The 144,179-nt window shown below is 39.5% G+C and overlaps 5 protein-coding genes and 1 long non-coding RNA gene across 7 annotated transcripts; 3 read left to right on the top strand and 3 right to left on the bottom strand.

The window, feature by feature from the left end:
- Positions 1–5,368: 5,368 nt before the first annotated feature.
- LOC129764182 (uncharacterized) lies at positions 5,369–6,308 on the bottom strand. The gene is made up of 3 exons (XR_008741077.1): positions 6,173–6,308; positions 5,710–6,112; positions 5,369–5,638 (listed from the first exon to the last, which is right to left on the bottom strand). It is a non-coding gene; the product is annotated as an uncharacterized LOC129764182 (long non-coding RNA).
- A 6,083-nt stretch (positions 6,309–12,391) lies between these two features.
- Positions 12,392–14,630, top strand: LOC129769346 (uncharacterized). Its single transcript, XM_055771561.1, has 2 exons — positions 12,392–12,751; positions 12,819–14,630. Exons 1-2 carry the CDS (start codon positions 12,403–12,405, stop codon positions 13,253–13,255), a joined length of 786 nt encoding a protein of 261 aa, XP_055627536.1. The 5' UTR covers positions 12,392–12,402; the 3' UTR covers positions 13,256–14,630.
- A 14,735-nt stretch (positions 14,631–29,365) lies between these two features.
- Positions 29,366–30,358, top strand: LOC129770935 (uncharacterized). Its single transcript, XM_055774139.1, has 2 exons — positions 29,366–29,654; positions 29,751–30,358. Exons 1-2 carry the CDS (start codon positions 29,535–29,537, stop codon positions 30,231–30,233), a joined length of 603 nt encoding a protein of 200 aa, XP_055630114.1. The 5' UTR covers positions 29,366–29,534; the 3' UTR covers positions 30,234–30,358.
- Positions 30,359–42,596: 12,238 nt separating this feature from the next.
- Positions 42,597–51,111, top strand: LOC129765858 (probable serine/threonine-protein kinase samkC). Its single transcript, XM_055766295.1, has 2 exons — positions 42,597–42,600; positions 49,973–51,111. Exons 1-2 carry the CDS (start codon positions 42,597–42,599, stop codon positions 51,109–51,111), a joined length of 1,143 nt encoding a protein of 380 aa, XP_055622270.1.
- Positions 51,112–56,852: 5,741 nt separating this feature from the next.
- On the bottom strand, positions 56,853–136,140 carry LOC129765221 (uncharacterized). 2 transcript variants are annotated; one of them, XM_055765288.1, is made up of 5 exons: positions 135,253–136,140; positions 91,591–92,305; positions 71,226–71,468; positions 70,661–70,937; positions 56,853–61,281 (listed from the first exon to the last, which is right to left on the bottom strand). In XM_055765288.1, the coding sequence occupies exons 1-5, from the start codon at positions 135,328–135,330 to the stop codon at positions 60,846–60,848; spliced, it is 1,749 nt and encodes a 582-aa protein (XP_055621263.1). In that variant the 5' UTR covers positions 135,331–136,140; the 3' UTR covers positions 56,853–60,845. The 2 variants fall into 2 exon arrangements, with proteins under 2 accessions (XP_055621263.1, XP_055621264.1); XM_055765289.1 differs by having other exon boundaries at positions 60,863–61,281; positions 70,651–70,937.
- A 4,390-nt stretch (positions 136,141–140,530) lies between these two features.
- LOC129765857 (uncharacterized) lies at positions 140,531–143,365 on the bottom strand. Its single transcript, XM_055766294.1, has one exon. The coding sequence runs from the start codon at positions 143,363–143,365 to the stop codon at positions 140,531–140,533; it is 2,835 nt and encodes a 944-aa protein (XP_055622269.1).
- Positions 143,366–144,179: the final 814 nt, after the last annotated feature.

Raw genomic sequence — 144,179 nt, 5'->3', positions numbered from 1 at the left:
AATTATGTCGAACATCACGAAAATTTTCAATTGAATAAAATGATGGATGAAATATCTCAATATTTGAACAAATTTTTCTATGAAAAACGTATCCTAGTAACTCAGCCGTCTCTGAGTACTAATGTTCCAGTTTCTTTGTCGATGAGTTCCACACCGCAAGCGGGTGTACACGAGCAAACGTCACAATACTTACCAAATACCGTTCATCGTTCAGGGAATAGCTTTCTTTCATCAAATGAAACAGATCTCATTGGTTCCTTAAACAGATTAGGTTTGCTGGACGCAAATGAAGTAGATGCAATCCGTGTGAAAGAAGCGTTATTATCGCTTGAAAATGAGTTATAAAGGGTGTGTCACATCAGATTGCATCACGGAAAAAACGCTGTAGAAATTCGCCCAGTAGACCGATCCTTTTGAAAATTTTAGACAGTAAAATAAAAACTATTAAACAACTTTTGGCATTTTCCATTTTTCATACTTCGAGCCCAAGCCCATATGCTCGCACCTTCCTCTTTACCCCGTCCATAAGGTTCTGTACAACGTCAGGTTGTAGTATTTTTGGACAGAAATCCATTTTCTCTTGAAGTCCGCCTCCGATTTGACAACTTTTGGGTTCTTCCGGAGGGCCTGCTTCATAATCGCCCAATATTTCTCTATTGGACGAAGCTCCGGCGCGTTGGGCGGGTTCATTTCCTTTGGCACGAAGGTGACCCCGTTGGCTTCGTACCACTCCAACACGTCCTTTGAATAGTGGCACGAAGCGAGATCCGGCCAGAAGATGGTCGGGCCCTCGTGCTGCTTCAATAGTGGTAGTAAGCGCTTCTGTAGGCACTCCTAAAGGTAAACCTGCCCGTTTACCGTGCCGGTCATCACGAAGGGGGCGCTCCGCTTTCCGCAAGAGCAGATCGCTTGCCACACCATGTACTTTTTGGCAAACTTGGATAGTTTATGTATGCGAATCTCCTCCGGAACGCTGAATTTGTCCTCTGCGGAGAAGAACAACAGGCCCGGCAGCTGACGAAAGTCCGCTTTGACGTAGGTTTCGTCGTCCATTACCAGGCAATGCGGCTTCGTCAGCATTTCGGTGTACAGCTTACGGGCTCGCGTCTTCCCCACCATGTTTTGCCTTTCGTCGCGGTTAGGAGCCTTCTGAACCTAGTATGTACGCAGGCCCTCCCGCTGCTTGGTCCGCTGGACGAATGAACTTGACAAATTCAGCTTATTGGCGACATCCCGGACCGAACTTCTCGGATCACGTCTAAACTGCTTAACTACGCGTTTGTGATCTTTTTCACTGACGGAGCATCCATTTTTGCCGTTCTTCACCTTCCTGTCGATGGTTAGGTTCTCGGAGTATCGTTTTAGTACTCTGCTGACTGTGGATTGGACGATTCCCAGCATCTTACCGATGTCCCGATGTGACAACTCCGGATTCTCGAAATGAGTGTACAGGATTAATTCACGACGCTCTTTTTCGTTCGACGACATTTTCCAAAATTTACGAAAAATTGACAGTGAAGCATGGCCAACGTGAACTATACACTCTTATCTGATTTTAAAGCGAAAGCTGAAGATATAATTCCTGAAAATTAAATTTCTACAGCGTTTTTTCCGTGATGCAATTTGATGTGACACACCCTTTATATACTGAGAAAATTCCGAGAAACCCACAATCAGACTATCACATCTTTTTCAAACAATGCTGCGAAAACGAACATGACAATTTCCTCGACATACACAGGAACTATTCCGAGATTTTCGACCTCCGCTTCACTGGCAACTCCATTTCGTGAATCGGGAGTGACGACTAGCGTATCTACAATCTACACTTCAAGTTGCATTCCCAGTACTTACCAAACAATTTCTAAAATAGTTCCATTATCAAACCAATATCCCACTCAGCAAATTGAATAATCATCAGTATGCCCAGCCCACGCATACATTTCCTCTAGGAAATAACTGGAATCAGTTTTCGGTATTTTCAACAGCTCAGGCCAGTGGTTGGCTGCCGCATGGTAATATGCCACATACGAATTTTCTTCCGCTCTCTACCACAGTATTCGCAAATCCATCCAATAGTATGGCTTCCTCTTATGAACACAAGCAATGTAATCTCCCACAACATCCAACTGCGATGCCTGCACGAGGACACTATAATTACAAATCATTACCAGTTTCTAAGTGGAAACTGGAAAAGTACGCGGGAAATGATCAAGGTCTTAAACTGAATGAATTCCTGGTACTTGTCTCTCAATTGGCATTAGCCGAACACGTATCTGATCCCGAATTATTCGATTCCGCTTTTCACCTATTTACAGGGCCAGCTCTTAATTGGTACATGTCGATGAGGGCATCTGGTCGGTTAATGAGTTGCGTTCCGTTCGATGATAGTTTCTATGAGTGATGCCGAAAAGCTTGACGTCCTCAAGAGAAATATGCGAATAGACTATAAGAAAGCGCTTCTTTGGAAGCCTATACATAGTCTTCCAGAACTTTTGGATGCTGGCCATATTATCGATGCATCCAAATTTTCACTATACTCGAAGTTATTTGGTGCAGAAAAAACAACAAACGCAGTAAATGAAATTACCCCGACGAATCACGAACACCCAAATCCTTTTACGAAAGTTCCCCAAAAAGTTCCGATAGCGAGAACAAATAACACGAAATCAAAAGAAACCAGCTTCACGAATAATGAAACCCAGAAAAAAGGTACAAAGTTTAATTCATTCGATAATAATTTCAGAATGGAAAACCCTAGAGAGGGTCCATCGAAACCAACTCGAACGCTAGCAATGTTGATTGATTCTCACTGTCCTCCGCGAAGCTATGAGTGTCTTTACTGCCGAGAAACGAACCACGCCCTAGAACAGTGACGCAACTATAGAGGTCTTCTATGCATGGTTTGTGGTTTTAAAGGATTTGATAGGCAAAATTGTCCTTATTGCCAAAAATACGCATTACAAGCGATCGAAAATCGTCGATCGTCCAACTGAATGGCGTAAAATCGATCCTTGCAAACACAACCGATGTTCGATTCTGGGAACCAGTGACGAATGATATGTACCATTTTGTTTCTCCTGATATTTTGAAAATTTCAATTTCTGAAGTAAATGATAATCGCCCCTACGCCGATATTATGATCTACGGGCTCGAGGCGAAGGGATTGTTAGATTCCGGAAGCCAACTTACACTGATTAGCGAAAATATATTTCAAAAGCTCCGCTCACCTAAACTAAAATCTTTAAGTCGTCCGATTCTACTTCGTTCAGCTAATGGAACGAAATTGGATATTCTTGGTCAATTAAACATCCCATTCAGTTTTAATGGACGCGTCAAAATTGTGCGCATTCTGGTAGTCGAACATTTGTCGGTCAACTGTATCTTAGGGATGTATTTTTGGAAGAAATATAATATCAAGCCTACCGTGCAAAGTTGTTCAACGGTTGAATCCGAATCGAAAAACTCCAGTGAAAATGAAATAAAATTGTCCTGTGAAGAAATAGAAAAGTTAGAATACATCAAGCAATTGTTTAAGGTTGCTGACAAAAATAATTTATCAACTACTCCCTTGTTAAAACACCGTATCGAAATTGCCGATGAATGGAAAGGAAAACCATCCGTTAAACAATACCCATACACTTTGTCTCCGTAAGTACAACAAAAAGTAGGGACAGAATTAGATAGATTATTGAAAGAGGAATAATTCAGAGAGCCCACTCCGATTGGTCTTCCAACGTGGTTCCCGTGATAAAACCCTCAGGAAAGGTTCGCCTTTGCCTAGATGCACGGAAAATTAATGAACGAACGGTTCGCGATGAGTATCCATTACCGCATCCGGGTCGCATATTGGGACAACTTGCTAAAGCGAACTATCTCAGCACTATAGATTTGAGCGAGGCTTTCCTTCAAATCCCGTTAGAGAAAAACTCCAGGCGCTATACGGCATTCAGCGTCCAAGGACGTGGAATGTTCCAATTTACACGCCTTCCGTTTGGACTAGTCAACAGTCCGGTAACCCTCTCTCGTTTGATGGACAGGGTTCTTGGACACGGTGAACTAGAACCCCATGTTTTCGTGTATTTAGACGACATGGTGGTTGTTTCCGAAACATTTGATCAACACATAAATTTACTCAAGGAGGTGGCTAGGCGTCTTTGTAAGGCCAACCTCTCCATGAACCTGGATAAATCCAAATTCTGCGTGAAAGAGCTTTCCTTCTTAGGTTACCTACTATCCACAAAAGGGCTCCAAGCAAACCCGGAGAAGATTCGTGCAATTGTCGAATACGAGCGGTTGCGCCGATTTTTAGGCATGGCGAACTATTATCGCCGATTCATATGTGACTTCAGTGGTATCACATCTCCATTAACAGAACTGTTAGAAACTAGATCTAAGGTTTTAAAATGGAATCAGTTAGCCGAAGAAGCCATCATTAATATAAAAGAAAGGCTAATTTCAGCACCTATTTTGATGAGTCCTGATTTCACAAAAGAGTTCTCCATACAGACCGATGCAAGCGATGTAGCGGTAGCTGGAATCCTTACCCAGATGCAAGAGGACCAGGAAAGGGTCATTGCCTATTTCTCGCACAAGCTGACCACACCACAGAAAAATTATCACGCTTGCGAGAAAGAGGCATTGGCAGTTCTCCTGTCCATCGAAGCATTCCGCGGATACGTGGAAGGATCTCATTTCTTCGTGATAACAGATTCCTCAGCACTAACTCATATTTTAACAGCCAAATGGAAAACATCTTCCAGGTGCAGCCGTTGGTGTTTAGCCCTTCAGCAGTATGATATGACCCTCGTGCACAGAAAGGAAGAAGAGAACGTCGTTCCGGATGCGTTATCCCGGAGTGTGGCCACAGTGTCATCTGATTTTTCTGCTCCTGAATATCACGAGCTCTTGCATAAGGTCCTTGAAAATCCTGACGATTATGTTGATTTTCAAATACGCGATGGGAATTTGTACAAATATATTCCAGAGCGGAATGGACTTCATGATATCCGCTTCGACTGGAAATTAGTTCCTTCCCCGGGAGAACGTCTAGAAATTATGAAAGAATGTCATGACGATTCTATGCATTTAGGGATCGACAAAACCTTATCGAGAATTCGCCAACGATATTTCTGGCCACATCTGGTTGTGGATATACGTGAACATATCCAAAAATGCACCATCTGCAAGGAAACTAAAGCGCCAAATATAGCTCTGGCTCCTCCCTTAGGTAAACAGCGAATGACGGATCATCCATGGCAAATTATAGCTCTAGACTTCATAGGCCCACTGCCGCGGAGCAAGAAGCAAAACCAATACATCCTTTCGGTCGTAGACTTGTTTAGCAAGTGGGTAATGTTATGTCCTTTCCGGCGAATCGATAGTGTGTCACTTTCGGCTACGCTCCGAGATCAGTAGTTTTTCCGCAATTCAACTCCCGAGGTTGTGATTACCGATAACGCTTCGTGCTTCTTATCCAAAGAATTCAAAGCCCTACTTGACAAGTATCAGATCCGACATTGGCTTAACCCCAAATACCACTCGCAGGCAAATCCTGTCGAGCGGGTGAATAGGACTGTCAATGCAGCCATCCGAACTTACGTCAAGGAGGACCAGAGACTTTGGGACGTTCGTCTGTCTGAAATAGAAACGGTTTTGAATACTTCAATTCATTCTGCGACAAAGTTGACTCCTTATTTTGCTACTCACGGTTATGAGCTACTTGCTACTGGTAGAGATCATAACTGGCTGGGAGATAATGAACTTGCTTCTGAAGATCGATTGTCCCATCAAGAACAGATGTTCGGAAAAATTGTTCACGAAGAAGGGAGAAAACGATACGCTCTATGACATCGGAACTTCAGTAAAGGTTTCGATGTAGGACAGCTCGTGTATCGCCGCAATATGGCCTTATCTAGCGCCGCGGACCAATACAATGCTAAATATGGTCCACAATTTCTTCCAGCACGAATTGTGCACAAGAAGGGTGCCTCTGCATATGAGCTTGTGGACCTCAATGGGAAAAATTTGGGAATATGGCCTGCTGCCTTACTGAAGCCGGGATAACAATCAAAGGTTATATGAATGGGTTCTCCTTCACAATTGTCCAAATCTAAACCGCAACGAAAAGATGTAAGATAGTAGCCAAGTATTCATTGGAGTTGTATCTTACCATTCTCCACTTAGAATAATGATAGTAATAATTCCATTTTGCCAGTGTTCACTGGAAATGTGACGAAATTCACACCCAGCTTGCCAGAATAATCTCCAAAAAAAATGTCATGCCTGTGCGCATGCACAATAGAAATGGTTACCCTTGATTTATTGACGTTTCGTCAATCGAATGTCGATTGTTCTTCAAGGTTGCCACAATAGAGATGGAAGGTCAATGCCATCTCGCATCTCCCTAGATGTTTAAGTCCTAGGCTAGATCATAAACTCCGTTCCTTTTCTAGTAGAATTGGGATCAGAGCATACATTTTGAAGAAGAATATTAGCATTTACTCTTGGATTCGCGAAATAACTGATGAAGTGAAGAAGGGGGCTCTAAACAGTCGAGAGGGTTCAGATGGTCTCGATTGATTTTGTGGAGAGATCAATTATCCACATAAAGTTTTAGGTCTGTAGGATTGGATAGTTAGAATAGGATATTATAGGATAGATGATATCCGGTTGATTTAGGTAAGAAAAGTAGGAGAGACGAATGAGTGGAACTAGAATATATGGAATTAAAATGAATGCCCTGGACCAAAGGTTTGTGAAGAATGGGTGGATAGAAGTAGGAATAAAAATTAGGATAAAGTATTCGAAGCTGATCAGTTTCGGAAAATATAGAACTGATGAAAAGTGTTGAATTGAGTTGGAATTAGCACGTTGAATTGTATTTGGCAGCTGTGAGCCAACGTTATAATGAAAAAGCGATACGTATATTGGGAAAAAATTACAAAATGTTTATCTCTATTTCGTAATTTTTTTTCCGAGAGAGGGATAATTGTTACGGTTTCAATAAAATAACCGAAACAAGAAAGATCCATAAATTCTATAATAAGAACTGAATTTCAAAAATAAGTTTAGAACACCCGACCAATACTTACCATTTCCCAATGAACTACCCACCTGTAAGGCACAGCATGCTGTCAAAGAAATAATAAAAACAATTGTTCACAATTAGCAACAATCACAAGAGTCGTTAGGGAGATTTCCGGTCCCGAACGAAGTCGAAGTAACGGAAGGAAACCTGTAGAGAGAGAGGGAGAGAGAGAGAGAGAGAGAGAACAAGGAAAAAAAAGAAAGATTTCGAGCTGTGAAGGAAGGCGAGGACAACTGGACTCGGTCTTAGCTCACGAACCGTCGAAGGAATCGTTTGGTGATTCAGTTAAATTAGAAGTTCAAGTTTCTTTGAAAAGTGAACCAAAAGTGCGCGAGAAAATAGGGGCTGGAAGGTCGCAGCTCCCGGGAATCGTACGCGTCGAGTGACATCCACCCTCCTCGCAGTGAAATTCCGACGGTGGAGGTACCTCGAACTGAGTGCCGGTGGTCAGCGAGCCCCCAAAGTCATCGTTGCTCCACACGCTTTCGGGTGAGTCGATCGGAAGCTTTTGAGGTAACAGTACGGCGGGGACCGTACTGGAACCGATGAAATCGACTCCCGTCTGCGGGCACCTTGCGTGAGTAAACCTAGAAAGACTACAACCTACCTCTCTCTCCTCCAAATGCGCTATCTTACCTGTTCACCTGCTGTTCGGCCGCATCGTTACTAACACCCTAACCTGAAAAGAAATAAAAAATATATATATATTTAATTAAACTTACCTACGGTTCTTATTACACAACGAATCCTTCCATAGTGGTTCTACTTTCGTGCCGTATCGAATCGTGAGTCCGCTTCGTTTCCTGGTAAAGAGCCGACCCTGAGGTTAAGTCTACCTCTGAGCTAGCGAATACTTACACCATTCCATGCCAAAACGATATAGTGATTCTCAAATTTTCGTGAAAAGTGGTAGTTTCGTTCATTATCGCAAAACATTAGACCCGTATTTTTTTATTTTTTCAGTAGGATGACCATTTCCATTTTAGGGTTGTCCGAAAAATCAACTTTTTCCTCTCTTTTCGAAAAATGACTTTTTTTTCAAAAATTCATAGCTTTTGAACTACTGGACCGATTCGGATGCTCGACATATCAAAATAACTACAAATGAACTGTACTACACTTGCAGAAAATTTGAATTCTGTTTTCGTTATTAGTGATTGTATTTATTTATTGTTTTCATAGTCTCGGGACCAAGGGCGCAATATTATTTTATATTTTTTTGGAAAGCTGAGGATTTTTCACATAACATATGTGAAATGATTAGTTTATATTATTTTAAAATTAACCGATGGTTCGAAAAATATTTTTTTTTTCCTCTTTATTCCAACACAAAAATTCAAAACTTTTGATCTACTGGACCGATTCAGATGATCGACACATAAAATTAAATTGGCTTTTTTGAAAAGTATTAGACTTACGAAAAAAAACGGATTTTGATTTCGTAATTATTGATTGTACACTGCGTCTCACAACTATAGCTACCACTAATTTTTTCTGAGTTTCCAGAGGTATATAAGAAGTAGGTTGAATTGAAGTATATGGTGTAGGATATAACAACTATCTTCATTTAAATGACTGGTCATGTGAACTTTATTGTTGTGTTCAGGCGCGAAACAATAAAAAAACAATAAATCCAGTGTTTCATAACTATAGAACCAAATGGAAAAACTTTCACTCCTTTACAAAATTAACGTCAATTTCACATGACTTACGATAAGTTTCTAATTCATAGGTCATCTTTAGTTCTCAATCAGTTCAAATAACCCATTCGGGGTGGTTTCCACCAAACTGCGCCATGTTATAGTGTGTATCTCAATCTAGGTAGAGGATACTGCCCGTTTAAGTTCTTCAAATCACGCATACTGCTTGTAAGTTGCATCTAATATTCGTATGATCACTCCTAATAAGTTCTTGATAGGGTTTTGATCTGATAAACAAGCTGACCAGATTCGTTTGATCGTTTGATCGTTTGATGTTTGAGGTTTGATGCATAAGGACTTCAGATTCTGGACTGGTCAGCATGTTTACCAGATCAAACCCTATCAAGAACATAGGAGAAGTGATCGTACGAAGAGTAGACGCAGCTTCCAAGCAGTATGAGTGATTTGAAGAGCTTAAACGAGTAGTATCCTCTGCGTTGAACGAGATGCACACTACAACATGGCGCAGTTTGGTGAAAACCACCCCGAATGGGTTATTTGAACTGATTGAGAACTAAAGATGACACACGAATTAGAAACTTATTGTAATTCATGTTTTTTTTTATTATCTGTATTATAGTGATTTTCAACTCATTTGGCTGGTTCGTCACTTTTTACTTCCATTATTGGAAGAATGTCGGGAGTGAGAATTGAACTCGTGACCTTTAGCCTGAGAGGCATGGATGTTACCACTACGCCAGATCGCCTCCGTAATTCATGTGAAATTGACGTTAATTTCGTAAAGAAGTGAGAGTTTTTCCATCTGGTTCTATAGTTATGAAACACTGTAATTTCAGTTTTTTGAATGTTTCGCGCCTGAATACAGCATTTAAGTTCAAATGGCTAGTTTTATAAATGAAGATAGTTGTTATATCCTACACTATATACTTCAATTCAACCGACTTCTTACATATCTGGGGAAACTCAGAAAAATGAGTAGTTCTATTGTTGTGATTGTATTGTTGTTTATTATAGTTTACATGGTTTCGGGAACAAGGATGCTATATATTTTAATCTTTTTTTCTTGAAAGCTTTTTTACATAACATATTAAAAAATCAGAGATGTGTTATTTTTCGTTTTTAAGTTATGATTTTTCAAAGTTTGAAAACATGTTAACATGGTCCAAAAAACATTGTTAAGTGTCGAACAATCGCATTATACCTGTACCAAATTTACCATATGAAATATTTCATATCATCTTACGAGTATAAAACAGCAACCTTTAAGGCTATACTCTTGTTTAACACTTGCGGTTTTATTTCGTTAGGCTTTAGGCGTTAGGCTCTTATTCCATTGTATTGATTTCCCGCCGTACTGTTATAATTTCCGGTAGTGAATAAAGCACAGAAATTGATCACGTTCCTCTCAATTCGCAAGTTTGGTGTATTATCAAGAGCAATACCCCACTTTATCCCGTCATTTTGTTCAACACAACGTATTCGGGTTTTTGTGAAAGAGTAGCAGAGATCATCTACTTGTTGCTCCCACGTCATCCCGATAGTCGCTGAACGGACTTCCGATTACCTGCAATTTGGATAAAGTAAGGATCCCCATTCTCAGTGTCGACCCCCTGGAAGCTGTATCCAACATTTTTCCAAAAATGACTTTCTTCAAAAATTTATTACTTTCGATTGGTGATTGGCTTTAATTTGATATATCGATCATCTGATTCGGTCCAGTAGTTCAAATGTTATTTTTTGAAAAAAAAGCATTTTTGGAAGAAAAAAAAAAAAGAGGAAAAAGTTGATTTTTCAGATAACGCTAAAATGGAAATGGTAACCCTACTGAAAAAATAAAAAAATACGGGTCTAATGTTTTGCGATAAAGAACAAAACTACAACTTTTCATGGAAATCTAAGAACCACTCTATCGGTTAATTAATATGCATAGAAAAAATGTATTAAACATATTTTGTACCAAATAAATGAAAAGTATCGCCAAGTATCATGTGTACGTTCAATTTTGCGATTGACTATATATAAACACGTTAAATTTGTTCATTCAACATTTTAAAATTTAATTATCTTGCATTTTTCTTGGATGATACATGCGGAAATAATGGATTCTGTCCTTCAACGAATACAGCAGATTTTTAGCGGTTTTAGAGTCATCAAACATCAGCCGCGATAGTATCGAAATACGAGCCATATGTATGAAACGCGAAAGCTTCTTCTGTAGTTCAAATTTGTTGAGCAGCTGGATTTGATTATTTGCACCACATAGTTCAGCATGGATTTGGAAGTGGGTGCTAATCGAATATTCTAACAATGTTCAGTGTTTAGATATGTCTCTCCTAATCGAATTTACCTTTACCTTGGTTCTTTGTTGATTTCAAACTTCTGTTTCAACAAAAATGCTAAACGTAAATGCAGTTATTAGCCGCCGACACGTATGAATCACATATACAGCGTTGGCCCCATAAACCTTGAATCCTCCTGTGAAACAGAGATACTTCTGGCGCAATTCGGCGGTTTTTGTTTGGACATTTGAAAAACAAATCAGCTTGAAATATCGAGATAAAACAAAAAACAACAACGCGGCCGGTGAAACGAAAACTCTGAATGTAAATAGTTGAAAGATCTCGTTGAAGATACAACTGCTACTCTTTATTGCTCACACAATTTCAGTCTTCAATAAAAAAAAGTTTTACTAGAAAATAAAATACATTGAAAAAATTTATGATTCTGCAACAAAATTGAATTTCTCATAAAAATCAGGTCAAACGGGGAATGGGAAAAATAATCCGGACTTCCCAAACGGATCACAAAATCAGGACATGTGCAGCTAAATCAGGACGTATGGTATTCCAACCTTTGACTCTTTGAACATTCATAATATTCAAGAACAATTCGTCCATCGTGAATGAATTCAAAATATTTACATTGATCAACCTAATCTGTGCAGAACACGATGTGCTAGTGTGTCATCACCTCATAATGCTTAGCAAGTACCAACCACGACTCCAACGTAATATCTGCCAACGATTCGTTTCTGTAGTAACCGCACAGGAAAAACTTTCAAGTTTTATGCAATATACAGGTTCTTGAATCTGTCAACTTCCTCTCAGAAATAGGAGAACGATGCAAGGAAGCATGAATTACGACACTTATTTTCTTATACAATCCAAAACATTGCCCCCTTAAACTTGTGTTCGACGCTATGAAGTAATCGGTTACAGCAAAAAATCTATTTCCAGCTACAGCATGCAGAGTTCATCACTGAATCCATGACCGGTGTTTATTAATGAAACGAAAAAAGTTCTTTCCCCTTTACGTCACGATCATGTTTGCCAGCTCGGGGCAGTTTTCCGCAAATGCTGTTACCGAAGAGGTTTTTTCATTCCAGAAGACAGTTGACTTTTTCAGAACATTGATTCAATACATAGAATGAAGCGAGAGATTCAAATGTATGTACAGATTAAACTTGGTATCCTTATATACATTTAATTATTTACGAGTCATCTTCCAAAAAAATACAATTACATTCAATCTAGCATAATTTTCGCAAATACAATCCGGCTTATCTTATCTAGATTTGCGTTCATCCCCGAAATGGTATAAAACTGGACAATATTTTGGACTGACTCTCAGTAGTTGTGCTATCCTTCCAAGATGAGTAACGTTATGGTACTTACCCTAACAGTCCTGCTGGCGGCTGTCGCGCATCCGCAGCTAGTCCCGGGCGTACGAGTTAATTTAACTGCGCTCGCCAAACAAACCATACCCGGTGACTGTGCAGTCCCAACCGCAGGCAAATCGTCCATTTGCACCAACTGCACGGCTATGTCCGTGTGCATCGGAGGATCCGCTTCGGGTGCAATATCCTGTTCAGGAAACTACCAATACTGCAACCCAGGGGAAATCGAGGCCTCCTGTTCGACAAATCCGGCCGAAGGCTGCGGTGGAACTAGTGGTTCCCAAGTTACACCGATGGTATGTTCGGACATGGGTGTGTTCCCTGGTAGGTTTCGTTTAAATTATTTATATTGGGGGAGAAATGAACCGATGCGTAACCATTTGATTCACAGATCCAGGAAACTGTAACTATTACCATGTATGCCTAAGTGAGACAGGCCGGTCATACCTGTACGAGTGCCCTCAAGGAACTTCGTTCAATATTGATGCTCAACAGTGTCGGGCCCAAAGCGCTGCAGGTTGCACCACTTGCAAATGTGGAACTACGAGTGGATTCGTGTACTATGGAAACTCACGTGTGTACTATTGCTTCTGCTCGGTGGTGAACGGTGTAACAACTTCTTTTATCAAAAAATGCCCCAATCGGGCCACGTTCAGCATGGATACCATGTCGTGTGTCTTCAACTGTCCCGGACAGGGCAATTTTGCCAATTCGAACAGACCGTCGACCTATTTCCAGTGCTATATTATGAACGGACGCTGGGTAGCAAACTTGGTATCTTGCCCCATTGGAACGATATTCAATCAGACTTTGTCGTACTGTACTTGATGTGAACGAGCTTTGAAGACGAAATATTAGGCTGTCAAAAAAGTCCTGCGATATTTTTTTTGAATTTTCATTTGTTCGTAAAATTAGTTACAATCATCTGTTTTAAGTCAAATATGCGCCGTTTTGTTCGATGACTTGTTCCCAACGAGATGCCAACTTCATTATACCCCTGTTATAGAAGCTCGCTTCCTTATTGGCAAAAAACTCGGATAGCCAATTTTCACAGGCCTCTTTTGTGGCTAACTTCTGACTACCTAGCTCGTTCGCCATTGTCAAAAACAGGTTGTAGTCACTTGGTGCAAGATCCGGACTATACGGCGGATTCAAAAGAACCTCCCATCCGAGCTCCCGGAGCTTCTGGCGCGTCACCAAAGAAGTGTGTGGCCTGGCGTTGTCCTGATGGAAGACAATGCGGTCTATGTTTATCAAAGATGGCCTCTTCTTCATGAGTGCTACCTTCAAGCGGTCCAGTTGTTGGCAGTACAGGTCCGAATTGTGCGTTTGGCCATAGGGAAGCAGCTCATAATAGATTATTCCTTGACAATCCCACCAAACACACAGCAGAACCTTCCTGGCCGTTAATGAGGGCTTGGCCACCGTCTGAGCCGCTTCAGCGGGCTTCGACCACGACCGTTTGCGCTTCACGTTGTCGTAAGTGACCCACTTTTCATAGCCAGTCACCATCCGCTTCAGAAACGGGTCGATTTTGTTGCGATTCAGCAGCGATTCATATGTGTCGATACGGTCAAAGATGTTTTTTGCGTCAACGTGTGTGGCACCCATACATCGAGCTTCTTTGTGAATCCAAGCTTCTTCAAATGGTTAATAACGGTTTGATGACTTATCCCCAGCTCTTGGCCGATGCTACGACTGCTACTATGCCGGTCTTTCTCGGCTAATTCAGCGATTTTGTCGCAATTTTCGACGACAGGCCTTCCGGAGCGTGGCGCAGCTTCGACGACCTCTACACCAGAACGAAAACGTTGAAACATCGTTGTGCGGTGGAAATGGAAACTGTATCGGGTCCATAAACTGCACAAATTTTACTGGCAGCTTGAGATGCATTTTTGCCTTTGTCATAGTAGTACTGTAAAATATGTCGGATTTTCTCTTTATTTTGCTCCATATTTGCGACACTATAACTCACGAACGACTTAACCAAACAAAACACTGTCAAGGACTATATTATAGCAAAAATACCTTTCCAACAAGCTATAGTATGACTCGATACAATGAATACAACTAGAACTACGCGCTTACAACGACACCTCGCGGAAATACCGCAGCCTAATATGTTGAAATGCGAATAAATTGTAATGTATATTTAAAAAAAAGCCCAGTTACAAAAATATCCCAATATTTGAAACAAATGAAATAAAGTTTGTGATCAAAGATGTGAGTCTCGTTATTATGTTCATTAAAAAACATCCGGTCTTCGAGTTCGAGTGTTGCAGTTACTTTATTATCGACATTTCCAAGGCCGAGGAAATAGTAAACGCGATGCGGTGTGGTGCGATGTGACGCGAAACGATTAATTGGAGTTCACTGCTCCTACTATGACCAGGGTTGCCAACTATAATTTTTAAAAAATCAGGAAGAAAGAAAATAAAAATCAGGATAAATCAGGATAGCTCATATTGGGTTGTCCGAAAATGTCGAATCTTGGGAAAACAAAAACAAAATTTTCAATCAAAGCATTATAATTCAATTTTATATCCATAGTTCTGTTTCACAATCTTTCGTCATCTTTCACACAGCTTCAATATTCTATCCTCCCAGAACATGTTTGCTTACTCGTCGAAAACTGCTGCAAGCCATACACGTGAGAAACAGGTTGCTTGGTAGTAACTCATAATACAGAATCCATTCTAAATCCCACCAGAAACAGAGTATATTTTTCTTCGGGCGAAGACTGGATATGTAGAAGAATTAATAAGCATGGTATAAATCCTCGCATAAACGGAAATGCTAGTGTTTCGCCTGACCTTTTGATCGTTTATATTTTTTTCCGAAAACCTACAGCATCACAACAGTCAATTGCAGAGAAATCATTATTCAGATTATCACTGAATTCATCGTCCATGCTTTGGAATGAATTTTTACTCAACAAATGAAGAAAGCATATTCAGCAGTGGAAGACTTGTTGAATTTTTCCTAATTTTTATGATATTACTCGAGAACTAATCAAGCAAATGAAACTAAATTAGGCATATGGAGGTTTTGAGATGCAATAAATGTTTTTATGATGGTTAGACATTCCACCCCCCTCTCTAAGGGGGGCTGCCATACAAATGAAACACAAATGTGGCATTTGTTCACTTTTTATTTTTCTCCAGTGTCTTATATTATTTTAGACGTAGGACTACGTTTTTCATTAACCTTTCTATACTCGCTCACAGGTCTGACAGGACTATGACTTTTAAAACTGAATTAAGTTAAAGAAAAAAATATTTTCTGGAGTTTTTTCACTCAATTATATCTTTTTCTTTGAATAAATACCAATAACGCCTGAAAATACACAATAGCAATATCACAGAGAATACACAAATTACGATTTTTCTCGCGAGTATAGGAGTGTTGAGGGTGTCGAATCAGAAAACAGGTCACGTTTCTATGAAAGAAAGTTAACATTAATAACTATTTTTACTGCGAACGGATTTTAACGATTTGCATACCAATAGAATCGAAAATTCTCGAAGATTTGTTTGATATGGTATACATTACAACCGCATAGTCTGTATATGGTGTCAATTGAAGAAAATCGGAAGCATACCCATTACCTCATACATTTGCTCTGTCCATTTGAGTGCTTAACTGACTGTGCTGTCAATAAAGGGCCACTTATGCAGCCGCAAGAATTGAAATAACGGAGGGGGATAACGAAAAGAGAATATTTGCGACATAAACTCCACCCTTGTACAGTAAGTAAGTAAGATGAGCGGACGAGCGTCGAACGACAATGAAGTGTCTGTTAACGCGTTACGTAATTTATGAAACGACTACTACTCGAATACATTGTTAGTAGTTTTCCCGCATAGCTTTAAAAACCCAAAGTGCAGAGTAGTCGATCTCTTTGTGGTGAATAAATTCGCATACGCATCACACCGAATATCGTAGTACTTATACTCCGCGCAGCAATAAAGCTAAGTCTTTTCGCAAAGCTAATCTAGAGTACTCATTTCCAAATTCGCAAAACCCGAGTAATCGCGGTTACATTAGTTTTTGGTCCCTCAAACCGGATGAAAAGACTCTGTTGGAAATAGTACTCGCGATTAGCTATCGGTCAGTTCGGAGTGATATAGTGATAAAAATTGTTCTGTGGATCACATGCGTGACCAAATATCGACTGTCTGAGGTATTGTCCAAAAAGACTAAAGTGATAGAAGTAGAAAGAATAATTGAAAAAGTTAACTTGAAAACAGTAAAGTTTAAACGAAATGTTCAACTAGAAAACTTTAAACTGTATCCTTGAATGTGTGTTACGGAGAATCCTCAAAATTACGGAGTAGCGCGATCCATATGTGTTGCAAAAGTTGTGGTGCAACAGGCATTTGTATCATCGTTCCCCATCTATTGTTACACCCTTACGGCTTGGCTTGGGTAGCGTGGCTGGACAGCGCGCTCGATACCGTAGCGTGGTGCGGTTTGGTTCGACGCGATAAGCTGCGAGACTGTAGGTACAATTGCATGATTTTTTAAAGAGTTACTGAATACGAATCAACCAGCTGGATCACTGATTTTTGCATGACAAAAGATAAAATGAAGGTGAGATTTTTGAAAAGGTTGCATAATTTGGTTGGCATTTGACAGACACGTGAAGTCTATTGTTTTACCGCTATTGTTGTAGTGAAATCTATTGTTCTATAAAGGCAATGGCAAAGGCAATGGAGAAGGCTTTCAAAACAAGAGCGTTGTTCAGATTCACTCAAAACGCTAGACAGCGTGATACAAAATTATTCGATAGATACCGATAAGGACAAGCTTGAGGTTTGGAAGAAAAGACTAGAAAATATTTTCCAGCAGTTTGAAGAAATTCAACTTGAATTAGAGCTATTGGAAGAAGGTGATGAAGACGAGCAGAAACAGAAATAAGAGGCCATATGAATAAAAACAAAATTCAGCTTTACTTTACTTGAAACGAGCTGTCGAGCAGTGAGATTGAGTTTTTAATACGTTTGGTATGAATAAAAGTGACAACTAAGTACAGGGTTTTCCATTTCGGGCTTCCGAAAGTATACAGTCCTGCGCTGACAACCTGCGCATGGACGGCCTACAGAGCACACAATCGCTAATGTAGTGCGTAAATTCGAACAAACTGAATCCGTAGCGGATATAGTGAAACCTGTGCATCATCGTGATGTGCGTTCGGTCGAAAACATTGCTGCTGTTGCTGCCAGTGTGGAGGATGACCCGAATGTTTCGATTCTACGGCGTGCTCAGCAATTGGGCTTGTCAAACACATCATTGTGGCGAATTTTGTATTTGGACTTGCACCTACATCCATATAGAGTCCAACTGGTACAAAAATTAGAGCGTGGTGACCATGGAATGCGTCGGGCATACGTCGATTGGGTGAACGAACAACAGCAGCAAAATGCTGAATTTTCGCATCAAATTTTCTTCAGCGATGAGGCACATTTCGAGCTCGGTGGCTATGTGAACACCCAAAATTTCCGTATATGGGGCTCAGAAAATCCACACGTGATTGTTGAGAGGCCATTGCATCCGCCAAAAGTCACTGTTTGATGCGCATTATGGTCTGGTGGAGTCATCGGGCCGTATTTCTTTGAAAATGTGGACGGCGAGACGGTAACTGTGAATGGTGAGCGCTATGGCCGCATGTTAACCGATTTTTTTTTGCCACAAATTGAAGATATGGATACGGATGACATGTGGTTTCAGCAGGACGGCGCCACGTGCCACACAACACGACCGAAAATGGCCATATTGCGAACGAAATTTGAGGGAAGCATAATTTCGTGTTTTGGTGATGCCGTCCAGATCATGCGATTTGACCGTGTCTATGCCAACTCTCCACAAACTCTTGAACATTTGAAAGACAACATTCGTGAAGTTATGACCGAGATACCGCCCCATATGTGCCGAAAAGTCATCGAAAATTACCTGTTCCGGATCAAGGTGTACGAGGAAGCCCTAGATGGACATTTGTATGATGTTGTATTTCACACATAATGGCATAAACCAAACTTGAATTTGAAATAAAAGTTTCATCGAAATTCGAATTCTAAGTGTGTTTTATTTCAATTTACTTTCGGAATTTAAAGTTGGAAAATCCTGAAAATGGAAGTTTACTTGATTTCGTATGAATAAAGCAGCATTTATCAAGTATTTACTTCGTAATTATCAAGTGTGCTCATGAGCATACTTTGCATCTGAAATTCTTTTATTCGTTAAGATTTTTTTTTCCCAAAATATATTTTTTATTAAGGCACATGTGGTGTTAGCCTGACGGAGCCGGGAGTTCAATATTTCGACAATGTTTGCCTTATAACTATGTTAGTAATATGTAACCGATTACTCGCGGTTGGCTCGAGGTTAGTATTACAAGTGTTCTCATAATTGGTATGTTGCAGTCTTCGATGCTCTGTACGTGTGCCCGACACAGGATACTTCGTATTGGGATGCAGCTGACCGTTAATCAGCAACGACCCCCTAGTCTGCACCCCATATCTAGCGTGGTGCGTCTTTTTCGACTCGAGGAATCCAGGATAGAATGATCACTAGCCGGCGCAATCATCAGCTCGTGTAGAGTTGTCATGAGCGGTACAACCTTTGGCTCTTGTTGAATCATCAGTGGACTGCACAACCTTCGGCCCGTGCATCTGTAAAGAGTGTGTGAATGTATTGCCGCGACTAAGTAAAAGTTTATAGATCGTTCATGCACATTTTGCAAGTCTGATTAAATAATCCTTGGTTTCGTTTAAAGAAAACATTTTCTGAATAGAAAGAAGCTTTCTATTTTTTTTGCGTGCATGTTGGCAATTAAAGTCTGGGGAGCCGACTGCATAGCGGGCGACGTCATACAAATGCTGACCAAAAAAATAAATACCCAAAAATTAGTTTTAGATGCAACCTTCAGCGGCACACAGCAGAACCAGCAGAGAAATTTCAGCGGCTAAAACACACCATTAATTTCTCGATGTTATCACAAACTGAATGAAGGAAAAAACTAAAAGCTACACTTACACTGCACTACATGTGCTATGTGTGCATGCGATTGCATCATCCTTTCTTCTCCTCTTCTCCGCTCGTTTTATAGCTCGGGCCGCGATCGTCGCGAACAAGCAGTATTGGCCATTTGTATTCAAAGATCCAGCCAAAATTGTTGCTCCCGTGGTCGAGTGGTTAGCGTCACGCCTAACATGTCACTGCTGAATAATTCAATTTCAGTACTTGTTCAAATAGCTAATAATAGCGAATGTTACATGAATATAAATGCGTGCACTAAATAATGCTATTAATTGTAAAAAAACTCAGATATCAATCGACGTTTATTTTGTTCATAAAAGATAAAGAGGTTTATTTTATTTGCCCAATATTTTAAACGAATCAACCATTGTCATGAGAGGAAAGCATTTTTTTCCATGTCAACATACCAACACACCACGCGTTGAATGGTGGTGGTGTGGTGTCCGATTCGCTTCTTCTACTCTACGCACTGCCGGTGCTTGGGGTGAAAATGCAAGAGAAACTGTACACCATGTTCGAACATCATGTGAAACATTGGGATTAAAAATCGTATGTCCAAACATACCACGAATACAAACATGTCACATTTTCTAACATAGGTACAAAAAAATCATGTTTGTACTCAAACACAAAACTGTGAACAGCAGCGTGGACATGTTTATTCCGGACGCAGTGTTTTTTTGTGAAACATGGAAGACTGTTGTCTCGTTCACTTTTGTGTCGTGATTTGCAACACATAACAACAATAGAATACCACTGGGGGAAATGATTTGTGTATGATCATATTTGAACGAACGAAAGCGATTTTTTCAGTAAATGAATCATTTGACAAACACTGGTCATTGTGGCATTCATATGTAGGTGGGAGGCGATCTGGCGTGGTGGTAACATCCATGCCCCTCACGCTCAAGGTCACGAGCTCAATTCTCACTCCCGACATTCTTCCAAAAATGGAAGTAGAAGTGACGAACCAGCCAAATGAGTTGAAAGTCACTATAATACAGATAAAAAAAAGAAATTCATATGTAGGTATAGTACTGCTTTCTCATGTTCAATATAAGGAGAAAAGATGCAGACTGCGTTGGAATGACCACTTTTATTCAAACTGAGTTCCGTTATCTGTTATTCGTATTAGCACCGTTTTGGTTCGTAAATAAGTTCACAAGGCGTTAAGACTCGTTTAAAAAAAGTGTGAACTGATACATTGTTGCATAAACTATAATATCAGTATGCTTTTTTGCTGTGGTGGCTGAAGGCAGACAAACAATCGCAAAGGGTTGATACAGATTTCGATACAGATTTTCCGAGAAAAAACACAGATAAAAAGATTTTTTGAGACCAAAAAGACAGATTTTTTTATGGCAACCCTGGTGCACGCATCTCGCATCTATCTTATGGTCAAGCTGGGTCTTGGAATCGATAAGGACGAAGCTATGAGCACAGACGCCTCACACATGGAAGTTGATTAAACATATACGATTTTTAACTACTTAAGTAGCTTTTCGTAATTTTTGAAAGTCTGATATGTGTTTTTGGAGAAAGGAAACGGTATGCTGAATTGAGTTTCTCGTATCAGTTAGGGTCAACTATTGTAAACTTACATTTTAATTTTGTACCGCGTTATAGCGGCTGCAGAAGATGTATATTCTTGTCATTAGTAAAAGCATACCAAATACTTGAACTGACTACATGTTAATAATAAATATACATTATTTCAAAATTCACAGTTTAACTGGATTGCATTCGAAATTACCTATTTTTGTCCGAAAATTTTCACAATGTAGATGATGACTACATCTTTGAATCTGGAGTAGCAATTGCTCGTTTACCCGGCGAATGATTAGAGATCGTTCAAATCCTTTGGAAACGCCTAATCCTATTTTTGGCTACCATTGCTGGTACTAGTCGATAACAAATGAGGATACGACTTCGAAGGTCACAAAATGGCATGTTTTTCCACTGCAATCACCCACGAGAATTGAGTGAGTGTTCATGAGAGTTCATTCAAAGTAGAAATCTCACCACAGTCGCCTTCGGAAATTGAGTGAGGCAATTTTTGCGAGCTGTCACCTCTCATTCGCGCATCAGAATCAGCCCCAGAAGTTGTGTGTCAAAGAACAAATTGTAGAGCAGTTAGAAAGCTTCAATTTAATTGATAGAAACAATCTAGTTTAATATAGTTTTTTAGGATTAAATTAATAATAACACATTGAAAATTATTAACTTTTAAGTTTTTCATATCCACACATTTAGATGTTCCACTATTACATATATCCTGTATATCCTGTGCTAAATTTCTATGTCCTGTGTTAAATGTTCTCATCTTTCAAATGAAAGCAACAGAATCGTCTTCTGTAGCGTACTTTTTAATGTAGAGCCAGTTTGAGGCAACAGAGTCCGTAACAACAAAAAAAGTTCTAGAACTCTGTCATTGTTGAAATTCGATCATAAGCGCAGAATATTTTTTTTTAAAAACATATGATCGTCTATCACCTACTGAGAGAATCTAGATAAAATTTTTTTTTTCATATGAGAAAGGTGTTTTCTGACTTTAAGGGGATGAATAAAAAATGAAAGTCTTCTTTTTTATTCAAAAAACGAAAAATACATGCAAAAAAAAAGGAATAAAAAAAAATTTTTTACTCGATTATATACAGTGAACAAAATCAGAAACTATATATAATCGGATCCGCCCCGCATGTAGTTTAAACAGATATGTATATTTTTTTATCTTAAGACTATGGTATGGTATTTTATTTGATTGCTTTTTAATGTTTGCTTTAAGTTGAAGACGTAAGTTTAAACAATATTTGTGAAATCTCATTTGTTTGAAAGTGTTGCCAAACATAGAAAAACTTGAGATCAAATTATGCTCAACAGGAGTACTTGTAAATTCATCTTTTCAACAGTTAATTATAACAAGATTTTTCTGTGTGGTAGCAGATCTTTTTGTAGATTTTGGTTGTCACATTTATACTTTAGGTTGAATGAAGGGCCTGAAGTATCGGTGGTAATTCGGCTTAGGTTGACCAGTTGTCTGGACTCGAAAACGATCGCTTTAGCAGAACGTTGTCGGGTATTTAGTAAAACGGGAATTCCTTTATAAATTCAAGGCTAATGCGGACATAGGTATTGGCTCCTAGCTCCTAGAACTCGAAAACGATCGCATATGCAGAACGTTGTCGAGAATCTGATAAAGCGGGGATTCCCATGTAAGTTCATGGCTCATACGAACATAAGTATTGGGTTCAATTTCCGATCAGTCTAGGGTCTTCCCAGGTTGGAAATTTTTTCGACATCCCAGGGAATAAATACGTTCTGATAATGGCTTAAGTTGTTCTTTCTATTAGTAATCTATGTCTGCGAAAAATATACGAGGTATATTTTCTTTTCATTGAATTTGCTTGCTGCTTTGTATGATGCCAAAAAATAAATACCGTAATATTATATATTATTATCGATAAGACAAGTCGTCCCGCTCAAAACTTTATAGAGAAATGAGGTGGGACCATAAAAAAACAAATGAGGAAAACTACTTTTCAAGGTCACCAACATTTTCTACGTAAAAGATAGTTTTCAAAATTACAAAGTATCCTAAAATAATATCCGTAGTGATAGACATGCGAATTGACTAAAATAATTGCGGAGTCCTACGTCAACAATGCGGTCGTATTTTGGACACAACCTCCTAAAATTTTTTATCATTTTTATTTTCACCTGAGAAACAAATACACATCTCAAATCAAAATGAACGATTACACGTTTTCGGCTCAACATGACTATCTGACTCATTACGTACCTGGACCATTGTTGTAAACGGTCGACATTTTTGGTAACCATCATATACTACTCTTGCGCGAGAGTTGCGGCTCAATATGTAGGAGAAGCGGGGGTAAAACGGACATGTTAAGAAGGAAAGCTGGAAGCTCTTTTTCCAAAAGTGTTGAAATGTTTGTATGTATGAAGCAGACCTCTCTTTCTGAACGTCAGCTTGGAATAGTACCAAAAAGTAGTCCAAACGATTCCCAAGCAGGCATCGAACCGAGGCCTGGTGGAACAAAAGGCTGTTTTACACAACTACGTTATCCACATAATCACTGCTGCTGTTGCACAAACGTGTGAGAATAATACACCACATTATAAAATGATGTTGGATCATGAAAGTATATGTGGAAAGTGTTTTGTAAGATTAAAAAGGAAAGTAGAGTAACACGGGGTGAGTTGGACATATGGGTTGATTTGGACCACCCTTTTATCTCAAAAAGTACGGCTCAACTTGGATTTTTTATAATGTCATCTCCTTTTATTGTTGAACCGTATGTACCTAACGTCAAACAAATTTTGTAAAATTCCGCAGGTGGAAGGAAACGGTAGCATGAACACAGCAAGCACATTGATTTCCAAAAAATGTGAGTTTTCCGATCCAGGCTTTAAGGTTTTTCCCGCTGATTAAACAAACTGTTACCGTAGATGACCCAAACACCGTTTTTCAGCGTGCTTATCAAGCAGCTTCAAAGCTGTAATTCATTTATTTAATTCAGTTTACATAGTTTCAAATATTGGTAAGTGATCTTACATTTTCAGTGTTTCCAGTTGTTTCTTGGGCCTATACGGGTCTAACCTAACTTTTGGTTATTAACACGATGGTAAGAAATGTAAGTATGACCTAAATATGGATGGAATTAATAAAATCAAACCATACTTATAGTATTCAAGGACTCACAAATCATAAACTTCCTTGCAGTTCACAACGATTAATTTCTACCTACTTTTCAAAATATTCTTTAGCAAATTCGATTTCTTAATAAGAGCACTTCGTTTGTTTACGATCAATTTCTAATTGTTCTCTCTTCCCTTCACACACTTTACTTGCTCGAGGGAACGGTCAGTGGATTCACTCCGCTACAGTGTGCCCAGTCTTCACCGCAACACAAACTTTTCGTTTATTGTGCAGTAAAGTCCTGTTCGCCTACAGAAGAGGAACAATTTGATGCAGCGAAACTGTAAGTTTGATAACAATAAAAGAAATTAATTGCATTTTAATTTTTACATGTTGTGTGGGGTGACATGGACATGTTTCTGTGAGATGAATTGATCCTACAGGTTTGAGGCTTTTCTTTGATATAATTGATTCCAGATGTCACGGAATTACAAAAAAAGAATGGGCAGACAACGTTGGAAGAAGGAGGAGCTTGAAAGAGCAACTCAGGCCATCAAGAACTGATTTTCTTTGACCAACAACGAAAGTATTTGAAAATGCTCGAACAACAATGAAAAGATTCATGCAGAATTCGAGATGGTGTCAATCCAACTTTTCTGGTCTGGAATCTGGCCAAGACACCTGGTATCGATCCCAAAACACTGTTACTGATTGTATCATTATCCCAAAATACTTTACATAAACATAAGTATGTTTTTTTCGATTAAACACACACTGGACCAAATCGCCCCACATCAAATTTTAATGTCCTAAAATCATCTCTTTTATTATATGATATATTTGGTAATTTGAAGCTTGATATAATGATTAAACAACATTATTGGAGAAAAAACAAGTGTAGCTCAGTATACAGTGTGACATTTTTTTTAATTTAGACCGTATTGGTTTGGAAATATTAGGCAATATGCTTAGGTGGTTCAAATTCCCCCCTTTTCCCCTACAGGCAAACCTGTTTTTGTGCGAAGGATAGGGACCACACAAAAAGAATTGCATAAAAAATCGACAAGCTGGATTGTTGGCACTATCGTGTCATCACAATCCTGAATGGTGCCTACAAAATTCTGTCTCTTCCGCCGTCTATCGCCAATAGTAAGTCGATTTGTGGGAAGTTATCAGTCCGGATTCATCACCGGTTGCTCGACGACAGACCAGATTTTTACACTGCGGCAGATCCTTCAAAAGTGCCGCGTGTACCAGGTCTCTACACACCACATCTTCGTTGACTTCAAGGCCGCATATGATACAATCAACCGACGACAGCTATGGAGGATTATGGACGAGCACGGCTTTCCCCGAAAGCTGACAAGACTGATTCAGGCAACGATGAACGGTGTGCGGTGCAGTGTGAGGATCTCAGGTGAGCTGTCGGAATCATTTGAGGCTCACAGGGGACTTCGACAAAGCGATGGACTGTCCTGTCTGCTCTTCAACGTGGCGCTGGAAGGTGTTATGCGGAGAGTGGGCTTCAACATGCGGGGCACGATTTTCAAAAAGTCTAGTAAGTTTATCTGCTTTGCCGACGACGTGAACATAATCGGAAGAACACATGCGACGGTAGCCGACTTGTATATCCGACTGAAACAGCAAGCAGGGCTGACCGCAATAGAGTTCTTCTTAGTGGTAGTGTTGTGATCGACGGCGACGAGCTCGAGGTGGTAGAGGAATTTGTCTACCTTGGCTCGTTGATAACAACTGAAAACAACAACAGCCGTGAAATTCGAAGAAGCATAGCCAATGGAAGTCGTGTCTACTACGGGCTCCGCCAATCCTTGAGGTCCAACAAACTTCGACCCCGTACGAAGTGTACCATGTACAAATTCCTAATTCGACTGGTTGTCCTCTATGGGCACGAAGCATGGACGATGCTTGAAGGGGACTCACAAGTGCATGTTGTTTTCGAACGCCGAGTGCTCAGAACAATATACGGTGGTGTATAGGAAAACGGAGTATGGAGAAGGAGAATGAACCACGAATTGGCACAACTCCACGGCGAACCCAGCATTCAGAAAGTCGCCAAGGCTGGACGAGTGCGATGGACAGGGCATGTTGCAAGATTGCCGGACAGTAGCCCTGCAAAGATAGTGTTCGCATCGAATCCGGTACGAGCAAGAAGGAGAGGAGCCCAGCGAGCAAGGTGGTTGGACCAGGTAGAGCAGGACTTGGCAAGAATCGGTGCAGCCGGGAGTTGGAGAACTGCAGCCATGAATCGGGTTTATTGGAGAAATATAGTGAAGCAGATCTAATCTCAATGGGATGTAGAGTCATAGTAAATAGAAAAAAAAATAAAAAAATCGAGCTTAACTTTACCAGCAACTTTAAAAATAGTTTTCGCCACACAATTTTAAAAAAATCTTTTTTATGCAGTGAATAGCGATTCTTCCCTTAAGTAAATAACCCAAATCCTAATGATTCCATTCGTGATCATCGTTAGATTTCGTTTTGTTTTCTTTCTATACGTTGAGATATGTGACCTCTTCATTTCGCATAAAAAAAATCGCAAACAAAAAAGCGCACAAAAGCAGGTTTTACTGTATAAACGTGAACCTGTAACCTTTAAGCGACGGGAGCCGTATTTGTGGCAAAGTAGGGTAGGGCGGGGCTAGTTGGTCATTTTTGAATAAATTTGGCTATAACTTTGTAGTACGAAGTTTTGCGTTAGAATGTTATGTACCACAATGAAGCTTACCTTTTACCCTTTCAATGAAAAACAACCAGAGAATCAATTATTTGACATTTATTTTTCCTTTATTTAACGTCTTTATAGTTCAGAATAAATTGACAACTAACCCCACACACGGGGTAAGTTGGTCAATAATAGGCATGTTTTTTGAGCAAATAATAAACGTTTTTCCATTAGAAGATTTCTTCATTATAAATTAATTAATTAAATCAAAACAAAAACAGTGAACTAATATCATGTAGCAAGTGAAAAAACAAATGTATGGAAGTTTCAAAGTATTATCGTTGTTGAAAATTAGTCAGGGAATCTTATCTAGCGATTTCGTCTCTCGTCCACCTTGTGGCGAACCAGAGATGCCAGGTTTGAAGACATGTCTTCATTTTGAAGACATTTGATTTTGTGAAGACATTTTTAAGACATTATGAAATATGTGAATACATTTCAGTATGATAGCGTATGTGGGTTTTTAAAAGATATTATTTCCATGAAATTCTAACTATTGGCCGAAAATATCGTCAAAAAAGTAGGGCTTTAGTCTCAGCGAACGAAGCGGTCTGAATACATATTGTCTCCAGAAGACATTAGTTCATTTGCGCTCGAAAATTCGAATGATTGTGACATTGAATTTCTATTATTTTGGCCCTACTATACAATAGATTAACCTAGATCTTTCAAACGACGATTTCATAAATCGAAGGTTTTCCAATAACATACCTTTTCTACAATTAGTTTCATGGATATGGTTTGAGTTACAACCAAAATTTCAAAGCTGAAATGAACAAATAGAGTTATCACAGTTTTTGTGTAAAGACCTCTCCTCCGATATTATGGTGAAGACATTTTTTCGTATCATGTCAAGACTTTTGAAAAAAAATCACCTGGCATCCTTGCGACGCACAACCGCTTTCATTCTTGATTGAATTTGTTTTGGTGACATTTGTACCGTTCGCCCCAAAGTATATAGAAATAGCCACCAGGTATACTACATTACTCAATGCATTATTGTGAGTTCTGATATTCAATGTTAGCATTTATTATATTTAATGAAAATTTTACAGCAAAAAATATAAATATGACAATTATATTGCAAGTGATTTGTGTGGTGGTTATCTCTTTTCATGTACACTGGGTTTAGCAGTAAAACATATGCTTTCTATATTCATTTATAGCTTGTGTAATGAAACACGGCATACCTGAAAATTTTATATGTGTTTCTCATACGAGCAATTTGTGTGACCAACTAGCCCGTCTATATATGGAAAAGAATATTCATGAAAATTCAATAAAAATAATTTTAAAAGCGATTTCCATCAACACTTAAAGCTAATACGTAGAATGAACCTTTGTTTAACGTTTGAGCCGATTTTTTTTCATGGTTGTTAACCAGTTTTAGAACACATTTTATAATGCGCAATCCGTGAATGATTTTTGGCAAAATCGGAACCATTTCCGTATATTTTAAGCTATTTAATAGAAAGTTTTTCCAATTTGCTTATTTTATTGTATCAGCAATTCGCTTTTTTTCATCCATAGATCGCTAATTTTTTGGACGCTCAGATTCCAAGATATCGTCACTGACCAACTTACCCCTATGACCACCTGGCCCCGCCCTATGTGTCTCTTGTTCCGCTCTCTCATATTGCTCTTATATTGCAATGACATGTATATTATCAGAAACTCGCCTCGCGCTTGAGTAAATGCTGTACCGGTATGGGAGGGTAGCACATTTTTTGTTAATTTTTGGCTCATTTAATGTTTTAATTAAACCCGGTAGAATGGGACTCCGCTGGAGGAACGTTCATATCAGAAATATTACAGTCGATGTAGCTGAAATCGGGCAACAACACGTTAGTTTTTTATGCGTATTCTCTGACGCGTAGTGGAGCGGCTTTTTCAAAAACTAAAAAATTGACAAAATAGCAGTCACATGTTTTTTTACGCACAACTACCAGGACTTCAATAAACAATATTTTTAGTCTCAAACCTTTCAAATGCATTTTCACACATACCCTAAACTTCACATCACACCTCACTGAATCTCATTTTCACAATTGAAAAGCATTTTTATGTATTTACCATTCAGTAGCCGGATGATTTGATCCGGATTTGACAGAAATTAATTCCCAATCGATCTCTCCGATTATTATCTACCGCATCGACAGTCAAATTTGGGCGACGAACGTGTTTTATCATGAAGCAACATCGAAAAGAATTGAATTTCATACAGAAACTAGTAATTTTCCGTTATTTGTATTCTTTCCCGAAATAATATGTTTTGACGACGATGAATATGTATATCTGAGCACTGTGCTGCATTAAAGCGAAAGTTGTAAATATTGTGCTTCATCTAAATCGTACCACAGTGCAGGGAGTCTAATAAAATAGTTTTATGCACAAAAAAAAACAGAACCACTAAGCCAGTCTACTAATATCTCCCCCAACGATGATACCCAACCACTCGCAAACGAATATTTCCTACGTTCCATTTGCGTATAAAAGTTCCGACCGGTCGGTTGGTGCAGTTTTCCGAACGAATCAGGCTCCCGTTGCATTACTCTGTGGGGGACATCTGCGGTTGAAATAAATTAGAGAAGATTAGACCTGGCCGTCGTGTTTGCTTTCTGCAAGCAGCACATGTTTGTGTTTGTTGTTGGTGTTGTTGTTGTTGGATGTGGGTGATAGCGACAATAACAAGTCTGAAGGTCAACACTGATAAAAACTTCAACCGAAAGCGGAGAACTGAAATGGGCTGGCTTATAATTTCAATTATAGTTCTCGTGCCAACTCTGGTAAATAGATGGCTTTCTAGCGACGCCTCGTCCGAGTACACTTGATTCTCTTGTGATTTGAAAATTGGATCCGTCCGTTTCCGGTTTTGTTTTCAGCTCGACCAGCGTACAAGTGCAGCCCCAGTCCTGGTGCTGGTTGCAAACGGAAATGAAATCACAATCAATCTGCCCGAGGGTATCAACAGCTTCAACAACAACAACCGGCTGGTGAACGTGGTGAGCAATTCCGGAAACAATAACCCGTCGGTATTTGATTGGATTGGAGGTAATGGAGCGAACAAAGCACCGCGGCTTACGATTGGCGGGGCGAACCAGGGCAACAACGGAATGGGTGCGAAACGAGACACGGCGGCACTGATTGATGCGCTACAGAAAAACGGAAGTGGTAGCTCAAGTAGCTCCAGCCTTGCTGGTGACAGCTCGTATGATGGACATGGCGAAAGTAGAGAGAGTGCGGAAACGGTGGACCGAGTGGACAAAGTTGATGTAGCCACAACAACCGAGGCTTTCAGGATGTTTGAGAGGAGTAGATTGAACACTACAAAAGCAACTACGGTAACGTCACAGAACTATGAGTGAATGCGATTGCTGTGGGTAATGCACTCCGAAGTATTTTTTTTTATTTCTTTTTGCTCGTTCAGTTTTGTATAAATAAAGTGTGGTGCAATAAAGTGTATCATATAAGCGCGATCCTATATATTGGATTGGGGGAAAAGAAATGTCGTATTTCTGATCGAAGTTTGACGCTTTCTTTAACATACCTAAAATTATCCAATTTAAGTCAAATATGCGCCATTTTGTTCGCAAACTTGTTGCCATTTAGAAGGCAACTTCATTATCCACCCCTCATAAAGCCCCCCCCCCGCCACCCCCTCCTTAATTGCAAAAAACTCAGACAGCCAGTTTACGCAAGGCTCCAACTTAGGCCAACTTAGTATCACCGGAAGAGATGATAATCACTTGGAGCCAGGTCCGGACTACACGGTGGGTGCAATGGGACATCCCATCCGAGCTCCCGTAGCTTCTGGTGGGTCATCAAAGATGTGTGAGGCCGAGCATCGTCTTGGTGGAAAACAACACCAGTCCTATTGATCATTTCGGGCCGCTTCTGGTCAATCGCCTGCTTCAAACGGTCAAGCTGCTCACAGTAGAGAACCGAGTTAAGGGTCTGGCCATAGTTGAGCAGCTCATAGTAGATTATTCCCTTCCAATCCCACCAAACACACAGCAAAACCTTCCTGACCGTCAATCCGGGCTTGGCGATGGTTTGGGCCGGGTCACCGCGCTTCGACCACGACTTTTTTCGCTTTAGGTTGTCGTACGCGATCCACTTTTCATCACCAGTCAGCATCTTCTTCAAAAATAGGTCGAGTACGTTCCGTTTCAGCAGTGCATCGCAGGCGTTGATTCGGTCTAAAAAAATTTTTTGCGTCAACTCGTGTGGCACCCATCCATCCAGCTTTTTTTGGAATCCAATCTTCTGCAAATGGTTCCAAACGGTTTTATGGTCTATACCCAGGTCCTGGCCAATCGAGCGAGTGCTCACATGCCGGTCTACTTGGATGATTTCAACGATTTTATCGGTTTCCACGACGATTGGCCTACCAGTACGGAGTGTATCTTCGATAGCCACTACACCAGAACGAAATCGATCAAACCAACGATGTGCTGTGCGAACAGTATCGGGTCCATAAACTACACGATTTTTTTCAGCCGCCTTCGTTACAGTTTTACCTCGCAGGTAGTAACGAATATGGCGAATTTCTTGCTTGGTGGACTCCATCTTTGACGCGCTATAACTTGAGACTGAAAAGGACAATCACAACACTGTCTAAACGACACTTGTAGCGTCTTTAAATAGCTGTATAGTAAGACCTGATGCGATAAGTACAACACAAGATATGTTTAAGTGTTGCCATATTCCCCAACCCAATATAATATTTCTTCCAATCGTGAAAAAACTGCAAAACAGATAGATGGATTTTTCTAAATAAATATGTTGATTTTTCATAGATGCCGATCCAATAGCATTCATATCCGGTTACGAAAAAAACCGATGACGTAACTCGCATTAGATTTTCATTAAATCTTACAACTACAGAACCCGTTCGATTTTAGCAACTCGCGCATGAACTTCTAATGTTGCAAAAATCAAACCGTAGCAGAATGCAAAAAAAAATCTCTTAAAGGGACATCTCATAATTGTCAGAGTCAATAGGAACTCTAATGAAATGTAAAGTTTGATTCCATCTATATGCCCAGCGTTGACAAGTATAATTTCCAAAATTCAAGAAGAATGAACATAAAACTTAGTAAGTATTCAGGATGGCGTAGGGTGGGTAGTCCCGAACCAACCCCCCAAAGTGTAAAGGCTGTTTAGTTATTTCTGACGACTTCTCATTGAATTGTAATATGAAACTCTATTACTATGTATTTACCAGTTGATGTGGTTCATCAGTGTTATAAGAGAGAGACATAAAGATGCCTATTCAGAAATACATGTTATACCATGGGTGGCCGACAGTCTTCCATGTTTCACAAAAAAACACTGCGTCCGGAATAAACATGTCCACGCTGCTGTTCACAGTTTTGTGTTTGAGTACAAACATGATTTTTTCGGTGACCGGAATAAATCGCCACAGTAAACAACTGCAACAGAAACAACCGCTTAGAAAAAGTGTAGTAGGCTAGAAATATTTGGCGCGGGAAAAACATCATGTGCCTCACATTTCTATTATAAATTTATTCTCTTGTTCTCGTTTTTCGAAATTTATTCTGAGGACAATGTAATGGGGACGAAGTCCCCATTTGGCGAGGATAAGGAATCGAGGCGGCCCATGCCGCCAAGATGACGCAATCCGAGTCCACCGCCGACCCGCCGTCGGAAGCGGCGGTGTCTCGCACGCAAACCTGGGATCCACTGATTGCCCGGTTAGTTTGAAACATAGGATACGATCCTTTAGCAATGTCCGACCGAGCTCTAGCGAGCGTCGGACGGTATACGTCTGCCCGGGGCGTTACGTTTGCCTGGGGCGATACGTTTGCCCGGTTAATTCTTGTTTTGAAATACAATACCGCGCCACAATATTTATAGCCTACTACACATTTTATAAGCGGTGGTTTCTGTTGCAGTCGTTTTCTGTGGCGATTTATTCCGGGAACCGATTTTTTCGTACCTATGTTAGAAAATGTGACATGTTTGTATTCGTGGTATGTTTGGACATACGATGTTTAATCCCAATGTTTCACATGATGTTCGAACATGGTGTACAGTTTCTCTTTCATTTTCACCTCAAGCACCGGCAGTGCGTAGAGTAGAAGAAGCGAATCGGACACCACACCACCACCACTCAACGCGTGGTGTGTTGGTATGTTGACATGGAAAAAATGCTTTCCTTTCATGACAATGGGTGCTTCATCAAAAATATTGGGCAAATGAAATAAACCTCTTTTTATGTTCTGAACAAAATAAACATCGATTGATATGAGAGTTTTTCACATTTGATATCATTATTTAGTGCACGCATCAATTTATATATTGAATTCATGTAACATTCGCTATTATTAGCTATTTGAACAAGTACTAAAATTGAATTATTCAGCAGTGACATGTTAGGCGTGACGCTAACCACTCGACCACGGGAGCAACAATTTTGGCTGGATCTTTGAATACAAATGGCCAATACTGCTTGTTCGCGACGATCGCGACCCGAGCTATAAAACGAGCGGAGAAGAGGAGAAGAAAGGATGATGCAATCGCATGCACACTGTGTGCCGCTGAAGGTTGCATCTAAAACTAATTTTTGGGTATTTATTTTTTTGGTCAGCATTTGTACGACATCGCCCGCTATGCAGTCGGCTCCCCAGACTTTAATTGCCAACATGCACGCAAAAAAAAATAGAAAGCTTCTTTCTATTCAGAGAATGTTTTCTTTGAACGAAACCAAGGATTATTTAATCAGACTTGCAAAATGTGCATGAACGATCTATAAACTTTTACTTAGTCGCGGCAATACATACACACTCTTTACAGATACACGGGCCGAAGGTTGTGCAGTCCACTGATGATTCAACAAGAGCCAAAGGTTGTACCGCTCATGACAACTCTATACGAGCTGATGATTGCGCCGGCTAGTGATCATTCTATCCTGGATTCCTCGAGTAGAAAAAGACGCACCACGCTAGATATGGGGTGCAGACTAGGGGGTCGTTGCTGATTAACGGTCAGCTGCATCCCAATTATGAGAACACTTGTAATACTAACCTCGAGCCAACCGCGAGTAATCGGTTACATATTACTAACATAGTTGTAAGCAAACATTGTCAAAATATTGAACTCCCGGCCCCGTTAGGCTGACACCATATGAGCCTTAATAAAAATATATATTTTGGTGCATGAACTTATAGCCTCTTAGTTCGTGCAATTTTTGAAATGCGAACTAAATTTCAAGTTCGTTTCTGTGAAAACGTATTCTACGAAGAAATGTTTTGGGATGAATAATTTTTTTCCGTGTATGAAAAGAATCGAAACGAAAGCAATAAATACTGCGACATCGGGTGATATGTTTGTACATGATGTTCTTGAATTATAAACATCGTGTTTGTTTTCACATGTCTATGTTTGTGTATCATTGTTCGTGTTGGGGATAGACACTCAACACTAGCGAGAATCATGTTCGAATTCAAACAAAAACATGGAATTTTCACATCGCGTGGACATATGTAAGTGTTTTTCGGAAGACTGGTGGCCGAATCGTAGTCCGCGATCTACCGGTCACTCATGATCATAGGCGGCCGTCATCTGATCTATGATCGGGTAAGTATATATTTCTTTTATTGTGTTTGTTATTCGATTTTTGCACGTCCAATTGTTCGACCATAACCTTTAATTATCACTACGAACAAACAATTTCAACATTGTTTTCTTCAGGCGTATATATATATATATAAATGGGATGTTGTTTGTCTGTCTTCCTGTTTTTCTATCTGTCTGATTCTTATGGACTCGAAAGCTACTGAACCGATCGACATGAAAATCGGTATGTAGGGGTTTTTGGGTCGGGGAACCTTCCCCATTATTCGAGAACAACCCCCCATTCAACCCGAAACAACGAAAGTATCCGCGATGGCTAGTGGCGACATTCGAGTTTGGGATCCAAACTATTCTCCATCAGATTAGAAGGCTAAAAGGTAATTTTCAATTGGTAAAATTTGAATGAAAATATCTGCTTTGTATTATTTAATCACTTGAAGCGTGTAGTCCTAACCCTAACTTAACCTATTTCCTCTGAATCTTCAGATATTCCTACTAAAATTTATTATTATAATATAACGTCAATTTCAAACACAATTTTATATGGGATTTTCTCACCACTTGCAGAAAAAAAGTGATTTGCATTCACATAGAATACTAAATTGATTAGGAAAAAATAATTTTCATTCATAATTTACACTTAAGAATTCGTTTTTCCTTCTCAATAACACAATAATACTATATACTATAAGACTATGACAGTAGAACCCCGATTGTTCGCGAGTGGGTGATTCGCCCTGTGGATTGTTCGTGACTGCGAGCTCCATAGTAAATAAATAGGCCTTTCCGGAATTTGTTAGTGAGTGATAAGCCCATGCACTTTTGTTGTGGTCATGACTTTTACATTATTTAGCCACGGGTGTACACGACGTTATCGATTGATAGTTTAATGATTTCTGTATTAATGAAACATTGTTTTTATTTTGAAACATATTTTTTTCGTGTTTACATCTCTTTTTTAGTAATGGGTCATCCGCGATTTTCGTTATTCGCGGTGAGTTTGCCTGACTATTCCGCGGATAATCGGAATTCTACTGTAGCTTGAATTAACACATTATGTTTTTTCATCTGTAATTTTCCCAGATCTTCTCATTCTCCAAATTTTATTACGGAGTGTGAAGAAACACACAACTTAGACTAAAGTGGGCGCCCCAAATTCCTAAGACGCTGTTAATTTTCATTCACTCTCTCACCATTACATTGTCAGTTTACTTTGAGGTTTTGATTTGTATCGTGAAAAGTATCGTATTTTGCTATCTAAAGTACAGTAATTTACATTTAATGCGACATTTTTCTAATTGGACAGACCTGTAATGCCTTCATTTATGATTCCTACAATTTCAAAAGTTAATAAATTTTAATTGCAATCGCAAAAAAGACTAACAAAAATTAAATGTCCACTTGCAAATCTGGCAACTCAGTCTGGAAGTCCGTGAGGTAAACGTCAACATCATGCATCCATATGAAATGTCACGATATGCCCGAAAATCAGAAAATCCGGATTTCTGCGTTGTCGGCCATTTTCAGCTGTCATTATGCTCTCAATTGTCATCATATTGTCAATAAAGTTGACCGTGTAAAGCGACCGTGTAATTTTATTGACAATATGATGACATTTGAGAGCATAATGACAGCTGAACATGGTCGACAACGCAGAAATCCGGATTATCCGATTTTCGGACATCAATATCGTGACATGTCATATGGATGCATGATGTTGACGTTTTGCCTCACGGACTTCCAGACTGAGTCACTAGTTTTTGTTAGTCATTTTTACGATTGCAATTAAATTTTTTAACTTCTGAAATTGTAGGAATCATAAACGAAAGCTTTTGGTTTGGAAAACTGATACAGTAATTTACATTTAATGCGACATGCCGAGGAACCACTCAGTGTCGCTTGGAGGCGATTTTGACCTGTAATTGGACATTGACGATGAGAGTGGTACAGTGTCGACGTCTGGTGGCGAATTTTAATTTGGGGCCATAATTTGGGCCCCGAACTCGATGTTTACAAAAATTTCCAATTAAAGGTAAAAATGTCCAATTAAACGTGTCGCATTTCAGGTCAGTCCAATTAGAAAAACGTCGCATTAAATTTAAATTATTGTACTTTAAATAGCAAAATATGGTACTTTTCACGATACAAATCAAAACCTCAAAGTAAACTGACAATGTGATGGTGAGAGAGTGAATGAAAATTAACAACGTCTTATGAATGTTTTAACGTTGAACTCGGTCATTCTTTGCGCTAGCGAGTGGGGCACCCACTTTAGTCTAAGTTGTGTGTTTCTTCACATTCCGCTATAAAATTTGAAGAATGAGAAGATCTGGGAAAATCACAGGTGAAAAAACATCACGTGTTGATTCAAGTTACAGTAGAATATCGATTAACCGCGGAATAGTCGCACCGCGAATTATGAAAAAATAACGGATGACCCATTAAAGGACCAAAAAAGAAATGCAAACTCGAAAAAAGATGTTTCAACACAAAAGCTATGTTTTATTAATACAGAAATCATTAAACTATCCATCTATAAGGTCGAATAATCTGCGCGGCGGATAATCGGGGTTCTACTGTCATAGTCTTATTTATGGAATAAAAACATTTGCTTGCAGATAATATAACTTGCATATATTTTCGCAAACTAAAATAATCTGGCATCTCTGAAACTGAACGGAACAGTCTGTATTTGTGAAGCGAGTATTATGATGTGTTTTTGAGAAAGAAAAACGAGTTTTAAAGTGTAAATTATTAATCGAAATTAACTTTTCCGAATCAAATTAGTATTCTATGTGAATGCAAAACACTTTTTTTCTGCAAGTGGTGAGAAAATCCTATACCAAAATTGTGTCTGAAATTGACATTATATTATAATAATAAATTTTAGTAGGAATATCTGAAAATTCAGAGGAAATAGGTGAGGTTAGGGTTAGGACTACGCGCTTCATCTAATTAAATAATACCAAGTAGATATTTTCGTTCAAATTTTACCAATTGAAAATTGCCTTTAAGCCTTCTAATCTGATGGAGAATAGTTTGGATCCCAAACTAGCCATCGCGGATACTTTCGTTGCCTCGGGTTGAGGGCGATATTGACCGTGTAAGGTGGCAAAATATTGATTGAGGTTAGATCGGATGTCGAAAGCCTAGCTGTCACGATATTGAAGACACTTATTGTCAATCAGTTTGATCGTGTAAGGTGCCCATAAGGTCCGCTTATGAGAAACCCCATAAACGTCACTTTTATCAAAATCGACTTTTTGGACTGGCAGTCTACGAGTCCTTGAGGGTACCTACATCGACTGTTAAAATTTCAGGAAAAGTTAGAGCCCCCTGAAATCGCGGTTGCAAATATTCGTTTGCTTGAGAAACCCCTTAAGTCCATGTTTCTAATTATCACCACGGGCAACGCTGCGATAGATATACAATTTAATTAATTGTTTACATTCGAGCCGTAAGAAGCATGCGCTACTCAACAATTTAAGGACTGCTCACGAGATTTCACGTTTTCGCGTTCCTTCTTTACGGACATGTGTGAAATTAGCGGAAATTAGCGGATAATAGTTTTTGTTGCGTGCAAGTTTCCTTTCAACGTCTTGCTGGATTCAATGAATAATGAATAATTCCAGTTGAAATAAATTGATTGTTTATCAAGTAGCAACCTTCAAAATCATGCTCATTAGAAAGAGAATTGATAATCTTTCCACATAATTCTCTTTTTTTCTTGATCGTGACAGAGAAAAGTTATAGATTGAAACGTGAGCATGGGTCAATATAGGAAAATATACAGAATTTTGAAAATCAAAAGAAGCTGTTTGAATAGAGTTATCGAAGTTATTCTTATATATATATACTTATATAAAATAACTCATTTTTAACTAAAATGGTCACCATTTTGACAACTTTCCGAATTTTCAAAACCCTGTGTAACGCTTTAGGTATTATCCTAAGGTTTCAAAATATTCATTGGAATTTGTTCTACGACACTCCGTTGCTTCAGAACCGATAACCCCAGCAAGGTACCGATATTCACATAGCATCTACGCATCCAGCTGTCAACAGCGTAATATTCTGCTATTCTGCCGTAGTTCTGTGCGCATGGTATCTAATCTCTCGTGAAATTTAGTTTATTCAATCTGATATACTAGACAAATCATCAGTTTGGACGAATGTTCACATATTCTAGGAGAGGTGAACAGATATTTTGTTTAATCTCAGCGATTAATTAGCATAGAAATTATTCTCATGTTTGGAGGCAAAGTGAATAACAACTTACAATGTTCTGTTTATTGAAGCTGATATACCTCATCGAATTCTGCTCTTGAAGAAGATCCTTTTGTGGCTTTCACCCAAGCTTCATTATGCGGAACGTTATGTGTTTCTTACTACGTTTTTGTAAAGGGTGTGTCACATCAAATTGCATCACGGAAAAAACGCTGTAGAAATTCGCCCAGTAGACCGATCCTTTTGAAAATTTTAGACAGTAAAATAAAAACTATTAAACAACTTTTGGCATTTTCTTTTTATTCATACTTCGAGCCCAAGCCCGTATGCTCGCACCTTCCTCTTTACCTCGTCCATAAGGTTCTGTACAACGTCAGGTTGTAGATTTTTGAACAGAAATCCATTTTCTCTTGAAGTCCGCCTCCGATTTGACAACTTTTGGGTTCTTCCGGAGGGCCTGCTTCATAATCGCCCAATATTTCTCTATTGGGCGAAGCTCCGGCGCGTTGGGCGGGTTCATTTCCTTTGGCACGAAGGTGACCCCGTTGGCTTCGTACCACTCCAACACGTCCTTTGAATAGTGGCACGAAGCGAGATCCGGCCAGAAGATGGTCGGGCCCTCGTGCTGCTTCAATAGTGGTAGTAAGCGCTTCTGTAGGCACTCCTTAAGGTAAACCTGCCCGTTTACGGTGCCGGTCATCACAAAGGGGGCGCTCCGCTTTCCGCAAGAGCAGATCGCTTGCCACACCATGTACTTTTTGGCAAACTTGGATAGTTTCTGCTTGCGAATCTCCTCCGAAACGCTGAATTTGTCCTCTGCGGAGAAGAACAACAGGCCCGGCAGCTGACGAAAGTCCGCTTTGACGTAGGTTTCGTCGTTCATTACCGGGCAATGCGGCTTCGTCAGCATTTCGGTGTACAATTTCCGGGCTCGCGTCTTCCCCACCATGTTTTGCCTTTCGTCGCGGTTAGGAGCCTTCTGAACCTTGTATGTACTGCTTAACTACGCGCTTGTGATCTTTTTCACTGACGGAGCATCCATTTTTGCCGTTCTTCACCTTCCGGTCGATGGTTAGGTTCTCGAAGTATCGTTTTGTACTCTGCTGACCGTGGATTGGACGATTCCCAGCATCTTACCGATGTCCCGATGTGACAACTCCGGATTCTCGAAATGAGTGCACAGGATTAATTCACGACGCTCTTTTTCGTTCGACGACATTTTTCCAAATTTACGAAAAATTGACAGTGAAGCATGGCCAACGTGATCTATACACTCTTATCTGATTATAAGCGAAAGCTGAAGATATAATTCCTAAAAATTAATTTTCTACATCGTTTTTTCCGTGATGCAATTTGATGTGACACACCCTTTATGCAAGAAAAAATTTAAATTGAGACTCTAGGTGAATAAGCCAAACTTATTTCATACAAGTACCTACTGTAACAAATATGATTTGCACAAATTTGGACAAAAAAAACCCCTAAATCTATCCCATTTAGCTTGACATGTTCGGGTGACCACTTTGCCCCCACTTGGTGACCACTTTACCAAGCAAAAAAAAAGTTCGATTTTTCGCCTTTTTTTTGTAAAAAGTGTACTGTTTTGAATTTTTATAGTAAAAGCCGTTTGCTATCTTGAAGGACAATGAGTTGAACTGTAATATTCTTCGAAAAACGGGATTTAATTCGGTATGTGGGCGCTGGAAAGGGGCATGTTCCTTAGGGTGACCACTATGCCCCCACTTCCCTTACCCCGCAGTATTATTATTTGATTTGCTCATTATTCATGCATTTTCATAATCATTTTTGGCGGGAGGGGGCTTGTGTGAATTTAAGAGTGTTTTCAATGTGATTTTTTCCAATCGTTCATCAATTTTCGTGAATTCGAGCATTGTTTTCCGGGTTAAAAGTGGTATCAAAGTGCAGCACGTTTTTAGCGGGATGTGAAGATGGCTTTTTACTACGATGAGAGCTGTGTTATTTGATTCATTTGACAGCCCTTGGTGTAATTCTTTGTCTCTCCAGTTACGTCCCCTATATTGTTCGAAAAATCGAACATCAACTTGGATACTTTTTCATGGCTTTTGGAAGTAACCGTATGGTGGTTCCCGGAATAAATCGCCACAGAAAACGACTGCAACAGAAACCACCGCTTATAAAATGTGTAGTAGGCTATAAATATTGTGGCGCGGTATTGTATTTCAAAACAAGAATTAACCGGGCAAACGTATCGCCCCAGGCAAACGTAACGCCCCGGGCAGACGTATACCGTCCGACGCTCGCTAGAGCTCGGTCGGACATTGCTAAAGGATCGTATCCTATGTTTCAAACTAACCGGGCAATCAGTGGATCCCAGGTTTGCGTGCGAGACACCGCCGCTTCCGACGGCGGGTCGGCGGTGGACTCGGATTGCGTCATCTTGGCGGCATGGGCCGCCTCGATTCCTTATCCTCGCCAAATGGGGACTTCGTCCCCATTACATTGTCCTCAGAATAAATTTCGAAAAACGAGAACAAGAGAATAAATTTATAATAGAAATGTGAGGCACATGATGTTTTTCCCGCGCCAAATATTTCTAGCCTACTACACTTTTTCTAAGCGGTTGTTTCTGTTGCAGTTGTTTACTGTGGCGATTTATTCCGGTCACCCCGTATGGTGATGTATTGGTGTTAGCTTGTTAGCTTGTTAGCTTGGATTATTATCTATTACTTACCACCAATTGCATTCATTTTAGTATAACTTTATTGGGCAATGAAATTGATTTGAAGCGAGTATGTGCGGGAGGTGTTTTCAATTCTAATATAAAATACCAGATAAAATACAAAAATATGTGTTCCATTCTGCAGCCTTACTGTAATAAAAGAGCAAAGACAAAATAATAACAGCAAAAGTTTTCGTTTGGGAAAAAAAGGTTGCAGATAATTAGAGAAAATTATATGGAACAAAAAAGGTCACATCTCCCGAAGATGGATTAATTCAGGTTTATCCTTAGAGACTTTCATCCTCCTGTGCTTTTTCGTTTCAGAATATAAAATTGATGCATTTATGAATATGATATATTGCTCATTGAAGAGACTTTTTGCACGCAGTGTGTTTCTCTTTACAGAAAAAAAAGTGCAGGTTTCGACGAATGTTCGATTTCTCGATAATTTTTTCCGCAAAATGGAAGATGGGGGAAAATAATTCCAGAACATTGGGGTTTTTTTACCGCCAATAATCCAAATCACACCATTGGCTTTCATCAAAAAAATAATTTTCACAGCTTGGTCGTTAATATGTTAAACTAGGTTTTATCACTGTTATGTTTGTCGTGATCATACAGATGTGGAACTATTTATATTTTGAATTAGTTGTATTAGTAAATTTCTTCAGAACTGTAGGCCAAATCACAACAGACAGAATTGAACAAAAAAGACATCCCAGTTCGCGTTCAATGTCATCCACAACCAAACTCAGTATCAAACAAAACCAAACTCCAGAGAGTGCAATTTTATCTCAATCTTTATTTGTATTCAATGTTGACTTTATTCTCTTTTTCAGAAGGGGAGAGTAAATACAGTAAATATATGTATTTTTTTGTTTCTGTTTTTTCGTTCATTAAGATACGCAAGTTTTCTTCGCGCTAATGCTTACTTTTCCATACTCACATCAACCGGGATTTCCCTGGTTCCCTGGTTCGATTTTACTTTCTTTTTCTCGCGTTTCACTCGCGTTGAATTGTTAAACGACTTCGCGCTCACTTTATGTTCGATGCTCGCGATGCTTTCGCGCAAACGTGACAATGTTGATTCTGATTTGAATATTTAGCAATGTGAAACGATTGTAATGGTTGTGGGAGTGTGTCTTAGGGGGTATATTTCCTAAAAGTTTAACCAGTGCAAGTTTATAAACATGTAACAAAGATGGGTGAGTTTTGCATAATGGATTTTTTTATGAGGATTGAAAATCAAGTCTTCGCTCAAGCAATATTTATTGTCTTGGATTATTTGTTCTTGCCTCGGGGGAGGGCAAAGTTAGCTGCATATGATTTTATAAGTGTTTTCAGTTAATATTAGTTTTATTGTCCTTCGTTTTGCTTGTGGCCGACTCATGTCGCGCACCAGTTTAGTTTTTTTTATTACTCACTTCTAAATCGTATGAAAATATGACACATCACATTTCACAAATTATTGTCGGAATGTTTATTGTTACAGTTTAGTTTGTGTTAAGCTTATTTTTCCCACTGATTTCTCTCTCAATACACCACATGTCCTTAACGTTAGCGCTTATTTTACTTCATTCCTTTTTATTATTTCTGTTTCCTATAATTAGCTTCATGTCGGGGGGAAGCCGGTTCGCAAACATTTCCGCCGCGGATTCGGACGGGGGAAACATTGTACGTTTGCATCTCCCCACCTGCCTTCTGCAGGTGACATGACTCCCCACTAGTTGGGAATAATATGTATTGTCTCCATTGAATCTTTGAATCTCAACATTAGTTTATGTTGTTTCTGCTTTGTTTGTTTTTTTTCATTTCATCAAAGTGAGAAAACGACGATTGAATCCTGCAAACTGCAATGATAACAATGATAATAACAGCGAGATCCCGGTCCAACAATTGTCATACACAGCAAACGTTATTCCATCTCCCATTTTCCGGTGGCTTCTTGTATAAGTCTAGCCTAGCTTGGTTTCTGTTAAAATTGACGCCAGGTTTTTTTTCCGATGTTTGTTGTTGGTGATTTACTGATGGCGGCGAGAGATGAGAGCCTGCGTTTTGATTGTTTGTAGAGGGATGTTTGTATAGGCGTTAATATTGATTTCGTTTAAAAATGGAGCCAACGGAAATATTGTTTTCCACGACCTTCATTACAAACTAAGTCGGTATGTACAGATATACAAATGTAACGATGATTAAAACAGTAAAAAAAGTTATGATATAATTTTTTCTGTGCTCTAATGCTATGAGTTTGAATCATGATATTTTTTTATGTTAGAGTGATACTTCAGTCATATCATTATAATCGTCTGCTTCCAAAATTTTTCCTGCTCATCAATACGCACCTATTGTTTGGAAACTCCTCGGGAACGAAATAGTACATGTGTAAATACGAATACACAAACCGATTATGACCTAAACAGCCTGATATCAGTGATGTCGTTTTTCAATAGTTGGCACCAGGCCGCATCAAAAACGTCGCATTGTGAGGTTAGGTACTTGTGAACAATGCACCATCATTACGATTGAGAGCATTTATCGACATTGACTGAAAAAAATTGAAACTTTTGAGCAAACAAAGTGTCATATTTTGATTTTTCGCTATTAGTGGAATAACGTGCTGTGAATAATTTTCAACACTTTGGAAGTGAAGATTTTAATTTCGAAGACTAGGGACATCTGTAAAATCGACATCAGGATAAATGCAACAGCAGCTAAAAGAATCGTTGGCGAGCTTTGGGAATGCTCCACTCCATCCTTTGGCCATATTCTCCAGATATCGCCCCTTTCCACTACCAATTGATCCGATAAGCGGTACTTCCATTTTGACGAAAAAACAAAAAAATGAGGAGATTCGTGGATCGTTTCGAAGGACCAGCAGTTCTCCAGGCGAGGAATCCGTATGCGGCCACAAAGATGGAAAAAGTTTGTGGCTAATGGAGAAATAATGGCAAAACATAAAGAAAATATCAATCTCTGGTTGGAACGTATTCGATAGGTAGCAAATCCGCCATTCATAGAAGTTATCATCAGGAGAGACAAGACTCAGACGAAGACAGCGAAGGAGAAAACAACAGAAAAATAAGAATAATTACAATAAATTTAACACAGAAGTGACAATAAGTCAGGAAATTAATATAGAACACCTCCGTCGATTAAGGTATTCCTTACTTACATTTTATTTTGCATATCTGGAGAACTAACAACCAGAATTTTGTTTTTTCCTTCCTTACATTTTATTTTGCATATCTGGAGAACTAACAACCAGAAACAACCAAATTTAAACAATCTGTTTACGTCTCTAGGAGACCTTCCACATAAATTCAGCGAATTTAGCATGAATTTGAGTATGACGATTCCGATAACATAGGAGTTTTAACGACGTACAAATTCCTTCTGTTCAACAGAAAGACTAAAATTCAGAATTTAGTCTATTGCAAACATGAAACGCTGTATTTCACATAAGACGGAATCTCTTATCTCGGTCTTATCCAAATCAATCATGTAAAAAGTGATTAAAATTCACTTTTAGACTTCGTTTTCAAAGACCACTATTTGAACGAATCAACGACAACCACATATTCAAATTCCATACAAGAAAGTCAATCGCACATGAACTGAAGGTATGAAAAAGTGTCATGGAACAACCCGCAAAACAATCTTGTCTACCAATGTCGAATATCTACCAGCGAACATCAAATACATGCTTTAACACGTTTACTAGGTCATAAAACCGTCTTATAGGATCAAGTTCGTTCCACTGGTAGTGCGCGCCGCCCGATGAGCCAATCTTGGGTAGCGTTCCATGTGGCTTTTGCTTTCTCAAAGTAGGTTTTACTTGGGTCATTTTTATTAGTAGTACGTGGTTGAGATTTCTATGCCGAAATAACTCGCTTTGAATGTATTCTGGAGTGATAAGCTCCACAATACGCGTAACCACAGTGCAAGTCGGATAAAAATTTCTTTGACGAAAAAAGTCGGTAACGGTAACCGAACCCGTACTCCCGACATGATAGTGTGTGTCGCTAACCACTCGGCCACGGGATCACATCTGGTGCAATCCATCGATGGTAAAATAATTACGAAGCAAAAACAGTGGATCGGCTTAGGACCACCTTTTGGAGGCCGAAGGCAAATGGCATCTCGTGTACTAAAAGCATCAGATAGGTTCGATTTTGTTTAACGAGCAGATCATAAGCCATCGAAAATACCTACTTTGGGAATTTTTTGCAATCTCAAAGAACATTTAACTCAATTTCCATGCATGTCAAAAATCTGGAAAAGGCTACCATGCAACCACATTGTCAGCTTTGCGACATCTTTCATTTGCCGTTACTAAAAACTCAATAGGTAACGCCATTTCTGAGATCCAAGACAGGGTCATTTTAGGACCACCGGTCGGGTTAGGACCGTCTTCCCCTAGTTAATGCACTCATTTTGAATAGATGCTTTTTAGTTGATGTATAAGTGATTCTTTTCAAAAAGAGTTTGGAGAAAGCTAATCAACAAATTCCGCATGTCGTTCACACTGATCAGTGCGAATTTCACAACATTCAAGACCTGACTACAAAGAATCGGACGTGTCGCAGATTGCGGATAGCGAATGGCCTCTAGATTACCTGGAGGTTAGGTGATTAGGTGGATTCGGCACATGGAACTGTAGATCGCTGAATTTTTAGGGATCCACTTATGTCGACATTTGAAAATCATTGAGCTGCAGGAGCTTTGCCAGAAAAGGGGAAAAATACGATCGCCGAGCCTACTACCACTACAGTACCAAGCACTTAAGCCAAAATAGTGACACAACAAACAAATTGAGTATCGGTTTCATGATGTTCGTGTGACCAAGAGGCAGGCGATTATATGGACATGTGTGCTATGGATGAATGACCGGTTCTACAATCATAACATCGAAAACGTGTACCGCACGCTAATGAGAGATCCGATGTCAAGAAAGAAGCGTTATACGCACAGTTGGCAGGTATGGGCAAAATCACATCACATCAACAACCCTCACTCACAAATAAAAATCACCCTTCTATTCTCCGTTTATACCTCACTTTATTTGAGACAGAAAACGTCACCTTCGCAAAGTTCATTCTCAATTTTAACGGAAAAATACTGTCTCGATTCCGCTCATCTATTCTCAGAGAATTTAGCATTCCCTCATTTTCTCATTCCCTCAGAGTCAGCGAGTGTCTCTGTAAAATCATTCGTTTTTCACTCAAATAGCAATCATTGAGTCTCGATCGCGGCAATAAAATATAGGTAGATAGTTGAAATCGAGTTGTTTCCTGTGCACTATTGCAATGACATTTTTCTGTTTCTAGTATGAAACGATCTAAGCCAACGCAAAAGACCATATTAATGCAAGTTATTGGTGAGCGGGAAGGTGGATTCATGTGCACTGTGTGCTTTTTGTGTGTTTTTTGACTCACTCGTTATTTTGTTTCGTGTGATCCTTCCAAAGGAGTATTCATTCATTGAATGTTGTTTTCCACTTTTTGTTTTGTTATATTCACTTTCAGTCCCGAAAGAAGATGGTTGGGGATTGGAAAAAGATTCATCGTGCAATCTCACGATTACTTGCTACATTATTTTCGCCATGATTAATCCAAGAAGATACAAGAGTGATTTATAATTAGGTGTGGAGAAATGAGCGAATGAATATTTCCATACTTGGTTTGCATATGTCTACGACAGCTGTTCAAGTCAAGACTTCAAGATCGTTGTCGGGACATGGACGCTCAGATCGGAAGTAAATCCTCCTGTTCTCCTATACTAACCATTAATCAGATAGTGTCTACACTACAGTCTACACATCGGGACGAACGACAACGGCGACAACCTTGCAGCTTCCCATGGACTGGCGCAACAACAATCAAGGATGGATGGTGCAGGATTTTCAACATAATCATAGAATCCGCGATGCTAACACTGAGAGTGGAAACTAGCGGTACAGAGCGGTACAAATGACTTGCAAGAGAGGGAATGCGTTGCAGTAGTAGATGAGAATAGTCATCACTGGGTGATGTACATGAGGTCTTGGATGTGAGAGAACTTGTTCAAGCGCGGAACGACATGAGCACGACTCTGAAACGGAAGAAGTGCTAACATAAAAAACCAATATCTTGTAAAAATTAGAGTTGTCCCGTGCCAATGATATGTGAAGGTTCTACGAGAAGGTTAAACTATCTCGCAGAGGCTATGTGGCGGAGAACCAGATGACGTACGAAAGCGAGAACCTAGTTCCGTGGAGTAGCAGATGACGGGCTATAATCCCCCGACCTTCACGAGATACAGCGGGGCTTTAGAAGGCTGATAACAATTCGCCAAAGCACTGTAATGGATTATTACCAACGTCTGGGAGGAGGGAAAACCATCGAAAAAATTCATGGAAGAAGTTGTCTGCCCGATCAATAAGAAGAGCGGCAAGCTGGTATGTTTTAACTATCGTGACACTACGCTCATCAACGCCGCCTACAAAATACTCTCCCGAATCCTATTCCGACGTCTATCACCGATAATCATGAGCCTGTGCTAGACGGAAGACATGAAGGCCCATGCTACCACGGATCAAATCCTTTCCATCCGACGATTTCTGCAAAAATTTCGTGAGTACAAATGAGTGTCCAGAACCATCTTCGGCGGTGTGCAGAAAGATGGCGTATGGAGGCGAAGAATGAACCACGAGTTCACACAACTCCCCCAGCATGAATAAAGATTAGTGTAGATTACGATGGTTCGGACAAGCCGGAGGACAAACTAGTTAAAGAACTTCTCTTTAGTATCAACGCCAGGAACAAAGAAGCACAGCGAATACGTTGGTTCATTCAGTTCCAAGGCGATTTGCGGGTGATGAGATGCAGACAGATCCTGGCGACAAGCAGCTCATATCGGAATTGAACAACTTCTTAATACTATACAGGTACTCTGTTAATCATGAACGATGACACCTGTAAACATATACAAAAAAATGCATAATATTCAATCTCAAAGAGGACGTGGTACAAATTTGAATCTGATACGGCATAGATTTGCGCAGATCGCTCTGAACTATCGGTTTGTGGTTTAACTGCGATACGGTATTTTTCAGATGTCTCTCTAAATCAACCTTTCGACGATAACATGGATTTTGGAACTATAAATAATATTCACCAATTCGTGATACTTTGAGGTAAAATACACATGAAATCATGAAGTTGCTTCATTTTTAATGAATAGCCATATTATTGTGATTTCTTTCCATTGTCTTATTCTTATTATTAGGCATCAGGAGCAGTAGCTTTTTCGGTGAAATAATGTTCGTTTGCAGACTATCACAATCAAGTCGTATTGGTTTTACTGCTCAATCTATCATAGATCATAGTCATTGAGAATTATGAATTATGTTATGAATATTAATATTTCATTTCGTTTCATTTTTGTGTTGCGATGTAATGCAGATCTCAATAAGTCTTCGCATAATCGTTGCCTCCTCCTAACTAATGAACGATTACTGTATGGGTAACACTTTCCTGGTTGTTTTGATTACATCTTGCATGAAGATTGAGTGATGCATGCCATCTTGCATATGATTACTTTAACATCTTGCATATTTGTTAGATAGAACGAATTATTGCACGCAATTTTATGTTAAAAACAACATTCATGGGAACGAAGTTGGAAGAAAGAATGCATAATACATGATTTACCTTCGCATCCGCTCGTTAAAAATACCCCTTTTATTTGTTAAATTGCTCTCTTGTTTTATTATTTCCACTGTTGATGTCTCAGGCGAAAAAAATGTGGATAAATTTGCCGTCTAATGGTATATATTATAACATACATCGTAAGAACGATTCTGCGTAGTATGCATTTAAAAACTCTTAATAAACGTTAAATTTTCGTAGAGTGACCCCCCTATATAGAAATCAAAGACGTAGTCCTACGTCAATAACTCAACTATGATCAAACAACTGTGTCCGCTGTCCGGTGGTTTAACTGGAACAGAAGGAATACTCTTGCGCCTAAATGGCTACTGTGTAAATGTACCATATGCAATGGTATAGAAGGGAATACTCTTACGCCGAAAAATGGCAACTGTCTAATGTGCTAATTATAGATATGATAAACATGTGACATGTACACAATTTAAATTCGGCTCTGTTAGTAATGAGCTAATGCTAATGAGCTTAAAATGAACAAATGGGACAAAAAAATAGCTCGAGCAAATAGCATTTGCTTAAAATAATCAACGCAGATAACAGCTTAAATTTATACAGTCGAGGAACAGCCTATCGGCAAGTCAGAACGATAGTTGATATATTGAAAATAAGCCATCTTCGTTGAATTGAACAATTTATCAGGAAACAGGAAAGCAGAGAAAAAATAGGTTCAACCATTCCATAAATGGCAAATTCAAAGGAAAAAAAATATGTCTGTTTATACATTAAATTTTCAATTTGATATGTTTGGAGATATTTCTTTGGTTGGATGGTATCCCATAGAAACATTATAAAACCAGTTATTGTACCAAATGGAGAGCGGAAATCAATTGATTCTTGTAGCTAACACCTAAGGATTCGGATCGAATTCTAGATCAGACCCAGACCAGACCCAGACAAGACCCAGACCAGACCCAGACCAGACCCAGACCAGACCCAGACCAGACCCAGACCAGACCCAGACCAGACCCAGACCAGACCCAGACCAGACCAGACCAGACCAGACCCAGACCAGACCCAGACCAGACCCAGACCAGACCCAGACCAGACCCAGACCAGACCCAGACCAGACCCAGACCAGACCCAGACCAGACCCAGACCAGACCCAGACCAGACCCAGACCAGACCCAGACCAGACCCAGACCAGACCCAGACCAGACCCAGACCAGACCCAGACCAGACCCAGACCAGACCCAGACCAGACCCAGACCAGACCCAGACCAGACCCAGACCAGACCCAGACCAGACCCAGACCAGACCCAGACCAGACCCAGACCAGACCCAGACCAGACCCAGACCAGACCCAGACCAGACCCAGACCAGACCCAGACCAGACCCAGACCAGACCCAGACCAGACCCAGACCAGACCCAGACCAGACCCAGACCAGACCCAGACCAGACCCAGACCAGACCCAGACCAGACCAGACCCAGACCAGACCCAGACCAGACCCAGACCAGACCCAGACCAGACCCAGACCAGACCCAGACCAGACCCAGACCAGACCCAGACCAGACCCAGACCAGACCCAGACCAGACCCAGACCAGACCCAGACCAGACCCAGACCAGACCCAGACCAGACCCAGACCAGACCCAGACCAGACCAGACCAGACCAGACCCAGACCAGACCCAGACCAGACCCAGACCAGACCCAGACCAGACCCAGACCAGACCCAGACCAGACCCAGACCAGACCCAGACCAGACCCAGACCAGACCCAGACCAGACCCAGACCAGACCCAGACCAGACCCAGACCAGACCCAGACCAGACCCAGACCAGACCCAGACCAGACCCAGACCAGACCCAGACCAGACCCAGACCAGACCCAGACCAGACCCAGACCAGACCCAGACCAGACCCAGACCAGACCCAGACCAGACCCAGACCAGACCCAGACCAGACCCAGACCAGACCCAGACCAGACCCAGACCAGACCCAGACCAGACCCAGACCAGACCCAGACCAGACCCAGACCAGAGGATATAACATATAACGCACCGCTAAGATGATCAATAGGACAGTTCCGCCAGATGATGGGGGCAATTATGAAAAAGTTCGTTGATCGGAAGCCAGCTGTCATCGCCGGCGGGGATTTCAATTCGTTGGCTGTGGAGTGGAGAGTGAAGTGGAGTGGAGTGGCAGCAATTGCACCAACGCAAGCCAGCCAAAAGCTGGATGTCATGTTGGCGAACGATGGTGCCACTAGTACTTCTCGCAGGAAAGGTCGCCAATCCACCATCGACGTCACGTTTTACTGTTCGTCGGTGGCGGAAAACATGAATTAGAGAGTGATGCAATTGTTGGAACGAAACACTTAGACGCAGACTCCATGGGAGCTCTTCAGGAGCAAGAGCGCGAAATAAAAAAAAACAAGCTAGTCAAACTGCTCGAAAGAACAGTGCCGAAACCCGAAAGGTAATCCGTAGGGGATATACCGTATCGTAATAGCGAAGATCTGAGATCCAATGACATCAATGGCGTGGAAGCGATCTGGCGTAGTGGTAGCATCCATGCCTCTCACGCTAAAGGTCACGAGTTCAATTCTCACTCCCGACATTCTTCCAAAAATGGAAGTAAAAGTGACGAACCAGCTAAATTGAGTTGAAAATCACTATAATACAGATTAAAAAAAAGACATCAGTGGAATCGTTTTGGTATTGGCGGTTATTGTAGAAGGACTCTTCCCGAATCACGACCCAATGTTGTGACCATTAGAAAGTTGGTAGATGGGGAGGTAGTAGCAGAACGCGTGCGAGACTCCAGCATCCACTAGTCTACTAGTAGCAGTGATAGAAAGGCTGGAGACAAAAAAAGCAGTGATAGAAAGGCTGGAGATAGAAAGGCAGGAGGCTCTGATGGTATCTCCAACATAGTTTTAGGAGTGGCTATCCAAGTGTTTCCGGATATGTTCCAAATGGTGCTGCAGCAATTCCTAGACGAAAAGAAAAAGCCTGGCAATAGACCAAACTGCTCTCCACTTCGAGAGGGGATCGACTTTGTGTTGTGGCCGAGAACACTTTCAAAAGCATCAATTGGGAGACAATCGGTGAGTCACTACATCGAATGATGGTTTTGCTTCTAATATCTATGAAAAATTTTAATTTGCTGCTTCCACAATCGAATATTGGTCTACGAGACACCCATGGGGCAGATATTGATGAATATCACGGCAGAATATCCACAAAGATCCTACGCTCTAGAACATAGTGTACGACGGAATGTTAGTGCTAAAGCCTCCAGGGTTGTATTGTGAAGGTTGATTTTGTGTTAAAGACAAATGTTTCGCAACCCTACACCCAAAGTTAATTTTTAGCACATTTTCTGGCATCCCGATTTATTACATTAAATGAGCTGAAAGATAACATAAAATGTTCTACTCCCCAATACATGTATATCATTTGTATAATATATATGCTAAAGCCAATATGAGGGAGCGAAACAGGCGACACATTTAAATGAAAGCTTTTCGTATAGTTTGCCAAATACACGGCCCAGACAGAGAAAGAAATATTTTCGTTCATGTTCTTCTCTATCGGCTTAGAAAAAAACCTTCCAACTTCATTTTATGATAAGGTGTAATATTATCACGCTCCTTTATAGCGCTGGCAGCTATATGGATAGCGTGGTCGTGTAAAGTAACTTCGCATTCCAGCCGGCCTTGGTTCGATCCCCATTGACGTCGTATGGACTTTTTTTTTTGCACAATCCCAAATGAAAAGAGAAAAAGAACAAAAAAAGATATCTGCTCGCATACATACAAACCTTTTTTAAGCTTCAAAATAGCTCATTATTTGCGCATTTGACTCTCATGACCAGGAAATGGCATCTTTTCTGCCAAAGATGGCATGTTTTCTGCCAACGCTAGTTTTAGTGTACGGCCAAAAAGCGAAGAGGCTGGATGGCAAAACAGAATTTAAAAAAAAAAGTGAAGAATCGTTCAAGTAAACTGTACGAAAATTCGTTGACAAAATATAATTGGGTGGTTATGGACGAAGAAACTCCTGTTAATTTCCGATTATATCTCAGTTAACCAGAAAAGTACCCTGGAAGAATATAAAATTCCTCCAAAAGTTCCTTGTCTGACAAGCAATCTTCTTTTGTAGACCGTAAAGCGAAACTTTGATTACTTCTGGAATCATGAACCAGCAAATTTACCAGGAGGATAGCCTACTTGAGAGACTACAGGCTTTCCTTGAGCATGTTGAGGTGGATTGGCTATTCTGACCGGACATGACCGCTACTTAAACTCCACCAAACAGTGGTACACGGGAAATTGTGGTTCCCTTGGGAGATAAATTCGGCCAACACTTCGGAACTAAGGCCAATTAAGGAATTTTGAAGCACATATTGAAGAAAAACATGAGAACAGCAACTGAACTGATGGATTTCAAACAGCATTAGAAACTGGTAGCCAAGCTAGTGAGAACAAAGTTCGAGCAAAAGATGTTCAGCCGTGCACGAAGAAAAGTTCGAGTTATTGATTCTGGTAAGAAGGGAGACTATTGCTTTTGAGCCATTGGAATGAATCTGTTCGTTTAGTAGAACACATGGCTCCGATCCGCTCGCTGAAATGAACCATTTGATCAATCTCTACTCCATAGACAGGGTGTCAAAATCGATAAATGAAATCACCTGCGAAGCTTCATATTTCGGATACTCTATAATAATAAATTGAAATGCTTAATGCTCTGATGATATAACTATAAAATTAATATCACAATTGATTCTTTAGAGTAACCCTTTAGTTATATCATCAGGGTAGTAAGCATTTGAAGTTATTATTACAAAGTGTCCGAAATATGATTCGGAACGGTATATTTTCCCAGATTTTGGTGTCATCTACATTAGGTTTGTCTAGGGCTTTCCCTCGCATTTCTAGAAAAATATAAATAGAGAGGTGTTCTCTGATTAAATTAAAAGCAGTATCAGTCACTCTGATTAGAGTATCGATAATTGCACCACACCAGCATTGAAAATACTCTGCGAGTAACAATCACAACGAAAGTTGGTCCCTTCTGAGTTAATGGACCAAACCATAATTGTTTGCCTTGTCTTGCATGCTATACTTTTGACCTTCTAAAATCCACTGTTTACGAAGGGATTTCTTTAAGCCCTGTAAGCAAAACTCTCTTTACATCGTGTCATTTTCAGTGAACTTGTAGGATTCTGCCTTTTTTTTTCTCTCTTTTCCAAGGTTACATGATACAGTCCCGTAACAACAAGCTGTCGCTCGGTGCATCTTCATCCTGGCAAAACAGTTGCTCGCTGAGGCGTGAGACAAGATACTACGCACGCATCCCATATACCTCAAATGATTAATGATTGAACCATGCTTCAGCTCTTTCACAGCTGTTAAATCGAGCGAATGTGTACCAGAAAAAAAGAACTCCTATAAATCAACCGTATCAACGATAGATTGAGATACGGTGCTTTACTGCGAAACAATTCCGTAGTCACAGGTAATCAACAGAACGGGTCGCAAGGATGGGGAGTAAATACCGTAGATATGTGCTTTCATTCAAATCTTTGGGTATTACCGTCGTCACCATCGGCCATTCGCTGTGATAGCCATATTTTAATATATTGTGCGCCCACGCTTTGTAACTTGATAAATAAATGCTCCTTCTGAATGAACAGAAGCCTCACCTCCTCACCTGCAAGTCTAGACTTGAAGAATGGATGAAGATCGATGGATATTTGCCGTGAATACTATGCTTTTCGCTGTATCGGCATATTTTCTGCGAATTCACACGTTTCAATAAATGATACAATGCTTTTTTGTCAATGATGATTTCAATAACCTGTTTTGAAAGTAATTTTAGGGCTATCGAAACAAATTTTTGGATCAAAAAGTAACAAGCATATAACGCGTAGACATTTTATCTTTCAGATGAATTGTTTATCATACTATTTCGTTCAGTTGTTTAAAAGCTATTAACGCTCAACATCTCGTTCTCCGGCGTAACGCTTTCGTTTTTGAAAGTATGAACTTACACCCCAGTATAGAAATGAAAGACGTTGCCCTACGTCAAAATTGACTCTTCTTACAAGATCGTAAACAGGAGGAAAATTCTAAATAGCGACCTGACCATCAATTAAAATCCAATGTATGCGACATTATGTGGTTAGCATTTTTACCAACGTGACAAGTTATCAGCTCTGGCATTAACATACGGAACAAACCCTTTTGAATCTCCCAGGAATCACGACTGCGGAGGAATTGCAAAGTGTGTTGCAATCACAAATGGAGAAATGTTTCAAATGTATGGGTTTCACCAGGGGCCCTGACAGATCCAAACAGTGCAAGAAGTGCGACGAGGAAGGTCATGTTGCTAGAGACTGCACAAACCAACCGAGGTACAGTCAGTGCTGCAATCCATCACCGTCAATATCACAAAAAATCCGACAACTCAATTACTTTCACGACACGTGAGATCCGAATACTCAGCTGTGATACACACTCATTTTTGACGTGAAACTACATCTTTCATTAAGGGTGCCAAATCAGAAAACAGGTCACTTTTTTATGAAATAAAGTTCACGTTAATAACTATTTTTGCCGTGAACGGATTCTGGCGATTTATATACCAAAAGAATCTTCCCTAAGATTTATTTGATATGCTATACATTATAATCCCATAGTCTGTATATGGTTTAAATTGATGAAAATTGGAAGCATTCCCATTTCCCCGTACATTTGTTCTGTCCATTTGTATGCTTTCCCGAACAGAGCTGTCAATAACGAGCAACTTATCGACGAGCAACGAAGGGGAAATCGTAAGATGTAAAGTCTCCGTGAACAAAGGAAGAGAAGAAGAACGAAGGGGGATATTTGCTTAGAGTACAAAAGTGCATCTAGCTGAAGCAAACTTCATTCTTCGTGAGGACACCGACTGGACAACACCGTTGCTGGGCGAGCTGGATGGCAATGGATCGAAAGGTTTTCTCAAGGCAATGGGAGTGGAGGAGTAATATGAGGAAAAAGTAGAGTTTTTGAAGGCTAGAGACGAATGAACTGAAGAAGTTCAAAGTCTCTTTAATTCAACAAGGAGAGAAAGGAAAGGCAAACTTTCAGTATCGTTCTAGATACGAAACAATTAACATCGCTTGTTTTTCCTTGTTTTGCGCCACTTTTCGGACTGAGCTTTAGACGCGACCAAATTACTCACTCGCTGATGTATCTGGCATTGCAATCATTGCATCAAACTGACGTCATTGCGTTAATGTTTTGAGCTACACAATTGTGTGGGGATCATCAAGCTAGGCTATCGTTAGCTCATCAGCTCATCAAGAAAATAAGTTTTCTGGAATTTTGTCAGTGATTTGGTTTCGCATGACGGAAGGAAAACTCTCTCCATAAAGGATCACAGCTAAACTAATCTAGACTGGCAATATTGTTCTGTGTTGTTCTGCGAGCACAAGAATGAATCATCAAACAATTATCGTCAAATGATTTTACAATTTCAGGGCGACCAAATTGGTAGAATGGTTTTTTTCAAAATTTTCGTAGCATAATAACATAATATCGTCAGTTAAAAACAAGCGACATGAATTAATACAGTGTAGTGCTACATCAACAATTCGGTCGTGTCTTGAAAACAACCTCCTATATTTTTTTTCTGAAATTTGACCAAATGATGGTTTATTCCTTTCACTGCCGATCGCTCTGCGCCGATTGTGAGTGACCAGACAATTTCAATCATTTATGACAATCGCGATGGTTATTTCGATTTGTTTATTGATAAGGTAATTTATATATATATATATATATATATATATATATATATATATATATATATATATCTATTTGAAAAAAAATAATACTCCCGGGCCAAATGGGGTAAATGAACAAAAAAGAAAGTAATTCAATTCAACTGTTGCCAATTACTTAATAATTATTGAAAGAGAAAATCAATACTCAATACTGAAACCATCATAGTTTCCATTTTTCGTTCAATGTGTATTTTATACCACTTCTCATATAAATATTGATGCTCTAATATTTAGAATATGTATTCTAAATGGGAAAGGTAATTTTCAGTCATGATTTTGTTATTGAAATGTGTTTATCTCTCGTGGCAATCCATCATATATACTTCACGCACACGAACTATCACCCAGCTTCGTAGTCACGAACAGGGATGCCACATTTTTCAAAAAATATTTTCGAATGGCATGAAAATAATCCTTTACGAGTCTTCACAGCTATTTTGACGGTTGTTATATGTATATGGATAAGTAAATACTCGTGATTTCAACGGTATGATTGAATGAATAAAAAGTGAATAAATGGATAAGAATAAAGATACTACATAAAAACAAATGTCACTGGCAAAACATATAATTTACTATCACTATTTCCGGTAGATATTCGGTTGATTTCTAAGGGTTTCGGTATCAACTCCCGTTCTTGTCGAGAATTCTTCGTTAAGATTTTTTTTTCCAACTTGCACTAGTACACGCGTATTTACGAACTCAAAATATAGCGAAGGCTCGTCATTCCACAAACAAATACTACGTCGAGACGGCGAAATTTCTCGAAAAAGGTTAAGGCCGTTTGAAAAGAAAAATAGAAATTGAATATTCGAAAAAAAACAATTTTCTTCAAATTGTATTCTAAATGAAAACAAAAATCACATCTGGCATCCCCAGGCGCAATGAGCGATCACAAAGAAGCGAATGTCGTGAATATCGAAACACCAAACCATTCAAGCAGGTCTCCGAGTCTCGTCTTATTTCGACATTTCAGGCCTCACCGTGGAGCTTCACTGTCAAGTAGAAGCTAACCATTTGGTAGTATTGTGATATTACTTTTCTCACGCTATTTGACTGACTTCAGTATGGTCTCCGAAGACAATCGATGTACAAAATTTGTGGATTATCTTTGTGTGAGTACCATCATTTGATACTCACGACAAATCGCAACTCTACCGAGGTGTAGGCTATTCGATGAGGAGGACGGAAACGACCATGTGACAGGTCAAATGTCTGGTCTACAACAAGACGATGGCGGGTCCGAAGTAATAAAAGTTATTCAGATCAACGTCAATCATTGCGATATAGCAAGTATTGTGGTAGTCAACAATGGAAACAAAGTGTGACGTTGATGATCGCAGAACCATATCGAGTAATTGGATGATGGATGAGGCTGAGCTGGCGGCAATACAAGTGATGGGAAGGAACCCCATTCAAGAAGTGGTAGACAGCTCACAGAGAGGTTTCGTGATCGACAAAGCAATTCTTATGTGCAGTTGCTATACATCCCCAAGCAGTTTCTCCAGATGCTGTACGTACTTACATACAAGGTCATCGGTCGAAAACCTGTCATTATCGGAGGAGACTTCAACGATTGGGCTGAGGACTGGGAAAACAGATGTACCAACGCCAGAAGGAATAGTCTACTAGAAGCCTTCGCCTAACTGGACGTTATATTACCGAACGCAAGTACTGGCGGCAACTTTCGAAAGGCTGAGCAACCGTAAGGTGCAGCAGAAGCTGGAGAGGGAGACCGAGAGCAAGGTAGCCTCATCGTCTCACGCCTTGGGCCGGGAGGTCGGAGCAACCGGTGCATGGCTAAAATGATCATTTTTATGCGGAAGTGTCAGTTTAGATCAGCCGTGTCTGAGTAGCAGGCAATCCCCCTAAAAGAGCGACTGACAACAAATCATTCGAGGAGATGGACCGGCTGATGATAGACGTTGTACCGAAGTTTGCCAGCCCTCCCAAAGTCCCCCAAATGTTACATAGGATCAAATGAAACTGCTAGAGGGAGCTGTGCCGAGAACGTACAAGTCACCAACGAAGAGCTCATCGCGGCTGCTAGAGGTTTGAAAAAAAGCATCCGATCCCGATGTAATCCCCAAACGTGGCCTTGAAATCGGCGATCCTTGCTTTCCCCGACATGTTCAGGATGGTGCTGGCAGAAATTCCTGGATGACGGTCACTTCCCTGTGAAAAAAAAATCCAGGAAAGACCAGAAGTTGATGCTGCTCCCGAAATCTGGAAAGCCATCTGGAGATCTAGCATCGTATAGACCAAATTGTTTGCTGGATATTTAGGAAAGCTATTGGAGAGGATTATTCTCAATGGACTGATGAAAAGCACGGATGGTGATCATGGATTGTCGAAAATTCAGTTCGGGTAATTCTCAACAATGGACGTGATTCGGACAGTTATCGGGAAAGCTCAGGTCTCGCTTAAACAAAAATGAAGAGGTGATCGTTACTGCGTGGTGTTTTTGATCGACTTGCATAACGCCCTCAATAGTTTCAGCTGGGAGTCCATAGCCGAAGCGATACACAGATTGAAGGTCCCTAGCTACCTTTATAGGATACTGAGGAGTTATTTCCAGAATAAGATGAGACATATCTCATTTATGTAAAATTCAATAGGTAGACCAAACGTAAGTGAACTTGATCAGTTTCGACGGAAACACTGAATTCGCCGATTTATTGGCACTGGAAGCAGAGTCACAATACACAATAAAACATTGAAACTTTGAGGAGATGGGATGCTTCTCCAGGCACGAAGTTGGCCCAATTTCATGGAGATCATGGATACCTTTATACTGAGTTCATGGAAAACCGCAGGCAGAATGAATAATTTTGCAAATATGATACAGCAAAACAATGGTTTTAGAATCTTAAAATTGATATTTTTTAAAAGTCAGCTTTAAGGAATTACCAAATTAATGCCCGATTTAGAATCCAACTCTTAACACATACAATGTTCAATATCCACAAACAAATTCACAGAAAATCCATCTCTCACTCAAAATTTTCATCTCTCACTCTTCGAGGATTTGACAACAAGCTGCCGGAATTCCGCGAAAGCCAAACAAATCCTGCTCGGTCGTGTGATATCCGTGGCTCCATATTTAATGTTTCCAGATTATTTGCGGATTGTAAACAACAAATAGTTATGCGGAGATTACACTTTTTGCATTTTATTTTTTCACCAGGCTCTCGCTCTCTCGCTCAACCCATGTTTTTATGGTGAGTGCCTTTGGAGCATCGTTTTATTTCTGTGGGAAATATTTGACCGTCTGGCCGTCTGTATACTGTATAATGTCTATAAATATATGTTATAGAATAAAATTTCAGACGATAGAATAATTCAAAAGGGGAGATATTATTTGTTCGGTCCTTATTATAAACAGTTCAGTTGGTTAAGTCGATTAGATTTTTTTTGTTTGTTTTCATTACTCTCAACTTGATATGGAGGAAGGGATATGAGGATAGAGATATATTCGGTTAGTTCATTACACTGTTACGTCCACCGGGCGGAAGTCTAGTAAACTGGAAGATTTCCGGGGAACATACGGAGTAAACTTCAAACCTCGGTTTGTCTGATGGTTTCTAGCGCTTAGTGTCCGATAAATACATCTTAAAATTTCCATTAATAATTACCTACCTCTACACTTTTCAATACAGTATAAATGCTTATAAACACTTACAAGGGGGGCTCCTTTTTTGTATTTGTTTTGCCTTTGTATTTGCTTAGCCCATACACATGTGTAATAAGTTTTGAATATTTGGCTTGCGTTTTGTTATTCCACACTTGTATTTTGTTATTGTAATAATTGATACACGAAACGCCACCTTGTATTCTAAATAAAAACTTCCAACAGTTTTTTAGCAGCATTACCTTGAAAACCGGTGAAAATTATTGTCCTGTGTCAGCTTCATTCCGTTTGGTTGAGTTTCCGTAGAATTTTTTTCTTTCACTTTCTTATTATCTTATTTTAATTGTATTTGACAGCGTTCCGTCCGTACACTGCCTGTATGTACTTATTGTCCAGGTAATACTGTTTCTTAAGGTAGTAGAGCAACTTGCGGAGCCGGGCGGCGCAGCGGAAGTCGTCCTCGGTGTAGAAGGGGTTGAGCGGGCGGGCTTCACTGGAACCGCCGTAATAGGGGAATTCCTCGTGTGGTCCGCCGTACAGCCGGGGACGGGTCACGAAAGCGTCGCCAGTGTAGCGCAGCAACTCGGGGCGGTGTGGAGCCCCAAGTGGATTGTAGACCGGGAGCTCCCCAGCTGCCGCCGCCGCCGCTGCTGCTGCTGCCGAAGTATGGTGAGAGGGCGCTTCGAAATCCGCTGTGCTCGCTAATAGTGTCGCATCGTCTACAAACGCCGGCGGTAGGTTGTCGTAGTCGCTCGGGTTGCCGGTAATACTCGACCTGGATGGGTGGGATGGGTTGAAGACAAAAGAGTCAGAAAGTTGACGAACCATTGCATATCAATGGAATAACGAAAAATGCTAGTGATACCAACTATGACGATCGCTGTTTCTACCATACAAAAACTATTGAATCCGTTTTTCATTCCTACAAATAACTCTACACATGCAAAAATAATGAAAAAATCAAATCCGGTGTAAAAATGTATTCTTTGGAAGGCTTCCTTGGAATTAAGATAAGCATATCAAAAATTGTTCAACTATTGTCGATTATTTTGAGAAAATAAACTTATTGTCATCATCTTTCACTATGTTCAGATATACCACAAATCATAAATACTGAACCACTACAAGCGTAGTGAATCACTAACACAAATAGAATGTAAAAAAAAAACACTAAATACACCACACAGAGTGAGAAGATCTATCAAATATACAAAATCCAAAACGGTAACTCCGAGGTGTTGAACATTCAAAACATCAATCAAAATATCTATAGTGAGGTTTTTGATCAAAAAGCATTCCATTTCACCTGCTCCCTGTGGGGGATGTGGACGAAGATGTGTTCAAAACGAATCGACAGAAACAAAATACGGGTTTATAAAATAGAAATTAGTAAATTGAATATCAGTTTACAATCTCAAGGTTAGCAAGCAAGCGATGTTTTTCCGGTGATATATTCAAGTAAAAAATGAGTTTCGTTCAATCAGATTTGTAACTGTTTTGGTGAACTGTTAGCTTGCGGCTGTGGCACTGTGAAGTTACGGAATACATGCTGAGGTTAGTTACCTTCACAGTGTCGAGCAAGCTAGGAAGGACAAGGTGAAAGATAATGCAAGTCGATAAATTTGGGTTAGTAAAATTGTCTAATTTTGGGGCTTGCATTCACTTTCACCCTCGATGTCAGATTAGATGAACGGAGAGTGAGATGAAGATTCTCGCTGATTTGCCTGACTATGCCTCCATAGCTGGTGTTCTCGTAATAGCCAATCGTCGATCTGCATAGCGCCTGGGAGGTTCTAATAGGTAACTTGAAAAATTTTGACATTCTGTTGGATTTTATTTGAGTTGGAAACAAATTGCATAGACCCGTAAAAACTGCTGCTAATATTGTAATCTGACCTTCGGGGCGGAGCGTATAAGTTCGAGTGATCAATATACATTTTTTCATTAAATTATATAACCCGAATTTTTTTTTATCTTTATTATAGCGATTTTCAACTCATTTGGCTGGTTCGTCACTTTTTACTTCCATTTTTGGAAGAATGTCGGGAGTGAGAATTGAACTCGTGACCTTTAGCGTGAGAGGCATGGATGTTACCACTACGCCAGATCGCCTCCACGAATTGGCACTAACGTTCCCAGATGAACTTTTGCCGTCTCAACGTAGGTAGTGGAAGATGGGCTTGCCCTGACTCCCTAAATTGCAACTTGGCATTGAAATTAAAAGTATAACTCTTTAACGGTGTGGTTTATGACTGTAAAAAGGGGAAATCAGAGACCAAAACGGAAGTTCTTTTTCTACATGTTCAAAAATCGTAGTCCTAATACGCGATTACGATTTTGTGATCGAATTCTAAAGTTCAATATTCGAGCTCAATCGATGGTCTTAAATAAAATGACGAGCCTGACTCCCAGTGTCATGTTGCTGTCAATCTGTTATTACAGCCTAGCTGCATTCAAATAACATTGTGACAACGGTCTAAATTTCATTGGTCAGAACCTCAATCCATTCTATAACTCCAAATTCCGCCAAATCGAGAAATATTATCCAATCACTAAGCGGAAGCGAAAGTTATAAAGTTATTTGGGGGTATAAAATATTAAAGAAAATGTTGAATCCGCTTACCCAGTGAACAGTTCACGGTATTATGTAAGATATATTTTATTAGAAAACTAGCTGATCCGGCAAACTTCGTCCCGCCCAAAATTTATTTTTCGTTACCACATTCACGTTTTATTACTTAACGCAAGTTCATAAGTCCAATCGCAGAACTGTTAATTGATTGATCTAGTAAACTGGAAGATTTCCGGGGAACATACGGAGTAAACTTCAAACCTCGGTTTGTCTGATGGTTTCTAGCGCTTAGTGTCCGATAAATACTATTGTCTATTCACCATAAAAAAAATCTTTTAATCGACCCGGTTGAATTTACCTTTTACTAAAAAATTCCTAGTACTTCTACCAAAATTCATCATTATAATATCAGATTATTTTCAGACACAATTCTCGTTCAAGATTTTCCAACTACTTGCAAATAACATGTTTACAGAAAATATGATAGAATAAAGACAGACCCCTCCGCTCTTCTCCCCTTAGAGAGGGGGAGGAGTGTCTATTCACCATAAAAACGTTTCGTGTCCCCTAAAATCTTCACATGCCAAATTAGGCTGCATTTGCTTGATTAGTTTTTGAGTTATGCAGAAATATGGTTTTCATTTGTATGACAGCCCACCCTAAGAGAGGGAAGAGGAGTGTCTAACCACCATAGAAACATTTATTGCATCCTAAAACCTCCACATGCCAAATTTGGTTTGGTTTGCTTGATTAGTTCACGAGTTATGCAGAAATTTGTGTTTCATCTGGTATGAATAGTAGCATTGTTTTGCTGGAATGTGAATTTTTCGTGACGATATCCACGCAAAAATGGTAGGATAGAGGAATACACACCATGTATGTGATCCTAGAATGATATGAAAGCTGTCTTGAGCTTTCCGGTTGCACAGAATCCTGCCCAAACCATGCACGAGTCTCCACCAAAATTCATGGTTGAACAATACTGTTCCTTCTTCCGTAAATTATGCCAGTACCCGTTGAAACCATCAAGACCATCCTAATTGAACTGTTTTTCGTCAGTGAAGATAACCTATACATTGAAGAACTTTTCGTTATGGTATATAGCAAAATATATCCCTTTGAAAATATTCTTTGTCACAACATACCATGTCCCACTGTCGGTTCATGTGAGCTTTGGCAAAACTCAGATGTCTTCCGATGTGAGATGGTGTAAGATGAGTATCTTTAACCTTTTAAACCTTCTTTATGTGAAGATGTTTTACCAAAACTTGACGAATTGTTACCCGAGTACCATTTAAATTCAAATGTTGCTTTATTTGCATAAGCGATTTTGAGGTATTCGAAGCTGTTCTAGCTATTTCCCGCTTATCTCGGTCAGAGAGCTTCGATTTATTTGGAGCTCTCTCCTTCTTACCATATCCTTGAGGATTCGTCAAATAATAGAGCACTACTTGATGGGATCGTCCAATCCGACGATAAATTTCTCTGATACCAACATTTTCTTGGTAAAATACATCGATTTGTGTGTCTTTTCTCTCCGTGAGCACTTTTCCTCTCGGCATTTTCCAGATTCATTGATGAAAACAACTAAAACAACAGAAAAATATAACTGGTCTTAATGAAACTTGACACTTGGAAAATACAAAACCTTTGGTTTACGCTCAGCGCTTGCACACACACATATGAAAATCATGCAGTGTATAGTAGTCACCAATACCAACACATTAGAATATAAGTTGAGGCATTATTTATTTATAATGGCACGAAGCAGCAAGATCATCACGTGGTCTTATAGAAGTTGGACAGATCTCGACGTTTCATGCAATTTGAGGACATTTGGCATAAACAATAATTTTGAAAACCCCGATTTCATGTGGCACGGCCCCCACTCCCAAGGTTGATTTTAAATTATGTGCGCAAGTGACCTGCTTACCCACGCCAGGTGATACCTTCAACTCCACACTAAAAAAAAGTTCGATTTTATTATCTCATGACGAAAAATGTACCATTTTTGAGTTTCAATATTCTTCGAAAAACGGGGAATGTAACGGTATGTGGACGCAGGAAATGGATATATCCCTTAGGGTGACCACATTACCCCCGCTTCCCCTATATTTTATCCATTTCAATCGTGTATTTGCAGTATATGTCAAGAAACAGATGTTTTCAACATTTTGAGCGTCGAATTGTTGTTTTCACCGATTTACTGAAGCAAACAATTCATAATGCAAATCAACTCTCCCGCCCCGGGTGCGAAAGCTTCATTCAACGCCACTGCGTATAACTAACTTCAAATTTTCTGGTTTTAAGTTTCCAAATGATCTAATCCAATGGAAGGAAGTTCAAATTGAACGGCTCCGATGTGTTTACAGGATACTGGTAAAATATACGGAAGGAAGCGAAGTACACTGAAGTCGCTTTGAACGCGGTTTCAAGCGGTTTTTGGATGCGACTTTTTTGCGCTGTTTTATGAACTTACGCGTTTTTTTGCCCTGATTTCGAAATTTACGCGGTTTTTTGCGCGAATTTCGGAATTTACGTGGTTTTTTTACGTGACGCGTATCAACAGCGTAAACATTTAATGTGCTAATTGATATGACTTTTTACGAAATAAGTGTGTATTGTCTAACTGATTAGTAGCTGAGAAATAAAAGGTGAAACAGATATCATGATTGTAACTTACAAAAAAAATCAGTTAACCAATTGTTAGAATATGGGTTGCATTTCAAACTAACAATTCACTGATTGTTAGATTTTTACACGGATTTTCAAATTCACCCGGTTTATTTCTACGCCGTTTTTGAAATTTACGCAGTTTTTTTTTACGCGGATTTTGGAATTTCGCGGTTTTCTTTTACGCGGCATGTATCATCCGCGTAATAAGCGACTCCAGTGTACTTCCGAATGCGTAATTTTGGAGAAGAATTAGCCAGAGGTGTCTCGTCCACCTGTTCAAACTGTTCATAGGACAGGTAGACAATCTCAGAATAAAATGTATATTATTTCATATTTGTAACATGAATGAGGAATTACCGAAGGTATTTTTTTGTGATTTCCATGTTATCCCTAATATCCTTATAATATTTTCTATTTTGGTGAAACCCACTGTGAAGAATTTCAATGCACCCCAATCCCCGCAGCATAGGCACAGGAATTTCAATGCACGTAGCGTTACGCTACGAAATAAGCAGTAATGATTACCGGGTTCAAACTAGAGATGTCGGTTAATCGTTCGATTAATTCAAAAAATCGAATATATGAAATCATAATCGAGTAAAAAAATTTTGTATCGAATAATTTAAAATCAAAATATGAATACATCGAATAATTGCCACTGTAATCGCGATTAATGAAAGAAGGAATTTTTCTCAAGGTTAATGCATTTTTAGGTTAAGAATTAGGCTATATAATTTTTTATCCAACATTTTTTTATCCAACCATTTAACACCGACAACCCGATAGACCACGCAACCAGAATGACAACGTGATACGTTATTATTACAAGAAATAAATATTCACTCGATTAATCGAATATTGAAAAACAATTATTCGAATGAATCGAATATTGAAAAATGCCCCAACGATTGATCGATAATCGAAAAAATGAAAAATTTAGACATCACTAGTTCAAACCATTCATCTGAACCCGCCGTCATCCAAACACAGGGCAAACACAGTCAACTACGTATGAAACGATCACTACTACTAATGCTCCGCCTTGGGTAAAAATGACGTTTTCGGTTCAATATTTGTGCTGAACAAACCCGATGCAAACGATGGAAAATATACACCACCATTCTTAAGTGTTTGTTCGAAGTTGTCATCGTTTCCCTTTCTGTTTCTCTTTCTATTCCTGACGTCATTAAAATTTGAAAGAGGGCACGAGACCGCGAGAGTACACAGCACCAAACACCCCGAGAGAGCCTGATGCAAATAAAAAAAACGAACAAATTCATTCATGATTTTTGTGGATATGGTGGTATTCTTCGTTGAGGTGTGGATTCAATCCAATCGTTCTTTTCGATTTTGTTCATTCGACAACTTGAACCGTGTACAAACGTGTACATATAGTACACGTTTGTATGCTTACGTATCAAAACATCCGCTGCATTGGCCGGACATGTGAATGGAATAGCTGCGTACTTTGGTCTTAATGCTGACAAAATTGTAGCCCAGAGCTATGATGGCACTACTATAATGTCCGGACATAAATCTGGTGTGCAAAGATTGGTAAAACAACAACGGTTATTCAACGGATATATTCACTGTCGCGCACACTTATTGAACTTGGTTTTAGTTCACTCGTGCACAAACAACAAGAAAATGTCCAGGTTTTTCAATACGATCTCAACTCTTGCGGCATTTTTCTCGTAGTCGTCAAAACGCAGCGAGACATTGAAGCAATTTATGGAGACCAAAATACCAAATGTTTGCAAAAATAGATGATTTGAACTATGCACCTATCAATGAATGTTTGGGTGAGATTTACCTTGGCGACAGTGTCTTTGATGCTGAAACTTTTACTACATCCAGAGGTCCTCATGCATTTATGCTTGAGTTCAACACTGTATTCTTGCTAAAACTTTTTGCAAATATTTTTGCACACACGGATGTTCTTTATCAAATTTTGCAAAAAAAAGGAATTAGACGTAGTAGAATTTGTGCGTATCGTCAAGGCTTGCCTTGCTTCTATAGAGTAGCTCAAAGCAGATCATCATTTCGATAGTACGCTCAAAAATGCAATTGATGTATCTGGTGAAACTATGAATGACAGTAACGTCATCAATTGTCGTCGTTTATATGACTCGATTATAGACAAAATTATTGACGAAATGACGAAACGGTTTAAGGAACTAGATGAATATACAAATTCGTCGCTTTGTTCAATCGCGAAAAATTGCTGAGAATTTAAAGATGCTTATTTCATACCACTCGAAATTCGATGAAGTGAAGCTTTGTAATAAGCTGACGGTTCATTTTAAATTATAGTCATTATTCCGATTATCGTTGGACAAAATCTGCATCAAACCTTCTCCAAAACGGCTGGCCAGAATGATACTGACATTGCCTAATATAACGACATCCATTGAAAGAGCTTTTTTTTGTTGTTCGACGGATCAAGAATTATTTGCGGTCGAGATCTGACCAGAAACGGTTATTCGGAATTATGATGATGACCTTTATGACATAAGGCAGATGTTTTTATTTCATTGATAAGTTTGCGCTCATAGTTGACCGTAGGATTCTTCTGTTATACAGGCAAACATGTTTTCGTGCGGGTGATAGGGACCGCACAAAAAAACGTGTTTACTAAACAATTTAAAAAAAAAGCTTTTCGTTATGTGGTGGCTAGAGACCGCATAAAAAAAGTTTCCTTAAGAAAATAACCCAAATCCTAATGATTTCATACGTGATCAACATTCGATTTGCTTTTTCACTTTCATAAGCAGCCTACTCACTTGCGCAGCTCCTGTCAATAAGCTCCTACTGACACCTTAAAACAAACAAAACGAAATATGAGAATGGAAATTAACTGACACAGTCCCTATGTAGAGCGATAAAATACATATCAAAGACAGAAAAAAAATGACCGAAAAAATACCGCACAAAAAAAGTCGCACCAAAAAATTAAATTGAACAGGTAGCTCAGTTGGTCACGCGTCGCCTCTGTTCAAACATATCCAAAAACAACAGATAGCCTAACGGAATCCTACGTCAACCATGCGGTCGTGTCTCAGACACAACCTGTGACCTGTGTTTTTTCATTCCGAACAATGTTTTGTAGATCCATATAATAAACAAATCTATTTAAACCTTAGCATAAGTAAGCGGTTGTGGGATGTGAAGTATATATAGAAATATTTTTGTTTACTTCGATTTCTGGCGAAACCCGACTGGATTGATGGCTTGTTTCATGTTTAAATAAATAAAAGCAAAACAAATTAACAATATGGTACCCTATATACAGTACTATGCCCAAAAATATTTTTAGTACATGTTTTGGCTTCCTCATTTATTACAATCAATGAGCCTAAAATTTACAGAAAATATGGTATTCTCCCAAATTGGTATAACATCTGTGGTTATGTGGATAACGTGGTCGTGTGTAAAACAGGATTGTATTCCAGCCGGCCTTCAATCCCCGCTTGCCACCGTTTGGACTTTTTTTTTGTGGAATCCCAAGCTGACGTTCAGTTTGAGAGAAAGCGATGTCTGCTCCCATACATACAAACATTTCAAAGTTTTTGAAAAAGGTGCTTTTATTTGTTCATTTGACCCTTTAGTAAACGAAGAAAGATTTTTTTTCTGTCGAAGATGATATGAAGTAGCGACTAGTATTTTGAGACACCTATAGATCGCCTTTTTAGCATTAAATTCTCCATATATAGGCATAGCAAGCATTTACAAGTATTTGTTCAATGCTCTATATGCGGATATAGTTTTGATGGTTACTGATGGGATTGGAATAATAACAGGAGAATATCTATTCTTGCCAAATCTAGAAATGAGTTCTGTAGTTCCCGTTTGAAATACCCTTTAACACAAGAATAACATCGGGCATCTCTATTCCTCCGATAATCGTATTTTAATTTTCTTGAGTACACCAAACTGGTTGAATATAGTTATTCAACCAGAAGAAGGAAATATCATTAAAGTTGAAGTTCACATCACATACAGTTCTCCCTTTCCACGACAAGAAAAAAACAAATCATGAAATAGTTTAAAATTATTAAACTCCACTTTCAAACATACGATCTTTATGACATTCATTATATCCCAAACATGACCCAACGGATCACTCACTGGTCCCACATTCCAGTGCTACGTTAGAGCCACCAGGCACCTCTCCGGAGATCTCCGCCGCAGTAACCTTGTGGCCACCTTTTGTTGTGTTTCTGCGACCAGATTCCGCAAGAGGTACCAGGAGGTGAACGTGAAAAAATATCAACCACCCCCCAAAACCAATGTCAACACACCGCACCACACCCTCCACGTGGGTACTCCCAGAAGGTCAGATTACAAATAGCAGCGCAGCACGAAATTCTTGGTCCCAAAGCACGTGTCGGTGACGATGAGAGCAGCGCAATGGAATGCTCCTCCATATTGCTAAAGTTTAGCAGTCTCTCTCTCTCTCTGTGGAAGGAAGGGGAAAGTAATGAAATTGCAAGCTATAACAGTTAACAGTTAACAGACGGGATTATCTAAACGGTTTGTGCGAGGGTAAAACGAGCAAAGGTCAAATACTTCTAAAGGAATGCTTCAAATGAACATTTAATTGGTAATAATACCGCCATGAACAACAGAAGTTTTTTTTATCCTCAATATGAACGCCAATTAGAGGAAATCTAATTAGAACTGAAGAAGGAAAATGTCTCCGAATGTGTCTGTGCAGATTTCAGCATAGAGAGTGGAGGAAGGAAAACATTGACAGTGAGGAAAAGAACGGCAGAACATTTCCTGTCGCTAATAGGCTTCATTCAACACATATTCATTGGGGTTCGAGCTTTTTCGTCTCGTTTCGTCTAGCAAAATCAAACATCTACGCTACGATAATGCGTTACAACTTCCTACTATTTGAGACCTCGCCCGCCCAGATCGACTAAAATGGCTAGATCCTCGCGATGGCCGGAACGACGGCATCCAACCCGACCGCACTAGTGAGGCAATGTGGCGCTTTCGGGGCGATTCATAAATGTCATCCTCGTCATCAACGTCATCATCTTCATCATCATCCTCCCCGTTTGCTTGCTCAACCGAATCATCATCATCCTGCTCGGTATCATCGTACAAGTCATCCATACTCCATCGCTTGGAGTATCGATGATAGCGATTCAACATACCAGATCGCGCTAGTGAACCTTGTGAATGTTTTACATATGGTGTCGATTAGAATTGAGAATTTGGGGAGCGAATCCGGCGCCATCTGGATGGTGGAGGCATGATGGTTGGTGCTGCTAAACAAAATTAAATTTACAAAAAAAAAAGGAGAAATCCCATAACACGTGTCGGTCAGCAGTGCGCCCCAGACTATTCCCCCACCAACCGGATGACTCCGTTCGCTTGTCACTTTCCGTTTTTGGGATGGAAATACCTACCCCAAGAACGGGTCGGTTATGTAATAAAAAAACAAGTCGCGCCAAACTCACCAAGAAACCGCTTCTCCTCCGGAGGGTTGCTGTTGGTGGGCAGATAGTAAGGATACGCATCAGTCATTGCATCCAATAGTTCCTCGTAGTCGAGCGGGGCTGACTGGTAGACGGGCTCCAGAATTTCCGGCGTGCTGTCCTCGAGCGCTTCGTCGTCATAGTACACCCCACGTTTCCTGCGTCCACCACTCACGCCTCCGTTGTGGCCCTGGGAATTCTTCAACGATTGGATGTTGCGTTTCTCTGTCGGGTAGAAATGAGAAATTCTTGCAAGGAGCATGAAACGGATGGATTGTACACAAATATAGTAGTAGAAAGAGTTGGGGTGAATTCCGGAGCGCCAACTATTTGCGGGGAAGGATATGTTTGTTGGTTAGTTAATCCTTGCGTAAGTTTTGTGGCCCCTTTTGCCACCAGGCACGTCGACGAGTGGATTGTGAGATTAAACAACTCCCGTGTATTTCTGGATTCTTTGAAATGCTTCCAAAGGAAACCGGAAGTCAACAACATATTTTGAAGTGATGAACATTTCCCTTGAATCACTACTGCAAATCAGGTTTTCGCATAATATCGACCTGTTTATCGGAACATGTACCGTGAGATGTTGGGAGATTGTGGGATATCAAGAATTTTTTTTTCTGGGTTAGGGATGGTGTGAAAAGGCTCCACTTAAAGTTCTTCATTTGTTCATCAAATTCTTGACAACACTAAAAATAAAACGCGATTTGAATTCTATGCGTCATAAACGATCGCGCACTTTCCTTTTTGCCTTTTTACAATTTTGTGTAACATCACCAATAAATATATCGTGTTTTTACAGTGTAAATCCGAAACTTGCGAGTTAAGTTTTGAAGTCTGATGGCAGAAATTTGATTGATTCCTATGATAAAAAATGAAAAATAGAATTAAAAATTTGAGCCTTACGATCAAAATAGTATATCATACAGACTTTCGGAAAGCGGCAGATTTTCATTCAATCCACATCTTGCGAAATCATTGTGAATGTCGGTTTCCTAATGGCGATTGACGAATTCACTTAGAGATTCCTTGTGAACGACACGTTTTTTCGCCAGTATGTTTCACAGGGTCCAAAGCCTCCGAGGAAGATGGTTACAATAGCTGTTATCCACGGTCATTACGCAAAGAAAGTAATGGATTAACCCCCCAGCCAAGGTGTGGCGCGACCCGTGCCGACAGATGTATAGTCGGGGAGTCTGATTAAATACCTTGCCACTAACGGAGCCTGCGGAGTACCAGGGCTACCTTTACAGTACTTTGTGTCCTTACTGCATTAAGCGGGTCATTGATGCAGTTGTCCTTCTTTATCGCACAACTTGTGGGACTTTTAAAAATAATCCCAACAAACAAAAATTTGCGTGTTCCGGCAGCCAGGAATGTCTACACTACAAAAACCTTAGAAATCTAAGGTCTTCTGGAACTAGTGGCTCCAAATGTTTTGTTCCACACATAGTTCAGAGACGTCATCAGGAATTCTGGTAAAGAGCAGATTCTACGCGGTGAACCTACGAAATCTGTGAAGCTTGACAATCTGGACGTTCCTGGACCAAACGGCTACCGCAAGAGGTTTAGGAACTTCGATCAAGCTTTGTGAAAAAGGTGGGATTCCGGTTCTCCCAATTGAACCGAACTAGCGGTCAAAACTAACACAGAACACTAAGGCTCTGCAAATAAACCTCCATCACACTGAAGCAGCGTCGAGCATGCTGTCTAGGAGGTTTATCTAAGACGTTATGGATCCAGCTCTAACTCAAAAGCCTTGGGTATTGGGAATTTCTGGGAAAACCTGAAGCGTATGATCTACTCCTACAATTTTGTCGCGAAAACTGAGAAGAAATTGGTAACTAAAACGAAGAAAGAACTCCAAAACACGTATGTTTTCGTCCGCCATGGCGAATGTTCCGGTTAACCGCCGGAAGGCCACTCGCAAGGCGTAGTTTTTTTTTGCAAATAAGCTAATATAATTACCTTCCATGATAAATTTATTAAACTAAATTATCTGTCTTAGTTTTTTCTTATCACCATCCGAAAAAAGTTCATTTTTTTAATGCAAACGTTATGACAAAGTGATCAAACCTTCTCGTTAAGTATGGTATGGGTGGTCCTAATCATAATGTTTCGATCATGTTCTATACGGATGAATCGATGAACAACAGAACAGTAACAGAACAGGGGATGGAGTGTATGGTACCAGAACAAAAAATTCTGTAGATATGGGGAACTGGTCAACAATTTTTCAGGAAGAAATAGCTCCGGAAGGCCAAAATAGGCTACGAATCCAGAAATCATAAAACAAGCGCATCGACTCGTTTTGAACGATCGTAAAGTGAAGTTACGCGAGTTAGCTGAAGCCGTAGGAATTTCAAAAGAACGAGTGGGATACATTTTGCATGACATTTTGGGCATGAAAAAACTATCCGCACGATGGGTGCCGCGTTTGCTAACCGTCGACCAACAACAGCGGCTTGGCGTTATTGAAGCGTAATCGTGTGGACTTCTTTCGACGTTTTATGGGAATGGAGGAAACGTGGATTCATTACCACAGTCCTCCAATGGGCAGTCTGCAGAGTGGCAATGAGGCATATATCGAAGACTACGGAAAAAAATCGAAATCCTTATTTGTTGCAGGTTACGTCGACCGAGCAATTGATGTTCATGGTTTTCCGGGACTTACCCATGATGATTGATTCTTAAGACGCGTCTACATTACGGCAATCGGCATCGTTCGTCCTTAGCCGCCCGGTGAGGCCGAATAAGTGTGGACGTGCCACCCGGGCTTGTCGACGTGCCGAAAACCGACTCGAATCATGCCGAACCCAATCCGAAACAAGCCGGTTCGGATCGGAAAACGAACCGAAACAAAACGAAGTACATTCGCGTGACGGCATTGTGCTTCATGTGTTTAATTTGTGGAGCGAAAATGATAACGGATGGTCAGGCGAAATGAACACACATTTTAAAACAGAAGTTATGAATGAAAATTAACCTTTTCATATCAAATATGTAATCTATGCAATAGAGTAACACATTGTCTGCAAGTGGTGGAAAAATCCACAGAAAAAGTGATCATGGTAGACATACAAGTGTGCTTTGAAATTAATAAAACTTGATAAATTTCCTTTAATTTCATCTGAATAAGCCTGTTTATCGGAGAGTCAAAACTATTTGAACATTGCTAAAATTTTTCCTAACAATTTTCTTACGTTGTTCAGAATGAGATTCTTACGAACAATCTTAAAATGTTTTCCTGGACGAGAAGAACGGAGGTGCACTGAAGACCTTGCCCTGATACTCTAAATGAATGATTCCAGAAACACACTCAGAAATTTGGAGAAAGGTGATTCAATGCCGAGCCCGAATTCATCCGGACCCTGTAAATGAAGGTCTACTCTAACTGACTCAATTGATGTAATGTGAATCCCAGAATGAAGCAACAAACTTTATAATCTCACGTTATTCGCGGTGCAAATAACGTTCAATAACAAATAACGTTCAACAAAAAAAAGTCGCAAGGGGCCAAATCTGGAGAATACGGTGAGTGGGGCAACAGTTCGTAGTGCAATTCGACCAATTTGGCCGTGGCGACGGCGGAATTTCCATTTTTTCCATTTCACAAAAATCCGCGGACAAAACAAAACTACGAGTCGGATTCGGCTGAAATTTTGACAGTAGCCGTTTACGAGAGTACTACACGATAAGTAATCTCTCGTGCGATACTGACACCATCGGGCGATGAGGCTTAGTACTTATCGGACCCCTCTTGTGTTACCACAACATTGTAAAACGGATGTCTTATGCAATGTACATCCCTAGCAAAGCTTCGTGCATTCTACTTCATAGCATACGTAACCTTGATTGTTTTCATTTCTAGGAAAAATAAAGTGCGTACTTCGCAGTCGTCATTCCTTTTCTGGGAGCTAAGCGATCCGGAGGTAAGTTTTTTTGGTTTTTATTATATTTAAATATATATAATTTTAGTTTCTCTTCGGTAAAAACAAATTCTCAACCACAAAGATATCGTGAGCTTGTTTTCGCTGTGGAAAAACAAAAAAATAATTCGTTGTATTGAAATCTCAATACAAGTTATCACTTACAAATGAAAAAAACAACATGCCCACCATTCTATGAAAATAATGCCTACCAATTTTTTTTCGTAGGATATACCTATGATTAGTAGGGTAGTAAATGACTAACACGAATTGGTAACATTTACGAAAAAAATGGTCATATATACTAAATGTTTCTCTTAGTGCATGCTCCTTTCCTTTCCCGTTCATTCATTTCATCCATCAATTACCCAATCGCCAGCAAACGAAACATTCATTTATTCGTCCAGCTTATACTCAAATGAGTGTATCGTTGGCTGTGTTGCACTCAGTGAAACTCATAAAAGCAGCGAAGTGAGAGATTGTGCAGTAGACCAGCTTGAGTAGTCAATTGCTGACGGTGATGATATGGTGGTGAATGTGACTGCTATTTATTGTATACTGAATTATAATTTAGATTAGTTGAATTTTAGAGTGTTTCCGAACATCTATCAAATGAGTATGTTGTTTAGACCAGGGCCAGAAATCTTCGAAGGTGAAAAATGAAGACCGACTCTGCTCTCAGTAGATTCGCTTCGACTGTCGCCGGCAACAAAAAATGAATTGACTAGAAAATGAATAGACTAGCGTTGACTAGCAAGAATGACTGAGGAACTAGTCCAGTCAGTGGTTAATCAAACTGACGCGACTAATGAATAGAGATTGAGAGAGAGAGAGAGAGAGAGAGAGAGAGAGAGACTGGGAAGAACGAAATGAGATAGTCGAGTCGTAAAGGGGGATTGTTCAGTCGTTTTGGGCGGTAAAAACTGCGTAAAAAAGCCAAAAATCATTTCCGACTGAATACGGATATAGTTAGTCAGATAGTCAGCTGACTATCCTCAGTTGACTATGACTATGCCGAGCCCTGGGTATAGACATTTTAGATAACTCAATTTAATCGTACAGCGAGATAAACATACTGCTGTCAAAGTAGATGATTAAAATGAAGTTTCTGTCCGCTTTATCATACTCCGAAGAATTTGAATAAGTATCATTTAGTAGTTTCCCTCGGCTTTCCCTCGGTGATCCGGAACACATTGATGGCGACGAGGATAAACGAGAAAGGATCAGCGACCGTTTTGAAGAAACTGCAGCAGTTTCCTGATCAGCGGGTGACCACTTTGATCCGGGAAAATAAAGCACGGTAAAAGATAACAAAAAAATTTGGTTCAAAAAAATGTTTGTTAAGGTATTGTGCGACCATTGTTCAGTGGTGACAAACGCTTTTGTAAACCAATGCGCCATTTGCTTTTCGCGGATGTTTGTATTTTTAACAAAGGAATTCAATTAACACATTAGGGATCGCACGTTTCCTTCGATGTGGATGAGACGAAGGCGAGCCATCGGTAGGCCTTGCTAGATTCTTGGCAAACCAAGGATTCAACTTTCAAGTGTAGAAAACACGGGTTATTTCGTGGTCCATCCGTAACAGACGGAATGCGAAACACGAGAAATCTCGTGAGCGGTCCGCAATGTGTTAACACAACTTAACCTTACATTCTCTTAGAAAGTGCTTTTAAAGGAAAAGTTTTCATTGTTCAAATTATTAAAAGTGGGTTTCCCTTTTCTTTTCGGCTTGAAAGCGCTCGTGAACAATCGGAAAATTAACCGAAAACAATCATTTTTATCGACCTAGAAGTTTGCTGGTGTTTGCCATTGACATCACGGAGGAAATTTTGCTGAAAATCGGTTGGTGCTCGTTTTTGGCATCGGGTGAGAGTGGCAGTTGGTTTGGTGAGTTGTATCATTTGATTTCTAGGTAACTAAGAGAAGTTCAAAACAGACATTCGAGTATTTTCGAGCAAGTAGCTTATTTTGACTGACTTTTATTTTTCGTTTTGAAGTGTTTCTTCTCTATTTGCCTCAGAACGCAGTTTTTAAATGTTACATTCGTGTTTTTGTTCGGTATTTTTATATGTCCTACGTCGTGGCTCCCAACATTGTACCCTATCGTAGGAGTCAATCTTTCGCTAGCTGGATCAAACGTCTTGCGGTCCATTTTCGTGTAAACAACGTAATTATACCGAATTCCCATCCATTGGTAGTTGTTCAGGATCGTTTTGCTAGAATAGTTGGAAGTAGCGTTTTATGTGCGTTGGATTTAGAAGGAGTGTACCCACACCTATCATTGTCTGAACGATCACAAAAATTCATGGTGTTGAATACAATTCAAGGACATTTTACAGGGCGCTTCCTCTAGTGCATCTATCTTCCAGCAAGCAATGGATCATGTTTTGTATGACATTGAAAATCTTGTTGCTGCTCGTGATGTTTGTGCAAGTATGGCAATTGTTCCAATACAAAGCATTACTACGAGACCATTCAGTAGAATAATATGGATTTCTATAAAAGGACAGTAAAGGAGGCACTCAAAAAGTTTTTGCTAGAGCCTAGTATGCTGGATTTAAATTTAGATCATCAGATCAATCCTTATTATAGAAATAATAACATGACATTAAATCTAATAATAACAATAATAATAACAACCGTATCCTTCGGATACGCAGATATTTGGGGATACCATGTGGTACAAGCATAACATTCAGCATTTACGCGAAAAATGGATTAAATCATCATTTTTCTAACGATTCTCTCTTTTTTTTTCTCTATAATAGTGACTTTCAACACATTTCGGCTGGTTCGTCACTTTTACTTCCATTTTTTTTTTTTTTTTTTTTGAAGAATGTCGGGAGTGAGAATTGAACTCGTGATCTCTGCGTGAGCTATTGGTTGCCCGTTCGCTTAGTAAGCGATCGATCGTGAGTTCAAAACTCAGGGCCCTCATTGACCATCTTTGTGTTGTTACAGAATAGCTACGTCCACGCAACAATCAACAGCGATGGAGATCGATCCACGGTCGAAATAAGATCGATTCATCCATACAACTGTTCTGCTCTGCAAGAAACATCGGGCTGCTGCTCTATAAATAACTCAACAATGATCAATCAACTGTCTCCGCTGTCCGGTGGTCTGGACAATGGAAGAACAGAAAGAATACTCTTACGCCTAAATGGCTACTGTGTGAATGTACCATATGTAATGGTATAGAAGAAATACTGACGAATGGCAACTGTGTAATGTGCTAATTATAGATATGATAACCATGTGACATGTACACGATTACAATTCGGCTCTGTTACAGCTAGATTGCTAATTAGCCTTAAATAGATAAATGGGATAAAAAAAAATCTCTGCGTGAGAGGTATGGATGTTATTCTCTAAAAAGATACTGCAGATCATTGTTGGAAACGAGGCGATGACTACCGTTCATCCAACGCAGGTCAGAGTCGTTAAGGATACACAAGGAACATCGGGTCAGCACAGGCCGTCGTCGAGATTGGTCGAAGCTGGTCGGCCAATACCGACTATCTCTGAAATCGAGATGCCGACCGTAAAGGAGAGAAATGAAGTTCGGCAAATGCCGGTTCGAAACGAGAATCTATCAACAGTAAATGGAAGCAGAAAGAGAAAGTATCCGCCTGAATCGGTAATGCTAACAGGACTACGAAGGCGTTCGAAGAAAGGGAAGAAGCCAAGAATATAAAAGAAAGCGAATGTGACTATTTCTGAATTATTGTTCTTGTTTCTAGATTGTTGTAAGGATGAAGAGCTTTCGTATATTGGATTACAATTTAGATTAGTTGAATTTTAGAGTGTTTCCGAACATCTATCAGAAAACAGGTTACGTTTTTATGAAATAAAGTTAATTAAAATAACTATGTTTGCCGAGAACGGATTTTGACGATTTACATACCAAACGAATTGGAAATTCCCTAAGATTTGTTTTTTATGCTATATATTACAATCCTCTGGTGTGTAAACGGTTTAAATTGGTGAGAACTAGAAGCATTCCTATTTTCCCATACATTTGTTCTGCTCATTTGTAAGCTTCCTTACCCATGTCGTTAATAACGATTAACTTATCGGCAATCAACGAAGGGGACGGAGACGAATGAATCGTTGGATTTAAAGTCCCCGTAAACAAATGAAAAAAGAAGAAGAAGAACGAAGGGGAATATTTGCCTAGAGCACAAATATTGGCATACTTTCAGTAGCAAAATTATCTCCACCAATGATGACAGCTAAACTAATCAAGACCGGAAATATTAATAGGCTTGAGATAAATGGGTGTGTGTGTAATATAATATCCGAAGTTATCAACAAGCGACTTGAACAAAATAACAGCGTAGTTCTACGTGGTCGTGTCTTGGACACAACCTCCTATATTTTTATCATACTCCAAAGAATTTGATTATCACATTCGTCGCCCCGTCAGATATGGGTGACACTTTCATCGTTCAAATTGAATAGGATTTTTAAATGGAATTTGATAGAATAAGCACATAAGTGCAACTATAGGATATTTAGAAAAATAATAAAATGATAACCATATTATTATAATGTTTATACTATCCTTTTTATTGATTTATAGTTCGGGTGGTTTGTACTGCATTTTTTTGCGAAACCCATAAAACATGACTTTGCCATGTGTAATTGTTGTCAATTCGTCCTCAGATTGAAACAAATATTGCAAAATCATGAAAAAGTTGTCTGCAAACTATATTTGACAAATTGAGCTCCAGAAGAAACTCATAAACGTCGCGTTGGGCGACGAAAATGTTAGTATCATTTAGTAGTTTCCCTCGGCTTTCCGTCGGTTATCCGGAACACATTACTATGCTCTCCTCCTATGATTCTTTTATACCACTTTTTTCGTTGACGGTCCGGGGCAATCCTTTTGACGTAGGACTACGTCTAACCGGAGTATATGGGGGTAAAATGAAAACCTAGACACAGAACATGCAGGAAAAAATGAAAGATTCCGAATTCTTATAACTCGAACACTTCTTACTGGATCGGAAAGATGTTTGCATCAATTTATAGGGAATATTTCTACGCTTCTATCGCAATTAATAAAATGTTATTTTTCATTAGATAGACAATTGAATAACTGTAGAGTGTTAAGCGTTATCTAAACGCCCTAACTGCCTCGTTTTGATTGGCCCGATTTACGGTTTCCCCAACAGACTCTGGGAAATCGGCATTGCAAATACATGAAAGTCGGGGGTATTTTTGTTCCGACTGAAATGTGTTTCCCCAACACAGCCATCTAAACCTTGGGAAATCGGCATTGCAAATACATGAAAGTCGGCGGCATTTTTGTTCCGGCTAAAATGTGTTTCCTTCATTCGCTATCCAACTATTGACGAGTAAAGTTCAGTGTCGTTATTGTGCGTTGCCACTTTTACTATTGTGCGATTGGTATAGTGTACGAGTGAAGGTCATTGCTGTCCGCTTTCGAATTGACCTTTTGTGAAGTGGAACAAAGGAAGCAGCGCTCTTGCAGCTTGCAGCCCTTGGCGGCTGTTGAACATCGGCATAACGGGATCGCCATCGTGTGGCTGTCGTTAACGGGAATTAACATCACGTGACCGTGTGAGCTATTCTTGCGCTATTGTGTTGATCCATAGCGCGTAGCCTCTGTCTCTCCCTGGTTAGGGCAGTAGAGCGCAGTATCGGAACAACTTTTATTTTAAGGTACACATATTTAATATTAATATTCTTATTCAACTCATTTGTTCATTGTTTAATATTATTTCTCTTGGCAGACTTATCTCACTTCTTAACTAGGCGAACCTAGCCAGAATTTTCACCTGCCCCCGGGCTTCTGAATGCCAAAGGGGGACTAGGCTCTGCGGAATGCACGTATCTGCATGCTCGTGCTGTTTTAGTCCTGACCGAGGAATTGTCGGACAATCGCGCAGGTGCTAAGGATGACCGACTTTTGGATGCCGGCCAATTCCTTCTCGATGTTCAACACCTTTAGCGCTTCCAGAAGTGTCTTCGGGATAATTCCAGTTCCAGAGAGAACGACTGGAACAATTCTTGGGACCTCCCTTAGCCCCCACAGTTCCTTGAGCTCCACGGCCAATGGTCGGTACTTGCAGATTTTGCGACCGTGGGTCTCCTCCAGATTCTGGTTCAGTGGAATAGCGACATCGATGATGGTGACTTTGCGGTCGCTCTTGTCGTAAACCATTATATCTGGGCGGTTGTGGTGGATCGAGAGGTCGGTCAGAACAGTGCGATCCCAGTACAGCTTGAAACGGTCATTTTCCATGTTTGGGAGAGCATATTGTTGCGTACAATCGCTCTACGCCTCGCGTTCATCGCGTTTTGGTCAAGCCTCCCGACGAACTCTGGATACGCTTCCTCGAACATTGCGAGTATTCGAGGGCGACCGCTCATGTCCGTCTCCAAAGCAGTGCAGATGTAATAGGCGCGGATCACGAATTCATTCATTTCATGTGTCCACATGATCCGTCGCCTAGTAGTACCCACAAGTGTGGACGACTGTCGTCTGACAGTCGCAACACGCCTCGTAGGCGCAGCGTTTCGTTGGTGATGTCGATGGCTGCTGTTTCCGTGTGGCGGTAGCTCTTCGGGTTGAACCCGGCTGGTGGCCCGCTCTTGCACATCGCCCTCCAGCCGCTGGCCGCTCGTTCTTACGCCCGTTCCAGGACCAGCTCCAGTTCGGGGACCCTCCTCGGGCGATCGCATTCTGAGTATTCTTCGTGAACGTAGCTCCATTTTCTGGGTGTATCTCCTTTGCCCGGGAGACAGCGGGTTGGCAAGGCCTCCATGACCCGGGAGGCCTTCCCCGGGAGAGATATAGCGCTCTGACTCGCTCGCACCCCCTCACTTAGCCACTTTCGACACCCGTTCTCGGAGCCAAGACCAGGTGTGTGTTTCCAGTTCACGCCCGATCTAAAAATGTCGTCATATGATCTTCGTGGAGGCGTGAGATAGGAACATTTGAGACCAACAGGTAGGCTCCTACCCTAGTGTTGATCCCCATTTGAGAACCTAATAATATTATTATCATAATTTATTTTTGTTTTGTTATTTTTTTTTTCGAGAATATTGTTAAAATCAATAATATATTAGAAATAAGACAGAAATTTTTGTAAAATGGAGGATAGTGGAGGATCTCCAGAGATGGAGATCTCCGATAATGAATCCCATTTAAGATCTGGGAAAAAACATAAACGAGTCCCTCAAAAAGAAGATAATTCTTCTGGGGACGAATCTGCTCATCCTTCCAAGCCCCCCTCTAAGAAAATAGCAAGCCTCCCTTCTGAACCGACTGTTACTTCCACTCCCCCTCTCCCATCATCGATTTCGCTTCCCCCTTCTGATGTTTCCGATCCAACCCAATCCTCGTCCTCGTCTTCTCCCTCTGTTGTTTCCGCTCCACGTGTCAGAGTTTATCCAGAAGATGCACCTGGAACTGGCCCGTGGGTTGTTTTCCTCCGGCCAAAACCAAAAGGAAAAAGCCTTAACGTGATTCAGATCATGAAAGATCTGGCCAGATACACTTCTGTATCTGAAATTCGCAGGGTTAGACCGAACAAATTGCGGGTTGTCGTGAATGAACGGAAACACGCAAACGAGATTGTTGCTGACCAACACTTCACTCTCGAATATAGAACATTTATACCCTCCCATAACGTAGAAATTGAGGGGGTGATAACTGAAACGGGTCTGACGAGCGAACAAATAAAAAAAGAAGGAAAAGGCAAGTTCAAGAAGCTTCCCTCAATGGAAGTAAAGATCTTGGACTGTCGCCAACTCGGGAAACTCTCCCATGATGGGGACCAAACGAAATTTACGCCGTCCGACTCGTTTCGAGTCACCTTTGCTGGTGCCGCCCTCCCTGACTACGTTATGGTGGACAAATTGAGACTACCTGTGCGACTCTTCGTGCCAAAGCCCATGACTTGCAACAAATGCAAGTCAGTTGGTCACACTTCAGATTATTGTGCCAACAAGGAGCGCTGTGCCACTTGCGGAGAGCAACATGAGGGGAAATCCTGCAGTGCGACTGAGCATAAGTGTCCATATTGCGGAGGATCCCCACACGCGCTCTCAGCTTGTGAAACTTACAAGAGTCGCTGGGAGAAACAGAAGCGCTCTTTAAAGGAACGCTCGAAGCGCACTTTTGCGGAAATTTTAAAGGGCGCTTCTCCACTGGCCCAACAACAACAACAACCAATCTCAACACACAATAGCTTTTCCACGTTGCCAGTTGATGAAATGGAAGCGGACACAGCTAGCGGGGACACACCGTTTATTTTCAAAGGGAATCCCCGGCGCAAAAATGTGACCACTCCCAAAGTTCAAGAACAAGTCCCCCCGGTGATACCCCCAGTTAGCTTGCCTAAAAAATCGAGTGCAGCGGACAAGCAAAATCAGGTTCCTCCTGGCTTCCGTGGGAATAGTTCACCTTCGAACGACCCAGCACTCGAGGGGACATCAAAAACGCCAACTGTCCCTGTTTTTCCGTCTAGCTCAACTTCCCAATCGGGATTTATAAAGTTGTCTGACCTTTTGGATCAAATCTTCAAGTGTTTTAATGTTTCCGACTCCATCAGAACCCTTGTCATCTCAATGCTTCCAGTATTAAAGACAATTTTACAGCAATTGATGCAAACATGGTCCCTCCTTGCAATGATTATCTCTCTTGATGTCTAATTTAGATAGAGAGGTCAGAGATATCACTGTTTTTCAGTGGAATTGTCGTAGTCTTATCCCTAAATTGGATACATTCAAATTTTTAATTCATAACTTCAATTGTGATGTTTTTGCTCTGTCCGAAACTTGGCTTTCTTCGCGAGATGATATCTCTTTCCACGATTTTAATATTATACGCTTGGACCGTGATGACAGATACGGAGGGGTACTATTGGGGATCAATAAGTGCCACTCATTTTTTCGAATTGACCTTCCACCTATTGGAGGGATCGAAGCTGTTGCTTGTCATGCAAACATCAGAGGCAAAGACCTCTGTATTGTCAGCTTGTATTGGCCTCCGAGAGCTGCGGTTAGCCGCAAACAACTTGATGACATGTGCTCACTCCTTCCTGAGCCACGATTGATCTTGGGAGACTTCAACTCTCACGGAACTGCCTGGGGGGAACAGTACGACGACAATCGTTCATTGTTGATATATGACCTTTGTAACAACTTCAATATGACCGTTTTGAACACTGGGGAAACAACACGTGTGCCTAAACCTCCTGCTAAACCAAGTGCTCTTGACCTCTCGCTTTGCTCGAATTCACTATCGTTAGATTGCAAGTGGAATGTAATCCAGGACCCCAACGGTAGTGATCACTTGCCAATCAAAATTTCCATCACCATTGGGTCGAATTCTTCTGAATCTATAAACATGGCATATGACCTCACAAGACACATTGACTGGAAAAAATATTCGAACGCGATTGCTCTAGCCATCAATTCCAGAGATGGTTTACCTCCATTGGAGGAGTATAACTTCCTTTCTCGTTTGATCTATGACAGCGCGGTTCGCGCTCAAACGAAACCCATCCCAGGTTCCACTATTCGTCGAAGGCCTCCCAATCTATGGTGGGATAGCATATGTTCCAAGCTTTATGTAGAAAAATCGAATGCATTTAAAGCTTTTCGGAAACGTGGAACCCCTGAAAATTTTCAGACGTATTTGGACCTTGAAAATCAATTTAAAAACTTGATCAAAGGGAAAAAACGTGCTTATTGGCGAAATTTCGTGGGAGGTTTGTCACGAGAAACGTCAATGAAAAAATTATGGAAAGTGGCTCGAAACATGAGAAATCGCTCTTCAACGAATGAAAGCGAAGAATATTCACATCGATGGATTTTGAATTTTGCACGGAAGGTTTGTCCTGATTCCGCTCCTGTGCAAAAAATTGTTCGAGATATACCACAAGATAGGTGCGATCTTGATTTCGAGTTTTCGATGGTAGAATTCTCTCTTGCTCTCCTTTCATGTAACAATTCTGCTCCGGGATCGGATAGAATTAAGTTCAACTTGCTGAAAAATCTCCCTGATGTGGCGAAACATCGCTTGTTGAACTTATTCAATCGGTTTCTGGAGCATAATATTGTTCCAGATGATTGGAGACAAGTACGAGTTATAGCTATTCAAAAACCCGGAAAACCCGCGTCCGACTTCAATTCGTACCGCCCAATAGCAATGCTGTCTTGTATACGGAAATTGTTGGAGAAAATGATCTTGTTTCGCCTTGATCGATGGGTTGAAACGAATGGCCTACTCTCAGATACACAATATGGGTTCCGCAGGGGCAAGGGGACGAATGATTGTCTTGCGTTGCTTTCTTCAGAAATTCAAATGGCTTACGCCGAAAAAAAACAAATGGCTTCAGTATTCTTGGACATAAAGGGGGCCTTTGATTCTGTTTCAATAGAGGTTTTGTCAGACAAATTACACTCTCGGGGTCTGCCGCCTCTATTGAATAATATGTTATATAACTTGCTTTGTGAGAAACATTTGAACTTTTCTCACGGAGATTCGGCAGTAAGTCGGGTCTCTTACATGGGCCTCCCCCAGGGCTCATGTTTAAGCCCCCTTTTGTACAACTTCTATGTAAGCGACATCGACAATTGCCTTACACAAAATTGCAGCCTAAGACAACTTGCAGATGATGGAGTGGTGTCTGTCGTAGGATCAAACGAATCCGACCTGCAAGGACCCTTACAAGATACTTTGAACAATTTTTCAACCTGGGCCATTGGGCTAGGGATCGAATTCTCCACGGAGAAAACAGAGATGGTGGTTTTTTCTAAGAAGCATAGACCAGCAAAACCAAAGCTTCAACTTTTGGGTAAACCAATCACTCATGCTATGTCATTCAAGTATCTTGGGGTCTGGTTCGACTCCAAATGTACTTGGGGGGCCCATATTAGGTATCTGAGTAAAAAATGTCAACAAAGAATAAACTTTCTCCGTACAATTACCGGCACCTGGTGGGGAGCCCATCCCGAAGATCTTATTATGTTGTATCGAACAACTATTCTCTCAGTGATGGAGTATGGCAGTTTCTGTTTTCAATCAGCTGCCAAAACACACCTCATTAAACTCGAGCGAATTCAGTATCTTTGTCTCCGTATTGCGTTGGGATGTATGCCCTCAACGCATACCATGAGTCTCGAGGTTTTGGCAGGCGTACTCCCACTAAAAGATCGCTTCAATTTATTATCTCTTCGGTTCCTCATCCGGTGTAAGGTTATGAATCCATTGGTGATCGGAAATTTTGAGCAATTGATCGAGCTAAATTTTCATTCTAGATTCATGAGTTCATATCATGAATTCACCTCTATGCAGGTTGTTCCTTCTTCGTATATTCCCAACCGTGTTTGTTTTCCTGACTACATCAATTCCTCTGTACATTTCGATCTGTTCATGAAGGAGAAAATCCATGAAAATCCAGATTATCTTAGATTGGGGTTCGTTCCTACAATCCTCAATGCAAAGTATGGGCGTATCAATTGTGATAATATATACTTTACTGATGGGTCCTCTATGAATGAGTCCACAGGATTTGGAGTGTTCAACGTATTTTTTAGCACCTCACACAGTCTTCAGAATCCTTGCTCGGTATATATTGCTGAATTGGCAGCGATATACTGGGCGCTGGACAGCGTCGCCTCACGACCTGTTGAACACTATTACATTGTAACGGATAGTCTTAGCTCTGTCGAAGCTATCCGTTCAGTGAGGCCGGAAAAGCACTCGCCGTACTTCCTTGAGAGAATACGAGAAATTTTGAGTGCTTTATCCAGACGCTGTTATGTCATTACCTTTGTCTGGGTCCCTTCACATTGCTCAATTCCGGGTAATGAGAGGGCTGACTCATTAGCAAAGGTAGGTGCAATTGAAGGCGATATATATCAGCGTCAAATCGCCTTCAATGAATTTTATTCTTTAGTTCGCAAAAATACCATCGCTAACTGGCAACGCAAGTGGAATGAAGATGAATTGGGCCGGTGGTTTCACTCGATTATCCCAAAGGTTAGCCTCAAACCGTGGTTCAAAAGTCTGGATTTGAGTCGGGACTTTATTCGCACCTTCTCCCGACTCATGTCCAATCACTGTTCGTTAGATGCACTACTCTTCCGTTTCAATCTTGCCAGCAGCAATCTCTGCGTTTGTGGCCAAGGTTATCACGACATCGAGCACGTTGTTTGGTCATGCGAGGTGTATCTGGTCGCCAGATCGAATTTAGAAAACTCCCTTCGGGCCCGAGGAAGACAGCCCAATGTGCCGGTGAGAGATGTGTTGGCTCGGTTAGACCTTGATTACATGTCCCATATATATGTTTTCCTTAAAGCTATAGATCTTCGTGTGTGATTGTCCCTACATCCTTATACCCTCCTTTCCTTCCTTTGCGGGTAATTCGTCCCCTTGCTATAAATAGTAGAATAAGTTGAAATGTAAATAAACTATAGATATACGAATAGATTTAAGAATTGAGTGTTCATCAACATTGTTACAATTTCCTTATATCCCATCCTTCTCCTAAAAATATGTCACCCTTCTAAACTCGAGTACACCGCGAGTAATCGGTTTTCCACCTTACTAACCATAGATGTAAGAAAATTGTTTATATATATATATATATAGTTTTAAAAATATATTTAAGAATTCGGCTCCTTTAAACTTAAGTAACTGAGCCTGTAAAAATAAACGAATTAATAAAAAAAAAAATGTGTTTCCTTAACACAGACTTCCAATCCATGGAGCGTGGGGAAATTGACATTGCAAATACAAGCATGTCGGGCAGGGTACGTTTATGAGAAGGTATCCTGGACTCGAAGTGTGTCCGACACGATTCACTTATACACTCTCAACTATGACATCTTAGCTTTGACGGAAAGCAGCTATCGCAAAGCAATTCATAACGAGAGTTTTTTTTTCTGTTGTGAATATTACGTGTTTTGCTACTACTACGTCAATAATACGTGAGATAGAGGAGTTAGTGAACCATTAAAGTTAGAATAACGGAACTAGTACCCAGGATGTGTTGTTTCTGTGTTGCTTTTTAAAGTGGTCTATATACGGCGGCCCGACTGCGAAGGAATATATATATATATAAAATATTTCTATTTTCAGGTAACTTTATGGCTCGATATGTGGCACCCGGATGCGTGAGCGTTCGGTCATTGATACCCGGGTTCGAGTCCAACTCGAATTATGAAAACATATCCCACAAATTATCATTCCATCGATCCCCAAAGGAATGTGACTATTCGGAAGAAATGGCTTCGATTCTTTGGACAGGACCTAAGTAGCAATACTAAAAACATGTACATTTGCTCGATTCACTTCAGTCTAGATTGTTTCATTCATATCGATGGCTTGGAAGTACATTGTCGAAAACTAATACAAACAGGTAAAATTGAACAAATCCATATTATAGTTACAATTATTACACAAAAATGTTTATTTTTAGCTGTTCCTACTGTCAGAAAGGCCAACGATTATCATGCCTCGGGAAATCAAAACGGACGGCTCGCCAAAAGGTCTTGATTGACATCAAGCAAGAGTAAACAATCATAAATCATCCATAACATCCGCGGAATTGGTCTAGTTTTCTAATGGGACGAAACATGACTATCCCGAGAGCGATATTTCATCAAATGAAATCGGGAGCAACACTATCAACATCTCTAGTGAAAACCTAGTGATTTTGCTAGTTCTGATAGCTTAATTCAATCACTGCAGTAGGAGGTATCGGAGAGCTACAGAGAGCTTCAGGAAGCTAAACTATGAATTACCGAACCACTATTTCCCCTAGGTTTTGATTAGAAAAAAAAATCTAAATAGATTATCTTTACGCAGCAATGAATAAATGTATACATTTAGCTAAAATACAAAAGAAATAAACTTATTTAGACAAATTCATTATACCGCTCCATGAAACTTGCAAAGCTAACACGTCAGAGCCTCACTGTCATTGATGCACTAGTCAGTCCAGACTACCTTGTCATAAACGTACCCTGCAAGTCGGGGGTATTTCTGTTCCGACTGAAATGTGTTTCCCTAACACAGACTTTAGAACTAAGAAGCGTGGGTAAATAGGCATTGCAAATACGTGCAGGTCGGGGACATTTTTGTTCCGACTGAAATGTGTTTGCCTAACACAGACTTCAAAACCAAGATGTCTGGAGAAATCGGCTTTGCAAATAAATGCAAACTGCCAGTGCTTTTGTACTCACTTGCCTTTGTGCAGACTAGAATATGTTGCCTCAACACGGTCTCCTAAACTTAGGAATCTGGGAAAATAGTGCAGACACTAGAGGCTAATGAACTTTTAAGTTTAAAGCCTCTATAGTAAAAAAAGTAGAAGTTGAAGTTGTTTATTCATGCAAGCCGGGGGTACTTCTGCACCCGCATGTTTTTTTGCACTCTGTCATTAAATTTACTTGTAACGAAGAACATAATCTACCACAATGCATGAATTGACATCACATGGCATTATACAATCTTTTTACTCACAAAGCAAATATATTGAATTCAATTGAATTCGGAAATTGTTTCATTCAATCAAAAATTTAATCAGTACAAACAAATGATTGCTAAGCTAAGGTACGTCAACCTTGCGGTTATATCATAGATATAACCTATCCATTTTTTGCTGAAACAAATTGGATGAAATGTTTAATTGAAAGCTACCACCGTCCTTTCGCATGCGAAGTATTACACTCTGACGATGAATATGAATAGAGTCCCAGGATGTCGACTACCTTGAAACACCTTGAAAATCAGGGAATATCAGGGAATTCATAAAATGTCAGGAAAAATCAGGGAATATCAGGGAATTTCTTCACCAATCTGGGAAAAATGCAATTCCGACGGTTATAATTTTAATTACTGCAGTGATCAGAAAGAAAATGATAAAAAAAAATTGTATTTGACTAGTTTAACTCTCTGTAGGTTTTTCAGTATGTAGTTTGGTTTTATCAGTAGGTGAAGTTAGTCCTTCAGAAAGCTTCTACATTCGCGCTGTTTCTGCTGGCAGTTGGCAGATATGTATGCGTAAGCAGAAAGTTACGTTAGAGTCATATTTTTTTCTGGCATTTTTTCCCAACTGTTAGCTGAAGCGAAAGTATGGATTTTTTGCAATTTTCATAGTCAATTTTCAAGCTCTACATTATCGTATGTTTCGACGAGTCTTTGAAGAAGTCTACAAAGAGGTTGCAAATAGATCTGAATGTCAGATTTTGAGATGAAGGGGAGAAGGGAAGCCTGGAGTTTCAAAATGGAGAAGAAAAGCTTTTGAATTTAGGTGCAATCCACAATATTTCACATGGTGCAACCAATGATGGATGGATACAAAAAAATCGTCAACATTTTATGACAGACAAATCCTGTAATTTCGTCTGGTATTCGAAGGGAAGTTACTGGTTTCCGTCATTGATTCCGATAAAAAATTGGTTGGAAAACGATCCGAGAAGCTCTTGACTGTGGCATTGAAACGATTGTGCTATGCGACAAGTTTATGATGCTATGTTTCACTTTGGAGATCAATATAAATGTCGATCTCGAAATTCTCATTCTCTTTATCTAGAAGACAAGGAAAGTTGGAGGAAAGAAGGTTTTGCAGTCTCGTAAAATTGATCCGACAGGCCTTCGAAAATTTCATCGTTTAAGCTGACAAAATGTTTTAAAAACTATAAGTGCAGAACTAGTAGATAATTTGATTGCTGGTATGCATCTGGATTTTTTTTGAAAAATTACTGGATAATCAGGGAATATCAGGGCTTTTTTTTTTGAGTTTTGAGTCGACACCCAGAGTCCATTCGAGCAGTTTCAATCGTAAATGAAGCTCCGGCTTTCTTCTTCTTCTTCTTCTTCTTCTTCTTTGGTTTTGAGAGGGTTTAGACTTTTCAGTTCATTCGCTTCTAGAGGTCCGTCTTTCTTAATTGAAAGGAAACGACAGCAGAAATGAACGAAACTAATAAATCGATGTTCCAGTGTTCGTAGGAAATATTGCGCTTCCACTTGGTCAAAATGAATCCTTCGAAAATGATTCTGGCTGAAGTGAAAAAAAGACATTTTCATCTCTTGGTTTCGAAAATGACAATCTCTTGATGATGACATTTGTTTTCAATAATGGGTATTGAAAATAACACTCAACATCATCTACTCATGGGAACAAATTGTCAGCAATCTGTTTGCAAACAGCTGTTAAATCCGACAACTATCGGAAGTATCCATCCACGCACCATAAATCGCAACACAACCGCACGATTGCAAATAAATACCTACAATCGGGAAAAAAATCACACCACTCAACTGCACATTGCAGTGGTTCCATCTGAGAGAGAGAAAAAACCCATCATATTTGCAATATTAATGCATAACCGTCAAATTCCTTCCCTGTCCTTTTTCCACCTACCATTGTCGATCCCGCCACCGTTGTTTTGCTGCTTGGGCAGATTCCAGTCGCGTACCATCGTCTGGATGTTGCGCTTGTTCTCCTGGGATCCGCCATAGTGTGGGAGTGCATTATCGCGTGCCAGCGATTGCATATTCCGCTTGGGTGCCAGCGACGGAAGCATACCGTTCCGCAGGAGCGCCTGAATATTGCGCTTGCCTGGCAGTTCATATTTTCGCGCGAGTGAGGCAATATTGCGCTTTCCGTTCAGCATGTAGCCCGACTTGAAGGCCGAACCAATGTTCCGCTTGTCATCGCTCCATCCGCCGCCACCGGTGGAATCCTCCTCGGCCGAGTCCGGTTCCCGGGATGGAAGCTGGCCATTTTTCGCCAGTGTGGCGATGCTGCGCTTCAGATAGTTGTTTGGTGACCTCAGTAAACCGGCACGGGCCAACGCACCGAGGTTGCGCTTCCCAAACACGGGTCCATCTCGCAGCAGCGAGCGATAGGATCGTTTATCTTCATACGGTCCAGCGCCATCATAGCCACCGTATTCATCCAGCGATTGGTATCCCGCCTCATTCGGGTCACGTTCCAGGATGTTTCGGAGCTGGTTTCGCAGCGCCGCGGCATGCATCTCGTAGCCCGCCTCCGGATAGGTTAAATCGCGCAGCAGAGATTCCAGCTCACATGGCCTCAGGTGATGGTCGGCCACTTCCGGGTACTGCGAATTTGCCTGCAGAACGTGGGGAGAGAAAATAAAAGAAAAACAACCGTCAATACGATGAATGCAGATCAAGGCGGAATGATAATGAAGTGTGGTGAACAAGATTAATGAGCAAAGGGATGATTGACAAATGAAATTCTCAACCGCGAGAGGAATACTAATCGTGGGATAATTGATAAATTGGAAAAGTTGTTTACTGTCGTTGGAGAGTTAATTTCCGAAACAATTTATCTTGAAATTTCCAAACCATCTTGGAATAATTTCAACCGCTGCAATTAAGTTGGGGCCCCGATTATAGCATCCCAGGAGATTTGAATATCGTTTAATGTGATTTAGTCTATTAATAAACTAGACCTCGACATCAACTGATCGAGGCGCATTTTCTATAATCCCCGAGCTCGTTCTCTATCAAAGGACGAACAACGGCTGAAACTCGTGGGCGGCGATAAAATCTCGATCTAACGATAAGTGTTATTGTACAGAATAAACCCATCGCAGAGCCGTGGGTGGACGCAAAACAACACGAATCGATTGTGTGCGAGGAAAAGTGTAATTATCGTCATCATAGGCTTGTGTTTCTGAGGCTATTGTGTGATTGAGTATGTGCCATCGTTGCCATCGTCGACAGCATCCCATCCCGGGAGTACCACTTGTTATGTTCGAGGAAGTACAGTGTTTGAATTCTTACAATTTCGTTCCTGTTTTTTCTGTGTTTTTTTTTTGTTGTTGTTCCTTTTTTCTTCTTTACCACAGCTGAGAAAAATATCTCAATCAACGTCACAGTTCCGGAAATTTCGTCCGAGACGAAGATGGATGAGCACTACATGAATGGGAAGCCGAGCCTTGCGGAACGCTGGAAGTGCATATTGAGACAAAATATTCTGTGCCGCTATTTGTCATGATCCTCTTTGATGGACCAAACCGAACTCGAGTTTCGGTGAAAAATGTGTCTATTTCTGTCCCGACCGGGATGTAAAATGGATTTCAAGAACCGATCATCGGGGGAGCACAAGTACTTCAAAATAGACTAGCTGAAAGCTGTATTGTTTCTGCGGGTTATTCAAGTGTACTTATATCACTCGGTAAGTGTGTTGGAGGGGTGATAAATTTAAAAGAGAGATACATTTTATAGTGAGGTGTAGTAAAAACAATAAAGAGGACACTGTAAGAAGTACCAAGAAGTGTAAAAAATGGCCGTTCAAGAGAGCATCTTCTAGCGCTTATCTAACAATTCCAAGTTTTTTTTTCAACGTTTACTTTAGTTCCGGAAACCACTTTATCATTTGATCAAAATCTCCAATTATTATTTGTTTTAATATTCATCAATAAGCTAAATCTCAGACGCTCACAGAACCATCATTCCCACAAAAATAATCCACAAACTATATTATGCAGCACCTTTCGAAGAACGGCAACAGAAAATCAGAACCAAAGCGGTTGTGTAGTGGTGGTGGCGGCGGCAGAAACCGCAGTGAAACAAATTTTCACTTCAGTTTGCAACCGAAGAAAACGGCTCTCACCGCAGTAAAACTAACACTTCCTCACAGGCGATTGAAAAGTGCTGCCCTTTGACGGTACATTTAACCCGGAAGTCGGAAAAAAGTCATGAATAAACCCGAGAACATTCCCATATTCACACGAACTCTCCTGACATTGAACTTTCAGCCCAGATTGCATCGAATTTTTAGAGTAACCCAGCAAAACTACTCGGCGAACATTAAATCGTATGAATAGCCATAATTGGCGGTGATATACATACATCCAAGACAAAAATTGGATGATATTTGATGCATATAAGGTGTGATATACGTATACATCAAAATCTATACCCATATACAGGGTGCGTGTGGTAATTTTGCACAAAGTGATGTAAATGCCAAAATGCTATTAAATGCTCTTCAAAAATTGTCTGGGAATGCATTTCCCTTTTACGGCAATTAAATCAAATAAGACTGTACTGCATTCCTGGCCATTGCGATATAGAGGGCAACGAGCAAACAGATGAACTTGTCAGGAACGGCTCAAACTCACCATTCACTAGTCCAGAACCATTCTGTGGACTTTCTGACTGTGTGTTGAAGCCAATTGAATGGCTGTACAACTTAAACAGACAAAAAAAATCATCACGCCGAGTATTGAAATTACTCTACAGCTGCTGGGCCTTAATGAGAAAGACTTCAGCACATTCACTGGTTTTGTAACAGAACACTGTCCGAGTAAATACCGTCTTAAAAACAAAGATTTAGTAGCTTGTAATTGCGGAGTTCTAACAAGACGCAGACTTCAACACCTTGATAAAGCTATTCTGGAGCCCAAGAAAATTTGGTCTGCGTCGCCGATCAGGATTATAAATTTTATCAAACAGAGTATTCCTGATTGGCACATATCTCGCCATAGCCTTCAGTCTACTCCTTCATCAATAAGTAGTAGATAAGCTTGAAGTGTAGTAAAAAAAATTGGTATACCACAATAGTTTAAAATAATGGACGCAGTGGTTCACACCCAACAGGGAGGAAAAATGTCACCAAATTATTATTTGAAAATCATATATGTACTGAAATTTACTTCATTCATTTTCTTTCAAACAATAAAGCTTTTTTAAAGAATTTTATTCGAAAAAGTCGCTTTCATAGTCGCAGACCGTTGTAAAACGCTTCCGGATTGTACTGCAAGTTCGTTTTACCATGTCGCGATTTAGTGATGTTATTGTTTTTGTGTGAGGGGTTTTATTAGTGTCCCGTCCAACGACGCCTCACAAAAAAAATCTCAGGGATTGAGATCGGGACTGCTAGGCAAACTTCCTTCTCCCAGAGTTCTGGAACAATTTGCGCAAGCCATTTCTGCATTCTATAGCATTGGCTTAGAAGTATATGCTTTTTTATCCATTTCCCTGTCCTTCTTTATGTAGTACACTGCGATTTTCAACACTTTTACGGGTTGAATTATATCGTTCGCACTCATTCCAGCGCGAAGAAATTTGACTACAGAACAACGAATATCCTCTTGTTTCGCCATATTCCTCTCATTGACAGTTGTTGTTTGTTTACGGAGATACCTAGAAGCATAGGCTATCCATTGTTGCCAAATTTGTTGCAATCGTACTACACAGGATCGATATACAGCAATTTGAAATTCAGTGCAAAATTATATAACGATATATGATGCTTTTTACACTGATATGCTATTTATTTCGGATACACATGATGCATCCTCTGATTGATATTCTATACAATTGTAATTTGATACGAATTAATATGTGACTTTGCATGTGCAAAAGTAATACGATTTAATGTTTGCTGGGTACTTTGGTCGCTACTTTTGGTCCGTACAATTTAAATTATTGGTACAAATTGAACCAATCATGACGTCAAATTCAGCGCGTTTAGATAAAGCTCGACATTTTAAATCAATCAATTGTTTGTCCTTAGAAATGTTATGTTGAGATCATGTTGACCCTATACCTAAAATGAAAATCAGCAACAAGTAGGGGAAGGCGGGGTAAGACCGCCCCCCTAAGAAAACCAATTTTTAGTTAAATGTCCTTCAGGGTTTCCCCTATCTATTGTGCTGCATATCTCTGAGTATATAATAATATACCACTAAAAAATGTGAAACTGTTGATTATATTACTTTTTTGGCGTTTTTTTTATTAGTTTTTGAAATGATAAAAAAAACTTGTAATTTGGTGGTGGAGTAAGGAGGACCACACGCGGGGTAAAACGAACCATTACGAGATAAGACGAAGCGATGCTATTTTCCAACAATTTTGTCTAATAAAAATAACAGAAACAGTGTTGTCTAAGGTACTAAATGTTTAGGGTTCTTCATAAAATACACACAAACTTCTGGAAAGGCCATCCATATTCCACGTACAGAGTTTTGAAAATATTCGTGAAAAAATTATCAAATTTTCGGAATCTGAAAGGACGATCATCTACGTCTAAAATCTCTCAAAATCTGTTCACGTGAAGTCTGAATGACCCCGATGTAAGTATACAATACATTTCTAGTAGGCGGAAGTGACAGAAGCAGTAGAAGCGGCAGCGGCAGCGTTCAATTTTTGTTCGCGTCATTTTCTGTGGTTCGTTAAAAAGTTGGCAGATTTTTTTTTTTGTAAATCTGTGTAAATTTGTTTAATCAAATGAAAGATATGTTTACAAAAAATAAAATATGTTTCAAAGATCCATTAATATGTTAAATCGAATAGAAATGTGTGCTCGTTATGCATTTGAGTTTGACTACATTATTGTATTGATGACAACATGGGTATCAAATGAAAGGGCTTGAAAAATCCAGTTTGTCTGCCGCTACAAAATGACGGATATCATACATTCTAAAAAAATATTGATTGGGATATGTGTAGCAAATGAATAGGCTTGGCTTAGAGAACATACTACATTATGAACAATATAAATTCAAAAAGTTCGCCGCTACAAAATGGCAAGCCTGTATTATTACGTTTAATCACAATAAAACCGTTTAACTTTTTTTCTTACATATTCTATTTGCCTACACATATTAACCCTTTGCGATCGTAATACATTTTTATATGGGTGTCGTACTGGTCGGCAATAATTTCGCTTAACATAGAAGTGAAGCATAACATGTAAGATTATGAAAAATAGAGGAAATATTTTTTTTGTAAACTTTAGATAAGTATTTAGTAAACAGTGTGTTATTCACGAAGGAGAATCCCAGCATCGTGACTATTCTCTTATTTTTCCAGGTTAATAATCTTTATTTTGTACCGTTATCTTCTACTCATAAGAGATCCGTATTGATTCGTGAACAGGTTTACGAGACATTAAGATTTATTCAGAAAAATGGTAAACTAATATGTGGTTGCATAAAATATAATATAATACGGCTCCTTGCTGTGACGACTGAAAGTCATACGACCGCAAATGGTTAATCGACTCATAGAACATATTTTACCTTTTGTAACCACAACTTTAAATTGTTTCAAAATTTTGCACATTTTTCTTATGACCAATTTACTTTGATAAATTTTTAGTCTGTTTCTGATCCAATATTCATTTCTATATTAACCCCTTCTAGTACGATTCAATCTTCAAAAGAGCGAACCAAATGCAAACGCTTCGATGGGTCACGTCATTTCACTACTCTACAGAGCGTCTTGGCGCCTTGTGATACACAAGCGTACAACGAGTGAGACTCGATGTTGTACGTGGAAGGGTTAAGTAATCTATACATGTATTTTATGAATCAAATGCTTTTAGTTTGGACTAAAGTTTAATAACAGATGAATGAATTCTATGGATATGAATTTCGACATAAATTAATATATTCAACCACATGAACATAATATCATAATACAACATGAACATGAAATAGATTCTGTTGCTGAACAAAAATATTTGTTTTAAGCAAAATGAATATTTTCAATCCACTATAGCAGTTTACTTTTAAAGTTTATGTGCGGAAAAATATGAAATTGTCGGTTTTAAAAATCTGCGCTACAAATTCAAAAACCATGTAAACAGATTAATCTCCAAACCTAGCATCCCTTGTTCGTTCAACTGATTCGTCAAAGTAATTTTACGGTGTCGACATCTGTGGCGAAATTGATGTTTATATGACAAATTACAATCTCTATCAGATTGGCAGGCTGAAGGCAGTTTTAAATCGTTAAAATTTGAATGAATATTTTTATTTTACACGTAGTGCTGACCTTAAGTTAATCCTTTTTCTATATTTTTTTCTGATAATATCACAAAAACTGATTATTATTATGAATGTATAATTATTATTAGACACCATTTACGATCAAGATTGTTTCACCAGTAGGAAAAATAAGTGATTTTCAATTACACAGAATGCATATTTCATACGAGAAAGTTATTTTTTATTTATAACTTTTATTTTGAAAGTGTGTTCATTCCATAAGAAAACCCATTGTCTTTGTCGCTTCACAAAAGTTCCAGAGTCAGGTTCTGCGATTTAAAGATGACAGACAAAACTTAACGATACCTGTCAGTTTCGAGTTACTTCGTGTGCGGATCGAAGTTGAGCTCAAGTTTGACAGCTGAGATAAAGACAAATTGAGATACACGGTTAGGAATATACGAAGAAGGAACAACCTGCATGGAGATGAATTCATGATATGAACTCATGTATCCAGAGTGAAAATTTAGCTCGATCAGATGCATTAAACATCCGATCACCAATGGGTGCACAACCTTACACCGGATAAGGAACCGAAGAGATAATAAATTGAAGTAGAAGATCCCTTCAATTTATTATCTCTGGGGAGTGAGAGTGTGTTGAGGACATACATCCCAACGCAATACGGAGACAAATATACTGAATTCGCTTGAATTTAATGAGGTGTGTTTTGGCAGCTGATTGAAAAAAGAAACTGCCATACTCCATCAATTAGAGGATAGTTGTTCGATAAAACGTTATAAGATCTTCTGGGTGGAAATCGAAAAACTTGTAAATTCATCTTCCCAACAGATAATTATAACGAGATTTTTCTGTGCTGTGTGCAGATCTCATCGCAGATTCTGGTTGGCACGTTTATGAATGTACACCCAAACTAGCGTTGTCAGAAAGCATTTCATTTTCGATAGAAAACATGTCATTCCATGCCTTGAAGCGTCAAATAGGCAAATGATGTCATACGCTTTAAAATGTTTGAATGAATGGAAGCAGACATCTCTATCTTTTTTCTTTTCTCATCTTTTTTGGAATTGCACCCAGAAAAAAGCCCAAACGACGTCAACGGGAATCGAACCAAGGCCGGCTGAAATGATATACTGTTTTACACGATCACGCTATCCACATAGCTAATGATGCTGTTACGCAGAAGCGTGATAATATTACATCTCATTACAAATTGAAGTTGGAAAGTGTTTTGTAATTTTACTCCTAGCAAACACTTTCCAGCTTAAAGGAGATCTATCTCCATCTCGGTCTGGGCCGTGGCGAAGTAATGCGTGCTTATTTGAAACGTGTCTCTTGTTTCGCTCGCTCGTATTAATCTTATATTGCCGTACCATATATATTATACAAATGCTTACCAGTATTTGTGAGTCATGGCATTTTTGTCATTTTTACGCTCATTCAATGTAATAAATCGGGATGACAAAACATGAGGTAAGAGAGTGTGTGTGCTGGGATTAGGCTCAGGTTTGTCTGGACACGAAAACGATCGTATAAGCATATCACTATCGGGTGTCTAGTAAGGCGGTAATTCGTAGGTAAATTCAAGACTAATGCTGACATAGGTATTGGGTTCAATTTCTGATCGGTCAAAGATTTTTTCGGGTTGGAAATTTTATTGGCATGTCTTGGAGTAAGTAATGAGCCTGAAATATCGGCTAAAAATAGACTTAGGCTTGCTCAGTTGTCTGGTCTCGGTAACTATCGCATGTGCGGACCGTGGATCTCATATAGTGTGAATTCCCTTGTATATTTCTGGCTAATACTGACATAGGTATTTCGAATATGGCATTGCTACGGAAGAGAACCAGCCATCTTATGTTTCACCAGAATCGCTTTAACAAGGAGACGATGACCCGATTGTGACTTGCATCTCTTGTTCCGTATGCGAGACTGTCGTAAAAAAAGAGAGTGCCAATCAATATTGTATCAAGCAGTGATCCCAAGTACAAAAATTTGATACCAATATGTTTTTGAAGACAACTTTATATTATAATGAAAAGATTCAATAACAAAGTTGGAAATGTATAGCCCTATGGTTGAATAAAAGTCAGAAATACATGTTTTAATAATTAAATAACATGATGTGAAAAATTTCATTCAAATTTTAACATTTTAATACCGGCTTCGTGTCTTCTAATCTGATAGAGATTACACTAATGAGCTTGGAACCCAAATTATGGTCCCTAACCACCAGACGTCGACACCGTACCACTATCATCGCGAATTGGTTTCGATTACCGATCGGTTCAGTCTTCCCGGCTTCGTGGCTCTTCGATCTTTAGTGTACACCAAGAAGCTCGAATTCTCGAAGAAATCCTCGATTGGGTGACACTGAGGCAGATTGACTCATCTTTTAAACAAACAAAACGAAAAATTCGAAAAATTTTGAATGAATAAATGTTTAATTTTCCCTTGAAATATCCTCACAGATGTGGTTTGCCATCAACAACTCGGAAAAATGCAATTGAAAGTTCAAGCTGACTCTGACTGATAAAAAAGTGTGTCTGGATGATTTACGCCACTCGTTTGAATCAGATATGAATTATAATTAAAAAAAAATGGGTGGGTTATATCTATTACATAACCGCAAGGTTGACGTGGGACTACCTTAGCTTAGCAATCATTTGTTGGGATTGGTTTAATTTTTGATTGAATGAAACAATTTCTGAATTCAATTGACGTCAATATATTTGTTTTGTGAGTAAAAAGATTGTATAATGCCATGTAAGGTCAATTCATACATTGTGATATATTATGTTCTTCGTTACAAGTAAATTTAATGACAGTCCTTTTACGTTCGGTATGATGCCTAGGACAAAATATGTGAACGGAAGAATTATCAAACGATTATTTTACGTTTCCTTCTGAAATTTGCATCTCTCAAGTGTATGTACTAGTTGTCCTTATATCCTTATATTTTCCTTTTCCTTTTCTTTCGCGAGAAATCAAATCCCTTCTTACTAAAAATAGAATGAGGTGAAATGTAAATACATATTAGATATCAGATAGGCTTAAGAATCGAGTATGATGAATGTGAGTGCGAATGTGAATGTGAACATTGTCAACATATCCTTATATCCCATCCTTTTCCTGGAAAAAAATGTCACCCTTCTAAACTCGAGCAAACCGCGAGTAATCGGTTCTCTACTTCATTAACATTAGAATTAATGAAAAATGTTTATATATACTTGTAACAATACAGATAGGAGTTTGGCTCCTTTAAACTTATGTAACTGAGCCTGTAAAAATAAACGATTTAATAAAAAAAAAGTGTATGTACTTCTCGAACAGCGAATGAAATGATTTAATAAACTTCAGGCACTCAGTTTCAATTTTGACATGTGCGTCGAACACATATTGTTTAATCAACCAAATAGTTATCAACATTTTTCCTAATCATCAAATGGTATGCGTAGAAATTCAGTGAGCAGAAGATATGAAGGCATATCCTTCAATGCAATCTTGAATAACCGAGTCAAAGTGTTGTGTTCGTACCCGCTTTTGTAATCCATGTTTGGAAAACACTTTTCGGAGAGCAAAAAAGTACCCCGGCTTGCATGAATCAACAACTTCAACTTCTTTTTTTTATACTATAGAGGATTTATACTTGAAAGTTCATTCGCCTCTAGTGTCTGCACGATTTTCCCAGGTTCCTAAGTTTAGGAGACCGTCTTGAGGAAACATTTCCTAGTTTGCACAAAGGCAAGCGAGTACAAAAGTACTCGCAATTTGCATTTGTTTACAAAGCCGATTTCCCCAGACATCTTGGTTCTGAAGTCTGTGTTGGGGAAACATATTTCAATCGGAACAAAATTACCCCCGACCTGCATGTATTTGCAATGCCAATTTCCCTACGCTCCATGGATTTGAAGTCTGTGTTAGGGAAACACACTCAGTTAGAACAAAAATACCCCCAACTTTCATGTGTTTGCAATGCCGATATCCCCAAGGCTGCTTGGTTTTGATGGCTGTGTTAGGGAAATCGTAAATCTGGCCAATCAAAACGAGGTAGTTAGGGCGTTTAGATAACGCTTAACATTTTACAATTATTCAATTATTTATCTAATGAAAAATAACATTTTATTAATTGCGTTAGAAGCGTAGAAATATTCTCTATCAATTGATGCAAACAACTTTCCGATCCAGTAAGAAATGTTCGAGTTATAAGCAATCGGAATCTTTCATTTTTTCCTGCATGTTCTGTGTTTGGGTTTTCATTTTACCCCCCATATACTCCGGTTAGACGTAGTCCCACGTCAAAATCACATACATACACGCATCGCATGGCTATTTTATTCTCGTAATCACCATGTCGATTTCACGAGCCATTCTTTTTGCTGCCTGTGATTAATGCATCGCATAAACGAGTACGAATAAAAATCCAATTATTGCTTAATCCATCAAACGAAGGGGTCTCGTTCACAGCCGGTTGGTTCGTCATGCTCCGGGCGACGGCCGAAGATCCTTCCTTCCGACGACCAGATTAAATCATTAATTATCTTTCACTCCCACACTGTTTGCATAATGCCCCGGGCTCGGGGGTAGATAAAAACTATACATATCCGCCCAACAAGTTGCCAACTTCCGCCACTAGCAGCACCGGGTAGTAAAAACCAAACTGTGCATTCCATTTAATTTTCCTAGCATAACGGAGACCATCCACTGTGGGGGGTGTTATGGTGGGAGTAGCGAACCACGCAAAATGGTTTACCATCTGTGGAGCTATTATCCGAACAGTTTTAAAGTTTATAAGCGCTTAAAGATTTATCTAGTTTCCGTGCTTTTTCTGGTTTTCCGAAATGAGTGAGTAAGACGATTATCTCACGACAGTGGGAATGGGGTGGTAAATTAGTCGTTTTTGTAATGAAACGCGCTGATGCACTTTGTGGTAACCAGATGTAATAGTTTTGCGAATTTATAGTCAACAATAAAAACAGTGCCATATGGCGGATGGAATCCCGAGCTTGGGATAAAGACTTAATCATAGCGCGCCAAGCCACAAAGTGGAAACAGGTCACACCAGCCATTAGTTGTGGTTGACATTATTCATAATTTTGTTTCTAGTCCCTCGTACAAGGGTTAACAAGCCACGTTTTCTGATGTAGCCGGTGTAGTTGATATTCCCTGGATGGAATTAATCGGCTCACATTTATGAGTCCTAATCGTCCAACGATATTTTTTTCCTCCCGCTTGATAAATCCAATTAAACTCAACCAATCTCGGCCTGGTCATATTTCTCCACACGCAGCACAACCGGCGTATCTCGGTCTCGGACTACGAAGAGGTTTGATTAATCACATTTTCCACCGAGCTGGAGCCTAATCCGCTCTACATAACTGGAAAAGCCACATGCAAATTTTACTATGGCTCCAAAAGCAGGCTAGAAGAAAGCTGGGAAGAAAAGGATTCGCTTGACGGAGGATAAGCTTCGACTGCTCTTACACCATTTTGCCAGCTTCCCTCGCACATGATTACACATTGGCTTGTGCGTGATTTGTTGGGAATCGTTCTAGCCGCTTCTTCACGACGGAGGAGGCACACCACGTGTTCCCATCCCCATTGGGGGTGGGGGAGTGAAATACGCGTATTTTGTTTTGCGAAATCAAGCGGTGGAAAGAATTGAGTAAATGTTCAATTTTCGCTTGTCGGGTTCGTTTTTCCGAGGCCGGTAGCACATTCTGGTGAACTAATACGTGAAAACATGGTTTTTTGCTGACTTGAGAGAGAGCAATAAATTGCTGTGAAGGAGCGGATTGTGGATGTTTCGCATATTAAAAAGTAAAAAACGCAAAAGCTTGCGCTGGGTGTAATCAATTATATCAAAGAATTGAACATGGATATTTGTTTTTGCTTCGTCTATTATAAATCGTTCAATTTTGCTTCGTGAACTGGAAATGTGTCAATATTTAGCTTGATGTACAAAATTACGTAAAACATATTGTACACACATAGCGAAAATTCACCGCATGGATCATACACCATTATTGTGGTAACAGTATCGAACAGTTATTCATATTCCGGAATCCGATTGGTTTGAAACCGGATAGAATTTCACGATCACTCGATGTCGTTTAAATACATAGAAGACATAGTTCTAACCCTAACTTAATTTTTTTGTCTATAAATTTCCTCACATTCCCATCAGAACCTTATACATAACATAAAATCATCGTCAGACACAATTTTCGTTCAAGATTTATCCCCCAATTGCAGAGATTGTGTTGCATTTTCACATCGAACACATTTTTGATAAGTAGAATTAACTTTCATTGACAAAATTTGGTTTAAAAGCGTGTTTATTCCTCCCGAATATCCATTTTGCATTTTTGTTTCACAGAAATGAAACACAGTGCAAAATGTTGGCTATGCCGAATTGCGCCGCAAGATTGACACATTTGCACGACTCGATTGGACCTGATTCGAACGGATTTCAGAATGCAAAATTGCAATCCGTTCGGATAACTTTGACTTTGACACTGTTACGGTGTTGCTCATGATAGCGTTTCCTAAGTCTGATATAGCTATTCATAAACATTATTTCAAAAAGAGTAATGATGTTCATAATGAATGGAGTATCTGTGGCAGGATCACGTTGTCTAATGTTTGTGCAATATTCATCGTATTCTTTCAGAACGGTCAGGCATTTTTCGTCAAAGATAAATAGCTTCTGACTTGCATTGTGGTCACACACATTCTAAAGCTTGCCACTCAGAATACATTCAAGGTGTGTTGTTTGGCATAGAAATTTCAACTAAGTACTACTAACAATAATGCAACTAATACTACGATCAGAAGGCGAACGTTAGGAACGTTAGTGCTATCGAAGAAGAACATGGAGAGTATCGTATGAACGATGTGCGTTAACGATGAATTCCAGATTATTGTTTTTTCTTCGAATCACAATTTCTCGCGTCATTGTGCAGATACCTTCTATGATTTTAGTAACGCTTGCTCTATCGTTAATCTAGATACGTGCTCTCCAGCAGATATCTTACCAGAATTGGTGACAATAACGTGATTGTCATTTTGTAAACCGAGCAAGTGTGATTTGAAGTATTTCAATAATTCGTTGTGCTCATTCAAAAATACCTCCAGTTCGCCGGAGATACGCCTGGCATTAAACGAAGTGTTACTTGCCAATGTGTGGATGAAAGTTCGATCTAGCGCCATCTGTCATTCAACAACATAAATAAATTCGTTCTGTTTGAAAAACTACGGACAGTTAAATTATTTGAATATTGTTTTTACAAAAATACTAAAATCACCATTAAAAGTAGGGTATGGGGGTATAAGTTTGTAATAACTATTAACTATTATTTAAAGCCAAATTTAAGAAAAAAACGAATCAAGATTGTTTTTTCTGCATAGGACGACCCTAATCGGTATTAAATATATAGTAATCGGTATCCTAGCGGTATCGTACATAGTTTACAACCTATTCTCATGCTTACCAAGTTTTTCGTGCATAATTTCATTAAAATCGGTAGAGCCGGTTCGGAGGAGTTAGGTTACAAACACCGTGACACGAGAGTTTTATGTATACATAGAAGATAGATTGTGAAAACAAACCGCTCTTTCCCTATTTGCTGCTAGTAGTGTATGAAAACAAATTCCAAACGGTTTTGCGTAGGATGAAAAGCATTAAGTGTAACTGTTGGTGAGCAAAATTGCCGATCGAGACACCCTCTACTTCATGTACCATCTTCATTGCCAGGTAGAAGTGAAACAATGATTGCTACCAACCAGATCTGTATAAATACTGATTCCATTTTATTGTTTAAATATAACACTTTTTGGAATTGCAAATCAGCTACAGAAACAAGAAACGTTTTTCTGAATTGTTTAATAAAGTTATGAATTTGTTATGAAGTGATATCTATAATCTAACGGGTACGCAAGGTCTAATACCAATACCATGCAAGGCAGATTCTAATCAGCCATACTCAAACTGAGGCCCACTGAGGTCTCCTGGTTGGCCCGTCTGCCCCGTTAACATTTTGTATGGGTAACAACCCCCAAAAAATGACATGAAAACAATGGAGTTTGATACAATAGACAATCCTCCCCCCCTCCCTAAGAGGGGGCTACCATACAAATGAAACACAAATTTATTTATAGTTCGAGAATTAATCAAACAAACGAACCCAAATTCGGCGTGTACACGTTTTAGGCTGCAATTAATGTTTCTATGTTAGATAGATAATCCTCCCCCCTCTCAAACGGGGGGCTACCATACAAATGAAACACAAATTTATTTATAGTTCGAGAATTAATCAAGCAAACGAACCCAGATTCGGCGTTTGGACGTTTTAGGGTGCAATGAATGTTTTTATGTTGGATGGACACTCCTTCCACTTCTTTAAGAGGGGGCTGCCATGTAAATGAAACACAAACGTCTGCATAACTCGAGAACTAATCAAACAAATGGAGCCATATTTGGTATGTGAGGGTTTTCGGGTACGATAAATGTTTCTATGATGATATGACACCCCTCCCTCCTCTGGAATGGAGAGGGGGTCCCATAAAAATATTACACATATTTCAACCAAACATGGCAATTGAAAATTTTCAGAAAACTCTGGAGGAAAATGGGAAAATTCAGAAAATTCAATTCCCATATGTTCTATAATTACATAGTGACAAGTGTTCGAAAGTGGAAATGAATTTTAATGTGAATAATTAACGCACCCCTATACCTTCTTCTATCTATATAAATAAAAATGGATCGCCGAATGTGTTGATAAGAGTAAAACTCGAGGAAGTAATTGTCCGATTTAGGGCTATGTTTATTCTATCATATTTTCTGTTTCAAACATTTAAAGGGCGAACACGAAATTAATGCGACACCGAAAATGTCATGCCAATTTTTTTATAATGTTTAGAATCAAACCAAAATTTTAGGGTAGTTTTATACATATACTAGCTAACCCGGCAAACTTCGTCCCGCCCATTTACTTGATTAATTCTCGAGTAATGCAGAAATTTGTGTTTTATTTGTATGGCAGCCACCCCTAAGAGAGGGGGGAGGGGTATCTAACCACCATAGAAACATTCATTGCACCCTAAAACTTTCACATGCCAACTTTGGTTTCGTTTGATTGATTAATTTCCGAGTAATGCAAAAAATTGTGTTTCATTTGTATGGCAGCCCCCTCTAAGAGAGGGGGAAGGAGTATCTTATCACCATAGAAACATTTATTGCATTCTAAAACCTCCACATGCCAAATTTGGTTTCATTTGCTTGATTAATTCTCGAGTAATGCAGAAATTTGTGTTTCATTTGTATGGCAGCCCCCCCCCCCTTTGAGTGGGGGAAGGACTGTCTAACCATCATAGAAACATTTATTGCACCCTAAAACTTTCACATGCCAACTTTGGTTTCGTTTGCTTGGTTAATTTCCGAGTAATGCAGAAATGTTTCATTTGTATGGCAGCCCCCCCCTTAGAGAGGGGGGAGGGGTCTCAAAATATCACGACATACCCCTACATACCAATTTTCATGTCGATCGGTTCAGTAGTTTCCGAGTCTATAAGAATCAGACAGACAGACAGACATCACTCCATTTATATATATATATATATATATATATATATATATATATATATATATATATATATATATATATATATATATATATATATATATATATATAGTTGCTTCAAAAATCAAAAGAAAAGTTAATCGATGGAGCCTTGAGTGTAAAATTGAACGCATTTTCGCAACGCAGTCTATGTGTCATCCGGTACCAGTTTCTCAGTTTTTTTCCATTTTCTTAACATGTCCTTCTCGTCTTTGACTGTCTTCTCAGTTTTTTTCCATTTTCTTAACATATCCTTCTCGTCTTTGACTGTCTTCTTGCTCTTCCGAAGTTCCCGCTTCATTATTGCCCAGTACTGCTCCACCGGGCGCAGCTCCGGACAGTTTGGCGGGTTCATGTCTTTGGAACAAAATGGACAGAATTGGCCTCATACCACTCCAGGACACTTTTAGAATAGCGGCATGATGCCAAATCTGGCCAAAATAGCGGAGCTTCGTCGTGCTGCTGCAAGAACGGCAGAAGGCGCTTCTCGAGGCACTCAGATTTGTAGATCTCGCCATTTACTGTGCCCTTTCTCACGAAAGGCTCACTCCTCAGTCCGCAAGAGCAGATGGCCTGCCAAACGAGATATTTGGAGGCGAACTTCGACATTTTCTTCTTCTTAAATTTGTCGTCCACATCGAACTTGCTCTTGCTTTAATCATCGGCTTCACCTTTCCCTCCGTCTTTTTTCCACCGGTCCCGGTTTTCTTCCAGCTCCTTTGCCGTGGTCCAACGTCAACCGCTCCTGGAACCACTTCAACACTCTGGAGACGGTTGAATGGTGAATGTTCAACATTTTTTCCAACTGGCGGTGCGACAGGTCAGGAAATTCCAGGTGTTTGGAAAGATTTTGTTCTCTCGACTCGCGTTGGTTCACCTCCATTTTCGTTGAATCGAAAACACGACTTCGAGTTTGACAGCATGTAGACAATACACATGCATGAGAAAGTGTGCAAAATTTGGTTGAGTTTTACACAATGGTAAAAAAGTTATGCCCTGTTGAATGTGTCGCAATAATTTCGTGTTCCCCCTTATTCGATGTAACGGAGAAACATGTTATTTGCAAAAGGTTGAAAAATCTTTCACGAGAATTGTGTCTGGAAATAATCTGATATTATAATAACTAGTTTTGGTAGAAGTCCTAGGAAATTTATATTAAAAGTATTTTTTTTTTTATTAATTCGTTTATTTTTACAGGCTCAGTTACTTAAGTTTAAAGGAGCCGAATTCTTAAATATAATTTTAAAACTATATATATAAACAATTTTCTTACATCTATGGTTAGTAAGGTGGAAAACCGATTACTCGCGGTGTACTCGAGTTTAGGAGGGTGACATATTTTTAGGAGAAGGATGGGATATAAGGAAATTGTAACAATGTTGATGAACATTCATAAATCTATTGGTATATCTATAGTGTATTTACATTTCAACTTATTCTACTATTTATAGCAAGGGGACGAATTACCCGCAAAGGAAGGAAAGGAGGGTATAAGGATGTAGGGACAATCACACACGAAGATCTATAGCTTTAAGGAAAACATATATATGGGACATGTAATCAAGGTCTAACCGAGCCAACACATCTCTCACCGGCACATTGGGCTGTTTTCCTCGGGCCCGAAGGGAGTTTTCTAAAGTCGATCTGGCGACCAGATACACCTCGCACGACCAAACAATTTGCTCGATGTCGTGATAACCTTGGCCACAAACGCAGAGATTGCTGCTGGCAAGATTGAAACGAAAGAGTAGTGCATCTAACGAACAGTGATTGGACATGAGTCGGGAGAAGGTGCCAATAAAGTCCCGACTCAAGTCTAGACTTTTGAACCACGGTTTGAGGCTAACCTTAGGGATAATCGAGTGAAACCACCGGCCCAATTCATCTTCATTCCACTTGCGTTGCCAGTTAGCGATGGTATTTTTGCGGACTAAAGAATAAAATTCATTGAAGGCGATTTGACGCTGATAAATATCGCCTTCAATTGCACCTACCTTTGCTAATGAGTCAGCCCTCTCATTACCCGGAATGGAGCAATGTGAAGGGACCCAGATAAAGGTAATGACATAACAGCGTCTGGATAAAGCACTCAAAATTTCTCGTATTCTCTCAAGGAAGTACGGCGAGTGCTTTTCCGGCCTCACTGAACGGATAGCTTCGACAGAGCTAAGACTATCCGTTATAATGTAATAGTGTTCAACAGGTCGTGAGGCGACGCTGTCCAGCGCCCAGTATATCGCTGCCAATTCAGCAATATACACTGAGCAAGGATTCTGAAGACTGTGGGAGGTGCTAAAAATTTCGTTGAACACTCCAAATCCTGTGGACTCATTCATAGAGGACCCATCAGTAAAGTACATATTATCACAATTGATACCCCCATACTTTTCATCGAAGATCGTTGGAGCGATCCTCGATCGTTGGTAATCTGAATATCCATGGATATCTTGCTTCAAGGACAGATCAAAATGCACAGAGGAATTGATGTAGTCAGGGAATCAAACACGGTTGGGAATATACGAAGAAGGATCAACCTGCATGGAGATGAATTCATGATATGAACTCATGAATCCGGAGTGAAAATTTAGCTCGATCAGCTGCTCAAAATTTCCGATCACCCATGGGTTCATGACCTTACACCAGATGAAGAACCGAAGAGATAATAAATTGAAGCGATCTTTTAGTGGGAGTAAGCCTGCAAAACCTCGAGACTCATGGTATGCGTTGAGGGCATACATCCCAACGCGATACGGAGACAAAGATACTGAATTCGCTCGAGTTTAATGAGGTATGTTTTGGCAGCTGATTGAAAACAGAAACTGCCATACTCCATCACTGAGAGAATAGTTGTTCTATACAACATTATAAGATCTTCTGGATGGGCTCCCCACCATGTGCCGGTAATTGTACGGAGAAAGTTTATTCTTTGTTGGCATTTTTTACTCAGATACCTAATATGGGCCCCCCAAGTGCATTTGGAGTCGAACCAGACCCCAAGATACTTGAATGACATAGCATGAGTGATCGGTTTACCCAAAAGTTGAAGCTTTGGTTTTGCTGGTCTATGCTTCCTAGAAAAAAACACCATCTCTGTTTTCTCCGTGGGAAAAGTAAATTGTAGAGGGTCAATTAGAAGATGAATCAGTTAACAGTTCTGCGATTGGACCCATGATCGTAAGTAAGAAAACGTGAATATTTGGAGGTATTGATTACGAAAAATAAATTTTGGGCGGGAGGAAGTTTGCCGGGTCAGCTAGTTATATATAAGTTTTTAGGTTACATCAAAAGTAGATTCTATTTTTCATGGTACTATCCTTGAATGGTTACGATTTCACAAAGTATTGAGATTTCAAAAAGTTTTCAAAGACTCATTTCTACATTTTGTTGAGTGCGACACGGAACCACTCTACGTCAAACTTTGTTGAATTAGAATGGTTTTCCAATAAAAATATACAAAAATATCGATAGGGTGTTTTGAGATATAAAAGTTTTTAATATTATATCATACTAGCTGACCCGGCAAACTTCGTCCCGCCCAAAATTTGTTTTTTGTTATCAATACCTTCAAACATTCATGTTTTCTTACTATGAGCAAGTTCATGGGTCTAATCGACTCCGTTGAATTTACCTTTTACTATAAAATTTCTAGTATTTCTAACAGAACTCATCATTATAATATCAGATTATTTTCAGACACAATTCTCATTCAAGATTTGTCAACCACTTGCAAATAACATGTTTCTCCGTTACATGGAATAAATGTTTTATACAGAAAATATGATAGAATAAACACAGCCCTAAATCGAACAATTCCTTCCTCGAGTTCTGCTCATATCAACACATTCGGCGATACTTTTATACGAATTTTCCCTTTTTCCTTCAGAGTTTTCCGAAAATTTTCAATTGTTATGTTAGATTGGAACATTTTTGGTTGAAATATGTGTAATATTTTTATGGGACCCCCTCTTCATTCCAGAGGAGGGAGGGGTGTCATACCATTATAGAAACATTACTCATACCCAAAAACCCTCACATCCCAACTTTCCACCCCCTCCCTTAGAGAGGGGGTGGAGAGTCTAACCACCATAGAAACATTTATTGCACCCTAAAACCTCAGTATGTCTCAGTTTGGTTTCATTTGCTTGATTAATTCTCGAGTAATGCACAAATTTGTGTTTCATTTGTATGGCAGCCCCACCTTAGGGGGAGAGGTCTCAAACTATCATGAAAACCTTCCCCGGCCCCAAAAACCCCTACATACCCATTTTCATGTTGATCGGTTCAGTAGTTTCCGAGTTTCCTTTTAAAAGGATATTATCACACAAAATTAATGCATGTTGGTTCCCATCTTTTACTGAGCACAGTACGCCTCCAATATTGGTCTCTTTGGGGGCAGAATCGTAGCACAAAAAATTTGACATCAATGTATTCGATGCTACCAAATAAATTCAGAAGTTTGTGGCTGAGTCAGTCAGAGTCGCACCAATTCTAACGATAGAAGAAGTTTTTTTTGTGATAGCCGGATATCGGAAAGCAACAGTGAAGGCTTATGCAGCTGTATTTCTTTACTTTTCTACAAGGGTTATATATTTGAAGCTAGTTACTGATCTCTCCACAGCTCGCATCATTCAGGCTCTACGACAATTCATTTAAAGACGAGGTAAATGGGTCAACATATACCCTAATAATGACACCAACTTTGTGTATGCCAAGAACCAGATGAAGAAACTGTTGACAAAAATGAGCACCAAAGGAACATCACGACATGGAGGCTAAGGAGTGCACGAATATCGGAATGCAGTGGCACTTCATCCCACACGGAGCAGCTCACTTCGCGCGGCCTGTGGGAGACTGCGACATGGTTGGCGAGGCTACAATTACTGAAGGTACTCGAAGATTTGAACACACCTTACGAGGATAAAACAACATTGCTGGCCCAAGTAGAATGTTACCTAAAATCCAGACCAATAACTCAACTTCCCGATGATCCTGGAGATATTCAGCCTTTGACTCCGGAACATTTTTAGTGGGTTCGTCCCTCCATGCTTTACCTGACGAGGACTACACCCACATCAAACTTGGTAGATTAAGCCAATTTGAAGCTATACAGTGACGCCTTCAAGACTTTTGGAGGACTGAGTTCTTAACTCATTAACAAGGCAGAAGCAATTGGTGGAAGGCACCTGTAGGAGTTAACGTCGGTCGTCTTGTAGTTATACGGACGCTGTTGTTAGGGTGCCAGATCAATCAGAATAAATACAGGTGCCATTCTATTGTATAAATATAACACTTTTTGGAATCCATAAATCAGCTACAGAGACAAGAAACGCGTGTTGTATCATTTAAAATTATCAATATAGTTATGAATTTGTTATGAAGTGATTTCTATTAAAACCGCGCTTTTACTCGTAAACGGGAAATATCCACAATCCAACAGATACGCAAGGATTTCCAACATCTATCGGCAGCCCAATCCAGCATGTCTTGAACAAACAATATTAAAAGGGAAGAAAAATATTTTGATTCTCGTGCAATATATTAGGGGAAGTGGGGGCATAGTGGTCACCCTTAGGAATATGCCCATTTCCAGCGTCCACATACCGCTACAATTCCCGTTTTTCGAAGAATATTATAGTTCAACTCATTGTTGTTCAAGATAGTATACTGCTTTTACTATGAAAATTCAAAATAGTGCACATTTCATCACTAGAAAAAAGGGAAATAATCGAACATTATTTTGTTTAGAAAAAAAGTGGTCACCTAATGGGGGCAAAGTGGTCACTCGCACATATCAACCTAAATGTGATATAGCGAATTCGTTTTTGTTCAGTTTCAACCCCAGTGCCGCACTAACTGCTGTCAAAACGTTTTTTTATTCACTCAGTTTCGCACTCAGTGTCGCACTAGTTCGCCCCGAAAGCAGTTAGTTTCGCACTGAGATGTTTCACGGGTTGGCACTCGGGTTCACCAATACAACTATACTGAACTGTCAAGTTCAGAGTATTGTTTTGGAAAATCTAAAAAATAAAGACTATGAAGATGGAAAACCTGCTGCTTTTGTTTTTGTATTATTGGAATCGTAATCCAATTCGGATTCTGATTTTGAAGAGTAAATTCGCGTGGACGGCATTAAGCTACGTGTGCTTTCATTGGGAGGCGAAAATAATGATGAATATTCAGGTGGAATAAACACGCTTTCAAAATCAAAATTATGAATGCAAATTTACTTTAACGTATCGAATATTTATTTTATGTGATGAAATAGAAGGTTTTTTTCGATATCGCAGAAACATATTGAACGAAAACTGTGTCTAATGATGATTTTATATTATAAAAGTAATTATTTTTGGAACAAACAGGAAATGCATCGACAAATGGTTAAGTGAGTCTCAGAACTACATGTGTTAGGTAATCAAACAATATGAAGTAAAAAATTTCATTCAAACTTTTATATTTTTAGACTGCACTTGGCCCTTCTGATCTGATAGAGAATAATTTACCTCCCAAGCATTAATATCGCCACCAGACGTCGATACTGTACATTTGTCGTCGCAAATATAAACAAATTAGACTATATAACGCACACCAACAAACCACCGCATTCGTGAAACTGAAAACGTTTGTTTATTGCAGAGTCAATTTGGCACTGACTCAGTTTTAAAAACGAATTCGCTAATAGTTTCATGCGTTTTTTTTCGTCCAAATTTGTTCAAATCATATTCGATATAGTAGGTACGTGTATGAAATAAGCTTGGACTAATCACCTAGAGTCTCAATTTAAATGTTTTGATGCATACAAAACGTTGTAAGAAACACATAACGTTCTGCAAAATGAGGCTTGGTTTAGTTGGAGTGGCATATTTTTTCAGGGTCAAAGCCTCAAAATGAACCTCTTCAAGAGCAGAATGTGACGAGGTATATTAGCTTTAGTAAACAGAACATTGTACGTCGTTACGCACCTATGATCACTTTGCCCCTAAGCATCAAAATAATTTCTATGCTTATTAACCGCTGAGATTGAACAAAATATTTGTTCACCTCTCCTAAAATATGTGAACAGTCGTCCAAACTGATGATTTGTCCAACATATCAGATTGAATTAACTAAATTTCACGAGAAATTCCTTAAATACCATGCGCACAGAACTACGGCCGAATGACTATCGTGAGAGCAGTTTCTGTTTTATTTATATTTTGACATGTGACAGTACTACTGAAGTACAGAGTGACTCAGAAGTCATTAAATTCTTCAAACATAAGGTGACTATCAATACGGTGTCAATAGACAATAGATATACTATCAAACAAGCAGGTGACCACTTTGCCCTCCATGACCAATTTGCCCCCACTACCCCTACCCATATTATACATTCAAACTGAATTTCTCAGGTAAGAAAAATAGCTTGTGAAACATCAGATATTTTGCTGAGTTTCGTTATTCCAACTGTGACATAACGTATTTCATCAACTCGAGAAAGATAAAAACCAATGACAGAATCTCGCAACAATAAATCAACTAGCATTCATAGCCCCACAATGGTAACTATCAGGAAACTAAATAGCAAGCAATCTTCATTTTTAATCACCTTAATGTAATTGCTGCTTCCACAGTTGCATCCCTTCTCCCAACAAGTGCCTTTCAACAATTGTAGCAGCAAACTGCTCGTCGCCGGCTTTCGCACGGAGCCAAGAAAGCAGCTCCAGATAAGCTCACGCAGGCAGGTCCCACCACTCAGGCTCTCATTATGCTCAACGAACGGGGCGGGCTTTTGTCCGTTTGTGTGCCTGTGTGTGCGTGTGTCTGAGGAGCAATTAATTTTCCCAAGTATTGGAAGACGGAAGAGACTGTAACAACTTTGGGACTCTATTGTAAAATTCATGACACTCGAATCACGGCGACACTTTCGGTCACCATTCAGTGCAACCCGGGCTCCAGCTCCGATGAATGCAGCGAGGATAATTTAATTAGTTTGGGCTTATCTTTTAATCAAGATTTAATTTTGCTGGCAGACGCGGGAAAGTTGCGCTGAATTGCTTCTGTCTGGAAATTAATTGCAGCGAACCCTTGAGCGGTACTTTCCACGAGTTCCGAGAATAATTCACAGAATTATCCATGCCGCCTGTCGGACTACCTTCCGCTACAGCTTGGACTTCTATCGTGTCCTCTGTAGTGAGGAATTGTTTCGTGGATGCTTGACAACGCATTAATATTCATGACCAAAAGTTTGTAATCCAACAGGTGAAATGTTTGGCTCGTAGTGCTTCGACCGGTTCGAGCATTGTTTGAGTGTTGGATAAATCGAAGTTGGTGCTTGGAAATGACTTGGAAATAAACGATATAATGGGAATTAAATCCCTGAAGCAAAATTGCTTCGCAATTTTATCCCTGAGCAAACACTTGACGGTGATGATGTTATTGATGATGATGATAATCCCACTTTGTATCATTTATACAATGCTTTATACAATGCTTTCGAATATTGGAAATTACGAACTGAGCTATTGTCGCTACCGAGGCTTTGTACAAAGGTGGTTGGTTCATACGCCACTCACGGCAGAAAAGATCACCCACTTTGGTTATTTTTGCTTTTGTCGCTATGCACCAACCCTACGGCGATTTATTGAGTATTTAACCTTGAGAATCTAGCGGTTCATTAATTTAAGTTTGCCGCATAGATAAATTCACCTGTTTATTGGAGTGAAACTCTTTTTCATGTTTGATGATGTTTGATTTTTGAGGTTTGCAAAAAACAAATAATTGTATTGCATATTCGAATGTACTAAATTAATGAGCTAAACGTCAGAACGCCAATAAAATTAAAGACACTTCAGTACAGTACAGTAAGTACTAAGCAATAGTCCAATATAAACCCTATATAGGGTGGTTAGGAAGGAAATAAGTAATTGATCCAGTTGGTATTCAACAGAAAACGAAATACAAAATGAAAATTATCCAATGAGTATTCTGCACTTTGCAACAACAGTTTTTCTAGTGCCTTTTCTATCTGAATCGACAAGTTGAGAATAGTTACATTCAACCGTCGCCATCAAAAAGCCATTAAAGCCCTATATTTGTGTTTCTCTTTCATTGACAATATTGCTATCAGGATTACAAGTATTAAAACTGTTGGTACTCTGCTGTTTATTGTATGTATACTATTAATTGTTCGGCATTAGAGGCTATAAGTTAATACTAATTGTTACTTGAGAGTGCATGTGTTAACCCTTTGAGCATTGTTTATTTATCTATTGGCACTAATGTTTTGATTTTATCGTCTACAATCTCAGTGGACATACCGAAACAATGCGATGAACTTAAATAATCACCATCATTTCGTTCAAAAGAGTTGTATGTTTATTTATTGTGCTTAAATATGATAATGTCAGCTGTCCAGTTTCTATAAGACCATTTCAAAATTCATAAGTATTATCAATGAAAAATTCAAAACGATCGGCTGATCGGCGTTTACAATAATTGGCAAGTTTGCTATTTCGTCTAATAACCTGGAAAATTCTTGTTGTAATACTATTTACCAAATTCTGCTGGACGAATTTCCTGATATTTTTCCATGTTTCCGAAATTTCGACCTTAAGCTCTTCAATCGTGATGTACCGTTTTTCCTCAGTGTAGATTTTGCGTACAAGGATCCCCCTAAGATTATCAATAGGATTCAAGTCTGGAGAGTGAGCCGGCCAGTCCAAAAAAATATGTTTTTGGTTCTTAATCTATTATTTAGTTTACTTGCTGGTATGAATAGCAGCATTGTTTTGCTGGAATGTGAATTTTTTGTGACGATATCCACGCAAAAACAGTAGAAGAGAGGACTTCAGAACATGTATGTAATCCATGAGTGATGTGAAAGCTATCTTGAGCTTTCCGGTTGCACAGAATCCCGCCCAAACCATGCACGAGCCTCCACAAAAATTCCAGGTTGAAAAATACTGTTCCTTCTTCCGTAAATCACGCCAGTACCCGTTGAAACCATCAGGACCATCCTAATTGAATATTTCTCGTCAGTGGAGATAACCTATACATTGAAGAACTTTTCGTTATGGTATATAAATAGCAAAGTGTGTTCTTTTGGAAACATACATTGTCACAACATAACATGTCTCACTGTCGGCTGATGTGTGCTTTGGCCAAACTCAGACATCTTCCGATGTGAGATGGTGTAGGATGAGGAGCTTTAACCTTTCAAACCCTCTTTATATGAGGATTTTTTACCAAAATTTGACGAATTGTCACCCGAGTAACATTTAAATTGAAATATTGCTTTATTTGCATAAGCGATTTGGAGGTTTTAGAGGCAGTTCTAGCTATTTCCCGCTTATCCCGGTCAGAGAGCTTCGGTTTACTTGGAGCACTACTCGATGGGATCGTCGAGCAATTTCCCTGATACAAACATTTTCTTGAAATGCATCGATTTGTCTTTCCTCTTCCTCCGTGAGCACTTTTCCCTTCGGAATTTTCCAGATATATTGATCAAAACAACTAAAACAACGGAAAATGTAACTGGTCTTATAGAAATTTGACATTTGAAAAATACAAAATCATTCGTTTACGCTCAGCGCTAGCACACACACATATGAAAATCATGCAATGTATGGTAGTCACCAACACCTAAACGCTAGAATATAAATTGAAGCATTGTTTGTTTACAATGACACAAAATAGCAAGATCATCACCTGGTCTTATAGAAGTTGGACAGGGTGTACTTGCGGTTCTTTCTAATATAAAAAGATTTTGCTTAACTACCTCAAATTTGTTTCGGCCCATGACGTCGGCCGTTTCTGAAGAGTCGTTTGAATCTTATGAAAAAATGTTTAGTAGTAATGCAATATGTTTTATAATTCAAGCGAACGCCTTTCAAAAAATGTTGGCGACTCTCTACTATTTTAAAGTTTTTGCCTATTTATGATGTTCGATTAATAGAAATTCATGCCTGCAACAGAGTCAGTTCGCTCTTTTGTTTTATAATACTGATATCTTAATTTGGTTAAATATAGTTCAAACCTTTGTAGGGGTATGAGGTAGGTCATCATCATCATCACTACAACGTGAATAAAATAGAAGATTCAGCCGATCGTTGTTGTTCGCAGTTCTTGTAATTAAGTCAATCCACATCCATATGTTTAATATTATCGAAATGTTTTGTTATTTTGTTTATAGCTTTGGAATGAATCTTTACTCGACGAATAAGGAAAGCATATCAGCAGTGGAAGACTTGTTCAATTTTTCCTATTTTTTATGATTTAGTACTGTTATAGATATATTTACAATAGTCCCATCATTAAAGTTGATTCTACTGTGAATTAGATGAACAAATTATATATAAAATCATTTTATATTGACTGTGAATTAAAAATTTTTCTCTTGAGTAATTTTGTAAAACCACGAAACAATTGAGGCTAGAGATAAAAAAAGTTAAGTACAGATTTGCGTCTAGAGAATTTAACTTAATGTATGATACATACAAGTGCGACACAAAGAACTATCATGAAAGAAAACTTTGGCATGGAAACCAGTATATTCATTACGAATAATGTAAAGAGTACAAAAATCAAGAAAAATCAGGATCGTTTCAGAAAAATCAGGATAAAATGAGTGTTCGCCAGGATATCAGGGAGCGTGCTAAAAAGTCTGGGAAATCCTGAAAAATCAGTAAGGTCATCTAAGTCACAATGTACTAAAAACAATTTCAGAACATTAAACTATCAAGAGCAAACCAAGAAGTAACAAAAATATTGGACTGTGGATCGTGCAATGGGCTAAAAAGAGAAAGAGATGATGGAAAAAACTCGAATCTTTCGATTCGAACTGTGGTAGTTGTGTGTTCCTGAGCGTCCGCCGGATAATCGGAGACCGCTCGAAGCCGGGCTGACGATACCCGTGTTGCCAAAACTGGGCATGCCACACATATTCTCTCTTCCCGAAAAAAAACGAATTGAATAAATAAGATGAGAAGAGCAAATGTATGTGGATTTTGCTTCAGTTCTCCATACGGTCGTCCCGAGATCATACTTGTTCTGCGCGGTCGTCCCGATCCGCCCACTTATCATTATTTTTTTTTTCATATGGTCCTCCCAATCCGCAAAAATTTTTACTCCCCTTTTTACCCAGCACGGTCGTCCCAATCCGCACTCTCATCATTGTCATTTTTTATACGGTCGTTCTGAGCCGTACTTGTTCTGTGCGGTCGTCCCGATCCGCAAATATTTTTACACCGCATTCTTGTTTTCTTTTGTATCCGTACGGTCGTCCCGAGGCGTACCCGTTTGTGCGGTCGTTTCGACCCGCTCTTATCCACTTTTATTTTACAGTTTAATCGTACGGTCGTCCCGATCCGTACTTATTATAAAAGATTTATCTGTTTCCACCTTGCTACATTTAAAAAAAAGTGGAACAAATCGGTGTTAATAATTTGTTCGTTTTCTTTGTACATCTTTAGAGTAACGCTCATTATTAATATAAGACCCGTAAGCTTGGGTTCCAATGCGTTATTGCGAAATAATATGTATTAATGCAATGGCTTTACAACTGATATGCATCATCACTTATTTTTTAATATCGCCTACTAAACATAGAAACATAATTTGTTGAAATGTTGAACATAGAAACGTAATTTGTTGAAATATTGAAAGATTTTCAACTGAACACTATAGTAAGCATGAATGAAAACTGGATGGAAACAAAGACTAATTTCAGTGTTCGCTTCAAAGTGATTGAATTCAATTGCAACGAATGGGAAGAAGGTGGTCCCAAAATTCGTCCAGGATCACTCGTGTTTTATACCGATGGATCTAAAATTGGTAAATCTACGGGAGCTGGGATTACTGGACCAGGAATCGACATGTGGGACAGTGGCCTACAGTTTTTCAAGCAGAAATACAAGCTATTCTAACATGTACAAATATTTGTTTGGCTAGAAAATACAGGTATGCCAATATATATATCTTCTCAGATAGCCAAGCAGCTAAAAGCATACACATGTCAGTCAAAGCTAGTTTGGGACTTAATACTAGTCAAGTAGGATTGGACTGATTACTCGTGATGTATACGAGTTTACTAAGGGTAAAATTCTCAAATGAAGGGTCAGGTGAGGAGCTTTCGAAAAAAGATAACTTTGTCCCATCAAAGGGTTTCCGCCTGCACTATAGCGATGTGCATAGTGACCAGGATTGTCATCTGGTGTTCGATCGGCTGTCAAAGGTAGGCGACGATGAGACGAAGGACAAGACACAAAAACAAACTAATGAAATAGAAAAATGCAAAGGAATTAAATTCTCATATTACACAATCAAAGAAATACATGAACAAACTGCATATAGTACAGCGGCACTCAAACATTTTACCCAAAGGGGCCACAAATAAGCGTCAGCCATGGTGAAACGGACCAAGAAAAAAATAAAGAAGGGTGATTTCCAAGACACGACCGCATTGTTAACATAGAATAACGAAATTGTTGCTGGCGAGAACAGACATCAAAGAAATTTAATAATAAAACTCTTTGATACAAATATTTGACAACAATGACAAGGGCCGAAAAATGAATGCTTTTCCTTGAGTAGCAAAGTAGATTACTAGATTGTGAAATCAATTCTAAGCATCACATGTAATGTTGATTCCTTGCTGCCTTGAGCACTGAAATTTAAATGCTGATCTTCCTTAATATATATGCAGTTTTTCAGTAGCTCTTAGCAAAATTACATCTCCAACGCAGAATGAAACATCTAAGAAGACGCAGAATGGCAACAGAAAATCCGAACCAAATAAATAAAAGTTTAAGGCTCATGCTTGGTACAGATATCCACAACAATCAACTTTTGTCAGCAGACCCTTCGGGAGGGTGTCTAAATCGATACAATTCGGGGCATCTCCAACCACAGACTCACGATGGCTACAACAAACACTCTAAAAGCGGACAGTTTTGGTTGCCAAACATGTCTCTAAATTGGAAATAGTGACGAGGAATTTCACTTTGAACAAGTATCTATAGAGTACTAATCAGTGGATATAGCGAACTAAAGGAATAGTTAATTATGGGGAAATGACCAACAAACAATAATAATTTGTGAGACATGACAAAATAATATGCTGATGATTTTCTCTCACATTATTATCTTTTACGGGTGAACTAGTTCGTTCAGCGTTATTTTAAGAGTTTTTTCGACTCAACACAAGACTTGCCAAAAAACACTGTAAACATACGATATCACTACATATTACAAATTTAACAAGTTTTTCCTAAAATTGTGAAACGTAATCCCTGTTTGGCTTTTCAATTGTAAAAAGTAAGTCGAAATATAATTCTGTACACTTGAAGGATTTGAAGGAGTTTTTCAGGCAACCGAAACCAAATGACGGGAAAACAAGAATCGCTAAAGGATTGAACACAAGTGGTTGCATTCATCAATTCTAGTTCCGTTTTTAATTAACCACGCGACTACATAAGTATCGCTTTCAAAGCAAACGCATTGTAGTTTTCGCACATGTGAAGGAAACTGATTTTCTTTAATTCATTTTTCTGTTATTATGCTTATTACGACGCCTCCAACAAAGTAGTGACATTTCCACATTATACTATTGAGCCCATGTTCCCCATTGATAGTGGTCTCACCGAGAGAATTTGCAGCCTGCGCTCACGGAAAAGTACGCTGCAATTACACCGCATGTTACCATTAGCATCGTCATCATCATCGCCATTCAGCTCTCATCACTATGTATTTTTTTTTGTGTATTCCATTAGGGGCGCCACCCGGACACGTAAAATGGTGTGTTGAAATAAGAAAGCTCACACCAATCGGACGCGGGACGTGGATGGAACGAAGAGGTAAATGTACATTTGTTATGCAAGGACACGTCGTAATTGCTTCACGTGATTCAAAGTACGCCCGGCTCAGAGTGAGTGCAGCGCAACAGGAGCAGAAGAAAGATGATGGCTGGCTGGCAAAAATGCCGCATGATTCGGGAGAAAATGCTCGAGTGTGTGCGTGGGGGGGGGGACGGAAAGGCTTGCTGCAATCATATTCGAAAGTATGCAACAAATCAACGGGAATATATTATGGTCACGTGGGTGCGGTTATACCAACGGCATTCGGGTGGGTTTTTGGGAGGAATGCCACATTCCGAATGTTGTGCTGCTATAATACACATTCCGACTAAATGGAATTCATCGTGCGTTGGTTGAGTGGGTCCTCTCGACACATACATGAGAGGATGATGTCACGGTTCTGCATGAGGTGCCTTGTGAGAACAGAGAGTTCAAGGACAATAGCTTCGCGGAAGAAGGAACGATATTATTTGTTGTGGTTCAAATATGGTTCGTCGATCTGTCATCAAAGACAACCAAGAATAAGCCTCAAACCAATGGTGTAAATCATACATTTGATCAAAAAGTGGAAAAAAAATTGAACGACTTTAATCTCATTGATAATTTGAATATGAACTGTACATAAAATAATTATTGTACGATAGACGGAAGTGAAACAATAAAATCAAAACATATCGAGACAAATTTATTCCGCGAAAAGTTTTTTAATTAACGAGAAATCGAACTCAATACTTATGTAAGCATCAAGCATCCAAAAATTCAGAAAATACCCGACGGACTACAATCGTGTGCAACAGTTCGCTATCATCTCTTTATTTGCCCGAAAACCGTTCTCTGTCATAATTGACATCAGATTTGAAAAAAAAGATTGAAAAAATAGATAGCTAAATTACGTGAAAAATTATACCAATATTTTTGGAGAGTATACTAGCTGACACGGCAAACGTTGTTCTGCCATGCAAATTATTTCAAGTGAATATTTTGGCTGTTCAATAAAAAATAACTGATGTAACGACGGATTATTTCCTTGGTATTGTTTATATAAAGATACAAATATTGCGATTAAAAAATGGAGATAGAGGTGAAAATTGGTTATTTATATATTTTTTCAAACCATATTTATGCAAAAAATACAAAAAAAAATATACAGAAAAAAAATTCTTGCATGGGACCACCCAAATCGGTATTAAATATACAGTAATCGGTATCCTATCGGTATCATATATAGTTTACGACCTATTCTCATTCCCACATTAAAAACTGGTCAAGCCGTTTCGGAGGAGTTCGACCACGAACATAGTAACACAACAATATATATATATATATATATATATATATATATATATATATATATATATATATATATATATATATATATATATATATATATATAATGCAGAAATTTGTGTTTTATTTGTATGGCAGCCACCCCTAAGAGAGGGGGGAGGGGTTTCTAACCACCACAGAAACATTCATTGCACCCTAAAGTTTCCATATGCCTAATTTGGTTTAATTTGCTTGATTAATTCTCGGGTAATGCAAAAATTTGTGTTTCATTTGTACGACAGCCCCCTCTAAGAGAGGGGGAAGGAGTATCTTAACACAATAGAAACATTTATTGTATCCTAAAACCTCCACATGCCAAATTTGGTTTCATTTGCTTGATTAATTCTCGAGTAATGCAGAAATTTGTGTTTCATTTGTATGGCCATCATAGAAACTGTCTAACCATCATAGAAACATTTATTGCACCCTAAAACTTTCACATGCCAACTTTGGTTTCGTTTGATTGATTAATTTCCGAGTAATGCAAAAAATTGTGTTTCATTTGTATGGCAGCCCCCTCTAAGAGAGGGGGAAGGAGTATCTTATCACCATAGAAACATTTATTGCATCCTAAAACCTCCACATGCCAAATTTGGTTTCATTTGCTTGATTAATTCTCGAGTAATGCAGAAATTTGTGTTTCATTTGTATGGCAGCCCCCCCTTTAAGCAGGGGAAGGACTGTCTAACCATCATAGAAACATTTATTGCACCCTAAAACTTTCACATGCCAACTTTGGTTTCGTTTGCTTAATTAATTTCCGAGTAATGCAGAAATTTGTGTTTCATTTGTATGGCAGCCCCCCCTTAGAGAGGGGGGAGGGGTCTCAAAATATCACGAAAACCTTCCCCGGCCCCAAAAATCCCTACATACCAATTTTCATGTCGATCGGTTCAGTAGTTTCCGAGTCTATAAGAATCAGACAGACAGACAGACATCACTCCATTTATATATATATAGAAGATATATATTAGGCTGTCAAAAAAGTCCTGCGGTATTTTTTTTTTGAATTTTCATTTGTTCATAAAATTAGTTACAATCATCTGTTTTAAGTCAAATATGTGCCGTTTTGTTCGATGACTTCTTCCCAACGAGTTGCCAACTTCATAATACCCCTGTTATTGAAGCTCGCTTCCTTATTGGCAAAAAACTCGGATAGCCAATTTTCACAGGCCTCTTTTGTGGCAAACTTCTGATTACCTAGCTCGTTCGCCATGGACAAAAACGGGTGGTAGTCACTTGGTGCAAGGTCCGGACTATACGGCGGATGCAAAAGAACCTCCCATCCGAGCTCCCGGAGCTTCTGGCGCGTCACCAAAGAAGTGTATGGCCTGGCGTTGTCCTGATGGAAGACAATGCGGTCTCTGTTTATCAAAGATGGCCTCTTCTTCATGAGTACTACCTTCAAGCGGTCCAGTTGTTGGCAGTACAGGTCCGAATTGAGCGTTTGGCCATAGGGAAGCAGCTCATAATAGTTTATTCCTTGACAATCCCACCAAACACACAGCAGAACCTTCCTGGCCGTTAATGAGGGCTTGGCGATGGTTTGGGCCGGCTCACCGCGCTTCGAACACGACCGCTTGCGCTTCACGTTGTCGTAAATGACCCACTTTTCATCGCCAGTCACCATCCGCTTCAGAAACGGGTCGATTTTGTTGCGATTTAGCAGCGATTCACATGCGTCGATACGGTCAAAGATGTTTTTTTTGCGTCAACTTGTGTGGCACCCATACATCGAGCTTCTTTGTGAATCCAAGCTTCTTCAAATGGTTAATAACGGTTTGATGACTTATCCCCAGCTCTTGGCCGATGTTACGGCTGCTGCTATGCCGGTCTTTCTCGGCTAATTCAGTGATTTTGTCGCAATTTTCGACGACAGGCCTTCCGGAGCGTGGCGCATCTTCGACGACCTCTACACCAGAACAGAAACGTTGAAACCATCATTGTGCGGTGGAAATGGAAACTGTGTCGGGTCCATAAACTGCACAAATTTTATTGGCAGCTTGAGATGCATTTTTGCCTTTGTCATAGTAGTACTGTAAAATATGTCGGATTTTCTCTTTATTTTGCTCCATATTTGCGACACTATAACTCACGAACGACTTAACCAAACAAAACACTGTCAAGGACTATATTATAGCGCCGAAATACCTTTCCAACAAGCTATAGTATGACTCGATACAATGAATACAACTAGAACTACGCGCTAACAACGACACCTCGGGGAAATACCGCAGGACTTTTTTGACAGCCTATATATTATATACAGACAGCCATTCCATGCCAAACCGTCAAATTTCGTCAAAAGTGGTTGTTTTGTTCTTTATCGCAAATTATGCGACTCGTATTGTTTTATTTTCTTGTTTGGGTGACCATTTATATTCTAGGGTGGCCCAAAAATTCAATTTTTTCAAAAATTCATAAGTTTTGAACTACTAAACCGATTCAGATGACCGATATATCAAATTAAAGCCAATCACCTGGTCTTTTTTAAAAACACTATACCTGCAGAAAATTTGAATTCTGCTCTCGTTATTATTCATTGCATTCGTTTTTTATTGTTTTCATAGTCTCGGGACCAAAGGCGCTATACTTTTTTATATTTTTTCTGGAAAGCTGAGGAATTTTCACACAACATATCTCGAAATCAAGGGGGCGTTTTCTTTCGTTTTTGAGTTATGAGTTACCCGATGGTCCAAAAAATATTTTTCCCCCTTTTTTCCCAAAAATGACTTTCTTCAAAAATGTATTACTTTTGAACTACTGAACTGATTCAAATGATCGACATATCGAATTAAAGTCTACTAACTAGCTTTTTTTGAAAAGATAACACATTTGCCAATTAATTTATATTTTATAATCACATACATAATTTTATAATCACATACATCCAGTCTAGTTGCATAGAAATGTTGAACGAAAACTGAAACCGTGTTAGCTTTGAAAAATCATAACTAAAAAACGAAAAATAACACCTCTCTGGTATTCGGATATATTATATGAAAAAACCTCAGCTTTCGGAAAAAAAATTAAAAATATGGCCCCCTTGGTCCCGAAACGATGTAAGCTATAAAAAACAAATATAATCAATAATTACAAAAACAAAATCCATTTTTTTTCAGAGTGTAATATTTTTGAAACAAGACTAGCTCATTGTCTTTTATTTGATATGTCGATCATCTAAATCGGTGCAGTAGATCAAAAGTTATGATTTTTTGTAGTGGAAAAATGAGAAAAAAATGATTTTTTTTGGACCATCGGCTAACTTTGAAAAATCAAAACTCTAACACAAAAAAACACCTCTCTGGTTTCAAGATATGTTGTGTGAAAAATCCTCAGCTTTCCAGAAAAAATATAAAAAACCATAGCGCCTTTGGTCTAAAAAAAGGAATACAATCAATAATAACGAGAGAAGAATTCATATTTTCTGCAGGTATAGTATAATTGGCTTTAATTTGATATGTCGATCATCTGAATCGGTTTAGTAGTTCAAAAGTCATGAATTTTTGAAAAAAGTCATTTTTGGAAAAAAGAGGAAAAAGTTGATTTTATCGGACAACCCTAAAATGGAAATAATCACCCTAACAAAAAAATTAAAAATACGGGTCTCATAATTTGCGATAAAGAACAAAACTACCACTTTTGACGAAAATCTGAGAACCACTATATCGGTTTGGCATGGAATGGCTGTAGAGAGATATATAGTTGCGAAATTAATTTATTCAATTCGTTTGTTTATCACTTCGAATACTATCATAGAATGAAATAGAATGTAATTTTTGACTGTTCAGATCGGGATATATACTTTTTCCAGTTTTTCTGATTACCTGCTATTGGGTTCGGATAAAAATACACTGCAAGATTTTTTTTCATACTCCTCCCCTCTCATCAGTCTAATGTCTTTCTGGTTTTTCTCTAAATAATAGAAAACTTTTACAATTGGTTCGCACCGTTCTATCCCTCCACACCACCAATCAGAAGCTTCCTAGAACAAACTCTGTGCGAACATATTGAACTAATACCAGATCCTGCGGTTGTCTCGAGAACGAACTCTACCCATTCTGTGCACTATCCTGCGGTTATTATCATCCATCCGGCTCCCATCTCGCAGCACCTTGTCGGCACCCATTGATCCGGCAGATTCTCCTAGCCGAAACATAAAATTTCAATTTCCAACCCCATACATCATTCGGGATTGCATGCAAATCAACAGCGGTATTCAGCAAGAAAATTGAATTCGCAAACGCAAAAGTTTATCCTTCTGCCATGTTCATATCCTGTGGTTCCAACTACTCCTTGTGGCGTTCACAGGAAACTACTACCGTGTGGCCTGTGTGTCTGTGTGTTCTGCCGAAAAAGATGTAAGAGCTGGCCAGAACTATATTTTCACCAAGTTTTGCATACAAATTGAAATCCCACATCACTGCCTCCCACGCTTCATTCACTAGCAGGGGTCCCGCAAGAGAGATTGTGTGTGACGTTAGACGATGTGGTTTCCCTTTCTCTTGGGTTGTTTAGAGATCTATCTGAGCAAATGCGGAAAGCTCCGCAACCGATCACAAATCCACACGAGAACGAAGGGAATATCCTGAACCCAATCGTACGCAACTCAGTAATACTCATAATCTCTTCTTCTCATCTAAACGATGCAGATTATTTCAAAAGCCGAGCTCCTATCCAGTCTTCATCATTTTATTTCCGAATTATTGAAAAAACTGCTGTCCTCCGAAATCCTTCTCTTCATCAAACAAATCCCGGGCCGAATGTGATGCCATCCTGCTGTCTTTTTCAACTCAGCCTGAGTTGACAGAGTTTCCCCCCAGAGCAGTTGACATAGCGTAGCGTGCAGTTCTGGAGGTAGAAATGCTGCAGACAACTTGTTCACATTTTATGTTGTACGCACTGAATAGTCTGCGGGGCGGAATGATGCGCTTCATGCAGCTCGGTGCAGCTCTCGAGACAAGAAGTCACGATGTGGAGTGACACAGTCGGATGCTCTGATGAACATGGCTCTTCTTCCGGTTGGTGACACCTTTTGACTTTGATGGCAGTCGGCGTCTGCACATTGTGTGACTCGGAAGTTGCCGCCGGGTAACTATTTTTTTTACACTGTAACTCCTCAAGCGTGAAGTGCACTTGTTCATGATTGAAATGTAAAATATTCAGAAACAAAATCGCTAGTAAAATTACTTTTGAATTGACTTTAACCGAACTACAAAAACAAACATCAATACAATTCCAATTCGTTGCTAATAGGATAGCGATTTTATGAGCCCACCACTGCAACATTAATACTAAACGACAGCATTGTGAATTTATTTGCTATTATCGAAACAATTAATTTAATGCTCCTGCCCCTGGTTGAGTTGGTAGCGAGTGAACAAAGAAGCGGGGGCGATTGCTGTATGCACAGAGCGCTTCAACTAAAATTAGTGTGCTTGCCGGGTCCTAGCTGCATTCAAGCTCCATTCCTCCGTAACCGTAATAATTTATGGTTCTGTGGGGTCGGGTGGCCGAAAATAGTGTCCGCAGTAGCTAGATTTTATGGAGCACCACCACGCTTCGATTGAACTGATATTAACTAAATTGAACGTGGAATATTCTGGTAGGTTTTCCAATTGCGTTCTCTGTTGTTTTGTATTTATATCCCACGATAATGCTATAATTATTCCAGCAGATTGGCGTTCATGTAGTCTTGCTTTGAGCACAGAGTAGAGGTACGACAGAAATTTCAAATGGATATTGAAATTGAAGTGGTTAATATGCAGTTTAAAAACAACCGTTACAGACTCAACATTTCATTCATTATTGAAACAACTTCTCACGATTTATAGAGTAATGTGAACATAAATAGGGCTGTACAAACAAGGTCTCCCAATGCAGGAATGTAAACACATAAAAACTGTTGGGCATTTTCCATTTTGACGATCATATGTTTTATTTGGACAATTGATTTATATATTTATGAATGAAAAATAATATCGTGTAATCAAATCGAATAACCAAATTACTCTAGAAGTGTCAAACCGCGAGAACGCGTGGGTCAAGTTTCATAAACAGACGTTCACCAAACTTTGATTGAAAAGAGTCAATAAAATGTAATGTGTAAATTGTGACATGTCATCTATATATATTAAAATGGATTTCTGTCTATCTGTTTATCTGGTTCTTATGGACTCGGAAACTACTGAACCGATCGACATGAAAATTGGTATGTAGAAGTTTTTGGGGTCGGGAAAGGTTCTTATGATAGTTCTAGACCCCTCCCCCTCTCTAAGGGGGAACTGTCATACAAATGAAACACAAAGTTCTGCATTATTCGAGTAATCAAGTAAACGAAACCAAATTTGGTATTTGAAGATTTTAGGGTGCTAACTAATCAAGCAAATGGAGCCAAATTTGGGATGTGAAGGTTTTTGAGTACGAGAAATGTTTTTATGGTGAGTAGACACTGCTCCTCCCTCTCTTGCCATGCAAATGAAACACAAATTTCTGCATAACTCGGAAACTACTTAAGCAAATGGAGCCAAATTTGGCATGTGAAGGTTATAGGGGTCAAGAAACGTTTCTATGGTGAGTTGACACTCTTCCCCCCTTTCTGAGGGGGGGGGGTATGTGGCTCCATACAAATGAAAAACAAATTTTTGCATAACTCGAAAACTAATCAAGCAAATTGAGCCAAATTTGGGCCATGAGGGTTTTTGGGTACGAGAAATGTTTCTATGGTGAGTAGACACTCCTCCTCCCTCTCTATGGGGGGTTGCCATACAAAAGAAACATAAATTTCTGCATAATCCGAAAACTACTCAAGCGAAAGAAGCCAAATATGGCATGTGAAGGTTTTAGGGGGCAAGAAACGATTCTATCGTGGTTCGACACTCCTCCCCCCTCTATAAGGGGGGACTGCCGTACAAATGAAACACAAATTTCTATATTTCTCGAGAACTAATCAAGTAAACGAAATCAAACATGACATGTAGAGGTTTTAGAGAGCGATAAATGTTTTTATGGTGGTTTGATACTTCTTTCCCCTCTCTAAAGAGGGGGGAGGGTGCTGAACAACTCGAGAACTAATCAAACAAATGGATAAAACTTAGCATATAGAGGTTTTAGAGATCGATAAACGTTTCTATGGTAGTTCGACACTTCTCCCCCCTCTCTAAGGGGGGCGGCTCCATGCAAATGAAAAACAAATTTCTGCATAACTCGAAAACTAATCAAGCAAATTGAGCCAAATTTGGGCTGTGAGGGTTTTTGGGTACGAGAAATGTTTCTATGGTGAGTAGACACTCCTCCTCCCTCTCTGGGTGGGCTGCCATACAAATGAAACACAAATTTCTATATTACTCGAGAACTAATCAAGAAAACGAATTCAAACTTGACATATAGAGGTTTTAGGGGGCGATAAATGTTTTTATGGTGGTTTGATACTTCATTCCCGTCTCTAAAGAGGGGGGAGGGTGAAAAAACTAATCAAACAAATAGAATGAACCTAGCATATAGAGGTTTTAGGGATCGATAAACGTTTCTATGGTAGTTCGACAATCCTACCCCCTCTCTAAGGGGGCCCCCGTACAAATGAAAGACACATTTCTGCATAACTCGAGAACTAATCAAGCAAATTGAGCCATATTGGGCATGTGGAGGTTTTAGGGGGCATGAAGCATTTCTATCGTGAATCGACACTTCTCCCTCTCTAAGGGGGGACTGCCATACAAATGAAACACAAATTTCTGCATAACTCGAAAACTAATCAATCAAAAGACCCAAATTAGGCATGTGAAGGTTTAAGGGGGAACGAAACGTTTCTATGATGAATAGACACTCCTCTTCAGTCTTCCATGTTTCACAAAAAACACTGCGTCCGGGATAAACATGTCCACGCTGCTGTTCGCAGTTTTGTGTTTGAATACAAACATGATTTTTTCGTACCAATATTTGGAAATGTGACATGTTTGTATTCGTGGTATGTTTGGACATACGATGTTTAATCCTAATGTTTCACATGATGTTCGAACATGGTGTACAGTTTCTCTTGCACTTTCACCCCAAGCACCGGCAGTGCGTAGAGTAGAAGAAGCGAATCGGACACCACACCACCACCACTCAACAACGCGTGGTGTGTTGGTATGTTGTCATGGAAAAAAATGTTTTCCTACCATGATAATGGGTGCTTCGTCTAAAATATTGGACAAATAAAATAAACCTCTTTATCTGTTCTGAACAAAATAAAAGTCGATTGATATCAGAGTTCTTCACAATTGATATCATTATTTAGTGCACGCATCAATTTATATATTGAATTCATGTAACATTCGCTATTATTAGCTATTTAAATAGAGCGTGGCGGAGATGTTTAGTTACCCACCACAAATTTTTATTACAATATTTCTATAATTTTAATCGAATATAAAGTACCAGAATTATTCAGCAGTGACATGTTAGGCGTGACGTTAACCACTCGACCCCGGGAGCAACAATTTTGACTGGATCTTTGAATACAAATGGCCAATACTGCTTGTTCGAAGGCGACCCGAGCTATAAAACGAGCGAAGAAGAGGAGAATAAAGGATTAAGCAAACGCATGCACACATAGCATATGTAGTGTAGTGTAAGTGTAGCTTTTAGTTTTTTCTTTCATTCAGTTTGTGATAACATCGAGAAATTAATGGTGTGTTTAAGCTGCTGAAATTTCTCTGCTGTATGCCGCTGGAGGTTGCATCTAAAACTAATTTTTGGGTATTTATTTATTTGGTCAGCATTCGGACTACGTCGCCGCTGTGCAGTCGGTTCCCCAGACTTCAATTGCCAACATGCACGCAAAAAAAATCTCATAGAAAACTTCTTTTCATTCAGAGAATGTTTTCTTTGCACGAAATCAAGGATTATTTATTCAAACTTGCAAAATGTGCATGAACTCATAGCATCTTAGTTCGTGCAATTTTTGTAATGCGAACTAAATTTCAAGTTCGTTTCTGTGAAAAAGTATTCTACGAAACAATGTTTTGGGATGAAATAATTCTTTCCGTGTTTGAAAAGAAACGAAACGGAAGCAGTGAATACTGCGACATTGGGTGATATGTTTGTACATGATGTTCTTGAATTATAAACATCATGTTTGTTTTCACATGTTTATGTTTGTGTATCATTTTTCGTGTTTGGTATAGACATTCAACACTAGCGGAAATCATGTTCGAGTTCAAACAAAAACATGGAATTTTCACATCGCGTGGACATGTGTAAGTGTTTTTCGGAAGACTGCTCCTCTTTCTCTTTGAAGAGGGGGGAGGACTAAATAATTCCCGAACTTATCAAGCAAATGGAATCAAACTTGGCATATAGAGGTTTTAGAGATCGATAAACGTTTCTATGGTGAATAGACACTCCTCCCTCTTCTCTAAGGGGAGGCTAACTTACAAATGGTCGGTGCTAAGTCAGAGCGAACCATGTCGCAAAACTAAAAATTTCGAGTTATTGATTGCATTATGTTAAACATTTTGTAAGCTACATTCTACATTTATCAGATTTGAAAAATCACGCGTACAGCAAGAATAACTTATCGAAATTGTTTTGAACGCTCAAACGAAACCCTTTGTAGCTCGTTTTTCTCTAAATCATAAAAATGTCACTTGGTCCGGTCTGACTTAACACCGACCAAATGAAACACAAATTTTCTGAATAACTCGAAAGCTTATCAATCAAATGGAGCCAAATTTGGCATGTGAAGGTTTTTGAATACGAGACATGTTTCTATGATGGTATGACACCCCTCCCTCCTGTGAAATGGAGAGGGAGTCCAGTAAAAATAATACACATATTTCAACCAAACATATTCCAACCAAACATGACAATTGAAAATTTTCGGAAAACTCTGAATAAAATGGGAAAATTCGGAATATTCAATTCGCAAATGTTGTACAATTACATAGTGCCAAGCGTTGTTGGTTCATTTCATGTTTACGCTAACAAAATTGATATTTGTTCGAAAGTGGAAATGGATTTTCATGTGATGAAACGCATTCCTATACCTTTTTTTCTATATAAATGAAAATGGATCACCGTATGTGTAAGAGTGTAAGAGCAAAACTCGAGAAAAAAATTATCCGATTTACGGCTGTCTTTATTCTATCATATTTTCTGTATCAAACATTTATTCCCTGTAACGGAGAAACATGTTATTTGCAAGTGGATGGAAAATTTTGAACGAGAATTGTGTCTGAAAATAATCTGATATTATAATGACGAGTTTTGGTAGAAGTACTAGAAATTTTATAGCAAAAGATAATTTTAAAGGGTAGATTAAAAAATCAATCAATGAACAGTTCTGCGTTTGGACCCATGAACGTGTGCTTAGTAAGAAAACGTGAATGTGGTAACGAAAAATCAATTTTTGGCGGGACGAAGTTTGCCGGGACAGCTAGTATTCAATATAATACCACAGCCATAACATTTTTCTCACGTTGAATTAATGCGATAGATTAGTAACTATCAATCGCATTAATTCAACATGCAAAAAATGCAACAACAAAAATTATGGCTGTGGTATTATATTGAATGTAATGCAAAGTGTCCGGATTAAAAAGCGTCCGGATTCGAAAGCATTACTGTATTTCTCTCGCGGAAGTTCCAATATGATGAAGGAATGTCTCTTGTGAGAGTTCGGTGCAATGCAACAATTCGAGAGCTTTATCAGAAAGTTTTTGAGGGCACTATCGCCGAGAATTATCTTTGCTTCTAGGTTAAGGAATATTGGAATCATACAGTGAAAAGGTCTTATCCTTATGGTTGCATGGAAATCTATTTGGTTGGAGAATCATTGATAGAGCGTCTAAATCAAGCATGAAGCAATGGATGACATGAATTCCTGAACATCATGTTTTATATTCATGGTTCTAAGCGAATAATCAGAGATTATCCAAAATAACTATTTTTTCTGTTAAATTCAATTATTTTTAAAGTGTCAAATGTAACCCCCGGTCAGTACGAACAACCAAAAACCAAAACAAAAGGTTTAAGTCTCAATCGATTCAGCGGTTCATATTATGTATAAAAAAAATTTAAATAAACATCTACATCAAATATAGGGGAAAATATTTGAAATTCATCCACAGTAGTTATTATATTTCGAACGGAAGAAAATTTAGAAAAGGTCCAAAGCAGTCCAACTCCACGTTACCTAATATGAGAAGAACATGTATTCATTTCAAGATACTATAGCTATGAAATTTTATCGAAGTCTCTAAATTAACTATCTGCTCGTATCAATAGAAAGGAATATTCGTTGAATTATTATTTGGAACATATGAAATTCCACTACGGAAAGAATATATGGCAAATGAACTTAGATTTTCTCAATCAACAATATTAACAATATTTTTGTTGAATTTTGGTCTACTTTGATTATTTAATTGTCCATACACTACATTGACTTAACATCGAGCAATTATTCATGAGCATGAACGGTAAAAATAAGTATTCCACGCGACTCCTACGCCTACGATTTTTGAATATAAAAAAGTTTGCTACTTACAACTTGAATGACGAAAAACAGCAGCGTCGAAACACTCAAGAACAATTTTGGCGGTAAAAGAACTCCAAAGTCTCCCATGTTGTCCACTCGAAGAGGAAAAAACGGATCTATTCGTCAGTTTACACACTCTCCACGAAAAATCCTCTGCTTCCTGTCGTCTCTCCTGACACTGATAGACGACAAACACTCACACTAGCACCCGTTTTCCTTCTATTTTCCTTTCGTTCGCTTGGCAGTTATTTCCAGCCAAGATTTATTCGTTCGAAAAGTGCATCAATATTCTCCAACGGTGGCAGAGATACCCACTTGTCTCTATTATTTTGCACTTTTGTTTATTTTTCCACTTCGCTGCTAAATGTCACCCCCGCACGCGTTTTGTAGGCAACAGGAAAACGATGCTCAAAACACTCGCTCACTCGGTCGTCGTGTTGGCTCTCCTCGCCAGGCTAGAATCCGTTTTCCAATATCAGACACACCTCTCGCGCTCTGTTTTTCCACCCCGCACACGCAGTCACCTCCACCGAGCGGATAGCGGCGAACGGTAAGAGAGACAGGGAGAGGAAATTCAATTAAAATGCTCCCTGTCGGAAGCTTTTTCTTTGCATCCGTCGGATACCGAACACTTTTTATGCTTTCTGATGGATTAGAATTTTGTGTTTCTCTTTTCTAATTCTTCCACTGCTTAGTTAATCTTTCACTCACGATTTGCGAATCCACTGGTCACGCGAACTGCACTACACTCCCACACTATCACTTATCTCACTCTCGCCCAGCTCCTGATGGCACGACAATGATTCAATGCACCTGTTATCTTATGCTTATAGGGAAGAATGCTCCTATCAGCTAGCACTCCTCCAGAATCACTACCGCTTGTTGCTCGGTGCTGCAACGGGAATCGCCTGAAGAGTGACGAGCCCGTACAATCCTTTTTATAGCGTTCGGATGTTGTTCCTGTCGACACCGAGAGACTGCTCACGAGCTCGGCCTCGCGTACGGTATGAATGAAAGCGATGCGTGCGCATGGTCATTCGAGAACGTCCTGGCCCGAAGGGGTCCTTCATTCAGGAACGGTGCTTTTTTTCCCGGATTGGTGCTGCCGAACGAAGGTATTGGTTACGGCGAACGTGCGAATGTTTGCGTGATGGAAAAACCCACGGAGCTTTGCAATTTGTGGGGAGCTTTTAGCGCGATAGTGTATCAACGGATTTACCGCTATACAATGTGCACATGGAAGTGTAAATTTCAGCTTGATCAAATGGTGCTTACAATTGCAAATGCTTCAGAAAAAAAACCCTTAGTGGGATGGGTTGTTTGTTAGAGGATCACTTCTGAAGGAAATTTGATTATAAGAGATAAGTGTCACATGTAGACGACGCTGGCATGTAAAAACGGTCTCATGCTTATATTTATTCATTTATATTTGACTATTGCGTTTGATGTGCACAATAACGTAGCATTTGTGTGTGCAATATAGCAGGTGTACAAGTATGAAACCGATTTAAAAAAAAAACACATGTTTATTGCATTAATAGGAAAAACTCTACTTTATTCAAAGAATTTTCCGTCGATAGGAAATTTGTCAATTTGTCGGTGCCACGCCAAGAGAACTGTTCTTCTATAGAAGCAAACTGTTCTTCATGTCATTCTCCCACATTTTCCTGAGAATTGGAGCGTTGTTGTTTCGTTGTTTTTGTTTACATGATTTCGCTCGGGAATTCCGTTTAGTTTTTTAGGCGGGTGATAAATGTGTTTGGGATGTTATCAATTGATTTTACCTGAACGTAACAGCTTTGAATAAGCAGTCCATCAAGGAAAGAAACCTGCATTAATTTTTAACCCTCCTATACTCGCGAGAATCAAAGAGGTGACTGATTTAAATGATTATTAAAACTGAAGGAAGTTGGAGAAACAGAATTTTGTGGGGTTTTTCTTTATTCAATTATATCTTTTTCTTTAAATAAATACCAATAACGCCTAAAAATACACAATAGTAATATCACAGAGACACGCACAGTCTGTGAGTATAAAAGTTACGATTTCTCGCGCGAGTACAGGAGAGTTAACACGTTTTCTTGCTGCGCTTTCCGTTCAGCGCGCATCAAGTGCGTTTGCATAATATGAGTGTCGCTAGGTAGGCTATTTTTTTAAATATATTATCAATAGCACAACAGCCCGATGTTTCTTGCAGAGCAGAGCAGAGTTGGATGAATCGATCTTCGTTCCACCGTGGATCGATCTCCATCGCTGAAGATTGTTGCGTGGATGTAGTTATTCTATAACAACACAAAGATGGTCAATTAAGGGTCCTGAGTTTGAACACAGGATCGATCGCCTAGTAAGCGAATGCACAACCAAGTGGCTACGAAGACCCCCATAAACGTGTGTTGCGCTTGCACAATTTGCCCATAACGTTCAACAGTTCACACGAGATAGAAAAATTCATTGAACCAGAAAAAGACGGAACAGATTCTTTAAATGCACGTGACGATGTTGATAGTGATAGAATAAGGGAAGAAATGTTGTTTTTGATTGTATGATAAATGTAAAAAAAAATTATCAATATATGACATTCAGATTTTTCATCTTTTCCCGTGTTTTTTTTTTTTTTTTTTTTTTTTTTTTGAAGCTTTCAACAAAGAGCCTGGCCCCGGGAGTAAAAATTGGATATTAAATAAGAAATTTTGACAGATTATTTGAACCCCTATGTGGTTTTACATAGGATCTATAGCGAAAAACGTACTTTTTCGTTTATTTCACGCCATCCTCAAAAGCTTCGAGATAAAAATTTAAAAAAAAATACTGAATGTGCATCTCACTACGGTGTATCAAGAAAAATTATCAAAAAAAAAATTTCATCAAAAATTTTAGTTCTAAAAAACATTTTTTTTATATATATTTTATTTTGATTTACAGATTCAGTACTTCTCTAATTCATATTTCAATGTGTTTCTACGGTTTTACTAGATATGTGTCATTTTTTTCAGATTTTTTTCAGTGTTGCGCGGTACAAAAAAATTTTTTTTTATTTTTTTTATATTTCCAAAGAGTCTGGCTGGGTAAGGGAGTGAAAAGTCCCCCAAACCAAATCACCAGCTGTATGGAAAATGTTGTATAGGGTACTAAATAAAACATTTTGGCAGTAATACCATATATTCAAGCCCTTATATGGTACACCATAGGATCTATGGTGAAAGATTCACCTTTTCGTTTTTTCACGCCATTTCAATAGCTTTGAGACAACAATATGAAAACTTAAAGTACATCTTACTTAGATGTATCGATCAATATTTTCAAACAATTTTTTCATCAGAAAATCAAACACTAAAAAAAATTAAATTAATTTTTATTTTTATTTAAAATTGAATTTTATTTTTTTTTATTTTGAGATTCAGTACTACTCTAGTTTGTATTCAAATTTCTCCCTACGTCTATTTTAGGTTTAAAATGTTTTTTGGCCTTTGGGCATTTTCAATTTATTTCGACTTTTTTTCTGTTTCGGACTCTGTTGCCTCAAACTGGCTCTACATTAAAAAGTGCGCTACGGAAGACAACTCTGTTGCCTTCATTTGGAAATGAGAAAATTTATTATAGGATATAGTAGTGGAACATCTAAATTAGTGTATTTTAATAACATTTTGGAAGTGAAAAACTTAAAAGTTAATAATTTTTAATGTGTTATTATTACTTTTATCCTAAAAATTATACTAATTGGATTGTTCCTATCAATTTGTTCTTTGACACCCAAATTCTATCTTTCTTAATTTGGCTGCAATATCGATATAAAGAATTCCTGGTAAAAAATCAAGCAAAATCTCCAAAAATCACTATTTTTACCCCACTGTACATGTAAAAGCCACTCAAATTTCACCTTAACGTTGAAAGGTTACATTTCTTCTTGAAATAAGTCATATTTGAAATATTAAAAAAAATATTTTTTTCCAAACTGTATTGTGGGGATAGATTTTCGCCAACTCTCGATAGCAAACACGATATTTGTTTCTGTGTGCTTCAAGCTACAATAATTCATTTATTTAGAATTCAAATTTAATCTTCATAACGAATAAACTTACAAATTTGGTGTACTATCATTTGAGAAAAAATGGAAAGAATTTTAATTGATGCACTGCTTTTAACGATGATTCAATTATTCGCTTTTTGTCTTTAGAAAGATCTCTGTTTGTCTTGTTTCCGTTCGAACTGGTTTTTATGGATCGAATGCCGAGTGAAGTTGTCGTCGATATGTAACGTTGCATCGCTATAACGAGGGGTTCTATCGGCACATACCTCCCCCTGTAAATCCTGGTGAAGAACTGATGTATACATTTGCTCACCCGTCACCGGGTTTACACCCATCCATGACGTCAAGAACCGCAAGTTTCACCGCCGGTCTTCTCAGCACTCCGGTCGACGTCTTCACTAACGCCTGTCGAACTCGTCCATCTCTACCGGGTATGATTTCGATTATACGTCCCCTGATCCATTGGTTCCTTGCCACTCCACTGACTGCCAGAACTAGATCACCAACTCGCAGATCTCTCACCTCCTCGAACCATTTACATCGACGAGTAATCACAGGTAAATACTCCTTAATCCACCTGTGCCAAAATCGGTCGGTTATGTACTGTGCCAGCTTCCAGCTACTTCTCAACGTTGCATGTTCAAGAACAGGTTCGGTCGGGAGTATTTTCACACCATTTGAGCTGCCAAGCAAAAAATGATTCGGTGTCAATGATTCTTCATCTGCTGATTCCAGAGGAATGTAAGTTAATGGTCTACAGTTAACCATAGCTTCCGCTTCGTAGAGCACTGTTTCTAAGGTCTCATCATCTGGTCGCCGAGGAGCTTCAATTATCGTTCCAACAGCCAATTTTATTGAACGTACGAGTCTTTCCCATATTCCACCCATGTGGGGCGCAGAAGGTGGAATAAAATTCCATTTAGTTTTTGCGCTAGTAAATGTCAGGGCCAATTCGGTGTTCCGTGTTTCAATTTCTTTCCTTAGCTCCTTGTTCGCTCCTTGGAAACAAGTCCCGTTGTCGGAATAAAATTCAGCTGGCGTACCACGACGTGAAACAAATCTACGGATGGCCATGATGCATGATTCCGTCGATAAGCTGTGGACAATTTCTAGGTGTACTGCCCTTATTGTTAGGCAGGTGAACAGTGCCACCCAACGTTTAGCCAAACTCCTACCGACCTTCACGTGTACAGGTCCAAAGTAGTCGAGTTTTGACCGTATTTCTGGTAGAGGAGCCATTACAGGAGGTTTTGGCGATACTTACATCACTCGACACCAACAGCACCTTCGCGCCACACGACTTATGAGGGCACGAAGCTTGAGAATTTCGAAACGTTGTCTTAGTTCGTTGGTAATAGTTTCCCGGTTGGCATGATGGAAGTGGCAGTGGAACCAATCTACAAGGAGAAATGTTATCCTATGTTGATGAGGGAGAATCGTAGGGTACTTAGCTTCGTATGGCACATGTGGTGCAGTGCCCAATCTCCCACGCATTCTGAGAACGCCGTTTTGATCGAGGAAAGGCCATCGTTTGTAAATTCTGCTCGACTTAGCCACCGTGCGGTGCTGGCGATCTGGGGATCCCTGGGTTTCGATCAGTACTGAAATTTCTTCCTGGAAGACGTCGTGTTGAGCTATTTTCCAAAGAAGCTGTTCCGCCTTCTCCAATTCGTCTTGAGTGAGAACTCCGAAAACTTGTTGATCTCCTTTTATTTTCCGTCTCAAGTTTTGAACATAACGGAATACGAATGCTAATGATCTCAGCATCATCGTCCATTTACTGAATCTTGACGGATTTACGATGGAAACGGCTACCCAATGTGGAAGGACGGAACGTATTTCTTCTTGTGTGGTGAAAATTTGTAGTTGATCTGGCCAAAACTTTCCATCTTTTTTCAAGAAACTAGGCCCTTGAAACCAAGAATTATTTGTATTGATGTTGGATCCGTTCTTCCACTTTGTAGCTTCGTCGGCTGGATTAAATTTGGAGGGCACCCATCGCCAATCGTTCACCTCGCTCGACGATAGTATTTCTCCTACGCGTACGGCGACGAACTTGTGATATCGACGATGTTCAGACTGTATCCAAGCTAGAACAGTCTTAGAATCGCTCCACAGAAAGGATTTTGCAATCGGCAGGGTGTGGTATCTTTTGACTGAGTCAAGCAAGCGACTTCCTTCGACTGCGGCCTTTAGTTCCAGTCTAGGAATGGAGAGTGATTTTACAGGAGCTACCTTTGTCTTGGCCGCTACCATCGCTACGTTGATGTGATCGTTAATTTTCAACCGGAAGTACGCAACACACGAATACGCAGACTCGCTGGCGTCTACAAAAACGTGCAACTGGAGGTCATTGAAGTTCATTGGAGAATCAGCCTGGAAGTAACTGCGAGGTATTCGTAGAAGAGGAAGCGTGTTGAAGAGTCCAATCCATTGTTTCCAGCGCGCCAAAAGGCTGTCACCTATCGGATCATCCCAACCGAGTTTACAGGTCCAAGCATCCTTCAACACTTCCCGTTTTGTGGGAATGTATCCATCGACGAAGACATGTTCCAGGTCAGCTCGAGGGGCGAATGTGTATGTGAAAACATCTTCCGATGGAATCCATTTCATTCCGAGTACCGATTCTGTGTAATCACCCCGCATCAATAGCAGTTTTTTTGTGCTTTCTGATGATAGTCCATCGATTCCTCGTAAAACTTCAGTCGAATTTGAAAGAAAATTTCGGATTTCAAATCCGCCTTTCGTGTGTATTAATTTAACTTCATTGTCTACCTGAATCGCCTCAGTCATATTCTGGAAGCTATCCAGGTAGTCATCCACGTAGTGGTTTTTCTGGATCGCCTCTGCTGCCCGAGGATATTCATTAGCGAACTCTTGGGCATTGACGTTTTTTATATATTGGGCTGACGCTGGGGAACACGTGGACCCAAACGTTGCAACCTCCATCACGTAGATCTGAGGTGGTTCAGATGAGTTCTCCCTCCACAGGAATCGTTGTGACTGCTGATCATTTTTCTGTATCCTGATTTGGTGAAACATCTCTCGTATGTCTCCACTTATTGCTATTGGATGTTGTCGAAAACGCGTGAGCACAGCGGGCAGAGGCGTTAAGAGATCTGGACCTTTGAGAATCTTGGAGTTGAACGAGACCCCGTTAAATGTTGCGGCAGCATCCCAGATTAGCCTGATTTTGTTGGGTTTTTTTGGGTTAATCACAACTCCCAGAGGGAGGTACCAAACCCGCCTGCTATCGCTGGATGATATTTCCTCGTTTGTGGCTTTGTGTGCATAGCCCTTTTTCAAATAATCTCTTATCTGTTGTCGTACTAGAGCCTCAAGTTCAGGATCTTTCTGTAGTTTTCGCTCCAGAGACTGTAAACGGCGCAAAGCCATGCTGTAATTGTCGGGAAACTCTATAACATCGGACTTCCAGAGAAGACCCGTTTCGAAGCGCCGTCCAACACGCTGTGTTGTCGTTTCTAGTAGAATTCTAGCCCGTTTATCATCATCGGACTCGAGCTGCGCTAGCGGAGGGACCACCATGTTATTTTCGATGGTGAAATAGTCACGTAATTGTTCATTCAATAACTGATCGGGGGTAGAGGACGCTACTGTATGAAAGTTGACCGTCATGCGTTGGGCTGGATCAGCTGAGAACCCGCCATAAATGCTCCAACCAAGTTGACACTTCACAACGATGGGTTCATGAGGACTGCCTTCTCGTAGTTTTCTGGGAACACATAAACCGAGATTATTTAGTCCGATCAATAGTTTTGGTTGCGCTGCAGTGTAATCTTTTATTGGCAAGCCACGTAAATGTGGAAAACGCTTAGCCATTTCTTGATATCTCAGCGTTTGTGTCGGGAGTGTAAGGCGGCTGACTGTGCGCACATTTATTAGATCGTGATAGGAGGAACTGTCCTTTACAGATATTTTCAGCTGTACCCGTTGGGAATGATATTCTTCACGGGTTACACTTCCTGTCCATTGTAGAACAAGCGGCTCTTTTGGGCCGGACAAACCCAAACTTTTAGCAGTTGAATGTTCCAGCAACGTTTCTGAAGAACCTTCGTCGATAAAGGCAAATACCATCTGACTTGTTTGCTCTCCGTGTAATACAACAGGAACCATTCGAAACAGGTAGAACTGACCTACAAATGATGATAGATGACTAGCTGACACACCAATTGAATTGACCGAATGGAGGAGGGTGTGGTGTTTGTGACGACATCCTTCCACTTCGCAACTCTTCCATGAACGGCCACTTCCACTTCCCATGACTGTTCAGACAGGTACGACAGAGGTTCTTTTCCTGTACTAGCTTCCATTGATCGTCCGTCGCCAAAGCAATGAAATTTTGACATTCGGCTACTCTATGGCCATCCCGACCACAAGAAGCACACGGTTTGCTTAGCTTATTTCCCCTTGCTACGAAAGTGGGCGATGCCAAGGGAGCCCCGGGTTCTAAGGAATGCGTTTGAATCATTGCTCTAGTTCTCAATGTCATTCTATCATTGTCACACATTTTATAAAGTTTGGGAAGCTCGTATGTTACTAAACTAGCAGCTGTTACTAGACCCGACATGAATTCACCGAAGGATCGCAGTGTAGCTCGTGGAAGTCGAGATCTGTATGCAGCCCAATCTAGTCTCAGTGAACCCGGTAGTTTTTCCACCAGTTCCTGCATAAGTATAGGATTCGTCAGATGATCATCTTGTCGTGCTGCAATCAGGTGATCAACCAGGTTTTGGACGGATATTCCGAACTCCATGATAGTCTCCGGTCGGTCGTGCTTAGGCGATGGGACGTGATGAATTTTATCCAATAAGGACCGGATTAGTAGTTCCGGTCTACCGTACAGAATGCGTAGTGTTTGAATCACTTGTGGTACATTAGATGGGATGAG

This window comes from Toxorhynchites rutilus, chromosome 2 (genome assembly GCF_029784135.1).
Source record: "Toxorhynchites rutilus septentrionalis strain SRP chromosome 2, ASM2978413v1, whole genome shotgun sequence".
In the NCBI taxonomy this organism is placed as follows: Eukaryota; Metazoa; Arthropoda; class Insecta; order Diptera; family Culicidae; genus Toxorhynchites; species Toxorhynchites rutilus.
This window is presented reverse-complemented; position numbering and strand designations above follow the sequence as displayed.

What these genes read in the sequence shown, in the direction of transcription:
- LOC129769346 (XM_055771561.1), top strand. Translation starts at nt 12,403, where the DNA reads ATGAGTAACGTTATGGTACTTACCCTAACAGTCCTGCTGGCGGCTGTC. An exon ending in GGACATGGGTGTGTTCCCTG is followed by an intron (nt 12,752 to 12,818) that starts GTAGGTTTCGTT and finishes TTTGATTCACAG; the next exon opens with ATCCAGGAAACTGTAACTAT.
- LOC129770935 (XM_055774139.1), top strand. Translation starts at nt 29,535, where the DNA reads ATGTGGGTGATAGCGACAATAACAAGTCTGAAGGTCAACACTGATAAA. An exon ending in TAGTTCTCGTGCCAACTCTG is followed by an intron (nt 29,655 to 29,750) that starts GTAAATAGATGG and finishes TTTTGTTTTCAG; the next exon opens with CTCGACCAGCGTACAAGTGC.
- LOC129765221 (XM_055765288.1), bottom strand. Translation starts at nt 135,330, where the DNA reads ATGGGAGACTTTGGAGTTCTTTTACCGCCAAAATTGTTCTTGAGTGTT. An exon ending in CGGTGGCGGGATCGACAATG is followed by an intron (nt 71,469 to 91,590) that starts GTAGGTGGAAAA and finishes TCTACCCGACAG; the next exon opens with AGAAACGCAACATCCAATCG. An exon ending in AGTCGATCTGGGCGGGCGAG is followed by an intron (nt 61,282 to 70,660) that starts GTCTCAAATAGT and finishes CCACCCATCCAG; the next exon opens with GTCGAGTATTACCGGCAACC.
- LOC129765857 (XM_055766294.1), bottom strand. Translation starts at nt 143,365, where the DNA reads ATGGTATTTGCCTTTATCGACGAAGGTTCTTCAGAAACGTTGCTGGAA.